The following is a 144179-nucleotide window of genomic DNA, read 5'->3' on the forward strand; positions in this document are numbered from 1 at the left end:
TGGGAGTAGTGGGGGCAAGTTGGGTCAGATGTAGGACCAGAACCCTTATATTTGAATCTCCTCAGCACCTCCTCTGGAGGCTTAATTCCCTGGTGTCAGATTATCAAACGGACATTCCCTGCTATGTTATCTAGGCCCTTCACCTGAATGCGATCGTCCTTATTTTTCCTGGCAGCGGTAAGGATAAATATGCTGTATTATTCACTTACATCGCTCACATGCTCTCTGGTACTACCAAGTACTTGAACATACTTAATGCCTGGCACAAAAATGACTGCTGCATTCTGGAGTAATAGCCCCTAATGCTTCAGTTTCGTTATTACAGGCTGCAGCGCTTGGAGCTGTTACTGGAGTACTTTTGAATAACGGATGTGCTGAAAAGGGAAACATTTCCATTTCATTTCTCTCTAGCAACAAAGGGCCTGATATAGCTCCCACTGCAGCCAGTTAAAGTCTTTCCATAGACTTTAAAGGGCTTGATTCAGGCCCCAAACTGATGTCCCCATTTTCTGGAATTCGGCAGGTGTCTACACCTTCCCCGGCTCTGTGACAGGATGCACTGCTGACTGATGGCACAACTGGCCAATTATAATCTGAATAACTATGCCAGAGGATTATTTATTTGCCAGTTGGCAAGCGAAAGAGGAGAGCTATAAACCAGGCAGAGACAGACAGACAAGTCCTCTTTGCAACCCCTGCTCTCCACAATGATTGCATCTCATGGTGTAAGCCTACACTGCAGTTTCTGCCTTGTATTATGTGGCCTTGGGGAAGGGATTCTTTGGCGAACAGCCATTTATGGCTCATCACTCCAGACTAGGAATACATCCTCAAGGACGGCACAGTTTTGTTTTTTACATCTTGATTCCAGATGTTCCTAATGTTCTGGGAAACAGCTTTTTTCCTCCTGAGTTTAGCAATCGCCACCTTTTGGTATTCTAGCTGGGCTCTGATCTCATCAGACCTTACAGGATAAGCTGGTCAATGTCCAGATGAGGGATCTCCAAGGAAAACCCAAAGTGCTGCAGAAATTGCAGTTGATGACTCAGTGGCTTTTTTCTCTTTGAGTCAATGCTGAGCCAAATGCCATTGCATGGTGCAATGGGTTGCTGAATTTAAGGAGGTGCTGTTTGTCTAATGAGCTGTAAGACTGATTGATCACCTGTGGTCCTAATCATGTGCAGTCATTAAAGACTGTGGCAATCTCACAGGCAAAGGATTGTTATTTGTGGTGTCTTGGCCAGATTCCAGTCTGAGTAATTACATTCTGCCTGTCTAAATCCTGCAGCAGGTTCAGTTCCGAGAAGCATTATGTAGTGTTTAGATCACGGGGCTGGGAGTCGGGTGTTCTAGGTTCTATTATTAGCTATACTACAGAGTAACAGTTGTGTACTTATGGGCAAGTCATGAACCTGTCCATGCCTCAGCTTCTCAGTCTGTAAAATGAGAATGATATTTACCCACCACACAGGCAGTTGTGAGACTTAATTATTATTTGTAAAGTGCTGGGAGATCCTTGAATTCAAGGTGTACTAAAGAGTGGAAAATATTATTTCAGACATTATGCCACAAACCCACACATGCAGAGTATACAGTTTATTGTGCTTGCAAAGGGAGTGTTCCTCTTTCAGGATGACTAGCGCTATATAAATGTAAATTATTCTTTCCCAGATGCCAAAGATCAGCTGACTCCCAGTGTTGTCATGGAAAACAACTGCATCTTCAAAAGTGATTTCTGAGGCCAAGAAATGTTTGCTCGAGCACCAGCATCATTAACTTATGTCAATATATGTGGTACCAGGGAGCAGTGCTTTTTACACCCTCTGCAGAACCAGCTTGGGGAGCACAAAACACTACTGTTTTGCACTCCCCAGAAGAATCACTATTGCTTTTTGTTATTCTTAATTCCTTGCTGAGCAAGTGCAAAAGTTGTGGGGCAGAGGATGTTTTCCAAGAAGAAATTTAAACTCCTGAGGATTTTCCTCACAGGACTATACAGTAACTCCTCACTTAATGTCCTCCCGCTTAATGTTGCTTCAAAATTACATCGCTGCTCAATTAGGGAACATGCTCGTTTAAAGTTGTGCAATGCTCCCTTATAACGTTGTTTGGCTGGAAGAGCAGCGACTTTACAAGGGAGCATTGTACAAGTTCCTCTTCTCCGCCTCCCTCCCAGTGCATCTCTCACCGCCAAACAGCTGTTTGGTGGCGCTTAGCACTTTCTGGGCGGGGGAAGGAGCGGGGATGTGGCTGGGGTGGGAAGAGGTGGGCCTGGAGTGGAGCAGGGATGGGAAGAGGCGGGTCTGGAGCATCCCTGGGCAAAGTCAGTGCCTGTTCTTCTCCAAGGAAGCTGCTGCTGCTGTGAAGGTGCTTCCTAGCGTCTGTGCCTGTGTGGGGTAAGCCAGGGGCACTTCCCAACCACAGTACAGTACTGTACTGTACAGCATATAATGCCTTTTGTCTGCCCTAAAAAAATTTCCTTGGAACCTAACCCACTGCATTTATATTAAATCTTATGGGAAAATTGGATTTGTTTAATGTCGTTTCACTTAAAGTTTTCAGGAACATAACTACAATGTTAAGTGAGGAATTACTGTAACAATGTTAAGGCAAATGTAGGGGCTACAGTTCTCAACAGAACCATTCTAAATTATAACAAACACTAGTTGTCTCAATCCTGGTACCAGAAAAGCTGTATAAGTTGGAGAATGGCTGCATCCTTGTATTCAATATATTCAAGACCATCAATGACCTTTGACTAATGAAAAGGGTCAGGTTTAGGTCAATAAAAACACTAGATAATTCACAAACATTCAGAGACTCTCTCACCAGCTCCATCTGTTACCCCCCTTTTTCCTGTTCACACTAGTTACCTGAACTTTCTCTTTCTTTTGGGGAGGGGGCGGGGGAAAGGGAAGCAAAGGGGAGGAAGAAACAAATTGCCACATTTTTTCTGAGCAAGGACATTGGTTAGACAGTAAACCACACTGTAGTGACCAGCAATAGAGTGCAATAGTTTCCTTCCCTTCATTTTATGGACTTTCACCTGTAAATTCTTTAATGTTTTTCCCCTCAATGTGTGTGAATTTACTGTTGGTGTCAGGCGCTGACCTGACAACTCTGGAGACTAACACCCTCTATTTAGCAATAGAAGAAGTGCAGCCCTTAGAGCAAAGGAATAAACGTCTCCCATACAGTATAAAACCCTTTTAAACACCAGGGAAGTTTGGAATGGATTTGTAATTCTGACTGGTGAAATATATTTCAATGTGCTGTCACTTAGCTCGTATGGAACCCTGACTGAGTCCTGGGAGGTGAGCTTTCCTCAGGTGACCATCATGAAAGACCTGCTTGATTGAAAGGAGGGAGTTAGTCACTGCTTCCCACTACTTTGTGAGAGTAGACTATACACAGAGATTTTTTGTTTTAAGGTAGTAACTGTAGCTCAAATGTCAAGAATATTGATTCAAAAAGTGCCCCTCCAAGTCTGCAGTGGTGATGGGCTAGTCCTAAGAACATAAAAAACACCATACTATGATAGACTAGTGGGATATCTAGCCCAATATCCTGTTTTCTGACAGCAGCCAGTGCGAGATGTTTCAGAGGAAATAAACAGAACAGGGTAATTTCCAGTGATCCATCCTCTGTCATCCAATCCCAGCTTCTGGCAATTTGAGGTTTAGGCATACCCAGAGCATGGGGTTCAATCCCAGATCATCTTGGCTAATAGGCATTGATGGATCTATCTTCCATGAACTTGTCTAATTCATTTTTAACCCAGTTATACATTTAGCCTTCACAACATCCCCTGGCAATGAGTTCCACAGGTTGACCGTGTGTTGTGTGAAGTACTCTTCATTATGTTTGTTCTAGTCAAAGATTTAGCAAACCATTCTGGAGGATAACAGCCAAGGCTTTAACAAGAAGAGGCTTGTGATTAGGAGATTCCTCTGGGGCAGGTGAGTCTGGGGGAAAGATCACTCCCGGACAATACTGGGAGGAGGGAAGATAAACAGTGGTGGCCCAGACAAATGCTTGAGGAATGGCTTATTTTATAGCAGAGGAAGCTGGTTTACAAGGGTAAGGGGAGACCAGGAAAGCCATAACTGAAGGCACAAAGGCAGATAATGTGTTGGCCCAGACAGTTCTGCTGGGATGGAAGAGCAGACAGCTTCCTTCTGAAACAACTAGGTTTGCTCCAGGGCATGTTGGAGAGAGAGCAGTGGGGCAGGACACCAAGTGAGTGTCCTGGAGGAGAGGTTTCAGACTGGTAGCCGTGTTAGTGTGTATCAACAAAAACAATGAGGAGTCCTTGTGGCACCTTAGAGACTAACAAATTTACTTGGGCATAAGCTTTTGTGGGCTCAAAACTCACTTCATCAAATGCATGGAGTGGAAAATACAGTAGAGAGGTATAAATACACAGCATATGAAAATATAGGAGTTGCCTTACCAAGTGGGGGGTCAGTGCTAACAAGCCAATTAAATTAAGGTGGAAGTGGGCTATTCCCACTTGGTAAGGCAACTCCCATCTTTTCATATGCTGTGTATTTATACCTCTCTATTGTATTTTCCACTCCATGCATTTAATGAAGTGGGTATTGAGCCCATGAAAGCTTATGCCCAAGTAAATTTGTTAGTCTCTAAGGTGCCACAAGGACTCCTTGTTGTTTTTCCTGGAGGAGAGTGTGCCATCACTCTAAAGAACTGGCTATATGACTATTTACAGAGTACTAGTGTGAGCCCCATTAGCCTAAGCCTATAGATCCCGGCTGGGAGGCTCACCCCAAAGTGTAGTGTAGACGTTCCCTCAGAAGCCAGCTTATCATTACTGATATGTGATAATCACTTTCTAAGGGAGAATGATTGTGGACTCTGACCTATGGCTGGTTGGATAAAGGCGGAGGTAGGTGTCTATTCTCTGCCATTCTAGCGTCTTTAATTTAAATATATTATTGCTCTAAAAAGAGGGCAGTTAAGGAATTGTACAGGATCAGCTTTTTCCCAGCAGCAGGTCCCAACCGGGAAAATATTCCCTCGTCTAATGGGATCTGCTATTGTATATCAGGCAGATAAAGGTGTTTTTTGCTGTCTCCGTATTGGTTCACTTTGCTTGTATGGTCCCTGTAGCCTTTGAGACTCAATCAATGGAATCTATGTAAGTTGGAATCAAAGCTAATACATAATGTCTCTCCCAGGACTGAAATATTCTGCTGCCGTCTACAGAAAAGACAGTCTTGGTTGGCATAGGATTCTCCGAATGTGGGCTTCTGTAATCCTGCACAGAGCTGCCTTCTAACGAACGACACCACGGCCAATGCTTAGTGTGTTCTATTGCAGCTTGACAGCTCATGTGACCTGGTGGATAGGGCATGGGAATGGGGATCAGAGCTAGGCCCAGCTCTGCCACTGAGCTGCAGAGTAGGGTAAGTCACCTCACCTCACCTCTCTGTCCTCTATTGCCTCATCTGTGAAGTGGAGATAACAACACCCTTTTTTGTGAAGTGCATTAAGAGCTATGTGTTAAAAGTGTTATATGGGCCAGATTTTCAAAAGGGCTCTTCTCCCATTTAGGCACCAAATCAATACTCCAATTTTCAAAAGAGCTCTGTACCCACTAACTCTCTTTGAGAATAGTTAGAGCTGCCGGGTGCTGATTACTTTTGGACAGCTGGCCCCAAAAGTGCCAGTGGAATTGGTATTTCCTATATCGCTGCCTGCAGTCCCTGAGAGAACAGCACTTCAGAGAACATAGTGAATTCTAATTCTGTGTAATGTCTAAAGCTAAGGATGATTTTTCTTATTCACAGATGGAGTGACTCCAACAGTGAGCCACTTGCTGTGAGCAGATTTTAAAAGCTGTCTCTTTAAAAGAGATCTCCCTATTCTTCAATCAGTGGGCAGAGGGGTCGAGCATAGATTGTATTCCTGTAGTTTAGGTTTTAAATGGACACCAACCTCCCTGATGATGATCAGCCAACTTGTTTCGGCTGCTCTTTTCTGTAAGATAGATGGAAACATTATAGACCTCAGGGCTGTCTTTCTCAGAGCTGTCAGTCACGTTTTGTAGTGATCTCATCCTATGATTATATAGCTACCGGAAATACTTGGCCTTGAATCATAAGGTGCTTACTGAGTCTTCCTTTCAAAATGAGAACACGGTATCCTGTAATTTTAATTTATATTTCCTTCCTAGAAATAGTAACCATGCTACAAGTAATCACCAACTCATCAACCAGTTCATTCAGGGATTTCCAATGTACTGAAGTTTTCTCATCTTGTTCAGAATGTTGTCTGACTGGCTGCAGAAGGAGCACTGACTTTAATGCACCATCATGGCAAGGTCATGGGTCACCCTGATATCTTATAGTATAAGGCAGTTAAAATTAAAAACAGTTTGACGTTAGCAGAGGCTGGTGTCTGTGGCAGGTATACATGAAAACTGGGTTTGCAACTGAAATTGTTTGGGTTCTGCTACAATTCTAGCAAGTTTGATACATTGATATGACTTGTTCCAGGTTTCATAATGAAGATTTGTCTAGAGTCGGATTTAAAGGTGTGATGTCAGACAGAGTTACTTAGCTGTACCTAATAAGCACCTTCTAAAATTCTCTAGGTGAGGCACAGCAATTGTATGCTAGCGTTTGCAGCTGAACATGTGAGATACAGTTGCAGTTCTTTAGGCCAGATCTACACTGCAGACCTACATCAGTATAACGAAGTTGTTCAAGGATGTGAAAAATCCACCCCGTGAGTGACATAGTTATATGGACCTAACCCCCCTGTGCAGACAGCGCTATGTTGATGTGACACCTTCTCCCACCAACACAGCTACCTTCTCTCAGGGAGGTGGATTAACTATGCTGATAGGCGAAGCCCTCCCATCGGCATAGGAGTCGCTTCACTAAAGTGCTACATCAGCACAACTGCACAGGTGCAGTTGTATCACTGTACATGGAGATATAAGCCCTTAGTGTAGACAAAGCCTAAATGTACCAGGGAAATACTGAATCATGCAACTTTCTTATGCTTAAAATAAACTGCTTCCTGATCTTAAAGCCTCCTACCCCTTGTCCCCCTCCTCCATCTCCTTGACAAGCTAAACTATTTATATGCAGTCTACGTTAATAGGAATAAATAAAAATACATATTAAACTAAGCTGGGGTCAATGCTAAGGCTATGAGAAGGCAATTTTAATGATAAATTCCTGTGTTCGATTCTACAAACAAAAAAGTCCCTTAGAACTAAACCTTTCTTGGTTCCACCCTGCCCCAAAAGAGGATGTATTTTGGAAACTTAGGCTAAAATGGTTCTGCTGTTCTGTGTTATAAGAGTGGGGAAAACACTCTTATTTTTGCTTTGTATTATAAATCAAATACCCTGAATATTGTTCTGACTTGATAAGTGGCTGTTCTCTCAGAAGCAGAAACCCTGTTGGTAGGGGAGAAGGACTCAACAGTCCTGGGTCTCACTTGCAGTTTGTTTTATGTTCCTAAAAACTTGCTTCATGATTTCAGCTGGTCATCTGCAGAGGGCAGGAAGGGTAAGAGAGAGAGTGTATGTGTCCTCTGAAGCATGTAATGGCCATAGCTGGAGAAGGGACATTGGACAGGGAGGGACAAGGCTCTGAGTTGGCACTGAGCATTCTTTCTCTCTGTGCTTCCCTGGCTGGTTCTTGCTCACATATTGCCTTGTGTTGGGGTCAGGAAGGAATTTCCCCCCAGGTCAGATTGGCAGTGACCTTGGGGATGGAGGAGTTGGGGGTTTTTTTAGTTTGTTTTTGCTTCCCTTTGCAGCAAGTGGGTACAGGGCACTTGCTAGGATTATCTGGGTATATCTCAAGCATTTCCCTGTCATTGCAGGGGGCCTCAGGCAATGGTGCACTACAATCCCTCCTATTCTCTGCCTGTGGCACATAATAGTGTAGTCTCCCATGGGCTGTAATACTTTGATCTAATTTTGGTTGTTGGGTTTAGTGTGCAGGTGTTGGGTGGTGTGGATGGTCTGTGATATACAGGTCAAAGTAGATGATTTGGGGGGGGGGGGTCCTTGCAGCCTTAAACTTAAATAATGCCATTGATGGTGTTTTGATACAGTTGTGGGGACACAGCCCATATCACCAAGCCTGATTGGGACTGGGATTTTTGCTTAATGTCATAAGAACATAAGGATGGCTATACTGTGTCAGACCAAAGGTCCTTCTAGCCCAGTATCCTGTCTTATGACAGTGGCCAGTGCCAGGTACCCAAGAGGGAATGAACAGAACAGGTAATCATCAAGTGATCCATCCCCTGTCGCCCAGTCCCAGTTTCTGGAAAACAGAGGCTAGGGGCACCATCCCTGTCCATCCTGGCTAATAGCCACTTATGGACCTGTCCTCCATGAATTTATCTAGTTCTTTTTTGAACCCTGTTATAGTTCTGGCCTTCACACTATCCTCTGGCAAGGAGTTCCACAGGTTGCCTGTGCATTGTGTGAAGAGATCCTTCCTTTTGTTTGTTTTAAACCTGCTGCCTATTAATTTAATTTGGTGGCCCCTAGTTCTTGTGTTATGAGAGAGTAAATAACACTTCCTTATTTACTTTCGCCATCCCAGTCATGAGTTTATAGTCCTCGATCATACCCCCACCCTAGTCATCTCTTTTCCAAGCTGAAGTCCTAGTCTTATTAATCTCTCCTCATACAGTAGTCATATACCCCTAGGGTGACCAGATGTCCCGATTTTATAGGGACAATCCTGATATTTGGGTTTTTTTCTTACATAGGCTCCTATTACCCTCCACCCTCTCTCAATTTTTCACACTTGCTATCTGGTCACCCTACATACCCCTAATTATTTTTGTTGTCCTTTTCCAATTGCAATATATCTTTTTGAGATGGGGCGACCACATCTGCATGCAGTATTCAAGTTGTGAGCATATGATGGATTTATATAAAGGGAATACGATATTTTCTGTCTTTATCTATCCCTTTCTTCATGATTCCCAACATCTGTCCACTTGTGACTGCCACTGCACATTGAGTGGATCTTTTCAGAGAACTATCCACAGTGACTTCAATTTCTTTCTTGAGTGGTAACAGCTAATTTAGACCCCATCATTTTATATGTATAGTTGGGATTATGTTTTCCAACGTGCATTACTTTGCATTTATCAACATTCTTCATGTCTCTGAAGAATTTGAGACCTCTCTTTTCATAGAAAGGACCCTTTCTTGCTTGTTTTATATAATCACCCACCCTTAGGCAAAGGGTCTGGGAAGGACAAAACAATGGCTAGATGGGAAGACTGCTGATCAGGTTTATCATAATAGCATCTGCATTTTAATGGTGCCATTTAGGTTGTGCAATTTACACCTGCTCTGTCAGATGTGGTGAGTGTGTGTGTATGGTGGGGTGGGGTAGGGATGAGCAGGTGACCTCTGAAGAGGGGAATTGAATGCGGAGGAGTAAATTGTTTTAGCTATTGTTTAGCTGCAGGATATGCCCTTATAGACTGGGAAACAAACTGAAGTTAGCCCCAGAAACTGTGTACACACAAGTATTTATTCCTATTCTCATGCTACCACAGTGTTAGTGTGAGAGACACCATCTCTGCTAACAAGGGATTGAACCTGGGAGGGACCTCTAGGGCTGAAAGCATGAGTTTCACTAGTTATAAAGACATAAAGAGCCAGGCTCAGTAACTAGGGGCTGTAACAAACCCATATCCTATCTTGATCAGATATAGAGGATAAGTAATCACACAGTGCTTAAACCGCCAGTGTCTGGTCTATACTATTCTAGCACAAATAGAGCTGCAATGGTTGGAAACTTAAGGATGATGCTAATTGTAGACAAGGTCCGAGTGGTCCCCATATGGTATAAATAAACTCATATTGGGGCATCCAGTTACAGTATTTGCTGAACCCAGCCAACATGGCTGGGCTTTGCTAGTGTAGGCCTGTGGGAGGAAATTACATGGAGGGGGCCATGGTTGCCATGGGGATATTTATATGGGAGTGGGAGTACCAAGGTGCTGGCATTTGGTGGTGGTGGATGTTGGTGTGATGCCAGGGGATGGATTGCGATCAGTGTGGTGCTGGGAGGAGGGGACACTGTACGTGGGGGTTTGTGACATGAGTGGGAGGCAGCACACGAAGAGGCTGGCATGGTGCTGGTGGGGGTATCATGGGAGTGGCTGTGGCTGGCATGGGTGTGGTGAGAGGTAACATGCGAGGGCACCATGGTGTATGTGGGGGGGGGTGTGGCTGGGGTTGGTAGGGCAGTGGGGGGAGCTGGTGGGAAAGTATGGGGTGTGAGGGAGACTGATGGGGGTATCGTGGTGGTGGTGGTGGCTGTGGCCTGGCCAGGCTCATGGGATGAGTTGTGCCCACACACGAGGGCTGTGGCTTGTGAGGGGAGTGTTGTGGGGGGGAGGCTGGGGCTGGTGAGGGGGGTACGTGGTGGTGGTGGGGGGCCTGTGGCTGCTGGGATCGTGGGGCGGCCTTTGGGCGCACTCCCCCCACAATGCGCGGGGCGGGCCCGCACTCGAGCTGCAGGCGGTACCCGGCAGGCGGTTTGTTCCTCAGGCCGCACGTGAGCGGGGGGGGGGCGGCCTCCGCGGCTGAGCACCGCCGCGTTCCCTCTGTTGCGCGCACGCGCGCAGGGCACCCCCACGCTCCGCCACACTCAAGATGGCGACGGGGGCAGGCGCGGGGCGCGCCCGCGCCGGGCCCCGCCCCCTGTGACGCGAGGGCTAGCAGGCTCTGTGGGGGGTGGTCGAGGTAGGGGCGGAGCGGCGCAGCCAGTAGCCGCTGGAGCCGGGCCGGGCTGGGCCGAGCCGAGCCGCCGCCGCCGCCATCGCCATGCCCTCCGAGAAGAGCTTCAAGCAGCGCCGCACCTTCGGTAAGGGCCGGGCCCGAGGGGGACGAGGGGCCGGCAGAGCCGCTCCGGGGAGCCGGGGACCCGCTGTGCCCGGGCAGAGGCCCGCTCCCTCAGCCCAGCCCGGGGTGACGGGGGCCCATCCCCCCGCTCCCTCAGCCCAGCCCGGGGTGACGGGGGCCCATCCCCCCGCTCCCTCAGCCCGGGTGCCGGGGGCCCATCCCCCCGCTCCCTTAGCCCAGCCCGGGGTGACGGGGGCCCATCCCCCGCTCCCTTAGCCCAGCCGGGGGGTGGTGGTGGCAGGGTCCTATCCCCCGCCCCAGGGGGCGCTGCGGTGTATGTTGGGGGGGGGCACGGAGCGGGGGGTAATTGTACCGGGCTCAGAGCCCCCTCCCCCACTGTACGTGGGGAGAGATGGGGAGACCCCAGCGAACGTGCTGTGCCCTCCCCGGGCCAGCATCGCTCCTGGGCCCGGCCCTCAGCAGCGCTGGGGATCTGCCTGCTCCGAGCGGCCGTGCCGTGTTGTTGTGTTGAAGTGAAGCAACCGCGTCATCCTCCTCCCAGCCGCAGCCCAGACCTGGTGTCACTTCTCTCCACTAAGTCCTCGGGGGGGGGGGCCCGCAGGATTCAAGTGCTGGTGATTCACTGGACTACTTTTTTTTTTAAATCCTTGTTGATCCAATACTCCTACAAGTGGGACCTGACCCTGACAGAGCAGGAGGAACTGCATGGGACGGCAGTGCTCTAATTTTGAAAAGGAATTAGTGAGGGAGTCAGATAACCACATTGTTACAAGGAGTTGCAACAAAAGGCTACCCAAAGATGTATTGCTGGGCAGGGCTGGGCCGCTTAAGATATATAAGGAAGGTTAGCACTGCAGCTGGCTTGGCTTTAAAATGCCACTCCTCTCCTTTATTTTTTTAAAGCAGGGACGAGATTAGAGGCTTTCTGTTGTTCTTGCACTTCTGTCTCAAGCGGTTTCCCTGCTCGCTTGACTGGAACAAGAATCATAGCTTTGTCTTGCTGCCACCCCGCAGAAAATGAAAGTAAAGGTTATTGTGTGGTTTGTTTTAATTTTGTATGGTGTGGTACTTGTTCCACATCAGCAGGCAGGGAAACCTGTGGGTTGGCAAGCATGGTAGCAACAGGACCACACTTTCAAATGGAATAGAATCATAGACTTTAAGGTCAGAAGGGACCATTATGATCATCTAGTCTGACCTCCTGCACAATGCAGGCCACAGAATCTCACCCACCCACTCCTGTATCAAACCTGTGTCTGAGCCATTGAAGTCCTCAAATCATGGTTTAAAGACTTCAAGGTGCAGAGAATCTTCCAGCAAGTGACCCATGCCCCACGCTGCAGAGGAAGGCGAAAACCCCCCAGGGCTTCTGCCAATCTGCCCTGGAGGAAAATTCTTTCCCAATCCCAAATCTGGCAATCAGCTAAACCCTGAGCATGTGGGCAAGACTCACCAGCCAGACACCCAGGAAAGAATTCTCTGTAGTAACTCAGATCCCACCTCATCTAACATCCCATTGGGCATATTTACCGCAAGTAAAGACAAATTAATTGCCAAAATTAGGCTATCCAATTGTACCATCCCCTCCATAAACTTCTCAAGCTTAGTCTTGAAGCCAGATATGTCTTTTGCCCCCACTGCTCCCCTTGGAAGGTTGTTCCAGAACTTAACTCCTCTGATGGTTAGAAACCTTTGTCTAATTTCAAGTCTAAACTTACTGACGGCCAGTTTATATTCATTTGTTCTTGTGTCCACATTGGTACTGAGCTTAAATAATACCAGGGAGGGAGAGGAATTTAGTCTTCCGATATATTTAGAGAGAGCAATCAGATCTCCTCTCAGCCTTCTTTAGCTTAGGCTAAACAAGCCAAGCTCTTTGAGTCTCCTTTCATAAGACAGGTTTTCCCATTCCTCGGATCATCCTAGTAGCCCTTTTCTGCACCTGTTCCAGTTTGAATTCATCCTTCTTAAACATGGGAGAGCAGAACTGCACACAGTATTCCAGATGATGTCTCACCAGTGCCTTCTATAACGGTACTAACACCTCCTTATCTTTGCTGGAAATACCTCGCCTCATGCATCCCAAGACCGCATTAGCTTTTTTCACGGCCATATCACATTGGCGGCTCATACCCATCCTGTGATCAACCAATACTCCGAGATCCTTCTCCTCTTCTGTTACTTCCACCTGATGCCTCCCCATCTTATAACAATAGTTCTTGTTGTTAATCCCTAAATGCATGACCTTGCACTTTTCACTATTAAAGGACCCTGAAAGCTATTGGTTAGAGGAGTTTTGTGGCATGGTGGTGTTGAGACTGGCACCATAAAAGGATGAAATGCACTGCAGAATTAGATTCTTGGGCTGATAATATTACATGTCTGCATAATCCATTATTGACTGCAGAACTCCCAGATGCTAGAAAACATCTCTCTTCCTTGTATGCCTGGAATTAGGCATGTAACCCCTTCCTGTCCGTGTTGAGCATTTAACTTCCGGTATGCTGTTGACATGAGATTTAAATTCCACTTTCAGTTTTGATTCTAACATGTGGAAATAGTTCTCCACCTAGGAGTCTGGAGCTGACTAAAATGCATTCCTTGCATCCCTGTTTAGTTCTTCAAAGGCAGCAGAGCATAAAATATCCTGTTTAATGTTGGCTGGGGAAAACAGCTTAGTCCCTTTGAGTAAACAGTTTGCTAGAATGGTGCCAACACACTTCCTGGCTAAGATGGAGTCAAAAAGATTGAAGGGCTGCATTGTTTAGTCTGTTCATATAGATCAGGGAGGAAGACTGGAATGCCATCTCCTTTTTATTGTTCCCAGAGCCTCCATTTTCTTAAAACGACAAAAATTGGCAGCACAGCCTATTCTACTTGAAGTGCAAAGTTTTCTATGCAAAATAAAATTGATGGAAATAATTGATCCAGACTCTCCCTCTACCCCCATCTGTCTCTGGTTGGAGTCAAACTATACTCAGCAGCCTCCCCACCAGTCACTCCCTTGTACTCGAGCTAGTGCCTGTACTGATGTTGCTGGCAAATTTTACCAATCTAATCTGTCCTTTCTTCTGAAGCCTCAAATACCAACAACTTCCCTCCAAAAGCCATTCTTCCCCCCAGTGTCTATCAACAGCTTCAGTCCCAGGTATTAAGTTCAGCTACAATGGCAGCCAATTAGTTGCCATTACAACTAATGTGGTCAGAGTACAGCTTTTATCTGCAACTGACTGAGGCCTGATTTTGAACATGCCATACACAGTAATCAGTTTTGTCTGGCTCCCATTTTGGGCTGCTTCTACTCCACACTAATAGTGCTAGGAAAAAAAATCCCCATGTCAAAACTCATCAGTTTCAATAGAAAAAAAATTACTAAAACTAAGTTTATTTGGTTGGTTGAGGATTACTGTTCCTGCTCTCCACCACTCTTCTATAACTCTCTTATTTCTGCTAAATTTAATATTAGCTATTGCTTAATGGCATACTTCTGTTCTCAGACATGGTGATGGTGGGCCCTAAGGACTGTGGGTATATCTGGAACTCTTGAATTCCCAGTGAATTAGAACTGGTCTCTACTGAAAGTTAATTTTGGTATTTAGGGTCTTGAGCAACAGGAAGTTTTGTAATAAAGATCTTAAGTTTTGGGAAGTCATTAGTTCCCACATCACTGCAGACCAGCTTTTTAGAAGCTTTAGTTTTGCTTGATTCTTGTCAGACTAATTTGATTTGAAAATCATGAGTCATGTGCTGCACGTCATTACTAATCACATAGTAAGCTTGCATGTACAGTAATTGATGGATGCATGAGATCCTAGTAGTGACCAAAGGATAGTTTATTGAATGACAGTTTATTGAAAAGCAGTTTATTGAATGACAGGCCAGGTAATCTGTCTTTACCTCAGACTAAAAGTAATGGTCTGGGTTGATGGGAGAGGAAGCGCTGTCAGCAACATCCCTGAAGATTTGTTCTTATTACAGGAGTCTGCTAATGCGTCAAAGCTGTACTGTAGTATTCAGTCCTTTTTCTGCAAGAGGTATTTATAGAGGGACATGGCCCATAAAGCAGAGAGAAGTGGAGATAAAGTCTGAGTTCATGGCAAGTCCAAATTCAGGCCTGGTGTAGGCAGCATAACTGACTTTAAAGTAAGAGAGTTAATTTACACCAGGTCTGACTTCTGTTTTGTCCAGAGTGAAGTGTGTGCTACTAATACTTCCCTTTAAAAGGAAACTAACCTTGTCTTGCAAACTGGGATGGGTAAATACTGAACAAACCAGAGTTTAGAAGAACAGCACTATCAGCATGGGTGACGTGGTATTCAATTAATAGAAAATTGATAACTAATATTCAAATGTACAGTGTTAAGCTGACATTGATCTAAGAGCTAGGACTACCTGAAACATGCCAGTCTAGCCAGCAACTCCCTCTTCAGGAACACAAGATTAAACCTAGGACAGTGTCATGTTAAGTTTCCTAAACAGGAATAAAGGATAATGGATAACATGACTGGATGCAGCAAATTCATGTGATTAAATGTCCTTTGCTTTAGTGGGCATCTCATTCTGCATTAACACAATAGGATTCTCAACCAAAACTAGTTTAGTAGTCATCTTGCTGGTTAAAGAACAGAACAGTCATCCCTGAACAGGGAGGCATAGCGCAGTGGTTTGACCATTGGCCTGCTAAACCCAGGGTTGTAAGTTCAATCCTTGAGGGGCCACCTAGGGATCTGGGGCAAAAATCAGTACTTGGTCCTGCTAGTGAAGGCAGGGGGCTGGACTTGATGACCCTTCAGGGTCCCTTCCAGCCCCATGAGATAGGTATATCTCCAATTATTTATTTTTTTATTGGAGAGTTTGTAATTATCATTGCTTTATTTTATAAAATTGCCTTGACTGAACTGGTTCTTTCCTCTTTTAGAAACTTCTTTACCTCACTTTTTCCAATAACAAAAAACCTACTAACAAGTAAGAGCCCAAGGAAATAGCATACCTTGTATCCCTGAGGCTTAGAACAAAACCCATGTAGTGTGTATCTGAGCATTTAGTTGGGCAATATTTTTTCCTCCCACAGAGCAAAGAGTAGAAGATGTGCGACTGATTAGAGATCAGCATCCAACAAAAATACCAGTAAGTGATTAATAACTTTACCTTTCTCACCACAGAAAGGAAGAAAGGCCAAAATGTATTCGGAATCTCTGGGTCTGTAGTAATAAAATATTATCCTTTCAGGGGTGGCCTGGTCTTCAGAAAATAATCCTGAGCCTGGCAACCAATGACCAACATGCTAGCTGGTGGCAACTGCTAATCAGGCAAAATATGGGCTACTTGTGCGTGTATATTGTATAATGCAACTTGTAACAGAACACCTCAGACTGAGTCCAGTGAGAGTCCTAGGTGCAACTCTTTAGATGGAAAAACTGAAGACCTGTCTTTCTAATAGAAGAGTACTCAGTAACTCCTGTCCAGAGTGTAACCCTAAAGAACAAGGGCTAAATTATGCTTTGATTTGAATTATATCTAAGGATCCATGCTGCCAAAATTTGCCAAAGCCTATCTTCTAAAAAACAACCAACCAACCCACCCTTCTATATAGTGCCTTCTGGGGCCTGGTGGGAGTGCTTCTTCTGAAAGCCTGACTCCTGAGCAACCCACTTGCATTCAGTCTACACAGGAAAGGTGACCCATAGCTGGAAGCATCTGTTAGCCACAGGTCCTGCCAACTCCATTTCACTTTGGCTGATGGGCCAAATGACCTCTCTAAACTAGACTTAGTCTTTATTTTTTTACTCTTACTGCTATGGATGCAGCTCCATCAATGGTGGGAGAGCTACCATGTTCTCTAGACTTGCTCAGTAGTAACTCAGGCCAGTCAGGACTCCTGTCCAGGCTACCATACGGGTGGGAAATTCTGAGTTCCACTGTATGGGTAGCCTTGATCTTGCCTTTGCAACTGCAAAGCAAAACAAAACACAGCCATCCTAGTTTAAAATCAAAAGGAAGCTATGCCAGCAAGGATAACGTGGTGCTAATAGTTTTTCTTAATTTACCATTCTCTGCACAAAAATTGCCTTTCCTCCCTGTCATGGTGTAAAATGATCTTTAGGGGGGTGTTAGTAAAGTGTGGGAGGCACCTTGTTTCTCTGAAAGCAACAGCAGTAATTTAATTAGGGGATAACTTAATTTGAGGTCTTTGCTCTCAGCTGTTTCCCAGTGCTGAAAACTGATGACATAGCCAGTTGAAATTCCTCTATAAAGTGGCTTAAAAACAAACACCGCCCCCCCCCCACTTTCCAGTGTTCTTGCACTTCACTAGAAAGTAGCCTAGAAGACTGTTATACAGGATGACTATTCCTGCACTGCATTGATTTCGCTATAACCAAACTAGTTCCATTCTTTTTCTTTCTGATTGAAGAAAGGTCCTCTCTGCCACTAGATAAGAAAAATACTAATATAACAAGACCCATGTTTAAATGTTTAAAAGAGTAGAAGGGACTGAACAGGAACATAATTATCTACAACTAGGCTATGGTGGTACTTACCGACACAGTTCTTCAGTATGTTCTACTCTTGAATGTTTAGTTATAGAATAAGCAGAGACAAGCCCCTGCACTGCCTTATAACTGCTACTTCAGAGCTTTTTTCCTTCCAGGTGATAATTGAAAGGTACAAGGGTGAGAAGCAGCTTCCAGTTCTGGATAAAACTAAGTTCCTGGTACCAGATCATGTCAACATGAGCGAACTAATCAAAATCATCAGGTATGTTAAGGGTTGAGTACATGGTGGATCAAAATAAAATCATAGTTCAGTGTTAATCTGCTAGCTAGTGAATGCTTTGGATAACTGTGATAGGACAGTGCCCTCAAGCTTGCCTCCTTGTGGCACAGCATGGCCCTGCTGCCCTCTCTTCTGCTCTGGGTCTTTCAGTGACTTACTCAAACTCAGGGACCAAGGACAAGATGTCCCAGTTGTATTAAGGAGGGTGGGGGGGTGAGAGTTAAGATCCCAGAACCCCTCTCTCCACCACCCCCACCCCACCCATTTGTACCCTGAAGTCCAACCCTTCAGCCCTGGGGTTAATGCCAACAAGTATTCTCTCAGCTTCAGGAGTCCCTAGCATGTCTCCTGGAGCTGGATTAGCATGCAGAATAAAGTCAAGCAAATCTGGTAAGGCATCCACAGCTCTCCCCTTGGAGTAGGATTACAGTTCAGGCCAGCTGTAGCCCTCAGTCAGCTTCTCAGCTAGTCTCTTTTTACTTACTGCTTTCATTTGTCCACTTGGCAAGCTTAACAGGTCAAAATTGTCAGCGTCATCCTCCTCCTCCTAGAGTCTTGGGTAGCTCTTCTCTCTAGCACCAGTTCCCTCCAACTGAGCACTGGTAGCCTTTTATCAGGCCTAGGCACTCATTAATTAATTGCCTAGGTGATGTTAATTAACTGCTTACAGGTGTCCTGAGATGGCTGGTTCCAATAGTGTGTGAAGGAGAAAGGTGGGTAAACAGAGTTTACCCCTTTCATACTTGAGGAAGATGGAGTTTAGGTTAGTTTACCCACTTATTCCCCCCCCCCCCCCACGCTACTGGCTTGTTCTCCTTGAAGTCTGTAATGAGCAGACTGAGCCCTGGCTCCACTTTAAGGGGCCAGCCACCTGTGACACCCTTTAAACAAACTATACAGTTTTTTGTACCAATATAACTATTAGTTAGGGGTGTAAATTTTTTATCCAGATTGCTATACCAGTACAACTGCTGGTGGAAATGAAGTTTTATCAATATGGTTTCCCTTTCGCATTTGAGAATATAGCTATACTGCCATAAAGCATCTCTCTACCACTATAGCTGCATCCAGACTAGGGGGCCAAAGCACTTTAAGTATGTTGGGTCTAATTAAAGCAGCGCAACTTGTGTGTGGACAAGCCCTAAGTGAAAATGTTGAATCCCATAATACAGATTCATAAACTGTGGTGCTTTGATATCCATGCTTCTTACTGAGACTGTGGCTGAATATTGTAATGTTTTTGCTTTGAGTTGCTTCAGAGGAAAGTCAAAGGTGAAGTTAGAAGAAAAAAAACAACCTTAATATGTTACATTGTATCATAATGGCATTCCTATGCAGCAGAGGAGTTCCATGTACAGTTCCTTATCTTAATGTAAGTAGGGAATATTTGATTAGAGGTAGTAAGTAGTCATCAGTGTTGGGTATCATTCACCATTTGAGTTTAGTTTGTTGCTTCATTTGAGTTTAGTTTGTTCTAAAGCAGCAGTTCTCAAACCTTAGCAACCTGAGGACCCCCATTTTAAAATTTTTCAGGTCCCCCAAGCTCCCTCACTCAGCCCCAGGCCCCGCCCCCACCCCACCCCTTCCTGCTCACTCCACCCTCCCTCCGTTGCTTGCTCTCTCCTATCCTCACTTATTTTCACCAGGCTGGGGCAGGGGGTTGGGGTGCAAGAGGTGTGGGCTCTGGGATGGAGTTTAGGTGTGGGAGGGGGTGAGGTATGGGCTCAGGGAGCGGGTTTGGGTGTCAGAGGGGATGAGGTGCGGGCTCTGGGATGGGGCAGGGGGTTGGGTTGGGGTAAGGGAGGGGTGCACGCTCTGGCTGGGCGGTGCTTACCTTGGGTGGCTCCCGAAAACGACCGGCACACCTCTCTGGCAGCAGCTTCTAGGTGGGGAGGGGGTCACTGTGCACTGCCCCTGCATTGGCTACAGTTCCCAGCCAATGGGAGCTGCAGAGTTGGCGCTTGGGGTGGGGGCAGTGCACAGAGACCCCCTGGCCTGCCTTAGCCCCGCTGTGCTGCTGGACTTGTAGCACCTAAAATCTTCCAGTTTGGCTTCAGTAGCCTCCAGGAGATAGAGGGGTTGGGGGGAGGTGGAGGAATAGATCAGCAGGGCCAGTGAACCCCCTGGAGTACTCTTGGTGATCCCAGGGGTCCATGGACCCCGGTTTGAGAAACGCTGTTCTAAAGAATAGAGTGGCTGTTTCTCTGGCTGAACTGTAGATGTGAGCTGCTTCTTTTAGAGTGGACTTTGGGACAAATAGTAAAATAGAGACCTTCCCCATACGGCACTGTAAAAATCCCCCTTATGGGATTGTTAATGTCATAGCCTAATCCAGATTCTTACATAAGAACAACTAAAAGTGGGAACTGAGTTCAGAATTAGGGGCCCAAAGTATTTTGGAGCAGTTTGAAAGACTTTTTAATTAAGATCATACTTTAGCAGTTGGACTTGTCTACACAGACACACAGGACAACTTAATCCAAATTAACACTTAACTAATCTATTTTACATTCACACCTAAAGTATATTAAAATCCTATGTGGATTCAGAATTAATGTGGCTTTAATTTTATTTCTCTTAATTCACTTCCAAACGGAATTAAGGTAGACCAATATAGAAGTGAATTAAGAAAAACCAAAATAACTTCTCTATTGGTTTACTTTAATTCAGTTTGGAAGTGAATTAAGAGAAAACAAATTAAAGCCACCTTAATTCTAAATAAGAGCATCCACACATGGATTTAAGGCTGTTTAACTAATCCAGTTTAAATTCACACACAGTTAATTTAGATTAATTTTCTTGTGTCCTTGAATAGACAAGGCCTTAGCTGAAAGGCCTTCCTGCTACTCAGTCTTTTTGTCCATTTTTGTGTTGGACTTCAGTGCCCATGACTGACTTTGTACAGTTGGTCTTGGTCTTACCCATGCGCTTTTGCATATACCAAACTGTAGCCACTCTGTGGGAACGTCCTCCTGTGCTGTCCATTGGCTACTACATTCAGTAAGCCTTTTGTACCCGAGTGGTTAGAATTTGAGCTCAAGCTGGCTCTTCTACTGTGCTGTAGCTAAAAGAGTAAAGGAATCTTCTGTTGCGAGATCTGCAGCTGCTAGAGCCAAAAGCAGAGTTGGCAGGAAGCAGCTCTGGCCTCAACAACTCAGAGCGGTAGAACGAGTATTTATGTGCTGCTGCCTGCTGTGGACGGCAGTCTGACTCCTCAGTGCTATACTCATGCAGGAACAGAATGACAACCCATTAATTCCTTTTCAAGCTCTCCATTTCTCCTCACTTTAGTCCTGCATGTATCTGCTCTAGTGCAGAAGGCTGTGTACTCCAAAGCCCAGAGTCTTAAGAATAAGCATGTTTTTCTTGCTTCAGTCCTCATGTTTATGGGCAAAGCTATGTTTTTTTTCCACAGAAAATTGTAATGCATGTCATGGCAGAGATGTGGGGGAAAACAAGGATATGTCACAAAGGGTGGGGAGGGGCTGGAGAGTGAGCTAACCCCGCAGCAGTGGTTCCTGTCCCACAAGGCTGAGCCTGGCTCCCCACTCCAGGCATTGCAATGGAGGCAGAGGGCCAAATTTGATTGGCATTGGAGAGCTGGATGCACCAAACCTGAGCAGCGCTGCAACCATGTATGCCAGGTTGCAACACCTGGAGGCCACAGGAGCTGCAGGGGTCACAGACTTATTCAGATTCACAATGACCATGAACACTGATCTTTGTGCCAAAATCTTAGCCTTACTGATGGTCCCGGAGAAGGCTGTTTGGGCCCCTCCTCTGTAACCTTGTGAAGGCCAACTTGTTTTAAAATGTCAGGGGCTTTCCAGAGAATATGAAATGAAAAGCTCCTCAGTTTAGGCTGAGCCTGGATTCTCCAAGTGCTTGTAAAAGTCATAATTCCGTCCTTCATTCTGTTGGTGTCTAACCTGGCTTTCCTATTCCACAGCTTTGAAGGCTCTAGGGCCTGACTTTTCCAAACCGAGCGTGCAGATAAACAGTTCTAATCTCATGCTTGCAGTTACGTGATTTAAGTAAATGAGCAATTTCTGCACTTTTGGATTTTTACCAACTAGAATAAGAACCTCTGGCCACTGCGCTGGGCACTCCTGACAATCTTTAAAAATATACTAAACAGCTCTTCAGTTCCCCCTATCAAATCGATAATCAAAGGACAGCAAATACAACAGAAGCTAACAGTACACAGTGCCAGGGGGTTTACCCCATCAGCTCTCCGAAAACACCTGTCTCCCCACAGGCAAGGGGCAAGGTGGGCCTAATCATGTCTTCAATGTGCATGCTAAAGTGAGTTCCAAAGGTATAGGGCCCTAATGGAGAACACCCTGCCAGCTACCCATGGGGGTTCAGGTCAGGTCATTGCATGAATCTGGGCCTCAGTTTCATACCATTACAGTGAGAGGTTCCTTAACTAAGCCTAAATACAAAAGTCTTTTGGGCCTTGGCTACGTAGAAAAGTGTTTGTGGTTCTATCGGTATAATTATAGTTATTCTGTAACCTCTGTGTAGACACTTTTGAGTGTCAGAGTGCTTCTTTTCAGTTTAGTTTAAACCCCTTCCTAAGTGACAAGCTAAGCTGAAAATGGCACTTTTATACTAGAATAAGTGTCTACAGAGGTAGGTTTGTAGCAGTATAACTATGCTGTTATAACCCCACTGGTGTACCTGGCAACTTCGTTGTAGACCTTGTACAAGAGACTATGGGCAGGTCTATGCTATGGCAGGGATTGACACCCTAAGATCGATCCACTGGTGGTCGATTTTGTGGGTCTAGTAAAGACCTGCCAAATCGATTGGAGATTGCTCTCCAGTCAACCCTTGTACTCTACCCTTGACGAGAAGAGTAAGGTAAGTCGACCGGAGATTTTCTCCCATTGACATAGGGAGAAATCCCATTGGGATTTTCTCCCCCCCCCATGGCATAGACCCTGCTGTAACTTGACATAAGGTATGTCGACTCCAGCTACGTTATTCATGTAGCTGGAGTTGCGTAGCGTAGCATGAGTTGACTTACCGTGGTAGTGTAGACATAGCCTCAGCCTCTATTTCAGGGCTTGTCTACATGGTGTTAGTGCAAAACACCTTGGATGTAAGTTCTCTGGCACACTAACAGTGCTAGCACACACTGACTGTTTCTGGCATGCCTGATGTAGTACTGCTTAAAGATTACGTTATGCTCACTAGGAAATTTTTAGTGCATGCCAGTAGGTCTGCAAGGACAGTTAGTGTTACTCCTGGGGGAATTCTGCACCAAAAAAATAAAAAATTCGGCACACAGTATTTGAAAGTACAATTTGCAGAATTTGTCAAAGTAACACAATATTATAATGCCAGTTACAGTTATTTTGGTAATTTATTTCAAAATATCTGTCAGCAAGTATGTCTGTAACAATACAGACAAAGTTCTGGTAATTTTTTATTGATAAATTCCTTACTAGGCATATTCATACAGAACTTTGTGTAATTCATTTAAATTACAATACAGAACTGTATTTCCTGTCAGAAGCAGTGCAAAGACTTTGGGGAGTCGAGTACCGGAAGAGCTGAGTGAGAGGGAAGGAGCCTAGGCATGAATCTGGAGGGTGTCAGATGTGGGTGGGAGGTGTGCACCGGGCATAGCATTTTGCATTTTCCTGCATAAAATACATTTTGTCTAAGAAGTGCTGCAATTTTGGCTTTTGCCCACCAGAGGCCTCTATGGTACCAGAACAGTGGCATGAACGCAGCTGGCTGTTCCGGCACCACAGTGGCCTCTGGTGGGTAAAAGGCAGAACTGCAGCACTTCGTAGGCAAAATGTGTTTTATGTGGGAAAATACAAAATTTTTATGCAAGACAGATTAATTCTGTGCGTCCGTGGATGCGCAGAATTCCCACAGGAGTATAATGTGCACCAGCACATCGCTCATTAACGGAGCATGTGGACATGCCTTAAATGAGCCTCTGTTAGACGATGCTGGGGTAACACAATTCCATGACCATAGCACTTTCCTCCTCTTTCTTTGTTTAACAGACGACGCCTGCAGCTGAACTCCACTCAGGCTTTCTTCTTACTGGTGAATGGACACAGCATGGTGAGCGTGTCAACCCCCATATCAGAGGTGTATGAAAGCGAAAAGGACGAAGATGGATTCCTGTACATGGTATATGCCTCTCAGGAAACTTTTGGAGTGCAGTCGTCTGTGTAAACCATTCAAGTGGCTTCTAGCCTAGGATTTTGGTTTTACCTTCTAACCCCCCATCTCCACCCCAGGAAAAAGAAAGGGATGTCACCGACTTCTCTCAGTACCTTAGCATAGGCTTGCTTTAGCAGGTGTCCTCCTCTTACCTTACCTTGTTGTGAATATTAAACAGCTGAGTGCCAGTACAGACAAGCATAGATCTAGCTTTGAAAACCTGCTGTCATATTTCACATAGGCACACTTGTTTTAAGTCTCTGGACTTCCTGAATGGAACCATACCTTGCACATTCAGATTGCCAACACAAGAAACACTTGGCTGACTTCAGTGACACAGGAACTGGCACCAGTTTCCAGTAGTGAACAAAAGTGTTTGGGACATCTTTCTGTTAATTCCTTACTGTTCCTAGAAAGTGCTCCTTTTCAGGGAAAGGCTTCCTTTTTCCATCATGGAGCAAACATGTAAGGGTCTAAAGTGCAAGTTTGTGCATATTAAATCTTTAGTCTAACTAGGGAATCATTTGCCTCAGTATTTGCAGAAAGTCAGGGCAAGTGGTGGTGGGGGAATAGTTTCATAGTACTGCTACTGCATAAGATAAGATGCCAGATTCCTGGACATTATTCATACCAAACCCCACAGCTTTACTCTAATTGTAGCAAGTATATATTTTAAGATGATTCCAGGTTAGCTCCTGGACAGTTAACATTAAGAGAAACGTCAATCTATTACAAATCGTCACTGCTTTCTGGTTTCACTGACACAAATGGCTGCTCCATGTGAGCTAACTTTCAGTGGATAGTCCCTCCTACCCTGAGGGGCTGCTTTTCCAGAGCATAATAGGGTTTTTTTTGATTAAAAGAAATTATTTCCATAAAACATGACTGGGTGGTAGATGCAGCCACTAAAAATGGGTAATGCCCCCATAGTGATCTTGGTCTTTAAAATCTTATTGGTTTTACTCCATGCACCATTCTGCTTAATTTGTTCTTTATTACTGTTCTCTATATTCAGCATAGCAGTTGTATATGAACTCTTCAGGGCTGGAAGTCAAACTGCTTTGTTTATACACAGTTCTACTGAAAACATCAGATTCAAACTTGCATCAAAATTGTCTGTCACTTGTTTGTTCATGTCATAACTGATGGGGGAAGTGTTTATAAAATCATTTCACATTCAGGAGTTGATAAAGTTCTGAGGAACAACTTCTATCACTGAAGCTTCCTGCCCACTGCGTGGAGTTTAAAAATTTGGTGTTACTATTATCATGAATAGGGATGAATCCTATGCAGAGAGTTCCAAGTAGGATCAGTGTCCTGCCTTTAGAGCTGTTGTAAAGTTAAGTATCGCAGGCTAAGATTTACCCTTGTATATCATGTTATGAATTAATTACATCTGTTAGTGGAAGTTAACTTACTACCAGGGAGAAGGGGAGGAGAGAAGCAATACTACTGCATCTTGGCACTCTGTACAACATCAAGGTGTACAATTTGTACCTACAGCTTTCTGCTTGCATCTTGTTCACAATACTTATTTAATTTTTAAATATTCATTGTTTTTTTACTTAATGTAAACTTTAAAAGCAGCTTGTCTTATGTTTAGTTTTTTGTGTAAAACCATCCTGTTAAACTCATGACAGCCATTCTTGTAATTACTGTGTGATCAATGACTGATTCCTGTACAAATGTTGCATTTTTTTTTTAATTAATACAGTGCTGATATAACTCAATCACAGCTTGAGTGGTAATTTAGAGACTGCTTTCTTCTAATTTTAATGCAGTAGCCATTCCTAGAGAAGGGCAAACAGATGTGTCAAGGGCCACTGTATGATTCCAGTACCCAGAGTTGAATGATAGGTTTGTCTGTCAGTAGATCCCAGTGTGGATTAGCAATCTATGATGATGCTTAGGACCCTGAACAACCAGATTAAAATAACTCTGTAGAATGGAGGAGCCCTGTCACAAAAGAAAGGGAAAGGTTAGAAATAGAGGCTTGTAGGAAGGAAAATGCAGTCCCATTGCAATTTAGTTGTTAGTAGGGAAGGATGCATTATGTTTCCCATAGCAAAGACACAATTAACTACCCACACAAAACCATACTAATAAAATAGCTTGAATATTTTCTGCATGGAAAACAGCTGTTCCCATCTCATCCAAGATTTTAATTAAAACTTCCCTCAATCTAGCTTTTTCTGAGTTTACAGTAACAGGTAAATTTAAAGAAATCATGTTTTTAATTTGAGGTTAGATTCTACACCCCTTACTTCATCAGTAATCCCCACTGACTTTACTGGGACTATGACTAGTAAAGTACTGCTACAGGCATAAGGGGGGCAGAATCCAGCCCTTCACTCGTTTAATAAACAATTCAGAAGTGTATGAATAGGTATTGAGACTCAACTAGGGTTTCAAATGCATGGATCTAGCAACAAGCAGACAGCAGTTTCTGTGTAGCTTACAGCACAAAATGCCATTCTTCCAAAACAGTGTTTTAATACTGGCTTTAAGGGCTAAGGCTGTGTTCAGCAGTTCCACTTGTCTTTCACCAGTAATTCTTTAAGTCACAGCATGGTCCTAGTTTATAAATATTGCAAAACCCCCCGCTCGCTAGCCCAACAGTCAGGCTGCTGCAATGAGCTCCAGCAGTGAAGTGTCAAGTTGTGGACAGCAGTACCTTGCAGAGTAACCTCAGTTGTCCTTGACTAAGGCAAAGTTTGTCCCTCACATTTTAATTATTAGAGAATAGCAGTTGCATAGAGACACAAACAATGTACGATCTATCTGATTCATTGTCAGATGAGTGTAGTTAGACTGAGGGTGTCTTTAATTGTAAAGTTGTTTTGAATGAATTTCTAAAATAGTTCTCAATTTAGGTTGGGAGAAAATTAAAAGGGATAAAGCCTTTTAAAAAGCACGTAAGGACTTGGAAATTTTTTATTTTCCATACATTAAATTTACTTAGATAAAAACATTCTAAAAATGTACAATTTTACCTTTAACAAAGTATAATAAAACATAAAAATTCCAATACCAGAATACTTGACATTTACAATTCAAAATCAAATTAGCTGAATATTAAATATTTACAAAACTATTTTAAAAATATTTATAAAGTTACATGCACAATTTTTAATACTAGAATTGACTGAAATAAGGGAAATGGCTCAAATTGGAGTAGGAGTTTCCTTCATTCCCAGTGGAAAATTATATCCAAGAGAAGCTGTTAAACTACACTTCAGAACACAGGATTTGCTTTGTTTCTGTACCAAAGCATCTTTACTTGTGTAAGAACTTAAATAGTCCCAAGGGTTTGTATTGTATTTCCTTAGTATTGTAGTAACTTACCTTTGGCCTCAACCAGCAATATGGTTTTCCAGAATCTTGCAAGTGGTAAGTACATTTACTTCCAACAAAATAGGACTCACTGGATTTACAAAGGAATTCTAGACCACTCCCAGAATCCATGGCTTTAAGTGTAAGCGACCTCTGATACATGTTCTGTAGAACTGATGCCATTGTGAAACTGCAAGAACTAATCTATTTTCATTTGGGGCAGTGGGATTAGTGTGGCTTCTCTGCCAAATACCATAAACTAAATTTTAGTGTCAATACTAACAAGCAGTAAACGGCATGAAACTCAAGATGAGGTAACAGGGTTGGTTTATACTATTATTTCAGGAAGTCCTTCACTTATTTTCTGACTAAATTTTTACTGGTCATGTTTTAATACACAGTTTAGGAAGTTTCACATAACATGAAACCTGATATTACTATGGAATCCTATTAATACCTGCTTCTTGATATGAATTTTCCTTGTTGAACCTCCTGACAAATGTTAATGACACACAAACTAACCTCTAATGCTTAATTTCAAATTGGACTGCTACTGTCAGAGGAGTTTGTTGGCAATTCTGCTTTCATTCTCTTCCTAACACTTCCATCACCCATACTTTAAAATCAGAAAGACTATTGTGAAATTGCACTCTATGCTATATATTCCCTCTGGTAAGGAAGGGGAAGTTATAACTCTCTTCCACATACCTATAGTGCTGAGATTAAAAGCAGAGAATGACAAGGAGTTTGTCCCTCTTTTGCATTTTAAAAACTGTCAGTTACCCTATAGGGCAATCTAGTCTGTGAACTAGATATTCTTACACTGCCACGGCAAAAATATGAATAAAAAGCTTATTCTGTGTCTATTTTCCATATTTTGACCTATAGAAATGGTATTATGAGCTGGTTCTTTCAGTCACTCTAGACAGACTAATTTGAGAGGAAAGAGATGGACTTGTGCCTTTTAAAAAGGATTATATAATTAAAGTGCTCTGTTTAGGCTCACCAACTTTGGTTGTTCTTGGTACAAACTGAACAGATTACACTAGCAAATCAGAAGCTACAACCCAGGTTGATGATTTAGGGAAAAGCTCTATAAACAGTACCGGCTCTTCAAAAATCTACATTAAGCTCCACTTCCTTCCATCTACTCAGGCTTTCCTGAGTTTGAATTTGAAATCAGACTTAAAAGGTAATTTTTAAAGATAGTTAAGTGCACGTTAATCAGTCTGGGAAATATCAGCCTTAACTTTACAAAAAGGAAACATTATTGAACACAAGAATTCTGAATGCAGGAATGAAACCATTTTTGAAGACGCTAACTGGATAAAAGTTCAGTTTAATAATCCTTACCACCTTTTTGATTTGTAGTGAATATTAAACAGACACGACTATACTTCCCAGCCTTGCCCATGAAACAAAATGCAATTGGTTTAGAAAACAAGAATTTTTTTTGCTATTGGTTTTTGCTAGTTTGAGAGACGGCGTTTAGTACTTGCATGTGTGTTGAAATAGTTTAAATACAGTTCAATTTTAAAATATTCTTTTGTTTAAAAAAAGTGAAAAAATGTGAAAGTTTGGCTTTCAGCACATGTTCCAGGATACTGGAGAGACCATCAAAATGTTTGCTACAGGATTGTAAGTGAAAACTGCAAGTTCCCTTTAACATAATATAGTACGACAGCTTTTTTTGTACTATTGTTTCAAGCTCATTAAGGCAAAGTAAATTGCATTGTCAGTTCTCATCACGTTAGTGTTGCAGATTTGAAAGTTGCTCGAGACCATTATATGTAACCACCTCAAAATACAGACATAGCAAACAATTGTTTCAACACTGTCTATAAATACTGTGTAGTGTGAATGGAGCTGAGGATACAGAAGTATGGCGTTTCTTCATTGCATAGAAATAAGAAAACAGAAATCTTGTTATTTTTGAGAAACCAAATGTTACACAACTTCAGGCTTTGGTTTCCATGAAGCCAGAAAACTATGACCTCCAAAGAAAAACTGGGACAAGTTTGGTGTCTTGTGTTACAATGCCTCTTTATCAATACTAATTTATCATATTGTCCTGGCCTGTTGTTGCTTCCGGGTGAGGCTGACAGTTTTGAGAAAACAGAACTAAAAGATGGCCCAGACATTTAACATTCTAACATTTGCCATTCAAATCTTGACTGACAATTTATTGGATTAACTACTTAAACCAACACTTCAGTAGCTAATGCCAGATCTACCCTGAGGAGCTTTGCACCCACATAAAAAGTGTCTTGCACTGGTATGGCTTTCCTTGCTTTCGAACCAGAGCAAGATGCACCAACACAAGTGCTATTTATTCTGGTGTAGAACATCTACCTTCGGGTTTGCACTGATATAGCTATATTGGTGTAAAAAAATCCCACAAGATAAACAAGGCCTCAGATATTAAAATTGCATACTCTAATCTGCAAAACAAGAATCACTTTAAATTTCAGGCCATTTTTAAAAAAAAGGCCACACCCATTGCAGCGAGTGGAATTCCTTGGGCAAGACAGGACAAGACCTTTTCAATTCAGCAACATGGGCTTTGTTTGGCTTCCTCCTAACTCTTAATTAAACTTGCCAACTCAAAATTACGTACGCTCGGTAGTTAACACCAAAATTAGTAATCTGTAGTCTACTGCCACAAAGGAGGCTGACAGTAAATCCTTCAGAGTCTTTAAAATAATGACGTTTACTACCCTTTACACGTTTGAATTCTACCCCTATGACTCCTGTAGCAAAAGCCCTGGGGTACGAGTCAGAGTTTCATTACATAAAGTAAAGCAATAGCTTGCTAACTCTGCTGCCAGAGTTTATTTTTAGGATGGTTTAAAATTCATTTACAAAAGCAGAGTAGTAAGGTTTCTGTGAAAGATACCTATATACAGTAACAGGACTTAAAAGGTGTTTCATGTATTACATAAAAAAAACCCCTCTTTGTGAAGCCTTTATGGCCCTGGAGTCTCTGGGACTTGGACCCTTGGAAAACTAAGTTCATTTCACTGCTAGTAACCCACTTCTAACTAGTAATAATGGCGACAGTGAGAGTAAGGTTGTTTCCACAAGGAATTGAAACTGCCATGTGTGTTCTTTTGGAAGGGAAAGGAGAGAATTATTTAAGAGTTTTATTGTGTAGTAAATCGCATAGCCTGCTGGTGCCAAAGTTTAAAGGTTGGAACTTCTTTGCCTCTTGCACTGGTCTCGGAGTGACACTATCTGCTAAAAGTGCAGAAGCCTGAATAGTTTTACATTCTTCTGTAGTGCAATCCTTAAAAATCCCAGAGATTAGTGCCTGATTACTTTTGAAAAAAAGTAGCCATTTTCCTTAGCCCAGGGTTTCAGAGGCTGGCTGGCACACAGCCGCTCATACCTTCAACCTCCAGCTCTCACTTCAGATCACACTGTAAGTAGCTGCCCTGGAGTTATCCTTTTCATTGTAGAAGGTCCAAAGATGGCAACATTCTTCATCAGAAGTGTGCAGGGTGGTTGCTTTTTTTGCATTTGCAACAGAAAATGTAGCTGGCCAGCTTCACCTGCCATCCACTGCGCATCAATTGCATGATACGTATTAGGCAAGTTCCATCTCCCAAGATCTAAACTTGAATTTTGGTGATCAAAAATGGGTTTGATGCACCCCTAAGCTAGATTTTCTACCTAGTCTAGTAAAGTAAAGCACCTTTGGATTAAAAAACTCATTAAAACTTAACAGCAATGGACTTCTCAGTTTTGTATTTAAAATTCCTTATCTCCATGGCTTACAGTGTTCTCTTGGCAGAGAAAGTATCAGTCTGTGGAGTCAAGACTTTCAGCTGGAGGGGCATATTTCAGCCTAAAAGTACCTGTAGAAGAGGGAAAGGGGGAAAGGAAGTCAACAATGCACACCTTTTTTAGCAGTTCTCTCTCACGGCATTTTAAATATCTGCTTCTTACAGATTATGCAACAGCATTATAAAATGCTATAATTTAAAAAAAAATTGATTTTTTAACATTTAAATTAATACTTTTCTTTAAAAAATAGCCCACATCAAGGCCTACATTTAGTATAATCTATAAAGTCATTTAAAATTAAATACCAAATAATGCACTACATGTTTGCTACCTTTGGGCCAGTCTACACTATATGTGCTACAGCGGCACACCTGCACCATTGTAGCGCGTCTGGTGAAGATGCTCTATGCTGACTGGAGAGCGCTCTCCTGTTGACATAATTACTCCCGCTCTGCGAAAGGCGGAAGCTATGTTGGCAGGAAAGCATCTCCCACCAACATAGCGCCAGTGTGGACAGTGCTTAGGTCGCTGTAACTTGTGTTGCTCAGAGGGGTCTTTTTCACACCCCTGAAAGACGTAAGTTAGATTGACTTAAGCAGTAGTGTAGATCCGCCTTAAATTTTACAGAAAGTCAAGCCACTGAACTGATGGAAGTCACTGGCTAAGCAACAACCTGGTTCTAGATGAAGTGCTAAGCCAGCTTTTGACAGCAGTAGCCTCAGGCACAGAGAGAATATTTTCATTCATTTCAGTTTATTCAACTAGTAAAGTTCAGTAACTTGTTCATTCTAAGTTAAGAGATGGACTGACAACTGAAAATGCAGGAAAACTTGTTTTCCTCTTCTAATATATGAGTAAAAACTAAGTATGAGAGGATGACATCTACTAGTTCTAAAATCTTGAAGACCTCATGACCAGCAGTAATCAGATACTACTACTAGTTAAAAAAAAGTTTTAAATGTGCTTTTTTATAAAAACTTACTTTTCCCTTTATGTAATAAAGAATGAATCATTCACCTTTACATAAAAATGTAAATAACTAAGAATGTGAATAAATGTATGTTAAACTACATATGCTTAAATAAATGTGTATAGATGTAATATATCCTCGTGGTAACAAAAAAGTGCCAAATTATACCAATCAATGAAAATCAGCCTATCTTTAGGAAAATAACTGAAAGTACAAATGCAAAACAAGACTGATATTAATCCAAGTTTCCTGCTTGCTGATGTAAATCATGATTTAAATCAGTGATTAAATCAAAATGATTTAAATAAATTCATCCTCTTAAACAATAAAAGCAGCAGCTAACCTCACTCTTACGAAGTTGACAGGGAGACGTCTACTGTAGGCAGGATGAATGGGGAATAAAAACACAGCACAACACAGAATGCTGCTGTGGCTAAGATGGAACTTCGGGGCAGCAGAAGTTTTAAGATATTAAAAACTGCAGTAATTCAGGACAGTTTTAAAGGAGTTGATGAAATGCAGCTTTAACATGCATTAAACAGCACCATTCTAGTTTTTTAGACTAAGGCTGTGTCTATACTACAGACCTTACAGCGACACAGCTTTACTACTGCAGCTGTGCTGCTGTATGGTCTCCTGTGTAGCCACTCTATGCCGATGGGAGAGAGCTCTCCTGCCGTCATAATTAAACCACCCCCAATGAGTGGCAGTAGCTGTTGGCAGGAGAGCATCTCCTGCCAACAGCGCTGTCCACACTGGTGCTTTTGTTGGTGAAACTTATGTCAGTCAGGGGGGTGTTTTTTCCACACCCCTGACCAACAAACGTTTTGCCAACCAAAGTGCTAATATAGACAAAGCCTCAGAAGTCTGTTATTGGCCTAGGATTGACTGATGCAGTGCCACAATTTTCTGATCTGCCACTGTCAAAATACTAAGTTCTAGAAACAACAGTAATTATTATTTATATTTTTAGCATTGCTGGAAAACACTGCCTATTCTTAAAAAAAAAAGGATAAGTTCTGATGACATTCTCTGCACCATCTAAACACAGACAAAGCACAACCTAAAATATTGTTTGCAGTGCCGTAGCCGTGTCAGTCCCAGGATATTAGAGAGACAAGGTGGGTGAGGTAATAGCTTTTATGGACCAACTTCCGTTGGTGAAAGACAAGTTTTCGAGCGTATCATTAGGTCACCTGAAAACGAGCTCTATATAAGCTCAAAAGCTTGTCCCTTTCACTCACAAAAGTTGGTTCAATAAAAGATATTACATTCTAGATTAACAAGGTGGGCAAGGTATCACTTTAGTATCGCTAGTTCTAGCCAAAAGTCTGCATTTCATTCTGGAAAGTTATACTACACACACTATTATTTTAAACACAGAACTTCAGGAAAAGAAAATTATGACCTGAACATGCTTTTGTTAAAGTAACAGTTCACTCCCAAATGTGCCCTGTCCTGATCCGAGGATTTAAAATCTCTTTTGGAGGTGCCGTTGCTACAATACTGGAAGATACATGCATGCCATGGAACGCACATTTTCAGTAACCACAAGCCAAGTCCTTCAAGAGGATGCAGACACTTCATTACAGATGTTGCACTCTACTTATGTACTTTTAAAATTTTTTATGAACTTTGAAGATAACCTTCAAAATAAGAAACAGACAATGGCTCAGGGGCCAAATTCACAGACAGTATAAGCAGCTGCAACACTGTAGCAATCAGTCAATGGAAGTTCAGCCCCTCCAACCCTCAAAGGGAAATTCACTCCTATGCAGAGGGCCAACACAAGACTTACAACAGCACTTATGCCCTAAAGCAGGGAACATGGGGTACACACAGGAGTCAACTTAATCTTCTGTGAAGTTAGCCCAGAGTGTCTCTCTTTTCAAAGACACTGGCTTACAACATGATATTCTTCTGTAATTAAATGAAAACTTGATATAAAGACAAGGTACCATCATTAGATTTCAGTCACATCCCCACCCATATAGGTAACTCCCATTCAGATCAACACGCAGTTCCGCGCACAGACTAAGAAGCCCCACATCAGCATCAACACCCGCTTCTTACCTTGCCTATTGAAATCCATTGGTGGCTGTTTGCAATCCTGAGCTCGGTGACCACTGGCCCCACAGTTGTAACAGGAAAGGTTCCCATTTTTTTTGTGACTTGAACCATTGCTGTTTCCCATCATTCCTTGTGCCTGATACACCCCTGCTGTTCCTGCCATAAAGTTCTGCATTTGGGGCACTGCAAACGTGGACTGCCCACTCATTACAGAATCCGGTGTTAAACCACTGTTGTAGGGAGAATGAACCATTGGAAAAGTCGTGCTGCCGTTGTACTGCTGCGTGTTGATGTAGCCATTACTACATAAAGTATTAAAGGATAGAAATGGAAAGGTAAACATTGAGGAACCTGAAAATGGGTGCTGGAAATAATTAGCATAACTGACAGTCATACCGCCTGAACCACAGTTCCCACTACACCCACAGGAACTACACACCATACACCCAGGAGGTTGCTGCTGCTGCTGGTGGTGGTGGTGGTGGTGGTGATGATTCTGATTTGGTACTGGGATACTCCCTGCAGATCCACCACTACTGCTGCTGCTATAGAAATTGTTCTCGGCAACAGACGAAATTGTGGGGCTAGAACTGGGGGCAGGACAACTGGGCAAATTTGCCATGTTTGCAAATGATGTGGATGGGTGGCTGCTGGAAGAGGCAGTGTTACTGTTTGCACAGAAGCTGCCTGGCATCGGAGCCACTGGCATACTGCTCATTGCAGAAAAGGCAACTTTGGTGTTGGCTGTATATAGAGCAGTCCGGGGATTGATTATTGCAGGAGAGACACTTATTTGCATATTGCTGGAGCAGGAAGTTTGTCCAGCAGTGGCAGAATCCGTAGGAACAGAAGAAGATACCAGGAGCTTGATGGGTGGACGTGCCATATGGAAGACTGTGCTGGATGTTGCAGTGGCAGCAGTACTTGCTTCCGCTATTAATGATGTCTGTTGAGTTGTTTTTATCACTCTGTCCAGAGTTGAAGCATGTACAACTTTGGTTCGAGGACCATAGTTAACAGAAGATGAAGAACTGTTTTCAGGAACTCCTGAAAGTACTTGCAGGGGCTGATGGGGAGATGATGTGGGCATCACATCAACCACTGTATTTCCAAAGCTCTTGTCCATTTTAATGCTGCTTCTAGGTCCAGGTGAAGCTTTATTTCTTTCTTCTAGAGACAAAAGTGAATGCACAGAAGAGGAAAGTAGCTTCATGTCTGTATTTCGCTCTGACTTGTGCATCGCATTTAGCATTCGAATAGGGCTGATGTGGGTGGAGGCTGCTGTCATCATTTGCATTGGCAAGATATGGTGGCCAGAAGGATTGGAGCCTGCATCATTCTGCACTGGTAGAACCTGGGCTGTGGGTCTGGCAGAGCTCGAAGTGAAATGATTTAGTAACATCACTGGCTTCTCCTTTTCTGAACTGTCCAAGTGAATCTCTAAACCTAGAAACAGAAAGATCTATAAATACAGCTGCTTCACTGGACAGGATCAACACAAAAATAAGCTTTGCTTGGTTTTCCTTACGTCTCTCGTTCTCCTCAGCACTATCTGAGCTCTCTTCCCTGGTCTGGATCCCCATGGGGCTGGAAGAGGAACTTGAGTACTCAGAAGAACTACCTTCTCGGGGAAGCGGGTGGGCTGGCTGATCCACATCTACACGCAGCTCTAGGGATAAAGTATGCATGATAAATCCGTTAGAAAACATGAAAACTATTTGCAAAATTGTCATCTAGATGACAAAAGCCTGGTACAATACTGCAGTTTATGAATGTGTCTCCTGCTATACTCTGACTCTTAATACACAAAGATGCTTCAGGCTACTGGGGATTCACATTGGCCTGAGGAACAGAAGTCCAGAAAAGTAATGGTTATGCAACAGCTCAAAGAGCTCTTCATATGCAAATCATGGAATGATAATTGTATGTTTGTTTCACTCAAATATCACCAGGAACAAGATTCCTCATGCAAACAACTAAGTTCTGGAAGAACATGATCACAAAGGACTGACACAAATAAAGCAATTCAGTTGTAATCTGAGGTTGGGGCAGTAAAGCTATGAGCTTGCTGTTGTGTGAGAACATATCCATCCTATACCTTATAGCTTACGATGGTGCACTGTTCTTTATATTGCTTATTTACCTGCAGCATGGTTGCCACGAATACTCTGGATAGGGCCTACATGAGTAGTAGGAGGGACCCTGGCCACTCCACTGCTGGTAACTGAAGAAGGTGTTCCTGGATTTAGGCACCGTTTCTCTGATTTTTCTCTACAGTGAATGGGGTGGAGGGGAAAAAACAATTGGTTAAAACAATTTGGTATTTAAACAGAGTTTTGAATGAAATTGAGGCAGATGGGGTCTATGTTGTCTAACTCAGTAATCGCAGTACAAAGATTGTGCTAATTTAAGATGCACAAATATGAATATCTGGAAATTAAATCAATCCTAGCCACTGTTTCTTGCCAGCACTTACATTGGTCTTTCTTGTTATATGGTATTATACTTAGGCACTTATTTGTACGAGGCATTGAGGATAAAACATCACAAAAGGAGAGACTGAATTCTATGTGATTAACTAAATACAGCGAACAGAGAGCTAGCCCTTAATTCCAAAAATGAAGAGGAAGCTAAATGCTGAGAATTTAAGAGATAAGTTAAATGTGATTCAAAGTTTACAAAACCTAAGGCCTGGTCTACACTACAAAGTTAGGTTGATATAAGTCCCTGCGCATCAGCCTCACTGTGCATGAGTTTATACTCAAATCTGTCTCTCGCCAAGATAAGTGCCCTGTTATGGCAATGAGTAACACCACCTCCCCGAACAGCGTGGAGCCATGGTCGACTTACTAAGGTTGATGCAGTGTGAGTGCAGACACTGCACAACCTGTGTCAACCCAAACAGTCCTCCATCAGTTGTCCCACAGTGCCCCATTCCCTGCAACAGTGACTGCTTTGGTCACAATTGTAAATGGCAAAAGCCTCCCCGTTTTAAAACCCTCTGCATATTTTTGAAATGCGTTTTCCTGATTGCCCACCTTAGCTGCTCTCCCTTGATGTGTACAACTGCCCAATACACCATGCTGGCTCCACACACTAGAAGCACTTCTGCCTGGATTAGACAGCACAGCTACGGACGAGCTGTAGAAACATGATCATCTACAAATAGATGGCACAGGGGATGCAAGCAAAGGGGTACGACAGGGATCAGCAGCAATGCCGCATGAAAGCAAAGGAACTGTGGCTGGTATACCACAATGTCAGGGAGGCCAACAAATGATCTGGTGCTGAGCCACAGACCTGTTGCTTTTATGAGCTACTTGCCATACTTGGCAGAGGCCCCACCAACACCCTGCAAACCACTATGGATACCTCACAGGAGCCCAAAACAGAGACCTCCACTGTGAACAATGAGGAGGAGAAGGGGGGAGATGTAGCGGGGGGGAGGCAGCAATGCCACAAGCCAGGACCTGTTGGAGACTTCACCACAGTCTAACCAGTCCTGCCAGCCAAGCCTGGAGGAGTCCAATGAAGGGGAAGGGACCTCTGGTTCTTGTGTTATGTGAAGGAGTAAATAACACTTCCTTATTCACTTTCTCCATCCTGGTCAGGATTTATATATCCTCCCTTAGTCATCACTTGTCCAAGATGAACAATCCCAGTTTTTTTACTCTCTTCTCAACCCAACAATTTTTGTTGCCCTTCTTTGTATCTTTTCCATTTCTAATATATCTTTTTTGAGATGGGGCAACCAGAGCTGCATACAATAATCAGGCAATGGGCATAGCATGGATTTATATACAGCAGACCCTCGCTAGAATGTGCGTCTTTATAGCGCAAATACGGTTATAATGTGGGACTGGGCATGAATCCCAAATTTAATTACCTTAATTGGAATCCACGGTAACGTGGTCCTCGAGTTAACATGGGACCGCGCAAGGATCCAAAACCCCACATTCTAGCGGGGGTCCAGTGTAGTGGTATTATGATATTTTCCATCATATCATCTCTCTGTTTTCTAATGGTTCCTAACATTCTGTTAGCTTTTTTGACTACCACTACACATTGAGTGGACGTTTTAAAAAAACACTAGAACAGTTTTAAAACAAACATTTCCCGGCAGCAGAGACATTAAATATATGGTCAGCTAGATGCATTTATGTGGTCCACTTGGCATATTTGGATTCTATAGAGCTACCCTTTCAAATGTAAAGTTAATGTTTTCCAGTGTGCATTACTTTGCATTTATCAACACTGAATTTCATCTGCCTTTTTGTTGCCCAGCCATTCAGTTTTGTTCAATTCTGGTATCCCTGTGCCGGAGCGCTGGGGTAAGCTCAGCACGCAGATGCAAGAACATGGTTTTTTTGCATCCAAAAGTTCTGCAACCACTTCTCGTTGTCTTAAACCTGCATTACACTGTGATCCAACCATTCAGTGCTTGTTTCTTGGACCCAAAAGCTGTGCTCCACCATCTGAAGCTGCTCCATGAATGCCACCAACAACCTTGGATTATTTTTCACTATGTCTCAGCAAACTGTCCTCAAAGAAATCCTGATGTCCTCAATTGTTGCGGTACTTCCTGCGAGTGTGCAGATACAGAAGGATCATGCGTCCTGTACTTGCGGTGTCCATGAGAATAGCACAGAGCTCTGTGGGCTCCATGCTTCTGTCAGAGATGGTGGACTCTGAGAAGTGCTGAGCAGGTTTGTGGGATTTTTTAAAAAAAAAAGTCATGAAAATGATGGGATATGGATGGCATTATGGGGTGGAGAGAGCTGCATGCTGGGAACTTGACCCCTCTCTCCCAGAGATCCCTGCACGACTAATTTCTACCCCACAACATATTGCAAAAAGTTCCCAACAGGCTTTGAACTGGAGAGTAGTGCGTGGCACACTGGGATATCTACCCATGGTGCACTGCACTTTGCATCGACACAAGCATTCCTGGTGCATATGTGCAGTGCCAACGCAAACAACCAAGTATGCATGTGCCCAAGTGACATACAAGCTTCAGTGGCTGCATACCAATGTAACTTGTGTCGACCAAAGTTTGCAGTGTAGACATGGCCTTCAACTAATAAAAATGCTGGGGAGTGTAGTGTAGTGTCTGTACCTAAACACTGGAACAGTTTTAAAATAAATATTTCCCTGCAGAAGAGACATCAAATACATGGTCAGCTAGGTGCATTTATGTGGCCCACTTGGCATATCTGGATTCCACAGAGTGAACCTTTCAAATGTAAAGCAACTGTAACCAATGCAGTGTTGTTTGCCCGAGTCTGTAGAGAGCGCAGATGAATGATGCACAAATGTGAACCCCCTCACTTCTGCATTAATCTGGTTTGGTGGGTAGCCCCAAAGCTCCGTGCCAACAACTATTTATTTACAGGTCATTTAATCAGACAGGATGGAAACCAAGTGAAAGCGAAGCACAGGGATGAAGGGGTTTTGAAGTTGCTGCAGGAAAGAAAATGAAGAGAAAAGAAAGGAGGAAAGAAAAAAAAGAGAAGGAGGATAGGGAAAGGAGAGAAACACAGGACAGAAAGAGCATTGTTGCTAATGATGAGAATGTTTTGCCACTGAGTGATGCTGAATTTAATCTTAATAATACTGAAGACAGGTAGGAGTTTAGTTACTATATACAGGGCATATGCCACCTTTGATCTTGATGCAAATATCCCACTGACATGAGTTGCTGTTCCATGGTGAATTGAGGGGAGTAGGTAACCCTAAATTTATGCTCCAGGTTACAATTTAAAATGGAACATGGCCCCCGTGAAGTTTACACATCTATCCTACAATGTCTAGGATTCAAATACTGCAGTTCTGAAAACTTAAAATTGAAAGTGACTTTCCTTGTCCAACCTGAGATAAATTAGAAAACAAAAACAGGAAGAGCACAAATAGTGAAAAGTAATGTGGATTTTTAAAATTCTTCCAGTTAAAATAATTTTAAAAGTAATTAGTAGCATAGTTCAAGGAATTTGTTTACTTTATGGTTAAAGCTGACAGTGTCCCCTTTGAAGTTGAGTTCACCAATTCTTTTATGTGCTTATCTTATCGGCCTTGAATAATCAATAATAAAACAATAAGTACTAAATATACATAATCCACATTTTCAAAGTGCTTTTCAAACTAATTAAGCTTCCATACCCCTATGAAAAAGAAGTACAATCCAGATTTACACACAGGGAAAGCCTGGAAGGTTTAACAATTTGCTCTGTCCTCAGAGCAAAACCAAGAGAAAAACTGGGATTAAATTCAGGAGCTTGTACAATTCTAGTGCCATCTAACCATATTCTACCAACTGAAAAAGCCAGACAGACTACACACCCCTCCCCATAACACACATACTTACTTTTCCAGTTCCAGCTGGGTCTTGAGTTTTTTCTTTGCTCCCATGGTGAGGGATTCAAACTTATTCAGATCTTCTTCAGTAAGGCTCAGAAACTTTTATAGGAGGAAATATGGAGCTGATTTTACAGTGTGCAATATATGGATACATACATTTCAAATGACCCTACTGTATTCTCAGTGATTTCCAATTCTAAGAAGCACCTTGAAGACTCTTGTTTTACACATGTATGTGAATTTTAATAAGTTTTATTCCAATTTTAAACTAAAGATTTAGGGCAGTATAAAAATGGAGGACTTGGATATTAAAGAGGTTTTTTAGATTAATTACAAATATACTGCTAAAATATTTGCCTATATTGATCATTCACAATAAAGACAACATAGTCCATGTGCATACGAAAGGCAATTTTGTATCATAAATGAGCCAAATAAAGTTTTAAGTTCTGGTTCCCTAAAAAAAACCCTGCCATTTTGAGACTTCTCCCCAAGGTATCTAATAATTATCTGGTGACTATAGGAATGACATAGCATACAGGAAACAGGTAATTTTGGGACTAGTCAATCTGGTGCAAGAAATATTTGACAAATTTTGGGAAGGACAAATTGTAAGGGGCAGATTAAGGTTGAAAATGTCTACCACTCCTCCCTTCAATGAATACTTAACGTCCATAGCACTACCACTAGCTCAATGAGGGTAAGACTGTAGCAGAATGCAGGGCCATTAACTACTTCCTAGCACACAAGGAGGGCTGCTGTAATGTCAGAAGCGGAATGATGCCGGTGCCAAGGTGGTGAGAGAGGAGTGAACTGTAGGTTGGGGATTCTTTTGGTTCTGTTTGTTTTGTTTATGATAAATTGTTTTTGACTTACACTGATAAAAGACCTGCTGCTGAAAAAGTCATGCTGATTACTGCTGCTTTATTTCGGCTGACAACCCAGAGTACACCAGTTGGTTATCAAAAGTTAAAATGTAATTTATTTTCCCTAAATGTGTCATTTAACATAGAAATCATTTAGCTATCACATCTAGAGCAGAGTTCAGTTTTGTTGCATGGGTCAATCCAGTTGCAAAGGTACTGTGAATATTTTTCAACAGAATATACATACCAATATAAGCACAGCAGTTGTTTGAAAAAAAAAAAAAGTCAAACATTAAAATATGCACAATTTTGTCAGGAAAAGGAAAAATGACTATACCTATTTTTCCTGAATGAGGAAAATCAAATTAGAAAACTGTGGCCTTAGGCCACAGTCACTGAAATAATATCTTTCAAGCCATGCTGCAGTGCTGAAAAAATCATTGCAATTCAGAGCCATGACTTAAAAGAATCAGAATAAGTATTTAATCCACCAGAGGGCACTCAAAGTTCAAATATAGTAAGAGGAGGAGGAGATTAATTTTACAACATGTATATTACAGATAGAACTGGGTATTAAACAAGTACTTACATTCATCTGATTAAAAGCCAATGTACTTCAAGGGCATTCATGACACTTTTTATGCAAACATTCATGCAATGCAAGTGATTTTTTGTTCACAACATTTGTGGAAAATGAAAGCATCCAACACTCATGCATGTTTACCCACACAGAAGCTCACTTCAGAAGTGAATCTTGACATGCATTTGGATAACCAAGACTTTTACAAATAGGAGGGAAAAAAAATCAAGAACGAGAATAAAATGTGACTTAGATGACTTATTGCACATCAAAAGATGAACAGTGAACAGGAAGAGCGAAGGGGGTTTGTAATAAACCAGACGTTGAGAATTCTGAACAAACTAGGAAATATTTAAAGTAAGTCTCTAGATAGTTCATCCACAAAAACAGGAGGCCATTTCACCAAATAAAGTGTTCCTACAAATAGTTTGCCCAGCTCTAGCTACAAATATCAACCAGTCTAAATGTAAACATTAGCCTATTTTGCCATTTCGCTTTTCTGTACATGCTAGAGAATATATGGCTTATTTAAAAAACAGATTCCTTTCTCCTATCTAGCCCACCACTTTACCTTCTCCATTGTGAGTTGTTTGAAGACAGGATAATACTTGTGCAACCGCAGTTTCCTAAGCCAGTCTAAAATCCCATTTTGCTCCTGGGTCTGCGGCGTCTGTGAACTGGAAGACAGCATGGGTGAAGAGGTGTCCATTTGGGAGCGGTAGGCTAATGATGAGCCTGTACTCCCTGAATGAGAGCAATGGGGCAGTGCAACTGAAGAAACAGCTGAGTGCTGTACATGATTCTGTGAAGACTGAATACCAGCTACTCCACATACAGGTCTGCAAAATAGAAAAATAATTTGATTTAGCATACCGAATTACTGCCATGCAGAGTTCAGTCAGTATGATCATACACACACACCCATTCACCAATAAAATAAAGGACCATGTGTCAGGGATCCAACACACTGCTTATTTTATAAGTTACTGATTTATACTTTTAAAATCTTATACTACTAATACAATGAAAACAGTACAGGTTATGTCTAACGTTAAAGTTGAGATTCCAACATTGGCATAGCTTTCCCCATCAATGCAACATATAAAAAAAAATCCATTGTGAAATGGTTTTTACACATGTGGAGTGAGTGAATCTATTCAGTTAACATTATTTTCCCCCTTGGTCTTTCCACTTCCAGGTGAAGAAACAAGAATCACCTCTCAGCTGTAAAGTATCCATTACTCAATTTCTGGATTTGTCAAATCCTAAGCAAAAAGGCAGGAATGTGTCTTTCCTTCTCTTCCCATGGCTGCCTTGAGCCTCTGTTGGAAGAGATCAGTGTCCTCTCTCAGGAAAGCCAGATTCACAGTTTAAAAAACACTGCCCTTAAAGGTAGACACTCAACTACAGAATAGAAGAAACACTATGATGGCTTGTATCACTTAGGTGATATTAGAGAAGACCATGGCTGTGTAATTATGGCTGCATGAGGATTATTATTATTTACTACTTGTATTCTGGTACTGCCAAGGAGACTCCAATCAGGGATCAGGGCCCCATTGTGCTAGATATGGTACCCCCGCATATAAAGAAAAAATGCTCCCTGTCCCAAAGAGCTCACTATGAAAGCAGAGGGCGAGCAACAACAGATGGATACAAGCCACAGCTGGGGCAATGCGAGGTAACAGTGAGACAAATATGACTAATATAATAAGCAATAATCACAGGGAATTCGCCCATCATTGTGGGTCAGCTGGTTCTAACAATAGTAGGAGTACTGATGTAAACTGATTGTCACAGTTTTACCATTCTCAGCAATTTTGCTCAGGGCAGGTAAAGACACCACACAAAAAATGCCAGCTGCTTGTCTGTGCTAGAGCTCCCACCTCTGCTAGCATGAGTAGGGCTGTGCACCAGTGCTAACAATTCCTAAAATCTTCAGTGTAGACAAAGTCAGTGAAACCACAGCTTTCAGAGTTCATTGCGCTGAGAGTTCCACAGATTAACAAGGTGAGCACGCACCCCCAAGTGCATATAACTGCATATAAAAAAATCCTCTCTCAAACAAGGGCATGAAGATAACTACCTAAGTGAAAGAATTTTACAACTCTACATTGGACACAGAAGTCAGGTATCTCACCTTCCAGATGCACCCAGCGTAGTGACTACTTTATAGAGAGAGGGGTTGCCAGGACCTAAACAAGAGGAAGATTAAAAAAGTTTTGACTGGCATCAGTTTACTAGATTTATGTCAATAATATGTGCATTTTAAACTGTTTATTTAAACTCACTTGAACTCTGAAGTTGCTGGGAGGAAGATGAAATGCTGAAGAATTTCTTGACATGATCATTTTTCAGCACATGGGAAGGTAAGGATGCCAAATACCTAAAAGTTAATTTACAAAATGATGTTTGTTTTGCAACTGACCATGAAATCAACACTGAAATCAAGAGTGAAATTTGCATTTACCTTTTTTTAAAATGCCTATTATTCAATAGGCATGCTATTCCTTTATACTGGTTAATAGTTTACATTCAAAGCTGATTACAGACTTATGAATACAAGAGGTTGGAACAGAGAAAAATCACAAGACAGAGTGTACAGGGATAAACTTGAAAATTGCCTCTAAAAATTGTGAAACTAAAGCCCATAAAGTATAGCTGTCTACTATTGTTCACGCTAAGCTTTCAAATGAACAGCAGGCATTTGAACATATAGCGCCTGGCAATATAGTAAAAAAGGCTGTAAAACTCGTGTCACATGTTTTCTGCTAAGCTTATTCCTCTTCTTGGAATCTAAAGATGGCAATCTTCTAGAACTTTATAATGTACAAAACATACATTATATTAATGTGCATTACCAGAGTTTTTCTTACAAAGCAAAAAAATTTGTTTGGTTTTCACCTGCCAAATCATCTACATATTTTGAAAGCGCTAAAAAAATTGTTGAAAAGTAAAGAAAAAACAGGGGGAAATGTTTTGACTGCATCTTCATATTTGTAATGTCTAAAAAGACATTGGGTCAAAAGTTACTTCTATATACAGTTTCCATCCTGAAAGTTCAGAGTTTATTTTCATAGTTTACAACAACAGAGACATGAGTAAGTCACTAATATGAAAAATGAAAACATTGCCATCTGGGGTCTTTATTTTGTAATGTATTTAGCTTTTTAAAAATAAATGTCTGTCTTTCTCTGTTGTCAAGATACAACCTTTGCTTTGTAAAGAGACTCTGCTGCTCTGTTAACCTAGACTTGTAGAAAACTGTTGCCAACTAAACAAAAGCAATGACAAAGATATGAAGCCTAAAAGGGATTATTTAAATATTAACATTATTTATCGTTACAATCTAAGCATACATTTGTTGCCTTTACTCTGGCAAAATGGTGTCCACCAGTGCCATTCCACCAACAACAGTAATGGGGAAAAAATGCTCTGTCCTGACTAGAAAAACAAGGTGTTTGGCAAGCATACTATCATGTTAATTAGCATGTTTTCCAACAACACTTTATATCCAGAGCAGACCAAGTACTTGCTGACATAATTTTGCTTGATGGTGTTCCAAATTAGATACACCTCTACCCCGCTATATCGTGACTTGGTATAACACGGGTTCGCATATAGCGCAGTAGCAGCGGGGCTCCGGCGGCGCTTTAAAGGGTCCGGGGCTCTGGCTGCCGCGTGGAGCTCCAAGCCTGTTAAATCACCGCCAGAGCCCTGCTGCTGCTACCCCAGGGCTCGCTGGCAATTTAAAGGGCCCAGGCTACACGCAGCGGCTGGAGCTCAGAGCTCTTTAAATCACCGCTGGAGCCCTGCTGTTGCTATCCCGAGGCTGCGGCAGCGGGGCTTGCCGGAGATTTAAAGGATCCAGGGCTCCGGCTGCTGTGGGGAGCCCCGAGCCCTTTAAATCACCACTGGAGCCCTGCTGCAGCTATCCTGGGGCTGCGGCAGAGGGGCTCCACCGGCGATTTAAAGGACCCGGGCTACATGCAGCGGCTGGAGCCCAGAGCTCTTTAAATCACTGCTGGAGCCCTGACACTGCTACCCTGGGGCTGCGGCAGCGGGGCCCGCCGGTGATTTAAAGGGCCTGGGGCTCCCTATGGCCGGAGGCCCGGGTCTTTAAATCACCACTGCAGCCCTGCCACTGCTACCCCGATATAATGGCGTTTCATCTTTAATGCGGTAGGGATTTCTGGCTCCCCATGACCGCGTTTTATCAGGGTAGAGGTGTCGTTTTAAACTATTATGGTTGGTCCACAATGACCAAGTGAATCATGTGGGGAAGAGCTTTTTAAAACCATATATTAATACGGTTTTGTTAATAGGATTTATATGCCACTGCAAGTGGGTGTGAGGACAAATCATAAAGAGACTTAGAAAATAGGTTAGCTCTACAGACACACAAGTCAAGCATTTTACATGAGCATAGCTGCTTATTCTACTTTAAAGTAATAGTAACATCACAACAACTTGATTCATGTTAACTGTGAGGAAAAGCATAATGGGCTGTGAAAGTGTTTAAAAGACACCCTCACATAAATGAGGACTATTACCCAGAAAACAATTTTCTTGTATTTTTCTACTAGTTCTGGCTATGTTTCTCCATTAAAGGCCCAGACCAATTTTACAGATCTTACTCAGGCAAAACTCCCATTTGCAAGATAAGATCTTGAGTGAATATCACAAAAGGCTGTATAACTAAAACACAATCTTCAAAAATGCTGACTATTTCATCTTTTTTTCCTGCTACTTCTTACAAGTGATTAACCCAAGTGTGGCCTCTCTTAAATTCCATATTGAACAAGCTTAAAACTTCACTCTTAACTCACTTTGTAATGGAAATGATCTAAATGTGATCACTTTTTCAAGGAACTTTTTCCACCTTAAGGCTGTAATCCATTATTTGCTTCTACCAAGGAACCCCATGATTTTCACTTCTTCGGAAAGTGTAACAAAGTGCAATGTGACCATGTTGATTTCTACACATAGGGTCCAAGTTTGTCAAAACTCTTGTACATTGAAATTAGTGGAATTACAAGCAACTATGTTTGTAGGATCAAGCTCAAAGTTCTTGAAAGTAGTTAGAAACATCTTGTCTACATTTTAATTTCTTGATATTCTCTCCCCCCCCCCCAACTCCCTTGGACAAGGAAGCCATACGGCAAGTAAAAATTAGCTTTCAGAAGCATACCTAACATCCGATTCCAGGTCCATGTGGTTCCTTTCTAGGTAAAATGAATCTTGACCAGCTAGGCAAGGAATGAATTTCTCTAAGTTTTCTTCTGGGTACAGCTGAGATAGCTAAAGGAAGAGGATATTATAAATTGGAAAAAACAGGTGAAAAGAAGGCTTGTTACTTATCATTTGAGGACCCTGAAATAGTTCATGAGTTACACATTTATGGAGTTCAATCTATTCATGTTATCTTAGGGTGCTTCTAAAATATAATTGAACAAAATCACATATAAGGACAAAGTACAAAGTAAAGTATTTTAGAGTCCTTTACCTTTGAAATAAATTCAGTCACTTCAGTAGAAGATTTGGTTACCAATGTCACTGAAGAATCAGACCACAAGACCTTAAGAAATGAAAGGTGTTCGGTTTAGTAACTAAGCACACAACTCTATGGTTAGCTCTAACAGCCTGGACTCAATAAACAGCAATGTTTATTTCACCCATTATGTGGATAAAGGCTTGGACCATCTGTATGTTTGGCATACATGATAAACATTTTTGTTCAAACACAGTTACAGTCCCTCGGCTCACTATTTTTATTTTGAAGATGGCTGCCTACCCTTCTTGCAGTATTTGACTCTTGCTAACTGCCATTATAGCTAAGACTATTCAGAGTTCTTAAAATCTACTTTATATTTTATAGAGCCTTGCCAACTATAGCAAATGTTAACACCAAATGAGAGAAACACTGATTGGAGAAACATTTTCCTCCCATTGTTAACTGAAACAGCTGGTTTGTAGAATCTGAACAACACACCACAGCATGTTACAATGCTCATTTGCAATCAATCAATTCCATATGTAATGCAAAGTTGAGGCTCCGAGAAAAACGTCCCATACAAAATAGCAGAGGCTTAACACTGACGCCTGCAGTTACTGTTCTATCTATACACTTTAGACAGCACCTTGTGTATGTTCTAGAAAAGCGAAGAGATTAGCTTCTCTTCCTATCTGCTTTTCTATAAAAAGTCCCTACAACTTTTTTTTTTTAAATCAATATTACATAGACCAGGGGTAGGCAACCTATGGCACACATGCCGAAGGCGGCACGTGAGCTGATTTTCAGTGGCACTCACACTGCCCAGGTCCTGGCCACTGGTCCGGGGGGCTCTGCATTTTAATTTAATTTTAAATGAAACTTCTTAAACATTTTAAAAACCTTATTTACTTTACACACAACAATAGTTTAGTTATATGTTACAGACTTCTAGAAAGAGACCTTCTAAAAACGTTAAAATGTATTATTGGTACACAAAACCTTAAATTAGAGTGAATAAATGAAGTCTCGGCCCACCACTTCTGAAAGGTTGCCGACCCCCAGCATTGGTTCGTGGCTGACTGGTTTAACTGAGCCAAAAGAATATCAGAAAAGTCTGGCAAGTATTGCTGATCCTAAAGATCCTTAGACTGAAAATACCTGAGGTCAAGTGTTTGGAATGCATCTGAATCTTCAACAGTAATGTATGGGAAAAGCCTGTTTTTATGTTTTTAAAAAGCAGGAAGCGATTTTTCCACAACACTAATTTCAATGACAACTGAAAACATATAAGGTTTCTCCAGCCATCAGGATTCTTCCAAAACACTAGTGAGTGGAGAGTAAAACACATGACATAATTGAGGAATTTCCGCTAGCTACAGTTGCTACACCAAACCTAAGAACGAAAACCCAAGGAGTTTCTACTTCTACAAAATGTCCCCTCCACCCCCAACCATCTCATGCTACATTGCCAATTTTCTTTCAGGGTTCATGAGCAGTTTCACAAAATATGAAAGGGGATATCTCTCCCCCCGCCCCAAGTTTTGTAATAACAATAATTGACAGCTGGCAGACTGTTTTATGTTTTGATAGCATGTTATAGTTCTCAGCATTTACAAAACAATTACATGCATTTCCAAATCAATGACAAGTAATTCTCATCACACCAAATTGCTTAGTCAGCTTTGCTTCTTTTCCCCATTGAATCCAAGCAGCATATTTGAGGAGTTTTTAACCCCGAGAACCGCAATTTATTGGTTTAGCTAAACTGTACCCTGTACTTTCAGACAGTTATAGAGTATCAACTTGAAATTATAGTTTCATTTGGAAATTTTGTACCTACTATTATTACAAGTAAGATCTGAATTACTATCACTGAAATTGCAGAGGGAAAACTGTTTATGTTTTATTGTTTGTTTATGCTGTGTATTTGACAACACTGCATGTGTAGTCAGTATCACAATTTTGTTGATAGTCTAGCATGGCATCAGACACACACACTTTCCCCCAGACCTTCCAAGAGAGTGTTTGCAGTTTTAGATTTGCAGCTGTTGTTACTAGTAGTAACAGCAGACACAGAGGAATGAGATGGTGAGGAGTGGTGGACCCAAGCATGTGTGTTGGCGTTTTGGGGCTTATCCTAAATACCTCTCTCACTCACACACACACACACCGACAAAGAGTCCTATGGCACCTTATAGACTAACAGAAGTATTGGAGCATAAGCTTTCGTGGATGAATACCCACTTCATCAGACACATGCGTCTGATGAAGCGGGTATTCACCCACGAAAGCTTATGCTCCAATACTTCTGTTAGTCTATAAGGTGCCGCAGGACTCTGTCGCTTTTTACAGATCCAGACTAACACAGCTACCCCTCTGATACTAAAAATTAAGGAATTTTAAAAATTCAGGATATTGTAAGGATACTCTATCAAAAAAATCAAATGGTAGTGTCACTTTGAAAAGCCAAGTTTTATTTTGAAACCTCATGTAATATCAATTAGCATTGTCCAAAATCTCTCTGAGTTTATGGCCTTTATTCTGAGTGGATATGTGCCACAAACCAAGCCCAGTTTCCAGTGCTTGAGATGAGGAGTGGCAAAATGCTTCTCTCTCATCCAATACGACTAATGTGTGTTCTTGAATTCTTAATACAACACTCAGGATATTTCTCTGATTATAAAATGAGCTCACAAATCTAAAAAGGCAGTAAGGAAAAAAATAAACAGAGGAAGAAAAATACTCAAGAAAACAGGCTGTTGAATTTCAATTAAATAAGAGTATGGCAAAAAAAAAAACAACCCCTGATATGGATGTTAAATCTATTACATAAAGAAAGCAGCATGATCAGCTTGTGTCAGACACTGACACTGGCAGTATTACCTTCTGAACCACCAAGCGATGGAAGATGTCTCTATATTGCTCAATACCATAAGGGTCTGAATTTACATCAGAATTAACTTTTTTTTTAAAGCCCTTGTCAAGTACACAATTGTCCGAACTTGGCTTACATGCCAACATGTGGATGTGCAATTCTGGAAGGCTTCATTTGCTGAATCCTATGGAGCAAATATAACCGTCCTGTTCCACAGAAACCCTCAGAAGGGCAAGAGAAAGATTGGACACTACTACCGACACTTCCTGAGCTCATCTTGGTTTCAAACTGCACATTCTACAATGGAGTTTTATCACCTACACTCTTTCTAGGAGGGTTGTCTGAGGTGGGGTCTAACACTGAGCTTTTTCTTAAAATTTCTCACTAGTGAACTACCATCACTGCAGCTCCCCCAATGCAAGATTTAAGGCAGATAAATGATGTGGTCTATCCCTGTTCAGAGAGGGCAGGTCTAGATGGCATAGCGATAAAAATTCCAGAAACCATTAACACCTTATCTATATTGAAGTTCCCACTGTTGCTAGGACCAGTGGTAGTGCAGTGGTGAAATATTTTATTTTCAGTGTAGATAAGACCTTATTGTCATTAAAACAAAGCACAAATAACCATAAAGTAAAAGTTTAACTTTAATGCAGTCTCAAGCATCTGTATAGTTGTTTGCAAAGGAAAACAGATTGCATTTTGGTGACTAAACCATACAGAAAACTAAAGTTAAGTATTTACCACAGATTTAAGGAACAATATTCTTGTAATTAGCATACAGGACTGGGAATCAAGAGAGATGGATTTTATTCCTGTCTCTGCCACAGATGCCCTATGTGACTCTGGGCAAGTCACTTATCTGTGTCTTAGTTTCCTCACCTGTAAAATAGGGATAATACCGGTCTCTCAAGGGTATTCCGAGGCTAAATTAATTAAGGCCAGATTCTTCAATCTGCTAAAGGCATTTTTTGTACAACATGAACAATGTAAAGTGGCTTTAAACTAGCCAGAGAATTCCCCATGTTCAAGGAAACTTTACATGAGTAGAGAGAGAGCTGCATACACCGCTTCACTGCCTCCTGCAACAGCCTTCCCACAATCTGCAATGTAAGCCAATGGGTCACAGCAGAATGAAGCTCTGCCACGCCCATTCTGCCATTGGCTGTGCAGCTTTGAATGAGGCAGCTGCAACCGACTCCGTGTGGCATTGGTTGATAAAGGGAGATGAGGAGTGCAATTTTGAACAGGCAATGTTACCTAAACTTATGGAATTGTTTTTCCCTATAAGGAGCTAGATCATGAACATCGACAAAACAATAGAACCACCTACCCCAAAATCAAATTCTGCTTTTGGTGTGTCATACCAGAGGCTTCTCAGGCATACCAGAATTGAGACAAAAATTAATTAAATCTAGACATTCACAGATTCATAGACTTTAGGGCCAGAAGGAACCATAAGATCATCTTGTCTGACCTCCTGTCCGTGCTCAAGTCATGCTTGAATGCTCTGGAATGGCATTCCAGTATTTCTGACTCGGTTTCCTGCTCTGAAATGAGAGATGGCAGCTCAGTAACCTGCCCAGGTTACTGAAATGCCATCTCTCTTTCCAGAACAGGCCTGACGCAGAAGGGATGGAGGTGGCAGTGTGAGGAGATGGTGGCTTCCTCCTCCACTTCTGCTTCTGGGCCATTCTGGAATGTTCCAGGACTACTTTTATTTTTTTAAGGACTTATCACAGGACATCATATTTTACTCAGTTACTCCTATATTGAGCCCAAAAACTTGCATTAGACTAAAGCATTACTTGTATTTGGCTAAAGTATATCTTTCGGAAAGGCTTCCTGTCTCTGTTTGAAGACATCAAGAGATGAAGAATCCACCACTTCCCTTGGTGGTTTTGTTCCAGTGGGTAATTATCCTCAATCTAAAAAATTTGTGCCTAATTTCTAATTTGAATTTGTCCAGCTACAGCCTCCAGCCGTCGGTTCTTGTTATGCCTTTCTGGGAAGATTACAGAGCCCTTTAGTACCTGGTATTTTCTCCCTGTGAAGGGATTTATACACTAATCAAGTCACCTCTCAGTCTTCTTTTTTAATAAGTTAAACAGTTTGAGTAAGTCTCACACTGTTTTTCTCCCACCCTCAAATAATTTTTGTAGCTCTTTTCTGTGCTCTCTCCAATTTTTCAACATCCCTTTAAAAAATGTGGACAACAGAATAATACACAATATTCCAGTATCAGTCTCACTAATGCCATATACAAAGGTAAAAATCACTTCTACTCTCACTCACTACTTTCCTGTTTATACATCCAATGATTGGGTTATTTTTGGCCACAGCAACACACTGGGAGTTCATGTTTTATAGCCTAGTACCAATCCCTGTGGAACCCCACTAGAAACACTCCCATTCAATGATGATTCCCCACCGATGACTATTTTTTGAGATCTGTCTGTTCGGCCTGAATGTTCCTTAACTGTTCCAAACTTTCACATTCATGATTTAAGTATTTTCTTCTTTTCTCTCACCCCATTAGAAAAAAAAAATCCTCAAAACTTACCTCAAAGGAATAGTCAACATTTCTTTCATTCTTCTTGTGTGCCAATCCCTTTACTTCCACTTTTTCAACACTCACTATTAAAAGTAAAGAAATGAGAAGAATAAGAAGGAAGTCCCCAAACACCGAGAAAGCTAGTTATTCTTATCTAGCACCAAAATTTGTTTTGAGAGTGAAGCATGGCAGTATTACAGGTATATACAAAAATAAATTTGCCTCATTCAGTGCACAGGAGGAATGGCGATCATTGAATGGGTAGCTGTTTAATATTTCTTTCAATTTTCATCATTCAACGTGAATCCATGTGACTTAGTTACTGCACAACACCCAAACCCTGCACTGAACACAGAATTCTTTATTTGCTCATGGCCTTTCAGTGGCACTTAAAACCACAGTATCAGAGTTCTTCACAAACGTTAATGAGTTTATCTTCACAACATCCCTGTGAGGAAGGGAGAGATCATCATCCCCATTTTGCAGATGGAAAACTGAAGCACAGAGATTAAGGAGAAAATTGTCAAACATGTCCACTAATATTAGGTGCCTGACTTTTTTCAGAGTGGTTAGCATTTTTATAGTACTTTATATGTTCCAAGCACAGCTCCCATTTGATTTCAGTTACAGTGGGAACACTTCAGTCTGAACACTTAAAATTTGGTGGTGTTTAGGAGGATGCTTCTTTTCGGGGCAGATCATTCCATAACAGTCTACCATAGGGTTTCTTGTGCCTTCCTTTTAAGGATTTGGTACTAGCCACTGTTAATCACAGGTAACTGAACTAGATGGACCACTTAACTGATCCAGAATGGCAATTCCAATGTTAAGGTATTTTTAAAAAATTCAAGATTAGCAATCACTTCAAAAGGATAAACAATGTAACATATATCAGCAAGGGTAACACAGGTAAGAACCAATTTTTTAAAAGTAAACTCTGCATATGAAAAATCAAACATCTGACTCCTTTTACAATTAACTTTAAGGGTCTTAACAGAATTTACAATGGCTTGGTTTTAATTTTTTTTATTTCATAGATGGCTTAAACAGGTTGATGCTTTTTTCAGGATACATTTCCGGTCATGTTTCCTGAAATCAAAGACTGGTTATAGATGAAGGTCTTTGAGACATTTTTGTATATAGACAAGGTTAACAGAAGAATAACTAGACTGTAAAGAGGAGCGTGGAAATCTCACAGCAAAGCAACAGAGCTGAGCAATCAGGGATTAGACTAAATCACCCTTGTGGTTCCTTCTAACCCTATGATTCTATAGGGTAAAATTACAAAATGAAAAACTCTCCATTTAGAACAAATGCTTTGGAAGCCTTTCAGTGAGAAACAACCATGCACTCAGTGTAAAAGAGTATTTTATAGTACATAGGTAGAGACTATCTGCACATAGGTTCAATTTACGTTGTATGTAGAATAGTGGATACACAATTTAAATTGTAAGATCCACATGGCAGGGACTGTGTTGACTTTAATACAGCACCCAGCACACCATTGGCACTCAATAAATAAATATGAGAGAAGCTACCAGTCAACTATTAAAAAGGCAAACCTCATAGGTGAAATTCTATGCCCTGTGTTATGCAGGAGGTCAAACTACATGATCATAATAGTCATTTGTGGTCTTAATCTATTAACTTCATTCACGAAGCTTTGTTTCCTTACAGGAACACTGAAGCATTCAAAGAAAAATACAGCTGATTAAATGTTTGTTTAAAATATGTGCTTGTCTTAAGCAATCAATAAAACACATTCCAAGTCATTGTTTGCTCACAGTTTTTAAACAAATGTATAGTATAGTAACTTAAAAAATGAAAAGAGAAATCATATAGGAGTACCTTTCTAAAACAAAAGAATCCCTAAAAGTGCTGGTAGAATGCCAGGAAAAGTAGAAGTGTGGTAAAAAAATACTCATGTGTGCATAATATAAATTAACTTCTTTAACTTTTAAAAGTTCTTTTTAAACACCCCCCACCCCAATGGTTTCAATTAAAAAAAAACCCAGATATTTTCCCTCATTTAAAAGGGAGGGATAGCTCAGTGGTTTAAGCATTGGCCTGCTAAACCCAGGGTTGTGAGTTCAATCCTTGAGGAGGCCACTTAGGGATCTGGGGCAAAAATTGGTCCTGCTAGTGAAGGCAGGGGGCTGGACTAGATGACCTTTCAAGGTCCCTTCCAGTTCTAGGAGATTGGTATATCTCCAATTATTACCTATTACCTAAAATCATTTATGGTCTGGATCCTGGGAGTAATGGAACACGACAACTTTCCTTGAAGTTGGCACTATTTTATGCCATAGAATTATGAGATCCCAGCAAATACATGAATGGATCTGCTGCTGTGCCAAATTTACAATGCTAAGTTTTGTGATCCAGTTACCATCACATTTTATTTCACCTGCTCTAGCCATTTCGCCGCCCCAAGCACAGTGGCACGCTGCGGGGGGCGCTCTGCCGGTCGCCGGTCCCGCGGCTTCGGTGGACCTCCCACAGACGTGCCTGCGGATGCTCCACCGAAGCTGCGGGACCAGCGGACCCTCCGCAGGGACACCTGCGGGAGGTCCACCAGAGCCGCCTGCCGCCCTCCTGGCGACTGGCACAGCGCTCCCCGCGGCATGCCGCCCCAAGCATGCGCTTGGCGTGCTGGGGCCTGGAGCTGCCCCTGCACTCAGCACACAAAGATTCACATACTGTAAGCCAAGAGGGCTCCATAGAGAATTAAAAAAAAAAAAAGTTGCAATTTTGTGTATAAATGACAACATGGAAATGGGTGGCCAGGACTATAGAAGGTGGCCAGCATGGTCAGTAAGCTGACATAGATGGGAATTGTGGGCTCAACACCTTTCAGAATAGAGCACTCAGAATCTAGTAGTAGTTTGTGTATTAAATTCAGTAACAAGTAAGATAAGAAACAGCACAAACTGGAAGCTTAGGAAACTCTACATCATAACTCCTTTTAACAAATTCTAAATAGTCAATCATCATCATAGCAAATCCCACGGGGACATGGCCTCCTTGCAAACCAAGTGTCACCTGGATCTATCCCTGGTGACGTCATCTGATTGTATATTCAATTTTTTTTTTAACATTAATACTAAATAAACAGAGCTGTGATTATAAACAGAGAGACAATTGGAAACATTGATCTGTCCTAGATATCTCCCCACAGGAACCCTCTGTTTTTAAGAGGGTATCCCAGAGGCCCCACATTTTATAAATTGCTCAGTTGAACTTTCAAACTTATGACCCGATGGGTTCTGTATCATTAAATATTAAAAGGATGACAGAGAAACCTTTAGACTTAAACTATGCTCCATTTAACAAACAGCAAGAAAAACTCTGAATTTTTTTGCCACACATTAACTCACTCAGCAACCATTCCTGAGCACTGTCAAAAGCAGGAGCCATACAATCTGCACTGAAACATTGAGGCAGAATGTGAAGGGTGAGGTATTTAAACAGGGGTGTCCTTTTTTGAAGGGTGGGGGAGAAGAGGAATGTACACAATTACAGAATCTCTCCTTTTGGGAGAGGAAAGAGAAGGTGAAGAGGAGAAATACACATTGTATCACTTCTAAAAGCTGCAAATTTGATAACAGACAATTTTATGAAAAATATTACTGCAAGAATTATATAAATGCTAAATTAAGTTCTAAACTGACAAATTAACAAATGCACATCACTCACAGAAATGGTAGCTAATTATATCAACATTAGAAAAAAAGAGCATCAGTAAGTAAAGTATACCAAAAGACCCTTTTTACTCTCTGTAAAACTAAGAGATGGTGTCCTAACAATGAGTGAGGGAGGATAGATTTACAAATCAGTGTTTCTTTTTGAAGAATCTCTAAAAGTAGCTAAAAGAGCAAAGCTGACTCCAAAAAGGATGAAATTTAATTCATTATGTATAGCGAAATACATGTGTTGATCTGTCACATAAGGATGATACCTTTTATTGTTATATTAGTGATGAAATGTAAATTATTAAACGTCTTGTCACTTAGACATCACCAGAAAGAGTAGGATGATTTGCTGCCAGAGGATTAACCTGCTTTCATGTAAGAAAAGACGGTTACTCACCGTAGTAACTGTTGTTCTTCGAGATGTGTTGCTCCTATCCATTCCATTTAGGTGTGCGCGCCGCGCGTGCACGGCTCTCCGGAACAGCTACTGATGGAGGCTTCGCTCCAGCCTCCGGCGCCAACTCCACCGGCGCCGAAGCCTTCCTCGGCGAGCAGCGCACCGGCAGCACCGAGCCGCTCCGGTGCCGAGGGCCCTCGACACCCGGCACCGACGTCCCGGCACCGCTCCCTCTCCCCAGGAAGGAAGCATAAGGCGCCGAAGACGGTCTCTGCAAAGCATCCGCGGAAACCGTTAGCCCAGCCGCCTCCGACACAAACGGTTCAGGCTGAGGCAGTGCACAGGCAGTGCACGGTGCCGTCGACTCCGGCGCCGCAAGGGCCGTCGAGTCCGGCACCACCCAGCTCCCCGGTACCCACCGAGGGTGAGCTGCGGATCCCGTCCACGCCTGAGGCGTTTGCGACGGCGAGGGAGCTAATCGAGCTCACGGAAGCTCAAAGCCTCCGGCCCCCGGCGCCGCCAGTGCGGGCGCTTAAGTCAGTGGGCAAACCGCTGATGATGCGGCCTCCTTCCCCTGACGAGCGAGACGGTCGGCGCTCCAGGATTCGGTCTCGATCCCGGTCCCACTCTCGGAGACGGTCGCCGCCGCACCGATCCCGATCCGAAAGACGATCAACATCGCGACGCCGCTCCCCGTCTCGGCACCGGTCGCAGTCCTGGCACCGCTCTCAATCGCGGTACCGGTCGCACTCCTGGCAACGGTCCCAGTCCCCGAGTTACCGGCACCGCAGGAGGTCCGGTTCCAAAGACCGCTTTCGGCACCGAGACTCCCGGAGCCACTCACGCTGCCGCCGCTCGCGGTCGAGGTCGGGCTCCAGGCACCGTCGGTCGACCTCCCGGCACCGCCGGTCGAGCTCCCGACGCCGTCGGTCGAGCTCCGGTACCACGCCACACGCAGGTCCCGCTCCCTGATTAGGTCACGCGATGACCGACACCGACCTTCGACACCGGCTAGGCACTTGACGCCGGCATCGGTCGCACGCTCGGGGATCGCCTCAGCTCCTCCCTGGCCCTCTCGTGAGCCCTCCATCGCTTCCCCTGAGGGCAGTGCAGTGGACTTCAGGGCAGAGTCTCACGGACGGGACCATGGACCCCAACAGTGGGGATTTTGGGTTCCCTGGGCCCAACACGAACGAGGGCCTCCCCTTCCGCCGAGGCAGGCGGGTACGGAGCGTTCGGTGCCGGAGGCCACAGTCAGCAGGCCCCCCCCGTCTCCAACGGGAAAGACCAACTCGCCTCAAGGCCCGGTATTGGGGCAGGAGGCCGTGGTGGCTGATCGCCCAAGGGCAGAGCAGACATCTGACGAGGTGCTGCCAGGCCGCTCCTCGTCCTCCTCACCCGACGAGGCGGTGGCGGGGGCATCAACATCCGAACCCCCGCCTATTGACCTAAAGGCACACCAGGACCTTCTCCGCCGTGTGGCAAAGGCTATTAACCTGCCCATTGAGGAGGTCCCAGAGGACGATGACCCAGTAACTGATGTTGTGGGAGCGGAGGCCCCCGTGAGAGTGGCACTGCCCTTTATCCGCACGATACAGCGGAATAATACTACAATCTGGCAGTCGCCTTCCTCAGTCCCCCCCACGGCGCGAGGGGTGGAGAGGAAATATTCCGTCCCGCCGAAGGGGTACGAGTACTTGTACGTGCACCCAACCCCGGACTCTCTGGTGGTCCAATCGGTGAACGACCGGGAGAGGCACGGGCAGCCGGCCGCTGCGCCAAAATCTAAGGAGTCGCGGCGCATAGACCTGTTGGGGCGAAAGATTTATTCAGCGGGTGGCCTTCAGCTCCGCATAGCGAACCAAATGGCGCTCCTTTCCCGGTACACTTTTAACATATTGGGGTGCCTGAGTAAATTTTCGGAGCTGACCCCGCAAGACTCCCGCCGCGAATTCTCGGCACTCCTGGACGAGGGCAGGACGGCCTCCCGGACCTTAATTCGGGCAGCCTTGGACTCCGCTGACTCAGGAGCCAGAACTATGGCTTCCGGGATAACCATGCGGCGCATTGCGTGGCTGCAATCCTCCACCTTGCCGCCGGAGGTGCAATACACCCTCCAGGACCTCCCCTCCAGGACCTCCCCTTCTCAGAGAAGACGGACTCGAGAATTCAGACCCTGAAGGATGGGAGGATTGCTATTCGAACTTTGGGCATGCACACGCCGGCCACCCAGAGACGGCCGTTCCGGCAGCAGCCCTACCGGCCCTTCACCCAGGCCAGGTCTAGGCCATTTAACAATCGCCGGACGGCCCTCTACCGCCGCAGGCCATCAGGGGGCAGGCGTAACCAGACCCAGGGCCCCTCCAAGGCCCCACAAGGCCCAAAACCGGCCTTTTGATGGGACGCCCGAGGACGGCCCACCACTCTCCCCCCAGGATCCATCCCTATTATTTTCAAATCGCCTTTCCCGCTTCCTCCAGGCGTGGTGCTCCATAACATCGGACAGCTGGGTCCTCAACACCGTCCAGCACGGCTACCGCCTGCAGTTTGTTTCGCCCCCTCCCTCCCACCCACCTTCCCCGTCCCTCTTCAGGGACCCCTCTCACGAGCAAGTCCTCTTACAGGAGGTCGAGACTCTGTTGAGCGTGGGTGCTATAGAGGAGGTGCCTCGCAGCAGGAGGGGCAGGGGATTCTATTCCAGATACTTTCTCATCCCCAAGGCGAAAGGAGGCCTTCGTCCCATATTAGACCTCCGGGAGCTCAACAGACACCTGTGCAAGCTCAGGTTTCGTATGGTGACCTTGGGGACCATTATTCCTTCCTTGGATCCGGGAGACTGGTTTGCCGCCCTCGACATGAAGGACGCATACTTTCATGTGGCAATTTACCCCCCCCCCCCAGACGCTACCTGCGCTTCGTGGTCAACGACGCTCACTACCAGTTTGCGGTACTACCCTTCGGCCTCTCCACCGCACCGAGAGTGTTCACCAAGTGTATGGCAGTCGTGGCCGCAGCCCTCCGCCGTCGTCGAATACATGTGTACCCGTATCTCGACAACTGGCTGATTCGCGGTCGGTCCCAAGAACTGGTAGCGGCTCAGGTGACCGAAATACTGTATCTGTTCCGTTCACTAGGCCTGCTTATCAATGCCGAGAAGTCCAGCTTAATTCCAGCACAAAGGGTGGAGTTCATAGGAGCGGTCCTCGACTCCAATTTAGCCAGAGCCTGCCTCCCTCGTCCTCGGCACGAGACGATGGTCTCGTTCATACGGGCACTGCAGGCCTTCCCTACAACGACGGTGCGATCCTGCCTGCGCCTACTGGGTCACACGGCAGCGTGCACGTTTGTGACCGCGCACGCAAGGCTGCGTCTTCGCCCGTTCCAAATGTGGCTGGCATCGGTGTACCGCCCCCATCGCGACCCCATAGACATGGTGGTGACGGTTACAAAGCCCACTCTCCAGACGCTCACCTGGTGGCTGGATCCGGGGATTGTCTGCGCAGGGGTCCCGTTCCGCCCTCCTCGCCCGTCTGTCACCCTGACCACAGACGCCTCAGCGCTTGGATGGGGTGCTCACATAGGAGACCTGCATACCCAGGGTCTCTGGTCAGCCCGGGAGCTCTCCCTCCACATCAACATCCGGGAGCTGAGAGCGATCCGCTTGGCGTGTCTCGCCTTTCGGGCCCACCTCCAGGACCGCTGTGTAGCAGTGTACACAGACAACACCACAGCAATGTTCTATGTGAACAAGCAGGGCGGAGCCCGATCCTCCCCGCTTTGCAAGGAAGCGATGCTCCTATGGGATCTTTGCGTGACCCTCTCGATTCGCCTAGAAGCGTTTTTTCTGCCAGGGGTGCAGAACACGTTGGCCGACCATCTCAGCAGGTCCTTCGCCTCCCACGAGTGGTCCCTTCGCCCAGATGTGGCTTACACAATCTTCCAGAGGTGGGGGTTTCCCCAGATAGACCTGTTTGCCTCCAGGGCCAACAGGAAGTGTCACAGGTTCTGCTCGTACCAGGGTCGAGCTCCGGGCTCCCTCTCAGATGCGTTCCTCCTGCCATGGACGGATCCCCTCCTCTACGCGTTCCCCCCGTTTCCGCTCGTACACCGGGTGTTACTCAAGCTTCGGAGGGACAGGGCCCACGTAATACTCATTGCTCCGGCCTGGCCGAGACAGCACTGGTACACCCTGCTGCTCGAGTTATCAGTTCGGGATCCCATTCCCCTTCCGTTATGGCCGGACCTCATCACTCAGGACCTCGGCAGGCTTTACCACCCGAACCTACAGTCGCTGCATCTTACAGCTTGGTTCCTGAGTGGTTGACCAACGCAGAAAGGGGTTGTTCGTTGGCGGTGCAACAAGTACTGCTCGAAAGTAGAAAGCCTTCGACGCGCTCTACCTACCTCGCGAAGTGGAAACGCTTCGCGATCTGGTGCGACCAACGAGGTCTTAACCCATTCTTGGTCCCCATCCCGACCATCCTCGACTACCTCTGGTACCTGAAAGGTCAAGGTCTAGCGATCTCTTCCCTGAAGGTGCACCTGGCGGCTCTGTCGGCCTTTCGGCCCGCCATAGGAGGCCGGTCCGTCTTCTCTAACCCGATGGTGCCCGCTTCCTTAAAGGTCTAGACCGTCTGTACCCGCCGGTACGTCATCCTACTCCAACTTGGGATTTGAACCTGGTTCTGGCTCAGATGATGAGACCACCCTTCGAGCCCCTGGCCACGTGCTCTCTGCTTCATCTCACCTGGAAGACGGCCTTCCTCGTGGCAATCACATCCGCCAGACGAGTCTCGGAACTCCGCGCCCTGACGGCCGGTCCCCCGTATACCGTCTTCCATGGGGACAAGGTGCAGCTTCGACCGCACCCGGCCTTCCTCCCCAAGGTGGTGTCGGCCTTCCACCTCAACCAAGAGATCTTCCTCCCGGTCTTCTTCCCGAAGCCGCACGCCTCACCTCGTGAGCAGCAGCTCCACACCCTGGACGTCCGCAGGGCCCTCGCTTTTTACATCGACCGGACGAAGCCCTTCCGGCGTTCGACCCAGCTATTTGTGGCGATTGCCGATCGCATGAAAGGCGAGCCGGTCTCCTCGCAGCGGATTTCATCCTGGGTGACGTCATGTATACGAACGTGCTACGAGCTTGCTCGCGTCCCCCCATGCCGACTCACCGCACACTTGACGAGGGCGCACGCCTCGTCGGCCGCCTTCCTGGCCCATGTCCCCATCCAGGACATCTGTAGAGCGGCCACCTGGTCTTCTGTACACACCTTCGCTTCCCACTACGCGTTGGTGCAACAGTCTCGAGACGATGCAGCCTTCGGCTCAGCAGTCCTACACTCGGCCACGTCTCACTCCGACCCCACCGCCTAGGTAAGGCTTGGGAATCACCTAAATGGAATGCATAGGAGCAATCACTCGAAGAAGAAAAGACGGTTACTCACCATAGTAACTGTTGTTCTTCGAGATGTGTTGCTCCTATCCATTCCAGACCCGCCCTCCTTCCCCACTGTCGGAGTAGCCGGCAAGAAGGAACTGAGGAGCGGACGGGCCGGCTGGGGTATATATCCAGCGCCATAGCGGCGCCACTCCAGGGGGCGCCCAGCCGGCCCGCCGGAGTTGCTAGGGTAAAAATGTTCCGGAGAGCCGTGCACGCACGGCGCGCACACCTAAATGGAATGCATAGGAGCAATCACTCGAAGAAGAAGTTACCTAATAAATAAATCACCGTCTAATCAAGGTACGAAACATGGACATTACATCAATTGATCTTGCAGCCTCTATGCAAGTGCAAAGTCTGTTTCTGCTGAGAAGTACTCAAGTTGTGTAATAATTTAATATACAACTTATACGTCCCTCTATAAAGGAATGCAGAATATGATAGCTGTTGGAAAGGTATGAAAGCGTAGTATGATCTTCTGACATGGACAGACTGAAAAACTGTCCTTATGAAGCTGCAGCAGAAGACAGAATCACAAGGGATAATCTCTCCTCATCTGGGGGCAATTATAAGGTGACTACTTAACGTTACTGTGCAGAGTTCTTTCCCAATGACTGGATTTTTCAGCGTAAAAGCACATTGTGTTATACTGTTATCAATCTACTAAATTCATGCTTATATTCTTCTAGTTGCTGACTGGTATACTTGTTACTTAGCAACTCAATTATGTACTTAGCAACGTGGAAGTGAAGAAAGACAGTTGTAAAGCAGAACACTCAAAATGTTCTTAAGAGCTCTATGCAGTGTTCTTGTAGCTGGGTCAGTCCCAAGATAATAAAGACGCAAGATGGGTGATGTAATGTTTTTTATTGGACCAACTTCTGTTGGGAGAGAGACAAGCTTTCAAGCTACACAGAGTCTTCTTCAGTTCTTCTTAACCCAAACCCAAACATTTTACTGAAGACTTCCCTAGGTGTACGGTTACCTTGAGGGAACAATCCCTTCACTAGATCCAAAGACCACCAAGGTGACAGACTTTTGTTTTGTGAGTTAATTTAATAGAATTTATCAGATTTACTCAATTTTCATATTCTTCCAGTCTTTTTGAGTTTACATATCCCATATTAAATATTAGGAATAGGATCACATATGGTAAGTTCTTCCTCAATGCTCCTAACCTGCCTACTGGACCAGCTCTGTCAGGCTTGTACTATCTCCTTCCATTTTCTTCTGATGTAGAGGGGTAGGACCAAGCTGTGTGGTTTACCCTTGAATCGGAACAGTTTTTAGAAAAGGCAAAAGTATGGAGAAGGGAGAGGAGAAAGTCCTACAAGGATTCCTGACAGGCCTTTGCTTTTTCATCCACTTATGCAATTTAAGATAGTGGCCAAGCCGGGGTCCACTGTAACAGCTGCCCCTGGAACCTCTTGGTAGCTACTACCAGTATGTCAGCTTATCTCTTGTCTTCTGCACTTCCTCTTGTTGGCCTGTTTTCCACTCTCTTGGGTCTGCTCTGCAGATGGGAAACAGAAGTTTTACATGGCTCCTCACATGTAGTTGTTGCCACAGAGGATCCTTTTTCCTTCATGAAGCACAGGCGTTCTTGGGGGACTAAGAGAGGGAGAAAGAACTATCTATCCTAAAAAGCTTAGTAGATAAAATGTCAAATGATGGTGGGATCCAAATCAGTCTCACAATGGGGCATATTGTCTTTCTGTAGATGCCCACCATAAGGCAGCAAAGAGCTGCTCTGTGAGAGCTCCCTCTGAGACAATGATGAAACTGGAGCTGTGAAGAAAAGGAGCTATAGCCAGAAAAGAAGCAGCAAAACACCTGGTCTTCTGATTGTCTCCACTACCTACCTTAGAAGAGCAGCAGCACATTGTAGCTGGAAACTGGTGTTCTCCTGGTGCAGTGAAAATAACTTCCCAGTCAACGGCAGTGATGTCCATAGAATGCTAATGGTGGAACGCTCAGGAGAGCTGTCATTTTTCCTTGCTACTTGGAAATTAAAGACTTTCTTCCGGTTAATAGAATGGGTTTAGCACTGGGCTCAATACACATTGTTATTTGGTGACAATGTGATCCTAGTTTAATTTAAAATAATGCTCAGAAACCTACAGGCTGCATTATCCCACAGGAAGGAATTACACAGCTTTAAAAAAAATGTTAATTTATTTTTTGGCAGCATATGGAAAACTCAATATTCATGGGCTGTGTCCCCTGCCTCCATTCAAATGGCTACTATTCAGCATAATTCTGTCTATTTCCTCAGTTTGGTTCATTTAATTTGAAGACTCTGAGTAACCCTTTCATGTTTCTCCAAAACAGGATCTAGATTAAAAATAACCCAAACCTTTGCCCATATATTTTAGCTCTTACAAGCTAAAATCTAAACAATGTATGAATTTAATGAACAGAGAAAAGTGCTGTCAGCATTTTAGCTAGCCACAAAAGGCCACAATGTTTACCTACATAATCATTCCAGGATTTTATTATATTTAAGGGGCTATGGAAAAACATCTCACTGTCTGCACTGAACGTGGGAGATGACTCATATCTGGAGAGGAAAATCTAAAACCCAGATGAATATCATTCAGCTGTTTTCAGAAAAAAAACATATGTTCAAACACTAGAACCTAAATAATTGAAGTTTTTCTTACCAAATATTTTGGGCTATCAGCACTAAGTTTTGTGTTACCACCATAAAACTACATAGCTTACTCACTTTACAGACAGCTGCCACAGGTTTGCTTGTTTTTTTTTTGTTTTTTTTTAAAGTTAAAACATTTGTACTGAATAATTTATTCAAAAGGAGCTGCTGTAATAGACGTATTGTAGATCAGCTCCTGGCACTCTTAGGAAGTGTGAGAACAGTCACATGCTAAACTAGACAGGTGCTATTCCTTTAAAAGTATACTTCTCATGGACCCAGAGCTAAAGCTATAATGTGGTAGGCAGAAAAGAAGGGAGGAGGGGAAACCTCCGGACAACAAAACTGAACTGTGTAGCAAGGACAAGGAAGGCTTCAAGAGTCCTCTCTTATTAGTTACAGATACTGCAGCTACAGAGGAAACATTTATTTTTACTTTATTAAGAATACTCTTCAAAAGTTGGTTTAAGGAAAAATGTCCTCTATAAAAGCACAAAATACCTGGACAGTAATCTTGCATGCCCCTCTTTTTTACAGGGTGTGTGTGTGGCAGGGAGTACACTATTCAGACTCTTTAGGCATACAGTTGCATGTGTAGGCAGGCACCAAGCCTGCAAAGATGTGAAAGTGTGGCCATACCTTCATGAACTGTGAAGTATTTCCCTACTGCCTTATACTGCACAGTGTATAAAGTTAAGCATGTGCAGGATTGAGGTCTCAATCTGAACATATGATTACCATATTTGTGTACACAAACTGGGTAACTGTACACCTAACTGCATCTAATTAACTATTTGTACACAAATGTGGGAATACATGTAAATTACGCATGCAACTGGATGCCTGATTTGCCTAAAAATCAGGCCCCATGTTTGGTCTTAGTTTTCAAGTTAGAAGACAAATAGTAATTTTCTCTAATCAGAGTAAAATTCTGATTTTCAGAAGTGTGCTCATGAAATTACTGTGACTGTATGCATAAATGCTCAGTTGCAAACAGTTTCAGTACCTGAATATTTTTGCACAGGCTTTTCATGTCTAATCACACATTCCAAACCAGTGAAAAATATCTTTTAGCATAATCTACAAGAGAGCAGATATGTAAAACTTTGTTTGTAAATTAAATATATAACTTTTTGGAGAAGTAATGTGCCCACACTCCAAACTACACTTTACTTTCAGTCTGGTTCTAACTGACCAAGGGATTGTTTTATTTAATGTCCTTACTCAGTCTGCCTCTGAACATTAGGAGATCTAGGCTTTTTTGTTTGTTTGTTTGTTTTTTAAAGGGAGAGGTCTATCCTACAGAGAGAATGCTCCTTGGCAAGAATCTTTAATTCAGCAAGAAACAAAACGTAACTAGTTGACTATAAATCCTAGTTCAAAAAGTTTTATAACTTGGTGTATAAAACAAATCTCAAAGAGAGCCATTTTCTATGGAAAAATATGTACGAGCTTAGCTGTACTAGGACTTAGCCTCTCTCTGTGCCCACAACACACACAAATTGTACTAAAACGAAGGCCATGCTAAAATCCCACCACCTCCCAAAGAGGAAAAACCTACTGCAACTGAAGATGCCAAATTTCTAGATACACCTAAAACAGATATGTGCTGTCAGCTGAATAAAGGCATCTGAATAAAGACACACCCCATCCTGACACATTTTGGAAGGAACCCATCCACAGAAGAGCACTGTAAACCAAATTTATGTTCCCCCTGAAACTGGGAGTCTTGTTTTGAGCCCTGATATTCTCCTGGGTTGTAAGAAATAGCCTCAATTCAGAAGGCCAGATTCTTACACCGTTAGCCACGATGACTAGAGTGGTCCCACTTAAAAACAGTGAAACAACTGGTAAAATAAGAGTGCTATTCCACCCACATACAGGGATTAGAATCTGGCCCAACATAATCAAACTATATCAGCTCTATGAGAATGGAATTATTAGTAGAAAGTCCTATTTTAAAGCACCCAAAATATTATTTTAAATAACTTATGTTGCCTGATAGTCGTAACTTTTACATTAAAAGTTTCTCCTCTGATCCAAAACCATGATTAAGTCAATAAATGCCCCAGGTTCTACATTCATTCAGATAAACGGGGAACTAGCATATAAGGTTAATTTTGTTTTCCATACAAAATTATTCGAGTTCCATTATCTGAAACAAAAACAGGAATGTGTCCAATCAGGTCTGAAAAGGGTGTGCAGATTGAAGTTCTAAGATTAGAACTTGACTGAATCCACCAGATCGGGATCTGATTATTTTATTTATATTTTTATTTACAACATGTTCAAAACATGAATGTGGTCTGCAGTACATAGCCATGTTAGCGTACAAGAGGCCACGTCAGTGAGATTACAATGCAGCAGCTGCTGGGACAGCATGCCTTGGCTTGTAGTGCTATCTGGTGATAAAAGACCAAAGTATTAAGAGCAGATGGCAGCCTGTTCAAATCTTTACTGAATGATTTCTGCAGCTCTGAATAAGTTAAAATTGTATAGTTCTGAAACAAAATGGAGCAAGAGCAGGTATTTCAAACTCACCAACAAAAAAATTATTCAAGCTAATCTTTTCAAGTTAAACACCAGATTTGTGGGACCAACCTACAAGAGGCAAAAACTCCAAGTTTTTGTTCATATCAAAACATTGTTCATATTATTTATTATTGATCACGTTTATTACGGTAGTCCCTAAAGGGCCAGTGAAGATTGGGGCTCCATTATGCAACGCACTGCACAAACACAGTAGTAGATTGTAACCCCTTTGGGGCAGGGACTGTCTCAATAGACAAGACAGACAACTGTGGGAATGGGTATAACACACAAGCAGAACGAATGTGATGGCAACAAATATGTTAGTGCCACAATTTTTGGGGCGTGGAAGGGCAGGGGACTAGTTAGAAGGGGATATGCTAAAAGACAAATGGAAGGGAAGGGAGATGAGGGGGTCCTGGCAAGGGAGAAGAGAGTCAGGTGTAAAATGAAGCCCAAGCAAAGAGTGTCTGAGGGACGTAGAGGGAGAAGGTTGGAACAAAACAGCCCATCAGTACAGGGTGGAGGAAGTCCAGACAAAACTAGGAAGTTTTTGGAATGTTTAGAGTCCCTGCTTTGGCTGCTCCTGTTCCTACTGGCTGGAGTCTCTGCAGATTTATCAAGACCATATGGTGGGGTAGAGGAAAGGGAAGGCATCACATAGGTCCTAGTGCCTCTGTTGCTGATGGATGTGGTTTTTGATCAGAACACCCGCTTGAAAAGGGACCCTAGTGGCTCCGGTCAGCACTACTGACCAGGCTGTTAAAAGTCTGGTTGGCAGCGCAGCAGGGCTAAGACAGACTCCCTGCCTGCCTTGGCTCTACACGACTCCCGGAAACAGCAGCATGTCCCCCCTCCAGCTCCTAGGCATAGGGGCAGCCAGGGGACTCCGTGCACTGCCCCCACCCCAGCTCCCATTCGCCAGAAACCGTGGCCAATTGGAGCTGCGGGGATGCTGCCTGCAGACGGGGAGGTGCACAGACCCACCTGGCCGCACCTTCACTTAGGAGCCAGAGGGGAGACATGCCGCTGCTTCGAGGAGCTGCCTGAGGTAAGCGCCGCCTGGAGCCTGCACCTCCTCCTGCGACCCAACCCCCTGCTCCAGCCCAAACCCCTCAATCTCAGCCCAGAGCCCTCTCCTGCACCCCAAACCCCTCATCCCCAGCCCCACCCCAGAGCCTGCACCCTCAGCCAGAGCCCTCACTTCCTCCCACACCCCAACCCCCTGAGCCAGCTTCGTGAAAATGAGGGAGGGTGGGGAGAGTGAGTGAAAGGGGCAGGGGGATAGAGTGAGTGAAAGGGAGGGGGGATAGAGTGAGCAGGGGCAGGGCATTGGAGAAGGGGTGTGGCCTCATATGATGGGCGTGGCAGGGGGTGGGGCAAGGGTGTTTGGTTTTGTATGAGTAGAGAGTTGGCAATCCTCCTGATGGAGCATCTCCTCCACTGGTCTGGGTCTGAGGGATGTTGGGGAGACGAGGGCCTCTGGCTAGACCTCCTTGAACCCCCTTCTTCCCCAGTGCAGGAGTACCTGCTTTGGCTGCTTCTGCTCCTATCAGCTAGAGTTTCTGGATTTGTCAACTTAAATTTTAAATCCTTAATTTTCAGTATTGCATGTGCATAAGTGCACGTTTTTCTAAAACTTTAGGCCCCAACATTCTGATTTATGCTAATTTGTAAAAAAAAAAAAAAAAAAAAAAACCACAATCCTGTGTTCAATAAAGCATGACTGCACATTGGTTCCCAGTAGGGATACAGCAATAATTCAACTTTATTTCACCTGCTAATACTCAGCATTTGTAGGTCACCTTTTCAGTGCATTGTAGAACCATTAGATAATTAATCCTCACAACATCTCTGTGATCCTGATATGAAAAAAAAAGAGAGATAAACCCTATGGGGAAACTGAGGTAGCGATTTGAACTGTATTGGTCAAAGTCACTGGGAATCCCTGGGAACTGGGATTAAAGTCCCAAGAGGTTGTTCTCTAACCACGAGACTATGCTGTGCCTTGAAGATAAGTGATGGATACAATCACATTTTAAATTCAAACCCTCTGCCCCCACCATGCCTTGCTAGCAGATACCAATAGGAAGACCTCTACAAATTCTTTAATATCTGCCTATTGAATGCCATTCTTTTTATTGAAGACAATAGGCTTTATTTATTTTAAACTCCCTCCACACACCAATTAATAACTAGATCATATCAAACCTGCTTTTATAACAAAATTGAATTGTTTCCACTCTTATACCCATCTTCATGTGATGGTCTATAGGAAATTATTTCCCAAACACTTCATAAGCATTAGTCGCCAATCCTATCGCCATTTAAACTATACAAATTGAATAATTCATCCACAGAGGCAGAAAACACAACAAAGGAATAATCCTTCTAGGGCATCGTTGTGCTTTATGCCACTTCCTTTCAGCTGTGTATATTAATGATGTAATTTCAGCAGGGTTATCCCTTCCAGTTCTGTTAAAAATAGCATGTGCATGATACACTGATGAAATTGATCCACTCTAGGCGGTGAGGTAATGCAATAAATCCATTGCTCTTTAACAGAGGCATAAAGAGCAAGTTAGAAAGGAAAATGAAGCATTGACTTTTCCGCTTAGCTCCATTTTTTAATTGGGAAAAAAGTCCTGTAAAATCATTTTTACTCTAATCCAGGAGTTCTCAAAAGGTGGGTTGGGACCCCAAAGTGGGTCACAACTCCATTTTAATGGGGTCACCAAGGCAGGTGTTGGCCCTGGGCCCCAGCAAGTCTGAAGCCGAAGCCCAAGCCCAGGGCTAAGGCTACATGCCCCCCGCCCATGGCAGAAGCCCTTGGGCTTCAGCTTTACCCACCTTCCCCTCATCTGGGGCAGCAGGGCTTGGGCGAGCTTGGTCTTCAGGTCCCCCCCGTCCTGGGGTAGTGTAGTAATTTCTGTTGTCAGAAGGGGGTCACAGTGCCATGAAGTTTGAGAACCGCTGCTCTAGCCATATGCACTGTTAAACATAATTACATATTGAAAGATTTTCCAGCTAAGAGTTACCAACAGAGGGTGGAGTTTGGATACCTCAACGATTATTTTTTCCTGCTTTCAAAAACATTTGGGTTTCTTGTAAGTTTAACCTTAACTCTGAACTTTCCGCTTTAAGTAGTTGGTATTTATGTACTACGCAACATTAATATAAGAATTTATTTTATACCCTTAAACTAATGAGATGTACAGTCAACCTTAATTTCAAAGGGCTTTTTTGTGTCTGTCAGAGATGTGAGGCATTATCTCCATTTTACATATGAGAAAACTGAAAACAGAGAAGTGACTGACTAAGGTCATATTCAGGAAGTTCCTTCACACATCGAGGGCTAAAACTCAGTAGACTGCCAGACTTGTGCCTAAACCACAAGACCATCTTTCCTTCTTTTATAATGGCTCCTTTAAAGAACAGCATTTACACTGGAGAAACTTCCAAAAATAAATTACATTTTTACATCCCATTGTCTTTCATGCATTATTTCCTATGCCACATTTATAAATCAAAAGATACAGAAAAACATGTTACATTTGCACTTCAATCACTTGCAAATCTGAAAACGTTCCATGATTTTTGATCTTGTGCATTGAGATATCTGATATGCAAATCCCAGGAATGGCATCAGCTGGACCTTAGATTGCAACAGGACATTTTTAAAAAGTGAAAGCTTCCTTCTTTAAAAGCATTTGTCCTTCAATTGAATTTACAAGCTACCATTTGCAAGAGGTCTGACATTAGTGGAAGTTTGATTACACTGGTTGTTTCTTTCTCACAGTCCACCTGTTCCTTATGCCAAATACTGAATGTGTGAAATCATGACCACTTCCATGGCAATAAACTGTTATCCAACACAAGAGAAATTCACTTTAGAATTTAAAAGAAGGGGAGCAGAGTAGAGAAATATTTGCAGTAATAGCAGGGGAAGCAGAGAAAATTGGTGGCAAAGTAGACAGCTTTTTAGGAAGTGTTCTTATCTTTCCCCTCCACCCACCTCCTCATTTTTAAACCAGGCCAACATTGTCATGTTAGTGTTCATTACTGGAAATATTACATCTCCTCCTGATGCTTATTTCACTATTTGAATCCATAATATATGGTTTGTGATTTCCAGTGGTGCCAAGTCTTGCAATTTTATCTCAAGTCTCATGATATTTGGTATTTTTCTTACACTCTCAGCTTCTGGCTTCCTATGATGATGTGAGAATATCAGCTTTCATTTAAAAGAAAAGTTTCTAGCCCTCATGTTTAGAGAGAAAAATTTGAAAATGTGAACCCTAAATAGGACACCAAAGATAGATAAAAGCTTTTGGCTCTTTTTTTTTAAATCTGATGTTTCCAAGGCCTGACTCATGAATTTTGAATGCTTGGAGGTGACAATACTGGCTATCACAATGAAAATCCCTCTGACCTCAGGCAACACTCCCAATTTCTATTTACTTGACTGTAAACAAAAAAGTATTTCTAAAACCAAATTATGTGTTGTGATTGATGGTCTGGACTTCTTGTCTCTAATTCATAACAATGGAAAATGAGAGGGATGGGGGGGGGGTGGAGGGAATGTTTGGCTTTGAGGAAAATCCTATCTGCTTTTTGAAAGAACAATATAGACAATGGCTGGGACAGAGACATGCAGGCTGGTCTGCGAAGTATGGTCTCCAACCTTGGCCATTAAACCTTTGAAAGATGGTAATTAATCATTTTTAAGGGTTTTTGTACCCTCAGTGCACCATCTCTTAGAGAAAGCAATTAGTTAAACCTTATAGTGTACATAAGTGTCTGTGTAGGTAACTCAAGAAAACTGGGGAAAAAGGTTCAGCCACTCTCGATCAAAGGAGCCACACCTGGACCTGCAAGCTGACACAGGTGCAGGAGCTTCATAAGAGACAACTCTGGGTAGTGTTAGCATTTCATTGTCGTCTAGATAGTTACTCCCTTGCTGTGTCCAAATGGTTGGGAGGAGGAAATTGCATTCAAGGGATGTAAGCTACTGCTTTCTCTTGTTTTTTCTCTGTAGCTAGGCTGAAAATGCCTCATCTGATTCAGTATATGAGAAGTGTAAATCTAGACAAGCTAAACAGTTTCTTTTGTTTTAATTCAGTTTTCTCCATTTTTAATAAATCCTGTATTTGTTAAGACTACTGTTGTATGGGTCACTTCATGCAGACTTCCCAGGAAAAGAACTTAATAAATTCTAAGGACATGTACTGAAGGGTAAAAAGCTTCTGGATTCTTGATCCCACCCCACACAGTTTCAGTCAAGGGTCAGGACAAAAGAAAGTAACACATCTCACAGGGACAAGATACTATCAGGCAGAAGTAGGCAGACAACCAGAGGCAAAGCCAAAAGTGATGGGAGTTGGCAGTAATGTTGGTAACACATGAGTCCTGTATGACACTTTTCAACTTTACACCAAATTTGTCTCATAGATTTTATTATTATAAAAATGGGTAGGAAAAGACATGGTTATATACAGTAGTTTTCATCACATGTAAATTTAGGTATCAGTGCAAGTTCCACTCAGTTTTGTGGAGATAATCAATTTAAAAAACCACTGTCCATTTTACCCCTCTTTATTAAGTTAGAAGTAATATAGTGACCAATGCCATGACTCTGCCTATAGCAATTACTGCATTAAACTTGTCTAAAAATTCAAGAAAACTAAAGACAGAATGAAGATTCTGGCTGATGACAGTAATTTTGAATTAAAACTGACTTTTCTTAAGTGCTTTGCAACATAATCAGAAACTCATGTCACTGCTTCCAATAGCTGTGGCTGGAATGGCTGTTGATTTATATGACTGAGCAACTCTATATATTATTCTGTAACTGATACTTCCAAGATTTCATAGCCAGAGGCTGGTTGACAGTCTGTGATACAACAGAGTGAAAGAATAACTTTAGGGAGGAATATGCTTGCATACTTTGTCTTGCCACTTGTGTTTTTGAATAGCTGAGAAAAAGGCAAGAAGTGTAGTATTAAGGGTTCGTGTATGATAGTATAGTTTGCCGTATCTGTCACAATCATTAAGACTTGCAAGTGTTATTGTGCAATGGACATATGTTTGGTGAGGTATTTTGTCCAGGCCTATTGAAATTTGCCTATGACAGACACACAATACTACTGAAGTTTTCATTACTCATGTTGAGCCTGATTTTGATTATAATGTTTGAGCCCTGAAATCGTTGAGGGTGCAGAGGACTTAAAGGTGCTCAGCAATTTTCAGGATCAAGCCTTCCATCCACACTAACCTTTTTTATTCACCCTGCTTTCTACCAAATACTCAATGATTAAAAACAAAACAAAAAACCATATTTTTTTGATAAAATGCTTTTTGAGAAAAAAAAACCTATCTAAAGATAGTTTTAATTAAGATACATTATAGCTCAAAGATATCTCATCATGGAATAGGGATTATAAATTCTAATTCTAGAGAATGAGACAATATATTCATGTAATATTTAAGAAAAGTTTTGTAAATGAGTTCCAATAGTTCATGGATTAGAGACCCAATTTTATGGGGTTCCAGGGGCTTCTGTACAGATTATTTAGGTTAATCTTTCTATCTACCCAATGGGACTCCGTGCTCAGTCTAGAACAGTGCTTCTCAAGGTCGGGCCACTGCTTGTTCAGGGAAAGCCCCTGGCAGTCTGGGCCGGTTTGTTTACCTGCTGCATCCGCAGGTTCGGCTGATCATGGCTCCCACTGGCCACAGTTCGCCGTTCCAGGCCAATGGGGGCTGCGGGAAGCAGCGCGGGCCGAGGGATGTGGGAGTCGCGATCGGCCGAACCTGCCCGGACCGCCAGGGGCTTTCCCTGAAAAAGCGGCGGACCAGCTTTGAGAAGCGCTGGTCTAGAAGACACCATCAGAGATGCTTAGTTTTGCAGTTCTCAAACTGTGGATTTGTGTCTCCTGAGATAAAAACATTTTTGCTGTTAACAAGCATGTTAACTAACTAACTAAATAATATATAGAGGTGAGAAATAACAGACCTCAACCCTACTGTTCCTCTGCAAATTTGTGTACACAGAGTCAATCCCTTACCTCTCTCTAAAAGTGCAAAGTTTAAAAAAGTTCAACGAATAGAAGATTACTGGGGGCGGAATAGATCTGGACAAGGAGAAGAAGTATGGAGATAAATGTGACAAGGGAGGGACAGGCAATAGAAATAAAAGTGAAACTGTTTGATCAGCATATTCCAGAAGTCTTAAGGTCTTTCTGAGTGTAGCCTTCATTGATTTGAGATCTACCATACCATTCTCTCACTAGAAGGGAAAATCTATAATGGCAGCAGGACGTAAAAGAGACCCAGTTTGGGAATAAGAACCATTCAATAAATATATGGACATGCATCCGACAAAGTGGGTATTCACCCACGAAAGCTCATGCTCCAATACGACTGTTAGTCTATAAGGTGCCACAGGATTCTTTGCTGCTTTTACAGATCCAGACTAACACAGCTACCCGTCTGATACTCAATATATATATGTTTGCTGATGATGTTTTAAAGAAAGTCACACCAGTGAACTGACGGAAGTCACTTAAGCACTTGGATTCTGAGACTGTTGAAGTGATAATCTCACTTTTAACAGCAGGAGCTTCTCCTGCCAGCATAGAAAAAATATTTTCTTCCTTTGGACTAATTCATTCCAAATTGAGAAATCGTTTGGGACCTGAAAAAGCAGGAAAGCTTATTTTTCTTTTCCAGATTATGAACAAACAGGAAAATGAAGGTGAAGATGACTGAGTTAGCAGCAGACACCAATATTTTACGTTTCTCATGTTGACCTGGCTGACAGTCGATTTTTTTTTAAATCATTTAACTATTTTAGTTAAAAACAATTTTAAACAAAAAAACCCTGATTTAAAAAAACTTGAATGTTTAACTAAATTAAAAAATTCATATATATGTTTGCTGTTGAAGAAATAAATCCAGAATACATAACGTTGTTGTTTTAGTTAAATAAAACAATTTAAATGTCTGTTTGGTGATGTTCTCCTCCTAATACAGCATGGCAAGAAAATCCTCCAAATATTAATGATTAACCTGTTGAATTGGAGATAGTTCACCTCCCAGTGACTTCATAAATATCTGCTTCAATTACCTTTTGTAAATGAAATAGCCAATCAATCATTCATTTTCTGATATAGCTGTAAAACAAATCTGAAAAGTTTTCAAAATAAATCACTTAAAAATGTATAATGTGTACCTTCTAAAAATGAAACCTACATCTATCTCTGAGTTGTGAAGAATATGTATTAAGGTTATAACAACCAACAAGAATGCACTTTTATGTGACTAGTGATTTAAATCAAAATGCACCCTGGTAGAAAGTTGTCCCCTTTCTAAATTATTCTAACAATTTTCAGTTCTATTGTTCAGTACAATCATTAATACTAAAAGAGCATTAGAAATTCAAGCTACTGTGCAAAAAAAACAAAACAAAACTTAATGAACACTAAAGATGCGACTGCAAGGGAGTCAGGAAATTCAAGAGTTAATACTGCTATAAGCACATTTGACATGCATTATTTTGGATCATCATACAACCTGCTAAACGTAGTCTTTAAATATATGCACACAGTGTGGTAGAAGGTTGCTTGTGGGAAAATTGTATTACGCATTCCCTTGTGATAAGAGCTCAGACAACAACCTTAAATACACAGAGCATAACTTTCAACTGAGACCACATCACCACAATCCTTGACGAGTAGGGAAACATCTTTTTAGATATTTTGGTAGGACTGTTGCTGATAGACTGCAAGGGCTTTGGTTGCATAGTGCGAGATACCTAATGTTGTCACTTCTGAACCACAGCAACAGGCACCTTAGAGCAGGGGCGGGCAAGCTTTTTGGCCTGAGGGCCACATCGGGTTTCCGAAGTTGTATGGAGGGCAGGGTAGGGGAGGCTGTGCCTCCCCAAACAGCCAGGCATGGCCCAGCCCTCACCCCCTGTCCGACGCCCCCTGATGGCCCCCCTGGGACTCCTGCCCCATCCAACCTCCCCTGTTCCCTGATGGCCCCCCCAGGACCCCTGTCCCATCCACCCCTCCCTGCCCCTGGACCCCGCGCCCCAACTGCCCCCCACTGCCCCATCCAACACCTCCTCTCATTCCTGACTGCCCCCACCCCAGGACCCCTGCCCCATCCAACCTTCTCTCTGACCGCCCCTGGAACCCCTGCCCCCATTCAACCTCTCTATTCCCCGCCTTAACCCCTATTTACACTCCCGCCCCCGACCACCACCCCAAACTCCCCTGCCCTCTACCCAACCCCCCCCTGCCCCCTTACCGCGCTGCAGGAGGGGCCTGCGGGCCGTAGTTTGCCCACCTCTAGCTTGGAGTCTTGATGTTTAGAGTCTCTCTTTAAAAGTTATATAGTAATGAATTTCTTTACAGAAAATAGAATGCTTCATTCAGTTTGTTAAATTTAAAACTCAATAACATGTTGCAACTATGACCAAGGTCTAGAACAGTCTAATGTTACATAGACACCAAGATCTACACTTTCAACGAGGCGTAGACACACTGCATGTCTAGTTATCACAGGTATAAACGGCAACGTAGACAGGCACTGCTTCGGTGAGCAGAGTGCCCTATAATGAGCCAGAACCCTAGGGTATACCCCGTACATTGCTCTCTACACACCCAATCAATGCCTCCCACATCTATACTGCTGCTGGAGCCTTTCCCTGCTGCAGGAAAAGACTCTGGCAGGAGGAGAAAGTGGGAAAAGGCTCTGGCAAATAACCATAGAGAATGCGGCTGCAGCCTGCCTTTCACTGTGACATGTAGCTACATGTGCTGTACACACCACTACAAGTGTAGGCAAGTGTAGACAAGCTCTAACATTGTAGTTTGTTCAGTTTCTAGAGTAGATAAAGGGGACTGAGATGTCAGACTTTATTCTAGTTTTTGGCTTTTGGTGTTTTTTTTGTTTTGATTTTAAACTTAAAAAAATTGTTTAGTGCTCAATAAGTGAAAGACTGATTCCTAGCCTGAGCCAGTAGGTATACTGTAATTAAGGGCAGTAAAAGTTTCCCCACAAAGCTCTAACATACCTACTCCCTAAAACAGATCCCCAATCCTTTACTATTCCAGTCCCAGGTCGCTCTTGAACCACGGCAAATTACCATGACACACATTGTGATGTGGAAAAAAGGGGTGAAGAGGATGACTTCAAACAACTTATTTTGTCATCTAACTAGGATATTAACTCAGATCTCCAAAGTACAAAACTAACACATTTACCCACAGAGCCATCTAGCAACAAGGATTTTGACTGAGCTCTAAGCAGAGGACTAGGAATTTCTGAATTCTAATCCCAGTCCTGACAGACTCTCCAAGTGTTCTTGGGCTAATTACTTCTCTACCTCCGATTCCCCAGATGTAAAATAGAGCTATATCCTTGCCTACATAACAGAAGGCTGTACAATTAGTTAAATATCTAAAATGAATTGCAAGCTTTCCCACACTCCCTTCAATAGACCATAGACCAATTAAAAAAAATAGTCCATACATTTAAAATGCGATTGTAATTTTTTTCTTAATTCCAGTTTAATTCCTTCAACCTGAACTCCAGCTCCTTGTAAAGAAAAGTGAATTTAATGATTTATGCTGTATATAAGCTTCAGAAAGTTGCTTAATATACAATAGGTTTAAGTCTAAAAGAAAAAATGGAATGTCAAAATATTTTTAAAAGTACACTAATCCTCGGATTCAATAGCTAGAATTAACTGCAAAATACCTGATGTTCATACAACAACTAGCATATCAGAGGGAGTAAATAAGGCTGGAATGTAGTAATGTCTTTTGTGTGATCCCAATCTGGTTGGCAGTTTTATCTATTCTGCTGGTGTTTGGAAACAGAGCTCTACTTAATCAAAGGTGAAAACAAAATAAACTACACAGATATAAACATCTGAATAATGATGTAGGGTTGGTACAGAAACTTGGTTAAACTTCAAAACATTTCTGAAGTATTATAATATGTAGAACTTCAAAATGTATTTAGGCTTACAGAGGTGGACCTCAAATCTTTGGAGATACAAAAGCCAACTATAAATATTTAATATAATTGTACAATTTATTTAAAAAATTATCCATACTGCTGACACAGAGGTCTTTTGCCAGTGTCGAGTTTGAATCCCAAACCAGCAGGATCTGAGAATGCTCTGTATCACTTTCCAATCCCTTCCCCTCTGGCAGACTAAATGAACAGCGTCAAGCAGCTCTGGAGAAGACCTGTTGAGTTTTGCTTGCCAGAAGGAAGGTTTCTGCAACACAGTTTTTTGTGGGGACAGGGTGGGCTGGAAGGCTGAATGGTAAGAAAATGATAGGGGAGCAGGAAAAGGGCAATATCCAGAATGGCCAAGGAAAATATACTCAGAAGCAAAATAAGATGACAGACAAAGGTTCTGGATAGCTCATCGTTCCACAGATTTCTAACAATCATACAATGAAACGTACTATAACGTGACAATGACTTACAAATAATTTAAATTGCTCTAAAGTAAACCTTGTTCACCTGAGACACAGCTGAAAATGACAATTTCTGTACTGTTCATTTTTTAAATCAGCAAGTTGTTAATCCACAAAACAGTGTGTGAACCGCTATAAGGAGACTCCTCACTACCTGGACATAATTTAAATAAATAAATATATAAACCCACCACATTTTACATTTGCTCCATATGAACTGAAGAAAATGAACAGCCTTATCAGGTATGTCTACACTGCAGTGGGCAGCACAGAATGACTCGTGCTAGCTTGAGCTAGCACACTAAAAATAGTAGTATGGATGTTGCGGTTCGAGAAGCAGCTCAGGCTCCCATGCCCACCCAGCCCCCTGGGTCCATATTCAGGTGGCTAGCCTGAGCCTCTGCTGGTGTTGCAACATCCACACTACTACTGTTGGTGCACTAGCTCAAACTGAACTAGCATGAGTCTGCCTAACCAAGCTGGGAGATGACTGCCAGCTACAGCGTAGACATACCCATTATTTCAACATAGCCATTTAACAATTCAGAATCTTAAGATGGAAGTGGTTTTAAACTTTGGTAGTCTCAAAACTGCCTTTTTCACCAGAAACTGGTAAGGTAGTTTGTATATACTTATTTTTAAATCCAATGTACCAGTTCACTGACATCATATGCTGCTCTGAAAACTTGTTTTACCTTCTCTCAAAGGAACAGTGTCTGACAGCTGAACTATCACTGACTTCAGAGACAGAATTGTTACTGTTTATTTTTTGTTGATGTTATGATACTATGTGAATCTTACTAAATATTACTAAAATAGTATTTTTTCTTGTTGAGTATGGCTTAATTACATAGTCACAGACACCACATCTCTTTCATCAGTTTTTTCTAATCAGCAGCCCATTCCCACCCAACTCATAAATACTAGAAGTTGGAACATCACTGAGTCCCAATTATTGTCCTACTTCCTTCCCCCAAACACAGAAATCCTTCCTGCTACCACCAAACAGTCCCAACTTCTCTTTAGCTTCCCTAAGAATTTAAATCACCTCCTCACACAAATCTTGATTCCCAATAACACTGAATTCTCTGCAGCTTTCAACTACCACTCAAACTCTCCAAGCAGTTCCACATCTACTTTCAAACTCTTGTAAATTCTTCAATCCCTCCCACTGATAATAAGAATTTTGCCTTTAAGAGCTTGAATATCTATAAAAGATTGAAAATAATCCTATTTATTTGGCAACCATAAACAGACCAGGAATGCAGCAGTAATGGATACTTAAAGGTGCTCAGAGAACCTAAAATGAGATACAATGATGACCCACATTACTTCCAGTGTTATTTTGCATCCGAAGAAGTGGGTATTCACCCACGAAAGCTCATGCTGCAAAACGTCTGTTAGTCTATAAGGTGCCACAGGATTCTTTGCTGCTTTTACAGAACCAGACTAACACGGCTACCCCTCTGATACTTGACAGTGTTATTTTGAACACACTTATCTCCTGAAATTACCGGTACATTTTCAGTCATGAGTGCATCCAATGGAAACAATGACTTATTCCCTAATACATCCCACAACAAGATGGAGCATTATTACATGCCAATTTATGCCTCCTACTATTGCTTCCCACCCACAAATTAACAGTGGAATTTCACTCATTTTGATTTCCAATATACTGGAAGTAGAATAAAGTTGCTTGTCAGCGACAGAGTTTTCTAATCTGTTTTATGTAACATGATAAAACTGTACACAAGGGACTGAACACACAGGTAATTCTACAGAAGTATGCAGTACCCAAAGATGTTAACTCAGAACCAGAAGCTATGCTATCAGGGCAAATCTTCCATAAGGAGCCCCTGCACAATGCAGATAAAGCAGCCCATGTGCACAACACACATTCTCAAAACTATCAACAGCTGGACTCAACTCATAGTACATGGGTGCTGCTTGGGTTCAAAGGCCACAGCATGCCACCTGGACTCACAGTTATTCTGATGTCTTTCCACCTTGCGACAGAGTCCCAATTCATGCTGCACATGTGCAAGTTACTTTCTCTGGGTCCATCAACTTGGCTCTACCACACTGTTGAGTTCTTACCCTAACTTTTTTTTGGGGGGGGGGGGGAGAAAGAGGGAGGAGGGTGTAATATTGTTTCCCTAAAAGGCAGTGGATGCCACAAACTAACTGAGATCAATCCTGAGGCAGTAATATCCATTTGGGTATGATCAGAACAATAGTCTGAGCCCATGTTTGTGCAAAAAAAAAAAAGTCACATGATTTTTTTTTTAAAAGGGGAACTGTATTTCAGTAACCAACTCAAATTTCAATCACTAACGCTTGCCAAACCCAGAAGTTAATAAAAGTAAGCATGTGTAGAAAAAAAAAATCAGTTGTTAAAACAGTAAACTAGTCTCATTATTAACTACACCAAAGCTAATGTTCCACTTTAATAACAGAGAAAGAAAATAATGAAAAACATAGTGCATCAAAAATATGGAAATAGAATAATACCAAAATAAAGGGTGCATACATATAAAATAGTTTACAGATTACAACCCTGATGATCTGAACAATTTTGCTTCAGTAAGTACCTAGATCTAATAAAATTACTAAGTATCTACTAATGCTGTCTAAAAGACCATGAATTAGAAATTATTTGGTGACAAAGTCAGTAGATTAGTTACTTTAAAACAGGCTCAGATCTGGTATCAAATAGGTGGGTGAGTACTACTGTGTATCCTGTAAGGAAGGGGCGGGTAAACTTTTTGGCCTGAGGGCCACATCGGGTTTCTGAAATTGTATGGAGGGCCGGTTAGGGGAGGCTGTGCCTCTCCAAACAGCCCGGCGTGGCCCGGCCCCCGCCCCCTATCTGATCTCCCCCCCTCTTCTTGCCCCCTGACAGCTCCTCTGGGACTCCTGCCCCATCCAACCTCCCCTGTTCCCTGATGCCCCCCCGGGACCCCTGTCCCATCCACCCCTCTCTGCCCCTCGAGCCGCCCGCCCCTGACTGCCTTCCACTGCCCCATCCAACACCTCCTCTCATTCCTGACTGCGCCCCCTGCCCCAGGACCCCTGCCCCATCCAACCACGCCTTCTCTCTGACCGCCCCCAGAACCCCTGCCCCTGACTGCCCCCCCAACCTCATCCAACCCCCCCCTCCTTCCTGACTGCCCCCTGGGACGCCTGCCCCCATTCAACCCCTCTACTCCTCGCCCTCTGACCGCCCTGACCTTTATCCACACCCCCACACCCTGACCACCACCCCAAATTCCCCTGCCCTCTATCCAATCCCCCCTGCCCCCTGACCACGCTGCTTGGAGCACAGGTGGCTGGCGATGCTACAGCCGCGCCGCCCAGAGCACCAGGACAGAGCTGCAGGCCCCCTTTTCCCTTGGGGACGAGGAAGTAGCATGAGTAGAAACCCTTGCCTCTTAGCTCCTGGGGCACCTCCTCCACAACTCCCAGAGCAAGGAGGGACTGGACCTCCTGGATGAGGAATTGCTCATGAGAGGGGTCCCTGAAGAGGGACGGGCAAGGGGGTTGGGAGGGCAGGAAGGAGCAGAAGTGGATAGAATAGCCCACTTCTACCATGCGGAGTACTCATGGTCTGAAGTAATAATGGATCAGGCATGGTAGAAGTGGGACAGACGGTTCAAAAAGGGAGGATAGCTGGCTGGGATGTGGGCTGGTAATCCGTCCTCCATCGCATCTTAAGAAGGGGCACATAGGGCCCAGAGGGGGCTTGGACTGCCCTTGGCCCTGTGCCGGAGGAGGGCAGGAAGGTCTATGGCGGGTATATCTGCTCATCCTGCAGGAGAAGTCCTGCCTGGGTCTAGCGGGGAAGGACTGCTGCTGGGTGGGCTGGGGTTTAAAGGGTTTTCTTTGTGTCACCGGAGTAGGCATGCCAAAAGACTTAATGGTATTATGTGAATCTTTCAGTCTATGCAGTCTGGAGTTGGTTTGTTCAGCGAACAGGCCCTGACCATCAAATGGGAGGTCCTGGATCGCCTGCTGCACCTCCGGCGGAAGACCCGAAGATTGGAGCCAGGCGTTGCATCTCATGGTGATACCGGATGCCAAAAGTACACGCTGACACATCCGCGGCATCAAAGTCCGGGCCACTAGTCTGCCCCTCCTTGTTTCGAATGGGAGAAGCTCTTGAAACTTCTGAACTGCAGACCACAAGTTGTAAGTGTATCTGCTAAGGATCGCGAGCTGATTAGCGATCTGAAGGGAGAGTCCCCCCCGTAGAATAAACCTCTCCCCCAAATAGATCCAGGCGTTTCACCTCTCTTGATTTGGGAGCGGGCCCCTGCTGACCTTGCCTCTCTTTTTTTGTTCACCGCCTCCACAACCAGGGAGCATGGAGGGAGGTGGGTGAAGAGGTATTCATACCCCTTAATGGGAACGAAGTACTTTCTTTCAGCCCCCTTGGCTGCAGGGGGAATGGAAGCAGGCATTTGCCAAATAGTCTTGGCGTTCGACTGGATGGTCTTTATAATGGGCAGGGCCACCCTAGAGGGCCCTTCTGATGTCAGAATGTCCACCATGGGGTCCTCGTCCTCTACCTCCTCCTCCACCTGGAGGTCCATGTTCAGGGCCACCTGATAGAGGAGTTCCTGCAGGGCCCTGTAGTCCATGGGTGGTGGGCCAGATACGGATGCACCTGCTACTGCCTCATCAGGGGACGAGGACATGACCAGCAGGGCCAGATCCATGACAGCTTCCTGGTCTGCAGGGTCCTGTTCCTCCTGGGCACTGGGTGCAGCCTCCGCCAGGAGCAGGGCTGGGTCTGGATTTTGTGCGGGGTTCTGAGGAGGGCGGCTGATGGTTGCCTCAGAGATGCGAGATCCCGAACATGATGGTGGCAGGACATCGGGAGGGGCACCCTGGGCTCAGAACTGTCACTGGAGCTGCCAGTGGGGCACTGAAGTGTCTTGTCTGAGACTTCCTGGACCCGATCAGGGTACTTCCGATATCCCTGATACTCTGCCCGACCTAAGGGAGGGCGACCAAGAGTGGGACGGCCAAGGAGGGGTGGTGCATGACAGTGCCAGGGAGGCCTCTGCATCCTCCAACAGGTGTTGAGAATGGCGGGATCTGGATGGTGACCAACCGTGCTGCTGTGGAGAACAGTACTGGGAGATCGACAGGCGTCGAGAAGTGATGGGGAGCATGTCGGGAAGTGGTGCCATGGCGAGGAGCGGTGCCATGGCAAGGAGCGGTGCCGCCGTGCAGAGTAGTGTCGGCCCATTGAGTGAGGACTGGGGAACGCAGTCCAAGGTCGGTAAGAATGGTGCCGCAAGGTCTCAGAGCGGGATCTGGACCTTGAACAGACCAAGACCTATCAGCCAACGACCACCTCGAGCGGGAACGGCTCTGAAGATCGGGGCTGTGAGAGTGGTGCTGCGAGTTGGACCGGTGCCGCAAGTCAGACTGGTGTGATGCGTAGGTGTGGTGCCAAGACTCAGAGCAGTGCGGAGATGCTGGTCTGGGTGCAGACAGCCTGAACATTGCTGGTTTGCCTCTTGATGGTACCAGGCCACGAGGCAGTGGAGGCCTCAAGACCAGGGACTTGGGTGCCATCATTTCAATGAGCCCCCTAGCAGCCTCAAAGGTGTCCGGTGTGGAGGGTAGTGTGACCTCCTCCACCTGCAGCTGCGGGGAGTCCAGGAGTGCGGGGCTTCCCGGAGAGATGGGGGCCCTTGCAGGGTGAGCTCAACCTGTGGGTTTGTCAGCCGTAGGCCCATGTTCTGCATCGTGCCCTGCTGGGGCTGCGGTGCCTGCATCGAGTCTCTGTGGAGGCTTGCCCTTCGCCTGCTTATTGCAGGCAGTCGATGAGAGGGAGCAGTGCCGGGGGGAATGCTTTTGGAGGGCGTGCCGAGTCCTTTTTCAGTGCCGTGGACAGTACTGGCAGAGGAGTGCTCCGTACCAAGGTGCTCGGGGCCGGGTCTTGTGGTGGACGGAGAGCAGACTCCATGAGGAGCTCTTTCAGGCGAATGTCCCTCTCCTTTCTAGTGCGAGGCTTGAAGGCCTTGGAGATTTTGCACTTATCCGCCTGATGGGATTCTCCCAGACAGCGGAGACAGGAGTTGTGGGGGTTGTCCGTGGGCACAGGTATGCCTCCGAGTACGTTTAAGGGGAAGTCCCCACATCTGCTAACCAGGGGTGGCTCCAGGCACCAGCATGCCAAGCGCATGCCTGGGGCGGCAAGCCACGGGGGGCGCTCTGCCGGTCACCGCGGTGGCGGCAGGCAGGTTGCCTTCGGCGGCATGCCTGCAGAGGGTCCACTGGTCTCGTGGTTTCGGCGGACCTCCCGCAGGCATGCCGCCGAATCCGCGGGACCGGGGACCTCCCGCAGGCAAGCCACCGAAGGCAGCCTGCCTGCCGTGCTTGGGGCGGCAAAATACTAGAGCCGCCCCTGCTGCTAATGACTATACTTAACAACTAAATAGAACAATTAACTAACAATGGGTAACTATATACAAAGATAAGTAGAAGAGCTAGGGATTAGTGGACCACGTGTGAGCAAGAGACCACTGTTCCAACAACCGTCAGTGGCAGTAGAAGGAACTGAAGGGGGGTCGGGCCGGGAGGGTCGTACATAGAGCGCCATATCGGCACCACTCCAGGGGGCTCCACAGCTGGCCCAACAGGTAGCTGCTAGGGAAAAGTTTCTGACATCCATGCACGTGCACAAACCTAACTGGAATGGATATGAGCAAGCACTCGAAGAAGAACAGGGTGCACTCACTAAAGGAACAATTATGCAGCCCTTACTCATGCAGTGGGCTGTTTGAATGGGTAAGGGTTGCAGAATCAGGCCTGATGCTCATTTTACATTTAAAAGTTTTACTAAGTTCGTCCATAGGTGCAAACTGCTTGTCCGCCCAAAACCATGGGTGCATAGCTGGGAATGAGGAACAGCGATTCACCTTCTCTATGCGAAAAGATTGCAGAGATCATGGTTGTCTCACTTGAAGTTAATGCAGCTTTTGTGGCCCAGTTTTTTGTGTTTTAGTAGTAACACGGGAAAGGAGGAGAGAAGACACTGAATACAGGGGAAAATGGTCAAAGACTAGTGGAATTCTGCCACTTCCCAGAAAATGAAACTGGCTGGCAGTGCAGCAAGCCAGCTTCAATACTGAAGAAAAAGGAAAGATGAGGAAGATAAGGCACTTGACTTGACCCCTACAAAAGCTTGTAGCAGTGACTTATCTTATGAATACCCACAGAGAACTTCCACTAGAGAAAATCTGAGGTAGGAGCAACGACATATCAAACAAAGTACAAGTGAAATCTGAGAAGTAAGACACTAATAAGAAGATTACAGTTTTCGTATATTTTGAACTTTACATTGCCTTTATAATAAAGAGCCTTTTGTTATGCACTTCAACATCTGGTCTACTGTACTTTATCCCACTGTACTTTTGGAAAATATTCTGTGGTAACTGACCATGGTTAGTGAATTGTAAATTGTCACATGCACAGAGCAATAGTATTCATTGCCTACATGTGTTATCCACTTAAGAGCTGAAACACTTTGTTTTGAGCATTAACATGTGCGGGTCATTAATAACTTCTCTGATGAAAGAGGTAGAATTCTAGGAATTACTACATTGTTTACCAAATGATGAACTGAGATGTTTTCATTTAAATGTAACCAGCTCTTACACAAATGTTCTTTCTGGAATTGAGACATAAGAGTAGAATATTTATAACTCTGAATAATCAGCACTCACTGCATCCTATGGGCTAGCTACTAATTTGTTCTATTCATGGAATTCCAATAGATGTCAAAAGGCTCTTCCTTTCTGGATTACTTTTCCCTTTTGGCAAAGCAGGTGGCTTTCCCTCAGCCACTGGCCTCAGCTGTATTGTTATTGCTCTTGTACAGCATTTGGTGACAGGCACTATGAATACTGTTAAAATACATAAACTGGAATTTGGTGCAAAGATGAAGATAGACTATGCATCAAGAAACTAATACCACCTCTCTTACTCAAGACAAGCAGTCATGCAACTAGTAATGTTTTGTTGTTGTTGTTGTTTTATAAATTCTATACAGCCAGGTGTATTTTTTGTTGTCATAAGAAATCCAAATCTATTGTATGGAAATTATATTATTTCTTGTAATAAGATTCCCTGTGTTGTCTTAAGTAGTTCTTTCACTTGGCCTCTAACACAAAAGGTCTTGTACTAGTGTGCATTAACTAATGCTTTTATAGTTGAAGTGAAGAACATATTAAAATGCTCTGCTTTCCCACTTATATTTGATTTTTAATAAGAATGTAGAAATGCAGATATCCACAATACACGTATCCAGATTTACAAACTGAATCACGTAACAACTTAAACAGAAAATGTTCTTGTCAATCCTTCTCATTTAAAGGAACAAATGACTTGCATAAGCACTCTGTAGCAAAAATCTACATGCTATATGGGCTTTGTCATTTGATCATCCATAGTTTTTTGCATCTTTGTGACTGCTGGTAATAAACATGAAATGATGTATGTGTGACAAGAAACATTTTTACTATTTTTGTCTATGTTGGACATGTACAAAAGTGCCTCAAAATGAATTCAAAGAATCAGGGCGGAGACTTAATTGTTTGTGGAATTAACAAGAGGACAGGGAACCTTACACCTCTTGCACCTAACCCATTCAAAACTTTCAATTACATCTGAACTGGCCTCGATATTACAATTTGATAACCTATCAGAAATGAGTTAGTGGTCCCAGCTGAGTTCTCTAGACTTAGATCCTAGTATAGCAGTCCACGCTATAAATAACCAGGACATAGTTCACTGCAGATAAGCATCCATAATGTAAAGCAATCTGAATTAGCCCCTCATTGGCAGTGACAAAAGGGTTGAATGGACATGGAGATTGTATCACCAATTACACCCTTAGCAGATGGTCCTTCCCAGCCAGGACTGAAACGGTGAGGAAACCTACATTTCCACTATCTGTGCTGTGACTCTTCTAAAAATAGAAAACTTTAGTGTTCAGGGCTGTCACTCTAGCTGTTTTTGTACACAGAGAAAGTATAACAAAAAGCAATTATTTGAAGAAAAATTAACTTTCATAGTAGAGAAACAAGGTTGATCTGAAGAAGAGCTCTGTGTAAGCTTGAAAGCTTGTCTCTCTCACCAACAGAAGTTGGTCCAATAAAAGATATTATCGGTCTCTCCAATATCCTGGGCCCAATAGAGCTACAACAACAGTGCATACAACTTTCATAGTACTTAACTAAGACTTTTGTCGACGGTGATAATTCTAAAGACTAGAGTCCTCAAAGACTTCAATCAAATGTCATGTTCCAAAACACAATTACCAAACCAAAAGGGCCAATCCTGTACAGATGCACTGATGAAAGTATATGTCCTGAAGGCAAACTGAATTACAAGCATGAAGTATGTCACCTTTGAGACTGGAATCAACCATTCAAGCACTGGCACTTTTTCATTTATAGTAGTAAAAGAAAAACTGACAACTGTGGAAAAAAACCTTGAGGCTGTTTAAAGGGAAGTACAATGAGGCACTTAAGACGTAATGTGCATGCAACAAAAAATCCAAGCTTCATTTGTATTCAGTTGCTTTCTTTGGGATCAGTGTGGAAAGCAACATATTTCTCCTACAATGAAAACGAAATCTCTCTCTACGTTTTATAAATAAAGAAAAAGATAGGAAGGACAGAGGTCTAGCAATGTCTTATCCCCCTCCTCCACCCTGCAATCTAAATTCAAATGTGTAATAAGAAAGTCTATTTGTGCTTACCTGACAGTTTCCTTTTTTTGAGTAATAAGCTCAACAGATCCACTACAACGGGTACATTGGCCTACTTACAGCTTGGGAGCAGAAAAAGAACTTTCTGTCACTGGCAGTAGGGAAATAGCTTACCACCTAACATTCCATCCAGCTGAGACAACTTCCACAGCCAGGACCATTAAAATCTACTTTCCTAAATTACAGATTGTGTTAAAAATATATTGAGGGAAAAGCACTACAATGTCTCTTACTGAAGAGCGTGGTAAATTCCACCTCACAACAAGCAGCCCAAATACCTGGATCATCCAGCATAGAGATGAAAATTGATATCCACTGTTTCCAGAGTGGACCGGATCTGTGGAGCTTATTACTTGAGAAAGGAAATTTTCAGGTAAGCATGGATAAATTCATCTCCTCTTTTTTGTGCTAAGGTTCACAAATCTGTTATGATGGAATTTTCATAGCAGTGCACCTCCGGTGTTGGAAGTAAGATCATCCTTTAGATGTAGGCATCCATAGCAAGGTGTGCAAGCACACATGTTAAATGATGTTGGCTAAGATTGAATGACCAATATGTAGAACTTGGTGAACTTAAGTATTGATGGCCAAGTGAACATCTAGCAAATCCTAATACAGACGGCATGCCAACTCTGCCTTGAAACTGTCAGTGCTCCTAAAGATGCTCTGATGCTTAGCCAAAGGAGGAATATTTCTTGGATTTATTTAGGGAATTAATGCTACAAAAGTTGCAAGGAATACCTGTTTGCGTAAAAAAGTACACCTCCAGGTCTAATTAGAGAAAGTTCTCAACTTCAAATAAAACCAGACGGAACAAGTTTGGGAACCACTGCTCTAATGGATAGGAAGTATAACTGCAGGGGGTTACACACCACACTGCTGTGAGGAACAAAATGAGGTTCCAAGGTGGTGTTCTAGGATCTTGCAGGGTTGGAATAAGGTTGATGCCCAAAGGAAGCATTTAATGTTGGAAACTGTATAGAAATGTACTTACCACAGAGACTTGACATTTTTGCTGTGACATTTATATACTCACAATAAAACCCTCCTAGGAGGTATTCAAGGCTACGTTTCACTGGTTTAACATGGTAACTAAACTATAGACTTTGCACTACCCAGTAGAAAAAGTTCTATTGATTAACTTCCCTTTTGGGGTGCATGAGACCAATAATAATTTCAACAAAGTATTCATTTTAAACCTACCTGGTCCCGGATGGAGAAGTGGTCTTGCAATAGCAGACCTCCTCTGTGAGCTACACCTCAGAGAAGGAAACAAAGCTGAAGGGACAATCTCTCCCAAAACCAAATACAGCCCTGGAATATGGCTGGGAACTGGAGAGATACATTATTGAACCAAATTGTTAGTCTACAAATTTGAAATAAAGTTTGGAATTTCCCTCAGAAAACCCCTACAGCAAGAAAGGCTGCCTGAGACTGCATGCCATTGTGAGAGCTGGGGAAAAAAATGGATGGAACTTCAAGTGACAGGGACAGGATATGCCCCTGTTGCCAGTGACTGTGGAGTCTGGTTCTATCCCCAAGTTGCAAACAGGGCATAATCCTCATTGTAAGAGATTTATGGACCTTAACATGAAGAAAAAAGGCAAGGTTTATAAATCTCTAAAGGCTGACATTTATTCTGCACAAGAAATTTGTTATTTAAAGCAAGGATATATTTTACACAGATGGGATGGACAACTACTTTAGATGTTCTAAAGTAGGTGTTTAGATGTTCTAACTGTAACATATACCGTATGTTAGTCTTCTTCACCTAGTTACTTGCCTAAGTTAAGCTATATATGTTCTCTCTCACATATAAATGTTTCCAGCTAACCATCTTGTGACATACACATGACCAAGCAAACAAACAAACAAAAAAACAACCCCACCAAACCAACCAACCAGGACAATATAAAATACTGCAAATACACTAACTACACTATTTATACAAACTAGAATTACTGAAGCTAGGTCATCGCCAAGAAGTATTCAGCAGGCATAACAGTATAGCCCACTGCTTTTCTTGCCTCCTTCACCAGCTAGGAGTATGAGATATTTCTACCTCCAAGTGCACTGAAAGCTGGATACTAAGGATGAAGGGTAGGGGGTTAATTAACAACCACTGTCAATATTCCCAGGACTCAGAAAATCCTGCTAGAGAGTGTATGGTTTACTAAGATTTTTGCAAGTCAGGATGCAAATCATTTTCAAATTATATCCGTAGCCCAATTCCCTGGCTTGGTAAGGACCTAGCCCTCCTGCCTGCCAAGAGTGTCTGGAGTGTTTCACGGAGACCTGGCCCTCTCCTTCACCTCTGGGTTGCTCTCTGTTTCAGGCACAAGCTCCTCTCTGCGGCTGGGGCAGTCTGGCTTAGTGCTCCTGACTAGAGAGGACGAACTAGAGCATTTGCAACCTAGAGCATTTGTAATCTGCCCCTGCAGCAATCTATGAGGAAAGGCTGGCTAGAAACTCCTGGCCAAAAAAGACAGAATTAAAAAACATATTTACACTTGTTTCTGGAGTCTCCAATGGAGTGAAATTCAAAATTTTGGAGTTGTTCTATCCCTGAAAGCCTCTGCTACAATGGAGAGACCCCTGGTCAACTGACCACCCAGGAGTAGAGGCAGAGAGATCAGGGGCTTTTCCACGGAGGGGCAGTTCTGGCCCCAGGCTAGCTGTCAATCTCAGATCTGACTCCAACCTGCAAGGAGAGGACCATCATCCCACAGGACAGACTGTCATACGTGGAAGAGGGGTCTGAAATTGAATTGTTGCTGGTTAACCAGAAACTAGAATACTAGTTACTCAAATAACTATTTGTTCCATTTCTTTTGATCCCTGAGCATTTTGCAACATACACATTAAACAGCATCCCTGCAAACAAACTGGTTATCCTATTCTAAAATACATAGATTAAAAATAAAAAAAGTATAAGAGGAAAATGTAATTAATTTCAGTCTGTACCATGACTAGTCTTGGCACATTTTCTAGTGCTAGAACCACCATCATGGTCCAAGAATGAAAATTTAATGCCAAACCCTGTCCTATTTTTGTCAGATGGAAGTCACAAACCTTGGAAGGTTTCTGCAGAGAGCTGCATTTTTTACAGCTGAAGAAATAGCTACTTACAGCATTATTTGGCTGTAAACTTACTGCTACATATAGCTATTGGGATTATTGTTGGGTATATCACAAAATAGGAGTTTCCAGTGGAGACAAGCCAAGAAGTTTTGCTTAGGATCTTCAATTACTTCCAATCTGTTTTGGCTCCTCTGCTTCTATAGCAAATAAATAGTGCTGCACTTGTAAAAGCACTTTTCATCAAGGATTTCAAAGTGGTATTACTGGATCCATTTTGCAGATGGGGAAATTGAAGCAGAAAGAGGTTGAGAGAGATTTACCCAAGGTTACACAGCAAATGACAGAACCCAGGAGACCAGATTTACAGGCCACTGCTCTAACTACTACACAACATTGCCCCCAGCAAAACGACTAGATTTCAGCTCTTTATTTGAACTTATCACTCAGACCATAACTTCTTAGATTTGTTGTTACATTTGAAGCCTATTCTAAATTTAAAGACAAAATATTAGCACTAATCAATTTGTGTAATTTAATCAGCATTATTTCTTCTATACAGATCCTACAAAGGCATTAACAAAAGTTGTTCTACATAAGTATAAAACTAGAGCAGCAGGTTTTACTTGGAAGCCAGCAGGTGTAGCAGGAAGGCCATAGCTCAATAGTCCTTCCAACCCCAGCATCCTGGGATGGGCTTGCATAGGAGTCAGCAAGGCTAACGGTCAAGCTTCATTCAGTCATTTCCAGTGCCCCAGAGTTCTCCTGGCGGTAGCCAGTAGGTGGGACCCAGGACCTCAATCTCCACCGGTCTCGGCTAAGGGTCCAAAGGGAATGGCATTAGGTGCCTCAGTTGTCTCTTTCTAATGCACCTAACTAGCCCGCCCCATGCTGCTTCCTAACTCCCTGCTCTCTCTTCAGTCCTCTTCCCACTCCAGTGGGGAGTTCCCAGTCTCAGCAGCTCACATGGTCAAATAAGCATTCCCTAGCTCTCCGCCCAGTGTTCAATTATTCTATCTCAGCAGGGAGTGGAGGTGGAGAAAGAGTCAGGCCCTTACTCTTTTGGTTGTGGTTTACTCCCACAATCCAGATCCTTCTCCTGTGCATAGCCCTGTCCCCAGAAACTGAAAACTGTCTTCCTACCTTTGGACAGCCTCTCCTTCATTCCTATTCCCTCCTGCATTGCCACTCTCTGCCTGACTGTCAGAATTCCCCTTTGAGCAGATCCTCCATTTGAAGCATGCTCCGCAGCTGATGAGGGGTGAGACCCTCTTGGTCCAATACTGCGCCTTCACTCCCTTAGTCTCTGTATAGAGTCTTAAACCCCATTACAACTAGCTCAGAGCTCAACATTTTCCCCAACATAACCATGGGCCACATATTTCTCTGCCTGCAATAAAAATAAAAAAAGTGAACTTAGATTCTGGGTGTTGCTGATCTAAAGTAAAGGAGATTGAGTATTTCTAAGCATAAGCCAAAGGGATGGGAGTGGAAAGGGACATTGCTCTCCACAACTCAATTTCAGGAAACCTATTTTTTGCTTGTGCCCCCACTGAATGTACCATTAAATGACTAGAACTGTTCCTTCCTATACCAACCCACCCCTCCCTCCATGAGAGTGACTACACCCATGGCGATGTATTAGTTTGCTATAAGTACAAAGGTCAAAGTGTGAGCACAATCTCTGCTAGCTCCCCATCCACCACCAACATTCTCAAACATTTTTTTAAATAACCGATATCAACATGAAAGGTATACTTACACACAGATATTGGACACTGAAAGGTCTGTACATTTATTACCACCTACTGGCAATGCAGCATTAAATTGAACTCCTAGTGATTTTGGATGAACATTCTGTTTTCAGAGTTAGCAAACGAACAGAACAATAGGGGTTGTATAGCTGGGGGAAGGAAGGTGCCAAGGGTCGACTGATTCTCTTACCCTCCACATTGCACACACGGGAATGTCCTCTCGAAAACCAAAACAGAACACCAAAACATAGCTGCTCTTCTACCCATTGTCTTGTCTCTAAGAACAGCAACACTGACCATAGCAAACATTTTGTTCTACTAAAATATGTCAATTAACTACTTATACAAAGACAAGATATATGGACTACCAACCACTTAAACAAATCAGCAGACATTTAGTTTTCGCGAAGACATCATTTGACCAAAGAGTTAAAAGGGGGTTAAGTTGTAAGCAACATTCTTGCTAACTGCCCAGCAGTATGTCTCTCTTACTACATAAATTTAACTATGACGACTTTCTCCAATGACCATTCTACATTCGGTGTGCTATCCTTGCTAAATTCAACAAGTTAGCAAAGAAACACAGTTACAATTTTGGGTCAGGTTTATAAAATACTTCCTTAAAGCAATTAGAGATATATGATGTGAATTATGCAAAACAAGTTGGGACCCACCTTTGGAGTGTTTTCCTGAAGACCTCTTGGGTAACGACTCCTCAATGGAATGTGCTGACGTATGTAGTGCATTTTCCAAACTGTTACTGACACTGTTTATGGGGGTCTCAGATCTTGGAGTGACCTGGAAAAAAATAAAAATAAAGCTGATGTAACTCTGGAACATTCCATTTTCCTCCACTAAGTGAATAGTGTTTCAAATTGAGTTAAGAGCTATCAAGAGCATTACTATTCTATTCTAAAACAGTTATACATTTTTCAGTATACTGTATTTTACAAGTAACAATTTGGTGGAGGAACTTTTTAGTCAGCTATTTGTAAACCTAAATTAGCCTTCATAATCCACACAGTGGTACATGAAGTACCATTCTTTTTTAAAGTATTATGCTTATGCAACAGTTCATTTTAAACAAGTTTACAAACTCTTCTTTTGTTAATTTTAAGAGCAAACCTGGGTTACTATGTCAAGCAAAGGACAATCACTTTTATGTTGTGTCATAGATCTTAAATATTACTGCAACAAATAAGAAACCAACTTCACCTCTCAGGACAAAAAACAGTGTAAGAAAATGACTCAGTTGGCTTTGCAATTTGGGAGCTTGCCATCAAGATCTGAAGACTATATTTTGATGAAAAATTACTCATTGTGAAAGAAAAGTAGGCTGCATCATCAAAAACTGACTTTATAGCATAATATGTACCCTTTAATCAGCACTTAGCATAAGGAACATATTTTCACTATGACTCAAGAGCTAGAAAAACAAACATAAATCATATGAAAAACAGAACATTTAAACTACTTTTGTTGCTGTCCACAACAATACGCACATTTGTGCTACAATATAGAGAAACACCTATTGTTAGTAGTTTAATGTGAAGAACTTGCCACCTAAAGCAAGTCAATTAGTCTCTCACATTTTCTAAAAAAATGAGAAGCAGATATGGAAAATGGTCACATTAGCAGTAGGGCTTGAAAGGCGAAAAACACGTGTGTTTAAATAGGTTACAACAAAAAGTTCTCATATTAACAAATGCATTCCTTGAAATTCAACTGCCACATTTTGAATTAACAAGAAATCCCAGTCTGTAGGATTCTAATTTAACATAGGTTCTATCCTTTCATAAATCACAAGAGAGGAAAATGTAATAGTGTAACTAAAGAAACTAATCATTATTCACGATAACTAACAGAGTTTACAATTTCCTGTAAGGTTCAATCATATAGTGATTCCAGGCAGGACAATGAGGAGGAAAGCAATTTTTAAAAAAACATCTCATCTACCCCACTGTTAGCCTAGTACAGAGGTGGGCAAACTATGGCCCGCAGGCCACATCCGGCCCGCAGGACCCTCCTGCCTGGCCGGCTAGGTCCCGGTCCCTCCCCTGCTGCTCCCCAGCCCCCACAACCTCAGCACACCACGCCGCTGGTGCAATGCTCTGGGCAGCTGGGCAGCGCAGCTGCCGAGCCGCGGCCTGACCCGGTGCTCCAGGCAGCGCGGTAAGGGGGCAGGGAGCAGGGGGGGCTGGATAGAGGGTAGGGGAGTTTGAGGTGGTCAGGGGTGTGGATATTGTTTAGGGCAGCCAGAGGGCAGGGAACAGGGGAGGTTGAATGGGTGCAGGGATCCTGGGGAGCAGTCACGAAGGAGGGGGGTTGGATGGGGCAGCAGGGGGCAGTCAGGGGCAGGTGTTCCGGGGGCAGTCAGGGAGAAGGGGTGGTTGGATGAGGTAGGGGTCCTGGGGGGGGGCAGTCAGGAATGAGAGAAGGGGTTGGATGGGGCAGCAGGGGGCAGCCTGGGGTGGGGGTTTGGGGTCGGTCAGGGGACAGGGGTGTGTGGATGGGGCAGGAGTCCCGAGGTGGGGGGCCATCAGGGAAATGGGGAGGGGTTGGATGGGGCAGAAGTCCAGGAGGGGCATCAGAGGGTGGGGGCTCGGCCATGCCTGGCTGTTTGGGGAGGTACAGCCTCCCCTAACTCGCCCTCCATACAATTTCAGAAACCCAATGTGGCCCTCAGGCCACAAAGTTTGCGCACCCCTAGCCTAGTACATTGTGACTAATTGAACAACAACATGTTTTAGATTTTGCATAATTTCTCCCTGTTTTTGTAGAATTATTCCTTTGTGAGGTTCACATAAAACCTTGGCCTTCACATGTGACACACACACACACACACACACACTTACACTTTAAGGCTCTAACACCTAAGTGCACAAGTGAAGGAATTATGAGTGCAGATTTTCAAAAACTCATTTGTTCAAACTATGACAGTTTACATCTGTGCTAGAGAAGTTGACCTGCTTTAAAAAAACATCACCAGGGCCCCCAAAAGGGAAAGACAGATTATAGGAGAAAATCTTGAGAGATGCTGGTACAGAAATGATTACAAGTCCTGTCTTCCTCTTCAACATCACTACACTGCTTTTACTTTTTTAATTCAGACATTTACTTGGATTTCTACAGCCAAGCATGCAGGTGCCTTACACCCATAAGAACACTTGTAAAACAGTGAAACACAAAGCTTTCAGATTAAAAGGCTAGACATGAAACCCGTAGCTCAGTCACACACACACACAAATCCCAGTGCCCTAACTAAGATTTTTCAAAGGCTTGATCGAAGAGCTAATCATGCACTCTTTCTGAAGCTCATTAAACTCAGACTCTGGTGGATTGCTGCAAAGAGACGTTCCAGAGGGCTGGGCATTCTGCTGACTCCAACCTGCTGCTGACAGTGGAAAGTTTAACCCAAGAAACAGATTGATGTTTTCCCAAGTAAGGACTGCTGTCACCCATTTTTGGTTATACGCAAAATCTGAATTCTTCCCAGGAAGACATAAATCCTTTTGTTATTTTTGGTATAAGATTAATTTAGCCCACATCTTGACCAGCTGAACTCATATGTTATCTGACTCACTCTCACATCAAAGTACAGTAAATTTAAACTGGCGTTCAACCACAACACCCTGATCACTTCCAAATGTAGCGCTTCAGTTAGGGAGCTAATGGTGTTATGGTCAGGCTCACTATGACTTTTTAAAAGTCTTCATGCAGATTTTAAATAACTTTTTTCCACTGACTTCCATATCCTTTGACGTTGCTTATCACTGAAGTTTTTCTAGAGAAAGGGAAAGTTTCAATAAAAATGTTTTGTAATGTAAGTAATATTTTCAGATCAGCCAGCTATTTTAAAATTAAAGAATAAGTGATATTTGATTGGACCACACACACTGCAATATCCTAGGATTGCATGAACTGTGAAACTTGCAGTCCCAGAAGAAAACGGACATGAAAAATATCAACATTTACACACAATCATGTTTTTACAGCCACACTACTCCTGAGGGAATTCTGCGCTAAGCAAATAAAAATTCGGCACACAATATTTTAAAATTCTGCAAATTTTGTTGATAAATAAATGTGGAGGCTCCAGCATAGTAGTGGGGAGCACAAGCCACTGGTTGCACGAAGATGGAAGACCACCATATAACACCCCCACATACACCCCACCCCAGACACAGACTCTGCAGTGAGGCTGCACCCAACCCTAAGAAAGTGCAAGGGCAGGGCCTGCCCCTGAAACACCCCAGGGCCCTGCCCCTCCATGCCAGGTACACCAGGTGTGGGCAGGCAGACTCAGCTCAGCAGGATCCAAGTATGGAGGGGCTTAGTGTGCAAGGATCCAGGTGTGGAGTGAAAGGGTTTTGTGGGGGGCAATCTGGGTGGAGGCAGCTCAGTGAGGATTCTGGGGGGGGGAGGGGGAGCTGGATACACAGCGGCTCATTGAGGGGGGTTCTGTGCAGAAATTATATATAATGATTCATTAAGTACAAACCACGTTAATAGAGTCACAGTTGACAAATTTAAAATAGCAAGAAAATTCAGAGTTCAGGTTCTTATGTCATGGTTTCTATGTATTACAGTGCACAAAGATAAGTTCACAATGGAAATACTGACAACCCCTACTGTAGCTGTACAAGAGGTAATAAGAGCTACCAGTCTACAACGTTCTCACTAATGGATGGATGGTTCAAGTAAGTATGGGATGTGGTAAATCTTTGAAGCCAGCTTTACTGTTAGCAGTGCTACCCAGTGAGAATGTACAACAGTCAATTTACTACACCAAGTCTTTTCATGAGAACAGCAGGGTTCATAAATGGGAAATTTAACTTGGTAAGTATTTAAGTAGAACAGTAATTATCTGTTCCCTTTCAGAATAACTAACCAGAACACAAAATATAGCTGGTTTAACTGAAAACTATTTGTTGGCCTGGACTGAATTAAAGCCAACACTATCTAATGTGTAACATGACTACTTATACTCTCCAAGTTTATGAAAAGATTACGTAGGTGTTTTTTTGGGAACGAGGAATTTCATGGAGGATGTTTTTTCACTAATACTCTATGCAAAATAAATACTGATTTCCTTGCCTATTCAGTAATAAATATTCAGAGTATAATTAGACTAAAAACATAGGAAGTGAAGGCTGGATAAGAGAATAGCACTAAGTGGCATCTAATGGCTTCAAGCCCAAGAGCTGCATGAACAAATACAATCATTTCCTATTTACTGCTGAGGGAAAAATCCACATAATATTGCAGATATGAAAAAATAACTAAGGATTGGGGAGGCAGGAATCCTAGAGAGAAATGGGCTCCACTAATTTTTCACCCTGTAAATTACATTGTCTGATAGCTTTCTCTAACTCAATGTATTTATTTATTTATTTTAATTTCCAGACCTCTCAGGTTTGGGGCCACATATTGAGAATATTTAACAATTTTGTTCCATCTTTTATAAAGTCTTGGGGAAAATTTAAATAGTAGTCCTTTCAATCTCTAATTAGCATGAGCTAAATTTTGAGGGGTCATTCAGATACTACAGTACTGTTTTAGAACACCCATTCAACCAAAAGATGTTACAGCTGAAGACTGGAGATTGGGACAGTCTCTCCTCTTTTCTGGGTTTTTAGGTTGCTTCTAAAAAGTGTACCCTGAGTGACTTAGGCTTCCAAGTAATTAAAAAAAATAAATAAAAAGAATCTATCCATCCCTCTCAGTGTTACTTATGTCAATTTCCTAACAGGCAATAGGAGACACGGTCACCATTCTAACTTTGATCCATGAAGTATAAAAACCAGGGGCTAGGCTCCAGGATGCTGTCTGAGGCCCCAGTTCCGCCAACTTTTGCACATGTGAGTAACCTTATGCATGCCAGTAGTCCCAATGAAGTAAAAGGGACTATATCCACAGGTATGTCTGCAAGACCTGGGCATTACTGATCTTAGATATAGGCTTTTCTCTTTAAAAATCCATGATACCACTGCTCACCTTCTTAAATTTACAAATGTAGTTAAGACTTTTGCTAGATTGGGGCTTAAATGCCTCAGAAAGTGAAATGTCTATACTGGGAATTTGTCCATATCCAGCAATCAATGGCCAATACTGTCTGGGGCAAGATTCATTGGCACAAATCATGGCTTTCCTTGCCTACACTTGGGTATGCCTCGGTGTAGTTTCATTGGAGGCCGGCCATTAATACTAGTTTAAACACATCAAATTCCAGATATACACCCTTGGAATAAACCCTCATGAGAGGGAGTCTCTCAGTTTCTTAAATGCAGAAAGATTTACAGGTGTGCTGCAAAAGATTTTTAAAGAGTCTGGCTTGTGCCCTCCTTTGTTTTTTATGATTCATAAATAAATTCCTGCCCCTGCCTTTTTAGGTGTTTCTGATTTTTGTTTGTTTGTTTTAAATCTTAGACCTTTTCTGCATTAGGAATTCTGGCCACCAATATAGCAACACTTGTGCAACCCCAGTCTAGTATAGAAATGGAAAGCAGTGATTTGCACTGCAGCAGCATACCCTGGTTTTAATCGCAGTAATCTCTAATGGTGCAAATCACTGCTTGACTTGCCCTATCTAACTAGGGGCTCATACCAGTACAGTTACACAGATGGCTATTCATTGATGGCTGGAATTGGGATAAATCTCCAGTGTAGAAAAGGCCTTAGAAATACCATGAATGTCAAGTCTAGTCATCCCTGCTGTTGCTGGACAACATTCTGCAGATCACAGAGCACATGATGATGATCTAGTGGTCCATTCTCACCATAAATTCTATGACTCTGTGTGTATTATATGCTCACAAGACCTTAATCAAAGGTGTGGCAAATGATGACTCTTTAATAGGGCTGTCAAGCGATTAAAAAAATGAATCGTGATTAATTGCACCGTTAAACAATAATAGAATACCATTTATTTAAATATTTTTGGATGTTTTCTACATTTTCAAATATAATGAATTACAACACAGAATACAAAGCGTACAGTGCTCACTTTATATTTATTTTTATTACAAGTATTTGCACTGTAAAAAAAAAAGAAATAGTATATTTCAGTTCACCTAATACAAGTACTGTAGTGCAATCTCTTTATAATGAAAGTTGAACTTACAAATGTAGAATTATGTACAAAACATAACTGCATTCAAAAATAAAACAATGTAAACCTTTAAAACCTACAAGTCCACTCAGTCCTACTTCAGCCAATCGCTCAGACAAACAAGTTTGGTTACAATTTTCAGAAGATAATGCTGCCCACATCTTGTTTATGTCACCTGAAAGTGAGAACAGGCGTTCGCACGGCATTGTTGCAGCTGGCATCGCAAGATATTTATGTGCCAGATGTGCTAAAGATTCATATGTCCCTTCATGCTTCAACCACCATTCTAAAAGACACATGTCCTGCTGATGACAGGTTCTGCTCGATAACGATCCAAAGCAGAGCTGACCGACGCATGTTCATTTTCATCATCTGAGTCTGATGCTACCAGCAGAAGATTGGTTTTCTTTTTTGGTGGTTCAGGTTCTGTAGTTTCTACATCAGAGCGTTGCTCTTTTAAGAATTCTGAAAGCATTCTCCATGCCTCATCTCTCTCAGATTTTGGAAGGCACTTCAGATTCTTAAACCTTGGGTCGAGTGCTGTATCTATCCTTAGAAATCTCACACTGGTACCTTTGCATTTTGTCAAATCTGCTATGAAAGTGCTCTTAAAACGAACATGTGCTGGGTCATCATCCGAGATTGCTATAACATGAAATATATGGCAGAATGCAGGTAAAACAGAACAGGAGCATTAAATTCTCCCCCAAAGAGTTAAGTCACAAATTTAATTAACACTTTTTTTTTAAATGAGCATCATCAGCATGGAAGCATGTCCTCTGGAATGGTGGCCGAAGCATGAAGGGAAATATGAAAGTTTAGCATATCTGGCATGTAAATACCTTTAACGCCAGCTACAAAAGTGCCACACGAAAGCCTGTTCTCACTTTCAAGTGACATTGTAAATAAGAAGCAGTCAAGCATTATCTCCTGTAAATGTAAACAAACTTGTTTGTCTTAGCAATTGGCTGAATAAGAAGAAGGACTGAGTGGACTTGTAGGCTCTAAAGTTTTACATTGTTTTGTTTTTGAGTGCAGTTATGTAACAAAAAAAAAATCTACATTTGTAAGTTACACTTTCACAATAAAGAAATTGCACTACAGTATTCGTATGAAGTGAATTGAAAAATACTATTTCTTTTGCTTATTTTTACAGTGCAAATATTTATAATTAATAATAATATAAAGTGAATATTTTGTATTCTGTGTTGTAATAGAAATCAATATTTGAAAATATACAAAAATATCCAAAAATATTTAATACATTTCAGTTGGTATTCTACTATTTAACAGTGCAATTATTCGTGTGTTTTTTTATCGCTGTTAATATTTTTGAGTTAATCACACGAGTTAACTGTGATTAATCAACAGCCCTACTCTTTAATAAAGATTTCCTTTGTCCAGAAATCTTTACTAAAATTCCATAATGCACACTTGGCCACAGAATCTTCCAGAACACACAACATCTGAGCTACTGCTGTAAAGCAAACAAAACTTCCTTAAAAAGCCTTCAGTTTTTTTGTTTTTTTTTTAAATACATCATTAAACAGCAAGAGGACACAACAGCACAAGACAAGAAGTTCTACAGCTTTCATGCAATTCTGAATTACAGTATTTATGGGGTAGGACAGAATAAAATGGCAAATACTGTTGCTCTTTCCCCTCCACTCACTGAATCGGCACTAATATTTGATACATAATACAGTTTTGAGCACCTAAATTAGTTACCTACTGCATAAGAGAGAGTCAGATCTTTTCAAATTTATAAACCACTTAAAAGGATTCAGGCCTTTTCTAGATTTTCCATTTGAGATCAGAAAAAAGTTCATGCAAGTATAGACTTTGGATCACTTCTATATTCTGCCAGTACAATTTTTATTTTAAATAGTAAAGCAGTCAACAGAAGACAGTTTAATACTAACTTTGACTTGGGCATGTATCAACATTATCTGATATGTAGGTCTCTATCCTGAACTACACAGTATTTTAATTTATGATTAAATGTGCATAGATTTCTCTTTATGATTTTAATAAGGCTTTTGTTTATATAATTTTTTTAAAAGGCAAAATCTCTCCAGTAGCAACAGGCAGACCCACCATCTATACAATTAGAGCACATACGTGTACAATTGTAGCTGCAGATAGTCACGATGAGATTCATATCTACAAAGAAAGCAACAAAACGCATGTACACTTGCACTAAGTACCATGCAAGACTTCCAGTATAGGGCTTTTTGTCTGTCTGTCTTTCTCTAAACCTTTTAGACCATCTCTAAATTTGGAAAGTTTATAAAACAATTCCCAGCCAGCATCAGTGGTAATAGAGGCCAAACCATGAACAAGGCTCCTGCAGCCAGATCTGATTTTATCACCACTTAATTAAATCCACTGAAAGCATGTTTAATCAACACTGTGGTTAAAAAATGATCTGACCATTGAGGCCTTTTCTATGCTAAGACTCCCACCTGTGCTAACAGGTGACGGTACTGGTTGATTCTATGGTTGATACACTCGAAAGGAAGTCTACACTACAAAATTAAGTCGACCTAAGTTACGCTGATGTACAGCCACCACAATAACTGAATCAGTTTTACATGTCCACACAGTGCTCCTTGTGTCGGCAGTGCACGTCCTCACCAGGAGCGCTTGCACTGATTTAACTGCCAGCATGATGCACTGTGGAACAGTTTCTGAAAGACAGCAACAGTTGATGTAAGCAACGCAGAGTACACTGACACTGTGTCAACCTAACTACATCAACTTAAGCGCTATGCCTCTTGCAGAAGTGGAGTTATTAAGTCGGTGTAGTGAGCAAGTTATATTGGTGAGAGCTACATTTTAGTGTAGACGCTTACAGAGTTAGGTCAACGTACGCTACTTTATGTCCATCTAACTCTGTCGCGTAGACTAGGCCTTAGGCATCAAAATAGTGTTATGCTTCTTTTGCAGCTGCCAACTCCCAGCATCACATTTCAGAGGTGAGAGAGGAAGAGAAAGAAAGGCAAGCCTTATATTTGTTGAAGTGCAAACCAGACAATGAACGGACTTCTAGGTTGCCTTTTCACTGGAATAATTCACAGGTACTCTGGTCTCACCGACTAACAACTCACAAATTCAAAAGGACAGGTGAACAAGATAAAATCCATATTTTAAAATAGTGGATATAGGTTAAATAATGCTGTTAGATAGTGACAATATTCACATATAAAACAGGAAAACAGGGGATGGGGAAAGCCAGTTGATGTTTAAAAGCGAAATTTACTAATATACCATTGCTAGTATATCATTGACTCTACAGCTCTTCAATTAAAAAGTTATTCCTAAGCAATTGGTCTGATTACTTTTGGATCATTTTTAGTTAGTTATGAAAGCTTTAAAACTGCATACTGTGCAGTATTTTAGTTTAAAAGTGTCAGTGATTTCAAACACTGTTGAAGTATATAATTGTATTTTCAAAAGTTACCCAAAAGCTAAGTAGGTTAGCAGTGGCTGCCTCACATACTCAATGCAAAACTCATGCAAGATGCATATATGGAAACATGGATTTGGGCGAGCCCAACACCATTGTCTTTACTGCCTTTTATAGTTCTCCTGATTTACACACAGGCAAAACAATTCTTGATTCATCCTGCTCTCTTCCCCCTTTTACCAATATGGAATATTTCAAAGGAAAAAAAACCAAACCTTCTTTTCCAAGTTTCATATAGAGCTAATTTTAACTGCTAAGTTATGTCAGTGAAAATAATCTACAACAGAAACGCTAATAGCCCTTAACTATACTCCTGGGAATAGCATCTCTAGAATTAGCACTTACTTTGTTTTCAGCAAAAACAACAAAACCTCAAAATGGCAAAACACAAAATATACTCTAAAACTCAGGACATGGATTCAAGGGAAAAGTTATTATTAGACGTATTGGAGTAATAATTAGAGGACTCAATTAGGATCAGAGCCCCATTGTGCTAGGTGCTGTGCAAACACACAGAAAGAGACAGGCCCTGTTCCAATAACCAGCTAAAGAATCATAGTATCAGAGGGGTAGCTGTGTTAGTCTGGTTCTGTAGAAGCAGCAAAGAATCCTGTGGCACCTTATAGACTAACAGACGTTTTGCAGCATGAGCTTTCGTGGGTGAATACCCACTTCTTCAGATGCAAGAAGTGGGTATTCACCCACGAAAGCTCATGCTGCAAAACGTCTGTTAGTCTATAAGGTGCCACAGGATTCTTTGCTGCTTCTAAAGAATCATAGGATCTCAATTTATGCAATTCAAATCATACATTAAAAAAAACAAAACAAATTTTTAACCAAGTGGTTAAATACTTTAAAACAAGGTTGCTGTTCAACAGCTTTGAAGTTGCACACTGGAATGTTTGTTTGTGTGTGGTTAACAATTGCTAGCTTTGCTTTTCCATGGGTGGTTTACACACAGTTTAAGCACTGATTTATCTAAAACAGTTTAGAGACTGGTTCAGGTGAAACAGTGCAGTCTCCTACAGTATACACTTTTATTTCAGATGAAGTGTGTCCTACTTCAATTTTGCTTAATTGTAATTGATAATCAATAGATAATTAGAAAAAAATAATGTACAAACACAGGACTTGAATACAATGATGTCATGGCTGAAGAAAACATCATAGACTGCATTTAAAAAAAAGTGGGGGAAGTCAACATCATTATGAATTCAGTGAAAGTTTTTTGGGTCTTTCTATTTGGTTTCTCGCTATGGAATATTCAGTCCAATTTCCAAATAAGCTTGATTTAAAATGCCTAAATTAGATTCTCATGTTAACATTCATTATACTATTGGGCAACATTCATTTAATTAAAATGAACATACTACTAACTGAGACTACTTTACTCCTTTCAAGTCCTTCCTGTGCAGTTATAAAAAAACCTTCCTGGTTCTTCCTATTAAACCATTTTTGTGAGAAAAAACAAGAAGCCTAATAAATTATGATAGTCCAAGTAGACAGTCTCAACTTTCCAACCTGGAAATTCAGTACCTATGTGTAAGCCACATTAATACAGTGTGGCTCATTGTACCCACAAGTGGTTAGGCCACAGAAAGGTCTGTGTATGCCATTGCCTTGAAACTAAGAGAACTGCTCCTTTAGCTCATGTAGCATAGGATCTCACTTTTAGAACACAGGGATTTGAATGCAGGTCCATTGATGACCCACCCATGTAGTTACCATCACAAATGAAAGAGGACCAGGGAGAAAGTTAGGGCTCACTTTGTCCCATCTGGGGTACCACCCACTTGTCTTGAAGTCCCTGGCTGGGTCATGTGGTAATGGAACAGGAACACTTCAATTTCTAGCCTAAACAGGTATTAACATAATAAATGACTGAACAAGACATACTTTCTCATGATAGATCGGAGGCTAAAAATTCAGTTTAAAACCAGAGTTACCCAATAGTGCTAAGAACAATTCAGTTATTACCCTTCTTTTGCAAGACTGGGATAAAGCCAGAGAGCTCCTAGATATGACCCTTGTACGACTCAGGTTCAGCTTCCCCCCCCCCCAAATATGTATTTTTTCAAAATCTGGTTCCATAAAAGGATTACAAATTTCAGTTACTGTTTCCTCAAAAATATTCCCAGGTCCTACAATAAGCTGCAGCAACACAATATAAAAACAAAACTATTTTGCATGCACCTGAAAGTGAGACCTTATCACTAAAACCAGATCCAGCGGTCAATATAGAAACCCTCTTAAGCAGCTTATTTCCAAAGTTTTAAATGAGCATATTAAATAACATGACTGATAGATATCATATGCTACATTCTTAGAACAGAGATGTTGGTACAGAAATTAAAGGCTGACTGCAACAGAATCACACAACTATAGTATATGAACTATAGTATAGGAACTGTGTTACTTCCTTGCAACTGCAAACAAAATATGTCCAGAACTACTATGTAAAAGGCTCTGATTCTGCAGCTGACTCCACACAGTCAGATCCATACACCTGCACAGAGCCCCAGTGAAATCAGTGAGCATTCCTCAACATGGAATCAGTTGAAGGACTGATGACCAAAATGTTACTGACCTAAGGGAGCCTTATTTTGCTGTTTGTTGGAATGCCCTATTGCAGGGGTAGGCAACCTATGGCATGCGTGCCGAAGGCAGCACGCGAGCTGATTTTCAGTGGCACTCACACTGCCCGGGTCCTGGCCACCGGTCTGGAGGCTCTGCATTTTAATTTAATTTTAAATGAAGCTTCTTAGACATTTTAAAAACCTTATTTACTTTACATACAACAATAGTTTAGTTATATATTAGAGACTTATAGAAAGAGACCTTCTAAAAACATTAACATGTATTACTGGCACGCGAAACCTTAAATTAGAGTGAATAAATGAAGACTTGGCACACCACTTCTGAAAGGTTGCCGATCCCTGCCCTATTGTATAGTATTTCTTGGTCCTGGCTCAAAATTGTTTTACATAAGTGACAGGTAGAGGAGGAAAAGTTATTGGAATACATCACCCCGAACCCTCATCCCTGCATCGGTGGAAGTAAAATTGATATTATCAACCTGTTTTCGTCTACAGTAAACTAAATAAATAAATACCTTTTTAAAAACAAACAAAAAAATTATATCCTAAATCAGGGGATATCTAAAGCAAAACTTATTTGACACCCAGAAAATTGAATTAATTAGTTCAATTTTGTTGCACTCACTTACTATCTCAGAGAACACCAGAAGTTTTATACGACATGGTTCACCCTCAACCTTAAGTGATTAGATTGGATCAGCAATCCACAGAATCAAAACTGTCCAACATCTAGATCTACCTCAGACCGGACATCTAATCTCCTTCCAGATGTAAACATAGAATATGGAACCCTGTATGTAATCAGTTTACCATTTCATGGGTATTATCCCTTTCTTCCAAATATGCGCACACTTCACTGATTGTAAATTGTAATTATTTCAGCAGTAACAACTACAAATTTTTTTCTTCCCAGATGTGTCTTGCTTGGTATGGGAAATAACATTAACATGATGACACAAACGTCATTCAAGTACCATGACAGCATTGATGTTATATTTGAGCTGGAAGAGTCACTTTAATTATAAATGCATTTTCAGAGGTTTATAGTTCCTTCCAAAATTATTCCTTTGGCCTGAAGTTTCTCATACTTGTTCACGGCCCAGAATGGATTGGAGAGAAGGTGAGCTGTTTGTTTTTGAATTTTAGTAAAATTATGTGAGACTCCTTTTGAGTTACCTGAGCATGAAAAAAATAAAGGTGGTATACATGTATCAATATATTTTTCAGACACTGCTGCTCATGGATAATTCAAGTGTTTTCATTTTTTAATTCAAATTTGAACTATAAAAATTCCTAATCACTAAAACATTACGAAGTTACAAATGAATGAAAATGGCAGTCACTGCCTGTGTGTTTTCCCTCTCAATATAAGTATGCACACAGTGCATTTATCTAGTTATGTGTTCAAAGGTCGATATACATAACTGCACAGCGCCTGTGCTGCTTATTTTGATGACAGAACATGCACTCAGTGTTGCTCTTAATTTTTCAAAATATAAAAAGCAAGGAATTTATATAAAAATACTACATTAACACAAAGTAATAGATTTTATATAGACAAAAACTAAACTAAACTATGGTTTCAATTTGGCTAGAAAACCACAACCTTTTAAAGTCACAGACACTTCAGATAAGTCATTAGGCTATTTAAATTATACACTGTAACAACAGCATGGAAGTCTAAGGTCGTTCCACTGTATCTTGTGACGAGGCAAGTCTCAGCGTTTAAGGTGAACCCAAAGGAGTTTGCACTCAGAGTTTAGCTGACATCAAATACCAACCCAGTATAGTTTGTGCTCAGGCAAAGAAGCACAAATGATGGGGAAGGGCTAGCACTGGGAAAGTCCTTATAGAGCTCTGATGGCTGGGGCCCCAGTGCGGCTTATCTTCTTCTGGCCCCTGCGCTGACTCTTCTGGGTGATGTTGTGATCATGCAAATGTTATCAAGTCATATCATCACAACATCCAAGTCTGCAATGTTTGGATTTAATTGTGCACAATTAAACATGCCTGGATTGAGTGAAATGTATTGTTTTTCCATGCTCTTTGTCCAACTATAGATTTAAGCCAACTTCTTGTTCTAAAAAGTATTAACTAGCTACCAGCATCTGAAGAGCTTAGCAGCCTTCACTTAAAAACAAGTCTGAATTTGTCTCAAACGGATTTTCTTAACTTCAAAAGACAATGAAAATATATACAGTAAAGTGACACTCATTTTTTGTACTCCCTTAAAGAGAATTTTGTTACAACATAAACTATCAGTGTTCTTCAATTCCATGTTTAAAATGCACTGCCCTCCCCGCAAAGGTTATTGTTCTTCTGAACACAGTGGGCAAGTGACCACCCAGAAGGTAATTTTTATTGCTACCAGGAAGAACAGTAGAATGGATTCTCCATCCATCTTACAATGGCTTAAACAGTGCTGAAAAATTGTATACTATTAGTGAAGACCAAAATGGTATGCTCTGAGAGGCATTCATGTCTTTATTCCTTACTCATATTCACTTGATCCTGATCCTATTTCTACAGAACTTTTGCATGCGGTAAATTTTACTTTTAACCACCAAGAAGGTGAGTGTGTGGAAGATGGAACTGAGGTCTGTATATTTGTTCTATTCCTTATTTTGATTTGATGTCATGCTTCTTCTGCAGAATAGAAACTGTAAAATTAAGTATTCGTATGGAGGCTCCTCCTGCAGTTAATTATATCCTTATAGCCTGTACTGAAGTATTTTTCCATCTATACTTCATTCACAACAAAAAATTAAATGGAACGAAAAGTAAACCTGTAACCTCTGCTTGTTGGCTCCATGTATTCTGGGAAAAGGAAACAAAATGTTGAGAAAAATCACCCAGATGTCCACAGCTGAGTATTAAAAAAAACAAAAAAATGCAAACTTTCAAATTTAAGGCAGCAGTATCCAAAGGAATGTACAACTAGAAGGAAACTTATGTTACGAGACACCTCCACAACACGTACCTTCCCATCTCAGGCAAAGATCCAACTCCCACTAAATTCAATAAGAGTTTTATCCGTCGGTTAAGCAGCCACTTTAAGTACAACTCCAGTACAATTTTGTTCAGAGTTATGGTTAAATGGGACCTAGACTCATCAAAATTTTACTGCCACCAGCCAGACACTTCTAACAAACCTACTTCCCTACCCCCTCCAGTCCATACTCCTTGAAGACAGATGCTTACTCCCATTTCCAGCTAGATTTTCCATGTCTTTCTCCCTCGCTAGTCTTTGATCTGCTACCCATGAAGTGAGGCAGTCCAGTCAGCTCAAGCCCATTTCTGTTGATCTACTTGTGACTCACTGATGAAGGTCTCCCTTCTGATTATATGACAGAAATCCCAAGGATCCTAGATGAATCCCTGACCATCCCATCTACTAGACAATTGATTTTTGCTTTTCCCTTAGGTTGGCACTTATCACTAGAATGTTTGACGGGTAGGAAGGAGAAAATATGTGGTTATGTTGTTGTTGTTATGCCTTCAAGAAAACAGTTTGAGATATTACCCAAGCCCTGAAAGGAAGAGTACGAGGCTGCAATACCCACCTTATGGCAGCCAGGGTAGGTTGCCATGGTGCTAAGAGCGGGGATGCTCGGATTCTTGCTGGTGCTGGCCATGATGTTTTGGATCTGGGTAAGCTCTTGCCTCAGTACCTGCTTCTGGTGGAAGCTGAAGGCAGGGTGGTTGGACGCCATAGTGAAGAGCAAGAGAAATTCATCCCCAGTGCGGCCCTCGTTGAGCTGCAGCCCATAGTTGTTGATGACAGAATCAATGTGGGTAAGTGTGCGGAAGAGGACTCCAGCTGCCTCTCGGTGTGCAGACCCCAACAAGGCAAGGGAGACCAGCAGTTTGCTACGTACCACCTCGTCTGTCAAGTTAGTGAGGCTACCCAAGTCAGCAGGGTTGTTGGCCTTGATTTCAGAGTCACGTAGGGAATGATAGTCCTTGCGGGCCAAGTCCTCTAAGCAGGCACCTAGAAAGCGCAGTTCAAGTGGGATGCACAAGTCCAGGAGGCCACAGAGAAATTCCACCCGCTGCGGGGAGGGCAGTTCTGAGAACCAGCGGTACACACTGTCCCTCTGCAGCCGTGGGCACCGCTTCTCTACCATGTTGCTACTGCAGCTACCACCACCACCACCACCAGTGCTGGTACCCCCAGGGACAGGGGAAGTACACACTGGGGAGTGAAGGAAAGTGCCCAAACAAAAGTGGGGGAATGGGACCCTGAGAGATAAGTGCCCAAATACAAGAAGGGGGCAGCCTAAGACAACACACACTGGGTCCCAAATAGTGAAAATCAGGGAGCTCGCATTAGAGGTGAGATATAAGGACCCTAGGGGGGTTACTGCTGTAGGGACACACAAGGATCCCAGGGGCGAGGACTTCCAATGGTAGGGATGAGGAGACACGCAAGGACTCTGGGATGGGGGGAGGACACCAAGGAGAAGTTTCCGATGGGGGCGATGAGAGGACACGCAGGGACCGCTGGGAGGGGTTACTGATGGGGATGTGAGGACACGAAAGCACCTGGGGATTAGTGATGGAGGGTGACGGGACACGCAGGGGACCAGAAAGGGGTTAGCGATATGTGTGTGTGGGGGGGTGACAGGACACGCAGGGACCCAGGAGGGGGTTAGTGATGGGGGCGGGGTGATGGGACATGCAGGGGCCCGGGTGGGGGTTAGTGATGGGCCCAGGAGGGGGCTAGTGATGACGAGGGGGTGATGGGACACACAGGGGCCCAGGAGGGGGTTAGTGATGGGGGCAGGGTGACAGGACACGCAGGGGCCCGGGAGGGGGTTAGTGATGGGCCCGGGAGGGGGTTAGTGATGGGCCCGGGAGGGGGCTAGTGATGGGGGCGGGGATGACAGGACACGCAAGGGGCCCGGGAGGGGGCTAGTGATGGGGGCGGGGATGACGGGACACGCAGGGGCCCGGGGTGTGTGTGTGAAAGGACACGAAGGGGCCGGGGGGGGCCTAGTGATGGGACACTCAGGGGTCTGGGGAGGGGTGAAGGGACACGCAGGGGCCCGGGAGCGGGTTAGTGATGGGGGGGGGAGGGTGACGGGACACGCAGGGGCCCGGGAGCGGGTTAGTGATGGGGGGGGGAGGGTGACGGGACACTCAGGGGCCCGGGAGCGGGTTAGTGATGGGGGGGGGAGGGTGACAGGACACGCAGGGGCCCGGGAGCGGGTTAGTGATGGGGGGGGGAGGGTGACGGGACACACAGGGGCCCGGGAGCGGGTTAGTGATGGGGGGGGGAGGGTGACGGGACACACAGGGGCCCGGGAGCGGGTTAGTGATGGGGGGGGGAGGGTGACGGGACACTCAGGGGCCCGGGAGCGGGTTAGTGATGGGGGGGGGAGGGTGACGGGACACGCAGGGGCCCGGGAGCGGGTTAGTGATGGGGGGGGGCGGGGTGACGGGACACGCAGGGGCCCGGGAGCGGGTTAGTGATGGGGGGGGGGGAGGGTGACGGGACACGCCGGGGCCCGGGAGCGGGTTAGTGATGGGGGGGGGAGGGTGACGGGACACGCAGGGGCCCGGGAGCGGGTTAGTGATGGGGGGGGAGGGTGACGGGACACGCAGGGGCCCGGGAGCGGGTTAGTGATGGGGGGGGAGGGTGACGGGACACGCAGGGGCCCGCGGGTAGGTGACGGGACACGCAGGGGCCCGGGGCGACGCGGGACCCCAGGGCGATGAGCCGGCCGCGGGGCGAAGGCAGTCGGGGTGAGGCCGGGCTCCGCGGGCCGCGCAAGCGGGGCTCGCTGCCCTCTCGCTCCCCGCGGCCGGGCGGGGGAGCAGGCCCGAGGGGCCGGGCAGATGCGGGGGGCAGGCCGGGGATGCCGGTCCAGGCCCCCGGGTATCAGCGGGCGGCGGGCAGCGCCGCGTCCCTGCCCCTGGCGGCTCGGCAGAACCAGGCCTCTGGGCCGCTCCCCTCACGGGGCGGCTCCTTCCCTCCGCTTCAGCCCCGCTCGCTCCATCCTCCGCCGGCCTCCGAGGGGCCCCGCGCCCCCTCCGCGAGCCTGTTCCTCCGGCTGGGCCCCGCGCCGGCTCGCCTCCCGCTGGCTCTCCGCGGCTGACGAGCGCCGCCCGAGCCCGGCCGCCCCCGCGGGCTTCAACCGCCACCGGAGCGCCCGAGCCGCCACCACCGCGACAAATAATCCCCGCCGGCGGCAGCAAGCGGAGCGGAGGCACACAGCACTGTGTGTGAAAGTGAATAGCCGGCGGAGGAATCCCAATCTCCGATCGGGAGGGAGGAGGCCGGAACTCACTCCCCCTCCCCACTCACTCGCGGCCCAACCCTACGCGATGCCCCGCCCTCTTTCCCCACCTCCGCCCATTGACTGGCCGAGTCGGCCTAGCTACGATTGGCTCCTCCCTCCCGGCTCCCAACCTCCCGAGTGCGGGGGCCGCTCCCTCGGAAGGCCGGGCTGTCAATCATGCGTCTTAGTCCCGCCCACCGCTGGATGACTGGCCAAGAGCGACAGGGGCGGGGCGAAGTAGGAGGGGACAGCGTGTGGCTGCTTTTTGACTCCCCGCACGTGTGCAGCCTGGGAGCGGTGCGGGGCCAGGTTGGCTCAGCGGGGGCTGCTGGGACTGGGGGATGGGGCCAGGCTGGCTCCGGGGGGAGGCATTTGGGCTTGCGGAAAGCAGCCCTGTCTGGCTGCCTCCCTCCCTCGGGCAAGAGGCTGCCCCGCTGCAGAGGGGTCTGACTCTGGGCTGGCGCTGCACAGCAGAAGCCTCTCGCCTGGGGGGGAGGCAGCGAGACAAGGGAGCCCTGGCTGCCCCGCTCCGCAGGCCGGCTGGGGAGCTGGGAGCCGGTGGCTTCTCACATGTGGCCGTTCCCCTTCAATAAATTCTAATCAAACAGGGCTTCTGCTGCGTCCAAGTCAAATCCCGTACAATCCAGCATCTGCTCAGGATAGGGGGTGCTGCAGGAGTGGATTTTCATGGCATGGAGCTGTTCGATATTAGTGTTGTCTTTTTAATCTAGTGTCAGATGGCCCTGCTGTAACTCCTGCTGTACATCATCTCCCAACACGATGCCTCCTTTTCTTTCTTCGCTGTTTGAAGGGAGACTTCTCTTATTGTCAGATAATTTGAAAAAGCCTCTTTCTGACATTTCCTCCTCTCCTGAACATTGGAGTAGATGGTATCTTTCAGTTTCAATATTTTCTGCGTCATATGGATTGGGAAGTCATTCCCTGGGTTTCTAAAGTGTCTTATCTCCTCTTATTTCTCACAAAGGGGCCATCCAGCAGGGTGGGAAATATTGTGGTTCTGCGAAGGAGTTGGATGGTATGGTTAGGGGGCACTATTTCTTTGTGGTTGCTGGCATGCTTAATTTGTTTTAGAGAGCAAGGTACGGAGAAATATACAAAGTTCCAAGCATATATGGAACAGGTGAGATCAGAAAGATAGCATGATATGAGCTCGTAAGTGAAATAAAGCTATTGCCACTAATGTTAACCTTGACAACATCTCTATCAGATCAGCCAGCTCTCCATGGTCAAGGACATTTTGGCATTGGAGCCTGCCGTGTCTTTACATGTAGTGTGAATGAAAACATAACTGACAGTGAAGCCCTCCTATAGTGCTAATTTATCCCCCCTTCCCTCCACAAACAACTTCACTCTGAACTGCAGTTCCCTGTGACTTAAATGTGTATGTTACAGATTTTGAAACAATTTGAGATTTCAGTGCTGGATTTACCTATGGGTTTTATGAACAACATCCAGCAGCCAAGAGAGACAGATGATACTTTGATAACGCTTTTCCATGTGGCTTAATTGTGTGTTTTGTGATGTGATCAATTAGGCAATGATAGGGGTGCTGATGCACTTTTTTGTTCTTTTTTTAAAACTTCTTGCCCTTATAGATTATGATCTCCTTGGATCAGGGACCATGTCTTTATTTGTCTCTTAATGGAAGAGTAAGAATATAAGAACTGCCATACTGGGTCACACCAGTGGTCCATCTAGCTCATTATTCTGTCTTCTGACAATGGCCAATGCCAGGTTCTTCCAAGGGAAGGAACAGAACAGGCAATCATGGAGTGATCCATCCCCAGTCATGCACTCCCAACTTCTGGCAATCAGAGGCTAGGGACACTCAAGAGCATGGGGTTGCATCCCTAACCATCTCAACTAATAGCCATTGATTGGACCTATCCTCCATGAACTTACTTAGTTCTGAAGATAAGCACAGTATTAGCACTTCACAAATACTAAACAAGGATAACAATTGTTCCTCACTATAAACAGCTTGTTATATCTTGAGTTCATCACATGTGAGTTCCGTGGTATGTGTGCATGGAATCACACAAAAGCCCCTTCCTCTTACATGTGTTTGTGTACTGTCACATACTGACGCAGTAAGAATTAAACAGACTTATTCCTTTAGGTAATGGTTTATTGGTAATTTAATTATACACAGTGCTAAGATTAATTGCTGCGCAGTAGTTTGTAGCAGCACTGGTAATTTGTCATTTTAAAAAAAATCCATTTAGAAGATTTTTTTATCAGCTGCATTTATTGAAATAGTCTCATCAAAATACAAAGGTAGGCAGCCAGAGGAAGAGTATTAAGAATACATAGTGTTATGTATAATACAGTCACATGGCATCACTTTTATGGTGATGGGACTGTGTCACTTTATAATTCTAACGTTCCCCCCCCCCACACCTTTGAAAGGATATTTGTGACTCCCATAGTCTCCCCTTCTGTCCATTTCAGTGAGCCACAAGTTGAGGAAGGCAATATGCATTTCCTTCTGATGTCTTTCCAACTGCTAGCCATTGGGAGAGGAGCTCAGTAGAAAAGAGATGAAATGCTGTCTTCCCCTAGGAAGCGTTCCCAACCCCTAGAACAAGGAGATGAGTACTTGCCCTTTGACTGACACACTTAAACCTTTTAAGCACCTAATAGGTGATGGAGAAAAGCCTCGGGCCTGATCTAAAGTCAATGAGAGTCTTCTTTGACTTTAGGGCTTTGGATGAGGCCCTAAAAAACCAAAAGGAATTCTGTCGCAGCAGAGACATGGTACCAGGAATCCATGGCTGGCCTACGGAAAAATGCAAAGAACCACACGAAGAGGTATAAATCATAGTTATAACAGCTCATATTACAACTTGCACAAGAGAACAGGCGGCAGCTAAAGGTCACTCAGAGGAGCAAATGGTGTGTGTATGTATTGGGGGGAGGGGGTTTCTTTGTGAAAGCTGAGTTCTCTAGACTCCAAAACTATATTTTTCCAGACTGTCCTATTTCCTGCATTCTCTCTCTTGCCCAATGTTAATTATCTGGATGATGAGTGTGCATGTTTGGAACGCACAGCTTGGATGGCTTTATCGGAATAGTCAATAAACAGTAGCTAAACTAAAAGATAGTTCACTCTCATTTTGTTGTCCACATACTCATAATCTATTACTATATTTATATTAAAATAGCACCCAGAGCTCACAAACAGGATTGGAGCCCCAGGGTGCTTGGTGCTGTATAAACATATGAAAACATGGTCCCTATGACCCGTTACCAGTTCCTGCCAAGGCCCTAGTCCTCACTCTGCACTGACAAATGGCAAACTGGTTTCCAGCTATGCTCACCTGTGTGTTAGTATTGTTAAAATAGATATTAGAGTTATAAGAATGTGTTTAGACTTTATGGGATGCTTGTAGGATGCTGCATGTATTAATCCTACTTATAATATCTGTATCCTGTGTTATAAGGTCATGTCTACATGTGTGCGCTGTACCTATAAAAATGTTTGCTAAGACTGCAAACTCCCCCCCCTTGCAGTCAGGGGAGAAGCATTACCAAGTGTGAAATGCTGGTTTACCGCAAACGGTGTTATTTATCTCCTCCCTTGCAGAAGGAGGTCTACAGACCTCAGACAAGTCATTGTGGACTTTGTTGATTGCTAGTCCCACATCCCTGAAAAGGGAATGTGCACTGGGGGAAGGGAATAAAAATGCCCGTTAAGTAGAAATTGTTATCCCTATCCTGCTTGAACTCTGAGGGGTGAAGATCCCTAAGCATAAGTAGGGGGTCCCCAGCTGTTTAGCTTGGGTTCATAGGTGCCAACTTCCTCTTTATCCGGGGGGGTGCTCAACCCCCACCTCTGCCCCAGGCCCCCATTCTGCCCCAGGCCCCACCTCCACCCCTTCCCCAAAGCCGCCACTCCCAGCTCTGTCTCTTCCCACCCCTGAGCACACCCCATCCCCACTCTTCCCCCTCACCCTCCCCCTCAGCACCTTCTCCAGCCACAGAGCTGTTCTGCAGCGTGCAGGAGGCACTGTGGGGGAGGAGTTGATCAGCAGGCCCACTGGTGGATGGGAGGTGCTGGGGGTGGGAGGAGCTAGGCTGCTGGTAGGTGCTAAGAACCCGCTAATTTTTTTCTGTGAGTTCTTCAGCCGTGGAGCACTCACGGGGTCAGCACCTATGCTTGGGTTAGCCAGAAAGGACATACAGAGCTGGCATATTATAGCAGCTACTCTCATCTTTTCAAATCTAAGGCTGTATCTCATTTGTGCACATGTATGTTTACCTGCTTTAACCTTGTGAATAACTCTAATTTCTTTTTAGTTAATAAATCTTTAGATAGTTTATTATAGACTTGGCTACAAACATTGTCTTTGGATTGAGATCTGAGGTATAGTTGACTGGGGTAAGTGACTGGTCCTTTGGGACTGGAGTAATCTGAATATTGTGATTTTTGGTGTAAGGGACCATCTATCACAAAGGCAGGCTTGCCTGGGTGGCAAGTTAGAGTACCCAAGGGGATGGTCTGTGGCTCCCTGTTAAGGCTGTTCTGCTGCTTGAGGAGTTCACACTTATTACTTGGCTGGTGAAATCTAAGTATAGAGAACACAACCAGTTTGGGGTTCATGCCCTGTTTCTTGACAGTCTGCCCTGAGGTTGGAACCCATCATCATGATCCACTCCAGACAGTGTGACAATCCCTATCTTATAAAGCTTCCAGTCTGATTTCTGTACTACCTCCTCCTAGATCCTATTAAACCATCTGGTCAACCCAAAGACTCCTTTTTCTTATAATATGTTAGGAAACTCATGGCTTCCATAAACATAGATTAACCTAATGGAATAACTTCTTCCGTGGATGAATTTGGGCTACTGTCATTGGCATTAAGGCTGGTATTTTCAAAGGTGTCTGGGGGAAGTGGGGAGTTAGGTGCTGAATTCACATTGAATTTCAGTGGCATTTAGGCATTTAACTCCTTTAGGTTCCTTTCAAAAGACCAGCCTAAAAAAGAAGATGTTTCACTTGGAGACCCAGTACCAGTATCTGTGGATCCAATTAGATGTAAGAGCCAATAATAGTTTAAATTAGGGTATGTCTACACTACCCACCAGATTGGCGGGCAGTGATCGATCCAGCAGGGGTTGATTTATCATGTCTAATCTAGATGTGATAAATTGATCCCCGAGCGCTCTCCCATTGACTCCTGTACTCCACTGCCGCAAGAGGTGCAGGCGGAGTTGAGGGGGGAGCGGCAGCAGTCGACTCACCGTAGTGAAGACACCACAGTAAGTCACTCTAAGTACGTCAACTTCAGTCACGTAACTTAGATTGATTCCCTCCCCCAGTGTAGACCAGGCCTTAGAGTAGTATCTTTGTCATAGAACTTAGTGGTAAAGAGACCTTGTAGATCATCCAGTCCCAGCATCCTATCAATGCAGGACTGTTCCCTACTGTAAATTTTTAGAGTTTTGTCCAGTCTATCCATGAGGTTTTGTACACTTCCCTTGTTAGGCTATTCCACAGCCATCATCAGATGGTACAATGTGCTGGTACGTATCCTGGACCAAAAGTCTGGAATCTTTGGACCACTAAATGTGGTTTAAGCCTCATTATTTCTGCCTGGAATTTAGCATGCAAATTCTCTGCCTCAGAGCAAAATAACTTGCAAAGCATAGACAAAATTGTCACTGTCTTGATATAGGCTAGCTGTGACCACACATTAATACCCTGGCACTACCCCCTTGAAACTAATTCCCGTTCATCTGATGGAATATCATCTAACGGAAGCATGAACATATTAGACATATATTAATAATGAAAGAAAGCCAGACAGTAGTTCAAACCTTTCACATGCTCAGCACAGTGTGAGACAATACATACTTTTGGGGGATCTGTTTTACTTTGTGTGGCCTCACTTTCTTCCTGGATTGGCTGGCTCCTTTAGAGCTATTGCTTTTCCTCCCTTCAACACAGGCTTATGTCACCGACACTGTTCTTCTCATCTGCTTTGCCCTGCTTCCCACCAAGTTTCCCTCACTGATTACTCCACCTCATGAGTTTTGCTGTAGATGCTGTGCTCACCTTGATTTCATCTCTCTCCTGATGCCCAGTTCTGGTCACCCAATTCCAAATACCACTCCCAATTGGCAAGACTGGATTTCCAATTAGGCACAGTAGGCACATGCTCTAGGGGCACCTTACCTCTTTAAAACTGTATGCAACACAAAGGTCAGCTGTAGGCAGGGGGGCCCTGATGATGCTGTGCCTAGGGGCACGTAAGCTGTAAATCAGGCTATGCCAATTGACCAGCTAACACTGCATTACCCCAGGCTCCCAATTCCAACCTGCCCTGATTCCCAGCTACCCAGTTCCAGCAGCTATTCCCAACTGCCCAATCCTGACTGCTATGAAACCCTTTGATCCTAGCATTTTCCCCTCACACAAATTCCCCTTTGTATTCTATTCAGGTATGTTTAGTAATAATTAAAATAGGCATCACTGTATGATCTAAGCTGTTAAAATGGCTGTAGAGAAGAGATTAATGTTATACTATGTTCTCCTCATTATTCATACATACACTGGTTATTTATTGTAGGACTGCTCATGGATGCTCAGATGCTTTAAAAAAAAAACAGCTTTGAAACACATGCAAAAAAATTAAAGGACTTTGCAAAAAAAGTTAGGCCAAATATTGGGCCTCAAGTTGTGACAATGTCCCTTTAAGATTTAAAAAACTCCATTTGAGCCAGAGTTGATGTGGCAGAAGGAGCCGTCACAGCATGTGCAGTTTTGCAATATAAAATATCAGACTGAAGCTGAAAAAGGCTAATTAACAGTACCGTGTAATATGTTGGGGTTTGAGTGCATGTGTGCTACTGCCCTCCAGTGGATGGACAATGTCAGACCTGCTCATGTCTTTAAACTTCTGGATTCCTCTTAATTTTCTTTAGGTAAATGTGTCATGCACAGAAGTGCTTCTCATTGGCAAAAGCAGCCTCAACACACAGCTCCATCTCATCCATCTCCCTCCTTGATTCAGAGTGTTAACCCTAAACTCTCCCCCTCCCAGATTTCCTATGTCAATAAAGCTCCTCATCCCCACTTCCACAACCCTGCCCCGCTTCTGCTGAAATCACCTATTGCTTCTCGCCTTGACTATACTCTTCCTTTCTCTTTGTCCTGCTCAGAACGTCGCTTGCAGCTTGCCTTATTGTAAAGAAACAGCCACATCAACACCAACTTCAAACACTTCCACGAGCTCCCTTTCCCAATACACTTTTCTCAGGATCCTCCATAACATTCATGGTCTTGCTCCAGCCTACCTATGAACCTCATCTATACCCTGCTCTGGCCTCTGTCCTTTAACACAGTGTCAACCTTCTCCTCTGCAGTTACTGCTGCCGGAAAAAGTATTCCTCTATCTCATTGTCCCATCCAGTGTGCCGCAAATTTTCTTATGGTTTCAGCTCTGAATTCCTCTCTACTTCAGCGCCCCTTTATCAATCTAACTCTGGGAAATATTTTAGGTGACACTATACAATATGTGGTTGTTTTGTAAGTGTTCGTAGCACCTCTCTCCTCTTGTTGAGCTAGTGCAGCTGTTCTCTGAGTAGAGATGCCAGGTATTTTTGGAGCCAAAAGTTGCAAATTCTATGCCTCATGTGTCTGGTTAGCTAACAGCTGTAATAGTTTTTTGTGTGTGTGTGTGTGCGCGCGTGCACCTACGCAGAGGTACTAGAGTCTTTATTCAGGTACTGAGTCCAGATCCCCACATTAACTTACACAAATACCTCACCACTCTAGATTCATTTACCTTCCACTAGAACTAAAGAATTACTAGCACCGGAAACAAGTGCTTCTGCAAATGTTTATTTGAATATTTAAATGAGCTTGCTTTGACTGTGTTCACATCCCTACTGTCTGTACTTTCTGCTGATATTTTAATAAACATGCTTGATTAGTTTAAATGCTCAAGGAGAGTGAATTCTATGCTCAAATATTTGCCAAAGATGAATGAAAAGTTTTCTTTTTCATTGCAACACTTGAAATTTCTGCTGCATTACTTAGTTACATTAACCATCCAATCTGGAACCAAACAAACCCATATGATTTACACCTTCTAACCAAACATTGCAATTATTGCAGCGCAAACATCAAACATTTTTCCTGACAGAGTTCGCAAAGGAATCGACAGCTACATGACAAAACACCTCACGTCTCCTGCTCTTTACTCTCAGTGCATAGCAGTACAAAACACAAAAGGAAACTAAGATGTGCTTTGGAATAATAAAAATATTACCAAAATGCTCCAAATTCGTCACACATGTTTGAGCCAGAAAGCACCTAGCTTGATTCTCAGATCTCGAGTTGAGTCTGTGGTGATGGCAACTAGATAAATCATCTCTTCTGATATGAGCACAATTGATCTAACGTCAATGAGACACAATAAACGTGGAACTTCATAATGTTTAATATACAGATCACGTCTCAGAATAGCATTGCATTTCATGGTAATTCAGTGTTGGTAAAAGGTGCTGGATTGACTTTTCTAAAGAGTGAGGTCGTCTGTTTACTCAGAGGAGATGGGACAGCAGAACACAGAAAGCAGCAGAACAAGCTTCCACATGTTGCCCTCCTAGCTCTTCTCCACACTAGGGAATTTCAGCACACCAAATTGCTCACAAGGGTGTACACACACTGTTTGGAGCAGTCTTGGTTCAAGCAAGGCTAAACACTAGGTCAGGGGTGGGCAAACTTTTTGGCCCGAGGGCCACATCTGGGTATGGAAATTGTATGGCGGGCCATGAATGCTCATGGTTCCTGGCCAATGGGAGCTGCAGGGGCGGCGCTTGAAGCAGGGCAGTGTGCAGAGCCCCCTGGCTGCCCCTACGCATAGGAGCTGGAGAGGGGACATACCGCTGTTTCTGGGAGCCATGTGGAGCCACAGCACGTGCGGAGCAGGACAAGCCCTGGATACCGCTCCCCATCAGGAACTCGCAGGCCAGATTAAAACATCTGAAGGACCGGATGTGGCCCCTGGCCCATAGTTTGCCCACCCTTGCACTGGGTCATCCTTCACCATGCCTGTCTCCACTGATCCAGTGCCAGTGTAGATGGTAAGTACTGATAGAATAGCTCCAGTAATGTAAGTAGTTTTTCCACTACCATTCGGTAGTGCGTTTGTTACTCTTAAATTAGCCTGCCTTGTAAGAACATAAGAATGGCCATACTGGGTCAGACCAGTGGTCCATCTAGCCCAGTAGCTTGTCTTCTGACAGTGGCCAATGCCAGATGCTTCAGAGGGAATGAACACAACAGGGCAGTTATCGTATGATGCATACCCTGTCATCCAGTCTCAGCATCTGGCAGTCAGAGGCTTAGCCATCTTGGCTAATGGTCTACTGCCTCTGTTCTACAGGTTCAGGGTCAAGTATTCCAGAAACCACTTACTGACACAGATAACACTTCACACACCATAGAACTTACTGGCTCACTATTATTCAGTGCTGACTTCTTCCCCAGCAATCAACTATTTTATCAGCGTGTCTCAGAAAGCTTCCTGTATGAGTGGGCCAAGCCCTGGCAGATGTGTGTGGACAGTGGGGGCCATCTATCTTGACAAAAAGATCCAGTGGGAGCTGTAGCCTCAATCCTGACCAGGAGGAACACTGCTATGGAATGAATTAATCGCCCATGGCCCATTCATTCCTGGACTCCTCTGTGCAGACTGCCAATAATTAGTATCAACAACCATGATGCTGCTTTTGTAACATGGACCCTCTAGCCACGAGGATCAGGCCCACAAAGGGGCCACAGGAAGGAATTTATTTTCCTTCTAAGACCATCATTAAAAAACAAACAAAAGAAAACTGATTGCATGAAAAAGTGTATTTTGAATAACATGGAGCTTCTCTTTTTAAAGGTGGAAACTGCAAATAACTTGTTGATATGTGTTTCAGTTTATTTTCTTTCTTTCCTCTCTGACCACTGTATACAAATCTGTCAGAACCTTGAAAATAACATTTCTTTCTTTCCTGCCAAATCTGATCTTTTCCAATATGGCAGTCATTTATTTCCCCTTTGTTTCTAATGCAGTTAATATTAATCTGCCTTGTTTAGATTGCATCTTTCTTTGTGTTCTGGTGTCATGGGCAACATCAACACATCTCTAGATACCATGGGCCACATTTTGGTATCCTGACCAGGGCTGCCCAGGGGATTCAGGGGGCCTGGGGCAAAGCAATTTTGGGGGCCCCTTCCATAAAAAAAAGTAGCAATACTATAGAATACTGTATTCTTGTGGGGGCCCCTGGGGGCCCAGGGCCTGGGGCAACTTGCCCCACTCCCCCCCCCGGGCAGCCCTGATCCTGACACACTGAATAGTATCTTCCTACACAAGTGGGCTCATTGAAGGCTGTGATCCCAATTCAGAAAAGCATTTGGAACTTAAATTCACTTAAAGTTAGAATGCACTTAAGGGAGAGAGATACTGTACTGCTGAATCAGACCCAGTGGGACCACTAATGGAGCAATAGGAAATCTAGCTCCGTGTTAGCTAGCTAGCTGCTTTTCCACAAACAGCAAGCGTTCACACAGTGTTTTTAAGTGGGTTCCACAAAAATGGCTATTTTAAAAAAAGAAAACTTATTTACATAAACAACCACAGAGTAACGTGTTTAAAATACACACAGCCTAATCAGAGATTTCACTCAAATTAATAAAATAGCCAGAAACTTGTCACGGATAGTGTAAAGCCGCTCATTGTGTAATACAGTAACACCCTGTTAAATAGAGAGATCTAATGACTATAAGACTGTATAATGTATATCTAAACAAAAGCTCATTGTTGTAATGATTATTTTGTCTGATATTTGCATGGCCAGGAATCTGTAAACCTGTTAAAACTTCCTAAATAAATAACTAGTTAAAATACACAGAGACAGAGAGGGAGAGATTTAGACTGCCATCCATAATTTCCAAACATTATAATTAAAATCAATATAAAATTATCCTAATTAAGACACAGGATCTTCTTAGGTATTGTGCATTATTTTTCAGTTGTTCTTTTTTCAGGCCACAATCTGAACCAAGTTGTGAACCTCATCTAATTTGTTTCCGTTGAGTACTGATCTTTTTACTTCATTACCACATGCAATTTTGTAGTCGTCATAGCTAATATCACAACTATAGATCTAGAATGTATTTATAGACCCCAAACTCTGCAGCGTGTGCTGGGTCTGTTGTTGCTATGGAAACAGGGATTCTAAAAGTAAAAGGTTTCCAATGAGAGTTTTAAAGGGACATGCTGGATTAATGCATTCGTCTTCCACTTCCAGAGATCTGGGTGCAACTGTACCTTAAGGTTTCCTGTGAAATGAGATTGGTGATCTCAACCAAGTCCCTAGGGGACACTGGTCTGCAACCCAAAACCACTTCATGCATTCTAGCACATTGATTTCAGCATGGTTGTCACTCTCTGCTCTGAGACTGGAATAGCAGGGGTAGCTGCTGGCTAATCTTGACATGTGGGCTGGGAGGGGGAAATGGATGCTAACTGAGATGCCAAATGTGTGTGGAGCAGGGGAGGGAAAGAGGCTGACACACCAAATCCCTATCTCGCAGTGTTTGCTTTGGATCAGTAGCTGCCTTTGGACTCGGGAAGAGGCTAGCAATCTCGACACAGCTTGAAACTGGAACACTGGCCTGAGAACAAAAGCAGAGCAAAAGCCACGCTCAGGATGGAATGGGGACAACAAAAGAAACAGACTGTCCGTGGTAAGGAGCAGGCATCACAGGGTGACTAACACCATCCAATAGCAAAATCATGAAAGGGGGAACAAAGCACAGAAGCTCAAGGGGACAGTGAGACTCAGGGTTGATTCTTCTAATTACTATTGAATATTTATATTGTGGTGCCACTGACAGGCCAAGCTGGGCCTTGTTGTGCTTGGCACTGTACAAACACATATGACCTGACAATCCTTGCTCCAAAGAGCTTTCAGTCTAAAAGAGAAGATGTAACAGGCTGGTGATACATATAGGCACGGTGAGATGGAGGGGAGCCGTCAGGAACCAGGACATGGGCGGTCTGGCCTAGTGGTTGGAGCAGGAGGCAGTAGCCAGCAATAGTAGCCCACAGTCACAGCCAGCATCAGGGGGCAGACCTGGAGTCAGGAATCAGAGCCAGGTTTACCTGGGGTGAGGCAAGTCAGGGGCAAGGCTGGGCCCAAGGCAAGAAGGAGGCAGGGGCAGGACTGTAACAAGGTGGGAGCAAGGCTGAGTACAAGCAGCAGCTATTACAGAAATGGGCAAATGCTCTGAACAGCCAGCAAACAGCTGCTGCCAAAGCATCGGCCGCCCAGTGTTCCTAAAACCTCAACAAAAGCCACATTTCCCCTACCTTTTCTATCCTGTCTCTCCACCACCTTGTGCCTGTTTGTTAAAAATAGAAGTGAATAGCCTCCACGCATCAGGACGATGCCAGTAAAACGGACCCTTTCCTTCGATTCAAAGAAAGGTGGTTGATAAAAATAAGACACTGATATATTGCCTCCAAAATGAGAGACGCTTTAATAAGTTTTAATTAACTTTGTTTTGTATCATCACTCAATTTCAGTATAAAGGCTTGTTTTAATTTTTTGTTCTTTCTTGTGTTTGATCAATAACCTTTCAACTTTAGAATGAAGGCTTTGGAGTGTTTGCCAAAACACCAGGCCCTCGGTAAAAAACATTCCAAACCTAAGTATCACTGTTTTAATGTTCAACAGTGAAAGTTTATAACCACCCTTAATTCTTTTGGTCCTTGAGATCAGTACAGCCATCCGCTGTACCTTATGGAAGGGGTGGGTGGATTCTGAGGAGAGACTTGAGGGAGAACAAGGCTGAATTGCACTGACAGAACGAGTGTGACAAATATTTGCCTGCAAATTCCTGGATTAAGTTGGTGTTATTGAACTCCCAGTTTCAACACAATACATTTGCCAAATTGACATTTTTATTTATTTATTTTTTTGTCAAGTGAAATATCCCATTCGTTGCAATTCAGACTGCAAACTCCCGGATAATGCAGCAAATCCATGGGCACCTAGAATTTTGTGATTGTCATAATAATGTATTTGCAGCCCCTTGGAACTTCACGGTGGTCAGAAGGCTATGACTCTGAACCTACTCCTCTAAACGCACATCATTCTACCACCTGAGCTGAAGGAGAATCTCCCTTTGCTGTTGGCAATAGAGAACCCATGACACACACGTTCGAAAATTCGGTCCATCAGAGAAAAGTAGTTCACACACACACTAGCCAGTTCATTACAATATTGAATTGTTAAATGCCTTAGAGGACTCATTGAAATACTTCAGTACCTTTTTATGTTCCCCAGTACCAAACCAGAGTTACGCACAGCAAGATGTAATGGAGGATAGCACCGAACTGCAGTCAGCTACTAGAATAACCCTAGCCATTCTCTGCTTTGACAGTGTTTTCTACAATGCCAAGTGCTTATTGTGCTAGCTCTGGCTGTAGTGCAGCAATGACGAGACTGTCTACTATCACTTATTAGATCATACATCTAATACATTATATTAGACAGTTCGGTCATCACTTGATTATTGTATATGCCACCATCCCAGATTTTCTGTATCTCTCTGAATGTCCTGTCCAATCCTTGGTAACAAATGTGAGACAGCTATATCTTGCAGAACTTCTTTGCTGATAGCATTAGTTTCCTATAAGCAATGAGCTAAATCAGCTGCACACAGCATTTCATAATTAAAAGTGGCATCTCTTCTTAAAACAAACTGCAGTATCTACAGAAACAACCCAAACTACAGCAGAATCACCAACAAAAGGCTGAGATTTTTTAAATAGCAGACTAAATTTGGGGTCCTAAAAAAGTGACCTGTTTTTCAACAATGATTTCATTAGGAGCTGCTTGGTACCTTGCACTTTTGAAAAAAAAAACCCAGCCTTCTTTTTTAAGGAGCCTAAATATGAGCTTAGGAGCGTAGCTTTCAGCTCCTCTGTTTGAAAACATTGGTCATAAGTACAGCGTTTGGGCCACTATCGGAGAATACTGTCGTATTCATTTGTGCAAAGAGTAAGGAAAGAAAAGGGCTGCATTAAAGACAAATATTACACAGTTAGTCCCTTGCATGTGTATTTAATTCATGAGTAAGACACAAAAGGCAGAGTTGATTTAGTTTTTTTTCCATTTAAATAACTCAAGGCAGCAATCTGTTTATGTGCTAATTTCCAGAGTTGAGCAAGTCTGGCCAGGCATCCTCCAGTTCTCCAGTGGGGCCTTGACATTGGTTCAGCACATTCTTTTGGGCGTGCGTTGGCACTGGGCATCCCTCATCCGCCTGGAAGTTATTACTGTGATAGTTGATTAAAAATAGAAATGCAGACATGAAAAGCCATCTGTGAAGTGAGGGTTCAGTGACTCTTTTTTCCCATTAGAGGGTGCCAGGAAGCTGCTGTTGCAGAGAAGTTGCTACAGAGCCCAGAGTTTACAAGGACTTTAATGTTACACTGCAGGTTATGTCAGTATAATTTATGTTGCTCAAGGGTGTGAATAAGCCACCCCCCGAGTGATGTAAGGTACACAGACCTAAGCACCGATGTGAACAGCACTATGTTGGCGGGAGAGCTTCTCCTGCCAACAGCTACCGCTGCTCACAGAGGTGGTTTTATTATGCCAACAGGAGAGCTCTCTCCCATCGGCACAGAGCGTCTTCACCAGATAGCACTACAGCAGTCTATGGCATGGGTGCAGCTGCGTCACTGTAGCGCTCCTAGTGTAGACTAACCAGGTGTATTCCAGGGGCTGACTGGGACTGCTTCATTTCATGTACCCCTCCACACCATGCCCAACTTGCTACTAAGCACAAGTCAGTTGCCAGTATTTCTTTTCCCCTTTTTGTCTTAGCCTATAAGCTCTTTAGGGCCGGGACTGTGTTTTCAATATGTACCGTGCCTAGTGGAATGGGTCCCTCGTCCTGACTGGGCCTCTGGACACTGTTTTAACATAAATCTGAAATAACAAAATACTGCTGTTAACAACATCATTAAATAATGGGCTGTAGCTACTGCATGCAATGCATTCTGGGAATTAGAGTTCACAAGGTAACTACTTCTCTCAGGCCTGGTCTACACTACGGGGGGGGGTCGAACTAAGGTACGCGACTTCAGCTATGCGAATAGCGTAGCTGAAGTCGAACTACCTTAGTTCGAATTTCCTACCTGTCCAGACGCCGTGGGATCAAACTCCACGGCTCCCCCGTCGACTCCGCCACCGCCGTTCGCGGTGGTGGAGTTCCGGAGTCGACGGGAGCGCGTTCGGAGTTCGAACTATCGCGTCTAGATTAGACGCGATAGTTCGAACTCCGAGAAGTCGAACTCTCCGCGTCGACCCAGCGGGTAAGTATGGACCTACCCTCAGTGTTTGGTCTAGACTAGAGAGATTAGAGCAGAGGATGTGAAATCAGGACTCTTGTATTCTATCCATGGCTCTGCCAATGACTTGCTGTGCAATCTCGGGGAAATCTCTTAACCACCGTATACCTTAGATTACTCCTTGTACAAAAGGGTCTAATAATGCTTCCCAGCCTCAGAAAGTGTTAATTCATGTTTGTAAAAGACCCTGAGGCCTATGGATGGAAATACTTCTTCTATAAGTGCAAAGAATTATTTTAATGTTGCTTCTTCAGATCTATTGTCAGACACGGCCAACATGTGACCTGAGGGCCCCACACAGTTTTCGAGCTCTCTGAATACAATCATGGCCAGAGGGATTTCCCCATGTGATTCCTCACCTCTCAGCATGGCACCTATTCCAGTGCAGAGTGCAGTATCACCAGCATCAACAGTTCAAGAATCCTGAGTCAGCATCCAAAAGATCCTGAGTGGCCTAAAAATCATGAGATTTTTCAAGGAAAAGAAGAAATCGTTTCCTTTGGTCTGTCTACTTGAGCCCCCCTGATCATCCACAGTGCATGGGGGACAATTATGAGCTGCAAATTCAAACTTAAATGCCTGCAAAATGGGCACACAACAATGCAGTGCCAGCTTCACTGTGCATCTGCGCCCCAACTTCCTAGCTCTGTCTTATTTCTTTCACCACCCAGAGCCCACCCTGCTCCCTGTCCATCAAATCCCCTCCACCATGATGGAGTGGCAGCTATGCCTAAGTTGAGAGAGAGGTGTTGCAACCTGGCGCCCGGGGTTACAATGCCACTCAAATTTGCGGCAACAATAATAAGTTGCGGTGTGTGTTACAACTTGCGGTTTCCGTACAGTCTGAATCGTTATTCATCCTTGTTTTGTGCTACTGCGGAGTCAGGCAGGAAATGGCCCTAGCCCAAAGCAGAAATAACAGAACACTGTGTGCCAAAAGCAAGAGAGAGGGATCAGACGGTGTGCAAGAGGCAGGCAAGCTACAAGCCAGCTGTCTACAATGTGCTGGCGAGACAGAGCAGCAGCAGCTCAGAACCTCAGATTGGAAAGGGTGTGAAGCCCAAAAGCCTAAAGTGTTCCCTGTCCCTCAGTGTCTGGGTGATGAAAATTATCCCTGTTTTACAGGTGAGGAAACTGAGGAACAGAGGGGCAAGTGTGTTGCCCAAGGTCACACCACCACTCTACAACCCGGCCAGCAATAAAACCCAGCTCCCCTGACTCCTGGGACTGTACGTTAAGCATAACACCATCCTTCCTCTCTCTGGCACTTTCACTGGGATCTAACTGCTCCAGACCTTCTGCTGTGGTTTTTGCATAGCAAGAACACTCTGTATTGATGAAATGTTACTTCTGTTCAGTTTGCATCTGATCCAGATGGAGCACTTCCATTGACACCATAACGTCTCTTGGTGTTATCTCATTGCCCTACTTTGGGGACAAGAAGAAGCCATGCTCTAATCTGAGTCTCCAATTCACATTATATCTTCTGAGCCTCCGATTTCATATGCCAGGAATAGAAAATTGCCAGGTTGTCGTCCTATCCTTATGCAAACTGCCACTGACATGACTGATGGTGTCATCTTACCAATCTGAATCGCCTTTTCATCCCAAAGGATCCCAAAGTGTGTTATGAACTATATATAAACTGGGATCATTTTGCCCACTGGAGGGGTGGAACAGGACAGCTGGTCAATGGTACACAACAGGAAACGCAAAAGAATGTTGCAGTTCATCCAATAGAAACTGCTGGGGGAATTCAGGTCAGCAGAGTACACTGTACAATAATGAACAAATCTGGGACTTTCCCAGGAAACTAAACTTAAGAAATACTCAAGCCTGATGAAAGCTATGGCCAATATGCAACAGCCTGTTCTGCTTAGGACAGTGAAACAAGACATCTTGTCACTGATGGCAGGTCTACACTGGGGGAGGGAATCGATCTAAGATACGCAACTTCAGCTACGTGAATAGCGTAGCTGAAGTCGAAGTACCTTAGATCGAATTACTTACCGTCCTCACGGCGCGGGATCGACGTCCACGGCTCCCCATGTCGACTCCGCTACTGCCGTTTGCGTTGGTGGAGTTCCGGAGTCGACAGGAGTGCGTTCGGGGATCGATATATCGCATCTAGATGAGACGCGATATATCGATCCCTGAGAAATCGATTGCTACCCACTGATCCGGCCGGTAGTGAAGCTGTACCATAAGAGTCTAGGGGGTGAAATCCTAACCTCAGTGAAATCAATGCTAAAACTCTCATTGACTTCAATAAGCCCAGGATTTCATCCCAGATATTTTGTTTTTCCACTTTACTAGATTAACCCTTTATGGGGCACATTTCTTGTCCCCCCCCTCCGCATAACGAAGGGCAGCCTATTGCAGCTGTGCTTTGGAGCTTGTGTTATAGACTTAGGGCCAGATCCTGAGGGGCGCTGAGTGCCTCCAGTGGGCACTAAGGATGCTTTGCACAGTGGAGGAGGCGCTCAGAAGCATGGACAAGTACTGGGCTCTGAACTATGGGCCTGCATGGGAGCTTCTGGGTGCTCAGCAATTTTGAAAATCAAGCAGGTGCCTAAACAGAGCTTCGGGAATTAACTTAAGGGTCCTGTATTTTATTTTAAAAATCTTGAGCCAAGTGCACTGTTCCTGTAGTTATAAGCCTGTGATGACAGATCCTGAATAACACACTATAGCCAAAAGATTCAACTGGCCATTCATTCTGAAGGCCTCTGATTTGGGGTCACCCTATCTGAGATGCCTCCTGTCTCACGTTGGGCTCCCCCAAATATGAGGCACCCATAATTAGGAGGCACTTACAAATTTTTGGCCATAGTCACTATGCTTAGGTGCAGACTATGTGAGCTAAACTACAAACAACAGCCAATAAAGAAAATGTTCTCTCTACAGTGGGGGTTAAGGGTAGCCAGAGATTTGTGCAGCTCTGGAGAGGAGCATTTCAAAGAGTGTGGGAGACAAACAGACTCATAGACTTTAAGGCCAAAAGTGACCATCATAATCATCTAGTCTGCTCTCCCGCACCTCACAGGCCACAGGACCTCACCCACCCACTCCTGTAATAGACCCATAACCTCTGGCTGAGTTACTGAAGTCCTCAAATCTTGGTTTACAGACTTCGAGTGACAGAGAATCCACCACTGACACTAGATCAAACCAGTAAGTGACCTGCCTCCCTCTGCAGCATGGGGCACGAACCCCGCCCCAAAGTCTCTACCAATCTGACCCAGGGGAAAATTCCTTCTTTACTCCAAATCTGGTGATCAGTTAGACCCTGAGCATGTGGGCAAGACCCACCAGCCAGACACCTGGGAAAGAATTCTCGGTAGTAATTCAGAGTCCTCCCCATCTAGTGTCCCATCTCCGGTCACTGGAGTAATTTGCTAATAGCACTCGCGGATGGGTAAATGAGGGCCTAGTTCCTGTACACCAGGCTGGAAATGAAGGAGGGATAAGAAAAGAACAGGGAGAAGGAATAGACAAGGAACAGAGAAGGGAGAAATGATGTCTGTGTCCCATCACGCCAAGGGATGGGCCCGAACAGCAAAGTTTAGATCCAGATCCAAATTTTTCCAAAGTTCAGGGTGTTCAGATCAAGGTTTTAGTTTGGATCCAACTCTAATGATGTCCAACCTTTCCAGGGTCAGTGTCTCACTGCAGCACTGGGAGACAGAGAGGTCTGGGCTTAGGCACACAAATACCTCCCCACCCCCCCCAAAGCTTAATTCTCTCCAAACAACCACTCTACCTCATCCTCAATATCTGATATGTGGTTTCAGGTGACTGTAGTAGCTAATAGAAACTGAGGATTTAGGATTCCCATACTTTGATTTCTAGATAGTGTGCTCTTCTGTGATTGTGCCCTGTAACCTCCACAGGTGAGCAAAACATGGTATTGTGTTGGCATTTACACAAGGCTAATACTTGTACAAGTGCCAACACAAAACCATGTTTTGCGAGCCTCTTCTGAATCCGGCTTGCTGATTCTGAAATTGTTTTGAATGCAAACTCTAGAATGTGCACTACAGCTCTTCCACTAAAACTTTTGGGAAGCAAAGGGTTTTAATGTGTCTAGACACAACTCCTGTGCTGTGATAGTACAGAGCATTAATACTGCATCTGTAGACAGCTGAAGAATGCCTTCCAGTGGGCCAAAGACTTACGACTACTCTTGAAAACACAAACATATACAGAGGAGACATATTTATGGGAAGCATTCTTCTTATTTTATCTAGCTGAAAGTAATAAATTCAGGGCCAGATTCTGACTTCATAAGACTACTTGTGTAAGTATTACCCAAGTGAATAACATCACCCAATCTGGCCCTCAGTCATGGCTCGCCCCTCCCCACCCAAAAAACAAATAAGGGGACTCTGCTGAATAGTTTACATCCAATATTTAGGTTTTGTTTGAAAAAAAAAACCCCAAAAAACAAAAAAGATTTTGGTAAAATCTAATACAAAGAGAATTAATATTTTCAGTAAAACAACGTATATATCTCTATATCTAGGTGTGTGTGATAGGGTTTGCAAAACAGGAAGCAAAAGTGAATGTAAACAAAATTGAAACTGACCAGTCCAGTTTCATATTCTGAGCTGATGGACATGCAAAATAGTAAACAAAACAGCATAAATAGTTAAAAATACAGGGTTTTTTTTAATGTACATTTTCATATCTTAGGTGTCATTAGCAGAGGTAAGGCTTTTCTTTCCAGTGTTTGACTTAACTTGATGATGCCCCCTTTAAAAGGAAGACCAGTGCAGAAAGAAATGAGAGTCGACATAACACAATAAATCCCTTGTAAAAGAGTTGTCAGCAGTGAGGCACAGGCGAAGATCTCTTCGGATGTGCTGATGGGATGACTAGCCCGCTGTGCCCCTATTATACAAAGCCTCTTGCTAAAACTGGAAGAGTACGTCAACTTAAACAAAACGGATTGGGGGATATGAGTTATTAAAAAAAATTAGCTAGACTTAGTAGTAAATACTCTGCTTTTCTATAAGCATGTCCATCTAAGGATCTTAAAAGTGCTTTACTAGCACTAATGGGTTAACCCTCCCAGTCCCCTCTGCCGCTGTGATGTTCTGGGGATCACCCAGAACAGTAAGGGTATCTGTCACTGGCTGCCTTGTAGCTTTGGGTGCCTTAATGCTATGCTGCTGCTGTGGGCGGCTCAGAGCTGTGACACCACTAACCAGCCTGCAAGCACCCTGGCTTCTCACCCTGGTTTCCACCAGCCTAGTGACTCCTTGTTGGGTGACCTCAACAGCCCTTCCGGTCCCAAGTCTCCCCAAATCCATCTGCCCTGACACTCGGCATTTCCCCCTCTGGATTGTTAACCCCAAAGGAGTGAAACCTGCCCCCAATTAATGCAGTGGAGCGGCAGCGGTGAAGAATTACCAGTCATGGTTTTCTGTGGGTAAAGCCTTGTTCATGTTTTGCAGAGACAGCATGGAAGCCCAGAGAACGTGTTTGCAGAACAGCTAAATTTCATGCCCAGTGTCAGACTGGAGGAGAGGAGCGGAGGGATGGCCGTTCTCCTCCATCCCCACATGAGTAGGTCCAGCATTAGCTGTAATATCCAAAGCTAAAAAAGGGGGTGGAGGTGGGGGAGGAGAAATAGGCGCTAAGAAGTTAGCCACACCAGGTCAGGGAAACGTGCTTTCTGGTGCATATCATCTCACACAACATATTTGAAGCAGCAATGCCTGAGACAAAAGCTATCAGCTGTACGGACAGCAGTGCTTGACGACTGTCTTGCTTGCGTCCAACAACAATCCTGAAACGGGGACAGACGGGGGAAAAATGCAAACAAATTTGACCAATCTCTTTGCAAAAGTGAATCAAACAGAAAGTGCTCTTGGCCTAGGGTTTTCAATGCCTCCTTTAGCTAAGCACGAACACTACTGGGAATGCAGTCCGTAGCAAGCACTACCCTCAGCAGTTTGCAGAGTCAGGCTGTACTACACCGTGTACAGCAATATCCCCATACGCGGCAAGCCCTGTTTGTATGGGGCCCTGTCCGCAGAGTAAATCTGATACTATTTTGCTTTGTTTGTTTCTGTAGAGGTAGGTTTGTTTTCTGAAATGGAGATTCTAGTCCACAAGGCATCTCCTCTGCTAATGTGCACAGTTATTCTACAGATCTTTGTCACACACCCGTCAAAATTATTTAAAGAGATGATATTAAATTTATCTTATAGTCCAGCCCAGATGCCCCAACCGAAATGGGGCCCCCCATTAGGCACTGCACAAACACAGAGTAAGAAGTCGTCCCTGCCCCGAAGGGCGTACAATCTAACCAGACAAGAGAGAGAATGGGTGGGAAGGAAAACAGGGGTGTGTAGAGGTCAAGTGTGCCCAAGATCACACAGCAGGACAAGGGCAGAGCTGGGCTTACAAGGGCAGAGCTGGGCCGTATCCACCACGCCACACTGCCTCTTGGCAAAAGGTGTGACAGAAATGGCAATTTCCTGCAACATCTTGGACAAATTTAGATGAATTAAGATCAAGTATTTTAGGAGTTCATTGCTTTAAAATTGCATGTTTCTGTATTGTGGGATTGTACATAGCGTCTAACATTGGGAAGTGTTATGAGCTTTAAAGGGCTATTTGAAACAATCAAGGCAAGAATGAACTTTTAAAGTAGAGAAGGTTTCCTAGGAAATCTCTAGGAGGAGAGGTATGGAATTTGGGATCAGGAAGGAATTTTCCCCTGTGTCAGATTGGCAGAGACCCTGGGGGGGTTTCACCTTCCTCTGCAGCATGGGACACTGGTCACTTGCAGGTTTAAACTAGTGTAAATGGTTAATTCTCTGTAACTTGCAGTAAACCCTGCTTTGAGGACTTCCGTAATTCAGCAAGAGGTTAGGGGTCTATTACAGGAGTGGGTGGGTGAGGTTCTATGGCCTGCAATGTTCAAGAGATCAAACTAGATGATCATGATGGTCCCTTCTGACCTTAAAGTCTATGAGTCTATGAGAACGCAGTCTTCTGAAGCTTTGCCCTGACAGGTGTGGGGAGGGCCTTTTATCTGCTGATCACCTGTTTCATGAGGACAGATCAAAAAACCAAAATGAAGGCACTCACAGATTCATGGGGGTGCTTGTTCTGAGCTAACAGCTGTTATTAATTTGTGACCACAGAAAACCCTCTTGGTGGGGCTAGAAGGACTGTTCATTGGGTCACTGAGTCCGTGCTGGAGTTGGGATGATCTCTGGTAAGCTTATCAGCATAAGTGTAGGGTTTGTTTTGGTTGTTGGTGTTTCTAATACGATTTCTGTGTAATTCCTTAAAAACGAATGTGGTTGCTGAGAAGGAGCTATGTGGAAACTCAACTGTGGGCAATCACACTATGCACCATCTCAGAGAAGAAAACGAAAGCAGGCCTGCTTAGACAGTCTGGCTTAGGTAGGGACGGATGAGGAGCCGGAAGCCTAGAGTAGGTGCCCTTGCTAGACGTAGAAGGGGAATATAGGTGCAGTTGCCCTGAATTGTGACATAAGGCATAAGCGTCAGGATTTATTTGTCTAACAAATCAGTATTCGAGCCACTGTTATTTATATGAGTTGTCCTTCACTCTGAGGGTAGTCCCATTGGGGCTACTACCTAGGAGTGACAAAATCTAGCCAATAGTGACTTTTGCTATTTCCTCAAACCTTGTTCCCCAAGCACATCTGATGTGTAGATTTCCAAATCTTACCAGAGCTCAGCTCTGTGGTTGCTGTTTGTTCTATTGAGCAGCAGGTGATCATGATGAGGATTTGATACTGAATTTGTGGTAAACTTTGAAAATGTATTTTTGACAGATTAAGGGAAACCAGCAAATTATTGGGTTTCTTGCAGCTAAGGCTGATCTCTGCTCTAATTTTTTAAAATTTAAGGTATCGTAAACAGATTTCATATAGACTAAGGGTCAGTCAAATTTATCTTAGTTATCAAATGCTCTGATTCTGTAGGGCACATGCCTAAATTTAAGCATGTGAATAGTCACATTGACCTCAGTGGGATTATTCATATGCTTAATATTAAGCATGTGCTTAAATTCCTTCTGAACTGGGGCCTTAAAAAAGAAAACTTTGTTTGGGAAAGTACATCAAGATATGGAAGAAATCTCCATATAGCCATTGATCTGTTTAGAAAAAAAGATTCTTGATTGTTCTTGCTTGATATAATTTCATAAAAATAGCTAGTAAACCTAGTGTAAATGTCATTTATCGTAATAAATGTATTTATTCGGTGCCATCTTTAGATCGGAATCCAAATTATTGGTACGCTGTTGTGCACTTAAATAATAAATCCAATCATATTAGTAACAACAAGTTAATATATTTTTCCAGTTTCCCAGTTGTTCAAACAAATAAATAAAAAAAGACAGTCATGAGTTATATAGTCACTTTGCCACTGTCCAAACAGTTCTGGGAAACTCCTGGTGTTGGTTTTATGAACTCTGTAAAATGTTACAGCAGCAGCACTCGGCACTTTTCATCCTCAAAACACTTTCCAAAAATTGATCAATTGACTGGACAGAGACAGTTACAATAGGATCCAATTAACTGAACCTGCAGTCCTCTCTTTCTAATCGAGCATCAGCATGCCTTGTTGGTCTATTGACACCTGATTATCCATATTCCTGATTTTCTGAACACATTTAGTGTTGCCTATGTGTGGTTTTGGGAATTGGACCTTTAAGTGGTTTAGCTTCAGAGACAGGACGTCACAGGAAAAAGTGCTGCAGTAGTTCCTTTTTCATGTGTTATGCAGAGGCAGTTGGAACTACTCATTGACTAAAGAGAATCTCTTGCAAGTACCGTGGCCCCAGGATGGTTCCCGAACACCACACACTTTGCAATAAGTGAGAGAGATCCCTTCAGTCTAGGAGATTCCAAGTTAAGTTGAAACCCTCGTTAAAAATATTACATTATGCTACAGTAACAAAATGTAGTTACTCTATTGCAAGCAATACTATTTCTGTAGAATACTGCAGGATTTTTTTCTAAATAAGGGAGTCTATTTCCTCAGTCTCCTGTTAAGAGAATGAAACAACACATTGAGAGGCAGCGAGGACTGAATGAGAGGCATGGTCTATCAGTTTGGACACAGGAGCAGGAATCAGCAATGCCTGAGTTCTAATCCCAGCACTGAAAAGCTGCCTCCACACATAGGTCTCCATGGGCCTGGTTGTGCTATAGATAGGGAAACTGAAGCAGAAAGGTTAATACCTACATTGCTGTGCTGAGGATTAATTAGATAGTGTCTGTATAGCACCTTGAACGTGAAAAGCGCCCTATAATTAGCAGGCATTATGAAAGGGAGTAGCAAAATTGATTTAAAACTCTTTGAACAGATACTCACAGTGCGTCAGTAAATATGCAGATTTTAATTCCTGCGGAGACCTAATATGCTGCTCATCCACCCGTCTGTCCATCAAAACAACTATCTTCCTAGTTAGCCAGCCTGGATGTACCATGCCCCAGTCAAAGTCACAAATGCCAGTGTCCTTAGCAAAGCCATACATGGAGACAAATGGTGTTTAACAAATGGAATTTACAGTCAATTCTCTTGTTGTATTTACTTCACTTGGTGGAAACAGGCAGACTTTGATTTTCACATAATAGTGTACAGAGAATAACAGCCCTTAAATCGTTTCCAAGGCCAGGGAAGGTACAACAAGCTAAACACACTAACGCTCTGTAACAGTCTGGACATTGTGACAGAGAACTACAGCTAGAGACGCAGAGTAACTACAGGTAGCAGCACAGAAAATAGATCGATGCCACTCCAATATATAACAGGCCTTTTGGAAGTTCATCTAGGGGAAGGATGGCCTGGTGGTTAAAGCACAGCGCTGGGAAGCAGATGTGGCTTCTTGTCCCAGTTCTGCCTTTGACTTTATGTGTGACCTTGAACAAGTTACTCCAGTTCTCTGTGCCTCAGTTTCCCCATATGTAACGTGGGGATAATAATAGTTATCCACCTCATAGTTACTTAATGATTGTAAAGCACTTAGAGATCCTCCTATGGAAGGCACCAGAGGGAGTGCCAGGCTCATACTAAAGACTTGTAATAGCATCACAATGCTGGGTATGCAACCTGCTGAAAGATTTCACTGCAGCACATCCTGCTGCTGTGGGATGCCGTAGACTGCTATGCTTTACATCTGCTCAGCAATCTTTCAGCTGGCTGATGGGTCAGTAAATCATTAAAGGTTAAAGCTGCAGTTTCAGACCTGTTCCTCCCAAAGGCCACGGTTCAAATCCTTGCGCTGCTAATTGGCCTTGCAGTTTGTTCCTGGGGTCAGCTTTCTAGGCCTGAGATTGTGCTAAGGTTCTTTTCCAGAATGTGACAAAATGTAGCTTTCAATTGTCTACTGCCCTCCCGCGAAGAGAGGCCATGTGAATCACTATAAAGCATCAGTTCCCAAACTTTTTCCTGGGGTGATCCACCATTACATATATCTATATCTATATATCTCCTCCACCCCGGCCCCACAACCATAATCCCAGCCTGGTATGGTGAGGAGGCTCCAAGGTGGCAGGGAGGGAGTTGGAAAGTGAGCCTGCCCCACACTCACCCCACAATGGCAGCTTCTGTCCTGTGGGGCTGGGTCCAGCACCCTGCTCCAGGCATTGCAACCTGGTGCACAAGGTTGCTGCGTCACTCGGGTTAGGCCCGGCCCAGTCAGGAATAGAAGTGTCAACCCAGGAGACGTGTATGTTTGCCTACGCCAGGGCCTTGTGATGGGTTAATCTGGCCCTGAATGTGGTGACCCATCTAAAACCTTTCCATGACTCACTGGTGGGTCAGGACCCACCCTCTGGGAAACACTGTTATAAAGGTTGCCATATGGGGAGACATAACACTCAGAAATTGCCCCCCTTTTTTATTTTTAACCATGACGTTAGTTGGAGGGTATCATGAGAAGTTAGTGCAGTCAAAATACATTATCTGGAAGGGACCAGGGAGGGACCACCTTTCTGTTCTGTGTTTGTACAGCACCTAGCACAGTGGGGTCTCAGTCCATGACTAGGGCTCGGGGCCTCCATTAATATAAAGTTTAAATCATAATAATACAGTGAAGAACTGACTGATCTCAAAAAGTAGGGGACTCTTCCCTGAACAGGGTGTTTCTAGTGGGCTTCCACAGGGATCAGTACTAGCAAGTCGCTATTTGACATTTTAATCAATGAGCTGGAAATAAATATACACTCACTGCCAATAAAATTTGCAGATGACTCAAAGATTGGCAGAGTGGTAAATAAGGAGGACAGGGCAGTTATACAGAGCAATCCAGATCATTTGGTAAGCTGGGCCCTTTCAAACAAAATGTGTTTTACTATAATGTAAAATGGAATACTAATACTTGCCCACCTGGCATCTTCAGATGAATGGTACTAAAAAAAAATCATCATTTCCAATTCTCACAATTTTATTGAGTGTCACAATTTCTGCTGTTTTTCTCAAAGCCCCAGCTCTGGGATTCATGGGGTTATGAGAGAATTTCAGCTTCTAGTATAGTAAATAAAAAGCAAGTTTCTTGAAAACTTGACCACTAAAGGCTAAAAACCCGAACAATAAAGAAAGAGAATCCAAAATGTATATATATATCTATATATATATAGATATAGATATAAACCCTTTATGATTTTAGGGGCCTGACTCATGACTTTTGATTACATGGGATTGACAAAGCTGTAAAATGCTAAATATTATAATACAATAAAGTTGCTTATGCTGGGTTAACCATTTGTTGGTACTTTCTACCATAGAATCATAGGACTGGAAGGGACCTCGAGAGGTCTTCTAGTTCAGTCCCCTGCACTCAAGGCAGGATTAAGTATCTCTAGTTGTGAACACATAACCGATGAAGTCCAAGTACATTTTCCAAAGAAGGATTCTTCTCTTCACACTTTGTCAGCCACATAGCCTCACATACAAGTGACAGATGTCACCCTTAATTATCCCAGCATTCCTTCTCCTGGGTCTCACACATAAACTACTCAAAGGAGAACGTTAAGGCTTGACATGCAGGCCATGTTTCATTTGGCTAAGACTGGATACCTGGGTATTATTTCCTGGAATCTCTCATCTACTGAAAAATATTACTCTTGCTTTTGGTAGCATCAGGATATAAGTAAAACCTTCAGAAGCTGAGAACAGGAAAAACCGGCAGGTTAGGTAGAGTGTCTTGGGGGGAAATGGTAGTGCTTTCCCGAGACCCTATACTCCTTTCCCGTGTCTTTATTTGTAGGGCTTACAAGATCAGAGGTCTGAGAGCAGTATGGGCAAGAGATGCTCTCTCCCTTCATAAGAACGGCCGTACTGGGTCAGACCAAAGGTCCATCCAGCCCAGTATCCTGTCTACCGACAGTGACCAATGCCAGGTGCCCCAGAGGGAATGAACCTAACAGGCAATGATCAAGTGATCTCTCTCCTGCCATCCATCCCCACCCTCTGGCAAACAGAGGCTAGGGACACCATTCCTTACCCGTCCTGGCTAATGGCCATTTATGGACTTAACCACCATGAATTTATCCAGTTTTCTTTTAAACCCTGTTATAGTCCTAGCCTTCACAACCTCCTCAGGTAAGGAGTTCCACAAGTTGACTGTGCGCTGTGTGAAGAAGAACTTCCTTTTATTTGTTTTAAACCTGCTGCCTATTAACTTCATTTGGTGACCCCCCAGCAACTGGGCTTTGCATGGGGAAGGATTGAAGGAGGGAGTGGGCATCACCAGTTGCTCGTGAGAGAGATGTGAACTGCTCCCCATTTCTCTCTGTTGGGCATTAACTCTGAAGCCTAATGGTGCAGCAATTGGCAACATTGTTTAACCCCTGATCATTTTAGCAGAAAATCTCCTCTGGGATTTGTGGGGATAATGACGCTTATTGTACCAAACTTGAGTAAAGAAACACCACTTCCCCTACAATCTGACACCTAACTCCTTCACCCCTCCAGGAGACACCTTCAGGAAGGGTTGCGGCCCACTAACAGGACAACAAAAGGGAGCGGGGGCAGGGGGGAGGAGAGGGGAATTTGCATGTCCACTACTCATTTTGGACCTGTTGCAGTTTCCAAGCCTGTTAACCTAGCACCTTTCACCAGTATGCAATTAAATCAGTCATTCTTATTTTTTAAATGCGTACTTGCTACATTCAGCAGCACGGTGGCTGCATCCTACCTGGGTGCACTTTACCAGGTACATTCAGCACCAGTTAAGGCACTCAGATACCGTAGTGATGTGAGTGGGTGGGTGGATAGGCAGATATAGATAGGAGTCTACAGCTGTTTTCACCCCTCAACTTATTAAGGTGGAGGAGGAGAACAACGGCATAAGGAGAATAGCAGAAAGCTTCACCAGTTGCAAAGAAACCTCTTATCTGTGCAAATATATTTTCCTTTGGCGTTACAATCGCTGTAGCTAATACTGTGAAGGATTTTGCAAATCCCAGTCTGTTCCCCTCAAACACCTTTCAACTGCCCTAAATAACATGATGTTCTTTGCCACTTGAAGGGGCTGTGATATTCTGCCCTGAGTAAGATTTTCAACTCTTCCCCTCTTTTCCTGCTGACTTAGTGACCTGCCGAAAACAGGTAATGACTCATTAAATGCTTGTGGAGCCTCTGTGCTTTTTAATCTCTTCTATTTTAGACACTGGTCTCAAAGCCCACAGTCAGGGGAAAGCCTGGGAGCAGAGATAAAAACATTTCAGGACACAAGATTTCAGGAGGCTGGTGCATCTCTTCAGCCCGCTGAAGCCCAGAGTCATGTGAAACAGACATTGCTTGTTTGCTTTCTGACCTGGTGAGACAGAGTGAGTGTTTGGAGGATAAAGCTGTGACACAGAGGCCTGGCGGTGGTTAACCTCCCTGTGTCAGCCACTCTCATCAGGCCTGACAAACTAACTACACCTAACACATTGTTGTCATCATGTTTATCTGTAAGGAATGCCGTGCGAGATATCACATGAAAGCTGGTGACACACTGGTCATTAATATTGTCATGGAATGGATGTATTAACAGTATCTGAGGAACTATGGATACTCACTAATATTACTCTTTAAAGACTGTAACAAAACAAAGGGAGAAACAAAGTTTTCTTCCAGACAAGAGGGCGGACAATTATTCCCCCAGTCTCTAATGTAAATTGAGCCTGGTGATGCCAGAGACAAGGGCCAGTTCATCTGCACTGGCAGTAAACAGGAGGAGCAAATTACCAAGAGGATGTGAAATCAGCATGGATAGAAACCGGAGCGTGAATGTGAGGGGGATCATCCTGACTCTGGTGACAAAGACAATAAATTTTGGGGAATATAAGGAGAAGCAAGAGATGTTTTGGTTATCCATCCCTGAGGGAACAGAGAAGTCGGCACTCTTTGCATTTATGAATGGTGGATCCCCAGCCATGTGGGTTGGTGACGATGGGAAGCAGCTGTAGGTGAGAAAACTGCTTTAGACAAACCTTGGAGCCCGCTAAGTTTCTATGTGGACTCTTGGGAATGTTAGACTTTTGGTTTTATTTGTAACCATTTTTGCTTTCTGTTGTCTCTGCTTGGTATCACTTACATCTCTGTTCTTTTATTAACAAACATCTTCTTGTTTTATTATCAGTTCATCTCCATGCCGATATATGCAACCACTAGTGGTGCCTCCTGCTGCCGTCCTGGGGATTAGCTCTGTGAGGTGCTGCCCTCCTCTGACAGTGTCCCTGCCCATTGTCCTCTCTCTCCAGGAACTGCAGCCTCCCCTTTGTGACGTGCCCCTCTGGCCAGGTCACCATGTTGTTCCCCCTTCCAGGGCGGAGCGGGGTGGGGAGGAGGAGTGGGTAACAAAGTCTTTCTGGAACAAATCATCCCAGGCAGTCATCTGTCCTTTGTGTGGTCTATGCCATGTCCTCAGTGGCTGGCAGGGGAACCCAGGCCCACCCTCTACTCCAGGTTCCAGCTCATGGGCCCTCTAATCATCAGCCAAGGCCTGCACTGTCCTACCTGGCTGCTTTCCCCCTGAGCCTTTCCTACTTTTCTGGCTCTCTCCCACTCTCTGGGTTTGCCAGCCTCCCAACTCCCTCCTCTCAGGGAGTAACTGTGGACTACCCTCCATAGTCCCAAACACACCTTCCTCCTTTCTGCTAGCAGCTCCTGGGCTTTACAGAAGCCTCACCTGTTCCCGTACAGGTGAGCTTCCCCTAATTATGGCTTTCCTCTCGGCCTTCAGCCTAATAAATTATTTGTCCCATCCGGCCTCCATTAGCCCCTTCAGGTGGGGTGGACAGTCCATCACATACACCAAGGGTTAATCTGCAAAGCAAGGCCAGGACTGGAAGAATTCTAAGGGAGTTGTTTGGCTGGCAGGGAGCTGCTACACAGTATGGCACCAAGACACCCCTCTTATGGTAAGGGGTGACTTACGCTTCTGGATGCTCCAAGGAAGTGTCTCAAAAGAGGGAAGCAGGGATATAAAGCTGGTGACAGCCCTTCCCTGCAGACTTTCAGGGCCTGCCCCCACAACCTGTGGCATGCACTCTGGGCTGGACAATCTGGACCCTAAGTCTGTCCAGATGGGCCCTGAAGGGACAATTCCTAGCAAAGGTCATAAGGGTTGGAAGAGAGACAGGTACTGTAATAGATCTCCCCGTGACCAGCCATATCCCCAACTCCCAAGACATTCTACACCTTGGAG

At 43.6% G+C, this 144179-nt stretch overlaps 2 protein-coding genes across 2 annotated transcripts; one reads left to right on the forward strand and one right to left on the reverse strand.

The window, feature by feature from the left end:
- The first annotated feature begins 10727 nt into the window (after positions 1-10727).
- MAP1LC3B (microtubule associated protein 1 light chain 3 beta) lies at positions 10728-25581 on the forward strand. The gene is made up of 4 exons (XM_044986783.1): positions 10728-10886; positions 15957-16012; positions 17535-17641; positions 23689-25581. The coding sequence occupies exons 1-4, from the start codon at positions 10847-10849 to the stop codon at positions 23861-23863; spliced, it is 378 nt and encodes a 125-aa protein (XP_044842718.1). The 5' UTR covers positions 10728-10846; the 3' UTR covers positions 23864-25581.
- On the reverse strand, positions 25435-111578 carry ZCCHC14 (zinc finger CCHC-type containing 14). The gene is made up of 14 exons (XM_044986782.1): positions 110313-111578; positions 94247-94370; positions 52743-52816; positions 47317-47388; positions 47002-47111; positions 44102-44196; positions 43951-44005; positions 42382-42649; positions 40372-40463; positions 36154-36281; positions 35539-35679; positions 34014-35456; positions 30962-31041; positions 25435-25807 (listed from the first exon to the last, which is right to left on the reverse strand). The coding sequence occupies exons 1-13, from the start codon at positions 110874-110876 to the stop codon at positions 30986-30988; spliced, it is 3222 nt and encodes a 1073-aa protein (XP_044842717.1). The 5' UTR covers positions 110877-111578; the 3' UTR covers positions 25435-25807; positions 30962-30985.
- Between the last annotated feature and the right edge of the window lie 32601 nt (positions 111579-144179).

The sequence above is a fragment of the Mauremys mutica genome, chromosome 14 (genome assembly GCF_020497125.1).
Source record: "Mauremys mutica isolate MM-2020 ecotype Southern chromosome 14, ASM2049712v1, whole genome shotgun sequence".
Classification (NCBI taxonomy): Eukaryota; Metazoa; Chordata; order Testudines; family Geoemydidae; genus Mauremys; species Mauremys mutica.

Excerpts from the sequence above, each read along its gene's own strand:
- MAP1LC3B (XM_044986783.1), top strand. The coding sequence starts at position 10,847 with ATGCCCTCCGAGAAGAGCTTCAAGCAGCGCCGCACCTTCG. Across the intron at positions 10,887-15,956 it reads CAAGCAGCGCCGCACCTTCG|AGCAAAGAGTAGAAGATGTG; the intron begins GTAAGGGCCGGG and ends TTCCTCCCACAG. Across the intron at positions 17,642-23,688 it reads GAACTAATCAAAATCATCAG|ACGACGCCTGCAGCTGAACT; the intron begins GTATGTTAAGGG and ends TTTGTTTAACAG.
- ZCCHC14 (XM_044986782.1), bottom strand. The coding sequence starts at position 110,876 with ATGGTAGAGAAGCGGTGCCCACGGCTGCAGAGGGACAGTGTGTACCGC. Across the intron at positions 47,112-47,316 it reads TGACTGAATTTATTTCAAAG|CTATCTCAGCTGTACCCAGA; the intron begins GTAAAGGACTCT and ends CTCTTCCTTTAG. Across the intron at positions 42,650-43,950 it reads ACGCTGGGTGCATCTGGAAG|ACCTGTATGTGGAGTAGCTG; the intron begins GTGAGATACCTG and ends TCTATTTTGCAG.